Raw genomic sequence first — 144,179 nt, 5'->3', positions numbered from 1 at the left:
GACATAAGGGACCTCGCTCCACTTGCCCAACTTTGGACAAAAAAGGTCAAGCTGGAGAATGGTATTGTAGTTTAAACTCCCATTTTCAGGCCGAATTTCTCCCCCTCCTAGCTTGTATTGTGGACATGCCGTGTTGCAAAAGAAAATTAATGGCTTCTTCCCCAAGGTTTGGGGATCAAACTTAGCCCAATTCTTTAGGATACATCCTCAGGGTGAATCTGGAGGATGGATGGTCAGTTGCCCATCGGATGAGGCCGTTCAGGACTCAAGGGTCTCCAGGTTCTGGAGGGACCAGGCAGAGAGCAGAGAAAGCGTTTTAATTTTACCCGCAGGTGTAAATCACCAAACTGTAAACCATAAGTAGCTTGAGCAGAAGGGCTTCTCTGTATCTTGGCAGCAATCTGAGTCACAGCACCAAAATGTTATGGGCGGAACAGCAATTCCTCAGTGCTTGTCCTCCCAAAGGAAAGCATTTAATCGAGAGACATATAGAAGTTTTAAGCAGCAAGTGTTTTATTAAGCGAAGTGAAAGTACACTCCCGAGAGAGAGAAGGGGAGCAGACTGTCTGGAAACCAGAAGCAGCCTCTATTAGTTTTAATTACATATTTAAATTAGAATCCTCAACTCTTAAAAGCCTTAAATTCTAGTGAAAACTAAGAAATAAGCAATTATGAACTTTTACATTAGGATTCTGTAGATTGGTGAACATAAATATCAGTGATAATTTCCAAAAACATTTGTTTTCTTATAGAGAACATCTCAGTGTAGCACCAAACATATTCATTAATAGTCCTAAATACCTTTACTTTCTCTGTTTAGTAACTGATGTCTTAGTATCTTATTTTTTTTGTGAATGACCTAGCTATTCAATAAACTTCCATCACTTAACTTTTTTTTTTTTTTTTTGGCTGTGTTGGGTCTTTGTTGCTGCACGCGGGCTTTCTCTAATTGCGGCGAGCAGGGGCTTCTCTTCGTTGCAGTGCGTGGGCTTCTCATTGTGGTGGCCTCTCTTTGTTGCGGAGCACGGGCTCAGTGTAAATGTTTTTTTCTTCAGCCCTTTAAATATATATATTTATATACATATTTAAACTGGGGTAAGTAGAGTGGACTTGTTTGGCTTTTAATGTTGAGGACCAGTAGGGCTGCCCATTTAACCTTAGGTAGTGTAATATCAAAACATTGTGTTTTAATCACATAAATGTCTGTTTTATTTATCCCATTTTAAGTAACCATCTAAAGATTTCTTTATTCATTTGAGAGAAGTCCTTTTTAAAATTTCTATCTTGCTGGAAAAAGTATCTAGACTTTTCTTACAGGTTTTTTTTCCTGGTAACATTAATTATTCTAATGTTTTTATTAGCATTTGTAAGACCTACTGAGGGGAAGCAAAGACCACAAATAAGGCTTCCCAAACCAGTTTTTCTTTGTTTTAAACTAAAGATGTTCTTTTTTTAAAAATTAAAAAAGTATATTTATTTATTATTTGTTTTATTTATTTTGGCATGAGGGATCTTTAGTTGCGGCATGTGGACTCTTAGTTCCTCAGGGCTCACCAATGGGAGTGGCTGCAGTCTGATGGCTGCTAGATGGCAGGTATTCTTTGCTTCCTTCCTGAGTTCCCTCAGGGCTCACCAGCTCACCTTTGGAGGGCTGCAATCGCTATTGACTATGACATCATTTATTTACTGATATGGCAGGCAATATTTTATTTCTCAAGTGAAAATAATGTTAATAAAGTGCCTTATAGGAAAGGGAGTCTTGTAAGTTTGGTGGAGTGCTCTTCTCAGATCTTGGAGTCGGGTAAACTTTAAGCAATTGGAAAAAGCATTTTCCCTCAATATAAATGAAATCAGTTTTAAAACCAGAACACTGGGCCTTGAGCCAGTACTAAAATTGCTGAACCTTAGATTCACACGATAAACCAGGATTCCAGAAGGGGGCAAGAAGGGTCCCAGGTAGTAGGTAGCTCCCCCTGGACTTTAGCAGAATCAAATGCAAGTTGTCTCTGGAAGAAAATGTTCCCCAATTCATTCAGTCAGGATTCCTCCAGCTTAAAATTAAACACATATTATTGACAGTTCACAAACAAAGATCACCAAACCCACATGGAAACGAAGCCATTATGAGGGAGAAGATCACCCAAATGATAAGCAACAGATTTAGGCCCAAAATACATCAGATATTAGAATGATCAGATACAGACTATAAAAGGATTAGATGAAATGTTTAAATAAATAAATTAGGGAACCACAAAAGTAAATAAGCAAAAAGAGACTATAAAAATGACCAGGCAGACTTTTAAAGTTTACTTTTATTTATCTTAAATATGCATATGGAAAATCCACTATTGTTGATGTTAAGTGCTGAGTGTATTGACAAATGCATAGTCACGTAACCATCACAATCAAGACACAAATGCTGCCATCATCCTCCCCAAATTCTTTCCCGCTACCCCTTTGAAGTCACCCATTCCTTCCTCACCTCCAAACCCTGGTTATGACTGATCTGTTCTCCCTCTGTATAATCAACGCCATTCCCAGGATGTTGTGTAAGTGGAATCGATCACACAGCAGGCAGCGTTTGAGTCTGGCCTCTCTCACCCAGCATAAGGCGTGAGACCAAGCTGTGCGGCCACGTGGTTCCATAGCCTGGTCCCCTGTGGTGCTGAGCAGCATTCCACTGTGGGTGCTACAGTGCATTGATCTATTTGTTACTGTACATTTATCCACCCTCCAGCTGGGCATGTGGGTTGTATCCAGTCCTTGGTGAATATGTAAAACCTGCTATGAACATTGCAATGCAAGTTTTTATGTGAAAATGTTTTCCTTTCTCTTGGGCATAAATTGGCAATATGGTAAATGTACATGTAACTTTAAAGAACTGCCAAATTGCTTTCCAGATTGCATTGTCTTGCATTCCCACCAGCGATGTATGCGCTCCAGTGGTTCCACATCCACACCCGTGCTTAACAGTGTCAGTTCTTTTTAAATTTGTTCGTTGTTAACCTAATAGGTGTGTCGTGATATCTCATTGTGGTATTAATTCCCTAATAATTAATGATGTTGATCATATTTTCATGTGCTTATTTAACATCTATTTATTCTCTTTGAAGTGTTCAACTATTTTACCCATTTAAAAATTGAGGGCTTCCCTGGTGGCGCAGTGGTTGGGAGTCTGCCTGCCGGTGCGGGGGGCGCGGGTTCGAGCCCTGGCCTGGGAGGGTCCCACATGCCGCGGAGCGACTGGGCCCGTGAGCCACAATTACTGAGCCTGCGCGTCTGGAGCCTGTGCTCCGCAACAAGAGAGGCCGCGATAGTGAGAGGCCCGCGCACCGCGATGAAGAGTGGCCCCCGCTTGCCACAACTAGAGAAAGCCCTCGCACAGAAATGAAGACCCAACACAGCCATAAATAAATAAATTAATTAAAACAAAAAAACAAAAAAACAAAAAAACAAAAAAAAAAAAAAAAAAAAAAAAAATTGAGTTGTTGTGTCCCTATTTTTAAGTTTTGAGAGTTCTTTATGTATTTTGGATATAAATTCTTTCTTAGATATGTGATTTGTGAATATTTTCTCCCACTCTTGGCTTCTTTTTAATTTTCTTAACATATTTTTCAATTGGGCTGACTTCAAATCCATTAATCCTATCTTCTAATATGTCTCTTCTGCTGTCAACTCCATTCAGTGAATTCATAATCTCACTGTATTTTTAGTTTTAGAATACCCATTTAAAAAAAACTTTTTTTAAAATTTATTTTTGGCTGCATTGGGTCTTCGTTGCTGCGCGTGGGCTTTCTCTATTTGTGGCGAGCGGGGCCTACTCTTTGTTGCAGTACACAGGCTTCTCATTGTGGTGGCTTCTCTTGTTGTGGAGCACAGGATCTAGGTGCATGGGCTTCAGTAGTTGTGGCACGCAGGCTCAGTAGTTGTGGCTTGCGGGCTTAGTTGCTCCGTGGCATGTGGGATCTTCCCGGACTAGGGCTCGAACCCATGTCTCCTGCATTGGCAGGTGGATTCTTAACCACTGCACCACCAGGGAAGCCCCAGAATACCCATTTTTAATACAGTTTGTTACAATTCTATATCTTTCCATTCATTATGTCTACTTTTTCCTCTATCTTCTACTTATCATAGTTACTTCAAGGTCCTCATCTACCAAGTCCAATATCTGAATCATCTGTAGGTCTGTTTCTATTGACCATTTTTTCTTTTAGTCATCAGTTACATTTTCCTGATTTTTTTGCACAACTAGCTATCTTTTATGTTAACTGTTGTATAAATAAGAAATGTAGAGGCCCTCCAGATGATACTATCTTAGATCAGAGAGGATTACTCCTTTCCTATTTCAGGGAAATAGTATAGGGACTGTGCACTTCAATCCAGTAAGAGAGTGAGTTGTGTTGGGGCTGTAGGTCTGTCACTGAGGCACAACTTACACACAATAAAATGCATGTTGTATAGTTTAATGAGCTATGATAAATATACACCTATCTCTAACACCCCAATCAAGAGATAAACTTTTCCCCAGTCCCTCAAAATGTTCCCATTTGAATTTGTCAAAAACTTTTTGCATATACTGAGATAATTTTTCTCCTTTGTTAATGTGAATTACACTGATTGCTCCTCAAGTATTCATTAAAATTTGCATTCCTGGGATAAATGCTTCTTGGTCATGACGTATTTACCATTTTTACATATTGCTAATATTTACTAATTATGATGTGAATATTTTGTTTAGGATTTTTGCATCTATTGAATTGGCCTGTCATTTTCCTTTCTTATAATATCCTTGTTAGGTTTTATATGAGCTATGCTGGCCTTACAAAATGAGTTGGGAGGTTTCTTACTCCTTTATCTTCTGAGTTTGTGTAGGATTGGTACTTTTTTTTTTTTTTTTTAAAGAAATTCACGTTCTTTTATTTATTTATTTATTTATTTATGACTGTGTTGAGTCTTCGTTTCTGTGCGAGGGCTTTCTCCAGTTGCGGCAAGCGGGGGCCACTCTTCATCGCGGTGCGCGGGCCTCTCACCATCGCGGCCCCTCTTGTTGCGGAGCACAGGCTCCAGACGCGCAGGCTCAGTAATTGTGGCTCACTGGCCCAGTTGCTCCGTGGCATGTGGGGTCTTCCCAGACCAGGGCTCGAACCCGTGTCCCCTGCATTGGCAGGCAGATTCTCAACCACTGCGCCACCAGGGAAGCCCCGGTACTGTTTTAATAAATTATTTCATAGATTCCTACCAGTGAGTTTTTCCTTGTGGTGAGGTAAATTTAATATATGTAATAGATACAGAGCCCTATGATGTTTTTCAAACATTTGTCCATCTCATCTAAGTTGTAAAACGTATTACCATAAATCTGTTTGTAACATTCTCCTGTTTTCCTTTTAATACCTAAAGGATCTGTAAAGACCACTCTTCTTTCATCCCTGCCATGAGTAATTTGAGTTTTCTGTTCTCTTGTTTGGTCTAGCTGGGGTTTATCCATTTTATATTTTCAAAAAACCAATTATATTTTTGCTAATTTTCTCTATTTTTTCGTTTTCTATTTTATTGATTTCCACTTTTATCTTTATTATTTACTACCTTATACTCTGATTTAATTTGCATAATTTGCTCCTTTTCAAGCTCTGTTAGGTAGAGGCTTAAATCATTGGTATTAGACTTTCTTCTGGGACTTCCCTGGTGGTGCAGTGGTTAAGAATCCACCTGCCAATGCAGGGAACACGGGTTCGAGCCCTGGTCCAGGAAGGTCCCACATGCTGCAGAGCAACTAAGCCCATGCACCACAACTACTGAGCCTGCACTCTAGAGCCCACGAGCCACAACTACTGAAGCCCGCACGCCTAAAGCCCATGCTCTGCAACAGGAGAAGCCACTGCAATGAGAAGCCCACGCACCACAACGAAGAGTAGCCCCTGCTCGCCACAACTAGAGAAAGCCCGCATGCATCAACAAAGACCCAATGCAGCCAAAAATAAGTATAAATAAATTTATTTAAAAAAAGACTTTCTTTTTTAAAATTTATTTATTTATTTGTTTGTTTTTGGCTGTGTTGGGTCTTTGTTTCTGTGCGAGGGCTTTCTCTAGCTGCGGCAAGCGGGGGCCACTCTTCATCGCGGTGCGCGGGCCTTTCACTATCGCGGCCTCTCGTTGCGGAGCACAGGCTCCAGACGCGCAGGCTCAGTAGTTGTGGCTCACGGGCCCAGTTGCTCCGCGGTATGTGGGATCTTCCCAGACCAGGGCTCGAACCCGTGTCCCCTGCATTGGCAGGCGGATTCTCAACCACTGCACCACCAGGGAAGCCCGACTTTCTTCTTTTCTAATACAAGTATTTGAAGCTACAAATTTCCCTTTTAGGCAAAGCATCAACTGCATCTCTTGAAGTCTGATGTGTTGCTTTCCTTATCAGTTAGTTCAAACTATTTTCTTATTCTCTTTTGATTTCCTCCTTATTTTGTGTTATTTAGAAATATATTGCCTAATTTTCAAATATTTGGGCATTTACTAGATGACTTATTATTTTTTTTCTTTTGTTATTAGAGAACATATCCTATGATTTCCATCTATGAAGATATGATTTATGGTTTCACGTAAGGTCTATATTGGTGACCGTTCCATGTGCACTTGAAAAGAATGTACATTCTGCAGACTTTATGCGTAGAGGTCTATAAGTGTCAATTAGGTCAGGTTCATCAATTGCCCAAATACTTTATCTCCTTCTGTTGGTGGTGTGTGTGTGTGTGTGCACTTGTTCTGTTAATTACCAAGAGAAAGGAGTTAAAATCTCCAATTATGATTGTGTATTCTTCTATTTTTCCCTTTAGCTCTATCTACTTTTAAACAGCTTTACTGAGGTATAATTAATATACCCTAGAGTTCACCCATTATAAGTGTTCAAGTCAATGACTTTCAGTAAATTGGAGTTATGCACCCATCACCAAAATCCAGTATTTTAATCGCCCCCAAAAGATACCCCCCCTCCCATTTGCAGTCAGTCCCTGCTTCCACCGCAGCTTAAGGCAATCACCAACCTGCATTGCTTTTGACTTGCCTTTTCTGGGCAGCTTGATATAAATAGAATATCTAGTGCTTTGTGTCTGGTTCCTTTCTTGCTGCAACTATGTTGTAGCACCTTTTTATTGCTTATAAGTATTTTATTGTATGGATATATCACATATCCTTTATCCTTTCACCAGCTGTTTTGTTTTTTTTTATTATTAAGGTCATTTTTAAAAAAGAAAAAAGTTTTTAAAAATAAATAAATTTATTTATTTATTTATGGCTCCGTTGGGTCTTTGTTGCTGCACGTGGGCTTTCTCTAGTTGTGGCGAGCGGGGGCTACTCTTCGTTGCGGTGCACTTTTCATTGTGGTGGCTTCTCTTGTCATGGAGCACAGGCTCTAGGCACACAGGCTTCAGTAGTTGTGGCACGAGGGCTCAGTAGTTGTGGCTCGCAGGCTCTAGAGCACGGGCTCTAGAGCGCAGGCTCAGTAGTCGTGGCGCATGGGCTTAGCTGCTCTGCGGCATGTGAGATCTTCCCAGACCAGGGCTTGAACCCATGTCCCCTGCATTGGCAAGCGGGTTCTTAACCACTGCGCCACCAGGGAAGTCCCTCACCAGCTGGTCTGAATTGTTTAGAGTGTTTGGCTATTACAAATAATTCTGCTAGGAACTTGCATACTCGGTAAGATTGGAATGCTGTCTGTTGGGACATGCTACATGCCCTGAACCAGCAACCAATCTAGACTGTTTCTCCCATAGCTGTACTACACAGGGTCCAATCTTGAAAATTAAAAAGTACTCTAAGTAAAACAGGGAATTTAACATGGTTACAGAGGTGATAGGAGGGATGAGAAGCTAAAGAGGGCACTGAGGCATCCCAGATGTTAGCAGAAGCCGGAATTCATTACCATGACTAGGCTGGAGGGATGAGTCCAGAGCCCAGGGTCATCCAGTGGACGCTGTAGCCATGGTCGGCTACTTAGGAAGAGCCGGAGCTACAGAGGAGACACAGCCGTTGCTGAGACTTCACCTGAGGGGCAGATGGGAAGAAATATCCTGCTTTTTACTAATCTAGCACCCACCAGTACCTTCTGCTAATCAAACTCATCTAGAAGCACCTGATACAGGAGATACATCCTGTGAGGCCGACTTCCCCTGCCCTGGGGGCAGAACAGGTGGGCGTAGAACAGGGAACGGGTCTGAGGCCAAGTGGGCCCAGGGTCAGCACCGTCCATCCACTTGTTGTTCCACATCCATTCTTTTCGCCCTTCTCTGATACATATATGTGACACTGAGATAATAATACTGTCCTTCTGCCTATCATGAATCAACGAATCATACAATGACACTCTCACCCTTTCCCCCCAAGAGCAAAAGTGACGTTCCACGAATCATGTTCACATTCCAAGTCAAGGATCTCTAGACAATGTGATGTTTTTTCTCATGATCTATGATCTATGAACTAAATTATAAAACAGAGCCTCACCAATGCTCCATATCAAAACAAAAAATAGGCAAGGAAAACTTGTTGAAACATAACAAAAGTATGCATAGCAGCTACACTTGTCTCTGTATATGCCATTTTCAGAACAGTGGAGACCTCCCCATATGGGCTGCATAAGAAATTCAGGGTCACAGCAATCCCACTACTGGGCATAAACCCTGAGAAAACCATAATTCAAAAAGAGTCATGCACCACAATGTTCATTGCAGCTCTATTTACAATAGCCAGGACATGGAAGCAACCTAAATGTCCATCAACAGATGAATGGATAAAGAAGATGTGGTACATATATACAATGGACTATTACTCAGCCACAAAAAGAAACGAAATTGAGTTATTTGTAGTGAGGTGGATGGACCTAGAGTCTGTCATACAGAGTGAAGTAAGTCAGAAAGAGAAAAACAAATACCGTATGCTAACACATATATATGGAATCTAAAAAAAAAAAAAAAAAAAAAAAGGTCATGAAGAACCTAGGGGTAAGACGGGAATAAAGACACAGACCTACTAGAGAATGGACTTGAGGATACGGGGAGGGGGAAGGGTAAGCAGGGACAAAGTAGAGAGAGTGGCATGGACATATATACCCTACCAAACGTAAAATAGATAGCTAGTGGGAAGCAGCCGCATAGCACAGGGAGATCAGCTCGTGCTTTGTGACCACCCAGAGGGGTGGGATAGGGAGGGTGGGAGGGAGGGAGACGCAAGAGGGAAGAGATATGGGGATATATGTATATATATAACTGATTCACTTTGTTATACAGCATAAACTAACGCACCATTGTAAAGCAATTATACTTCAATAAAGATGTTAAAAAAAAAAAAAGAAATTCAGGGTTAAATTCATCCCCCACAGCAATGCTTTGCTAACCGAGACCCTAATTTAGTCTTGAACACAACCACATATGCAAATAACATTTGCTCTTGGATATACAATCTAAGACCACTGTGTGTGCATCTCCCTTCTCTAATGAAAACCGTCTTCTGTAATTCTGAATGTCACAGTCATTCAAGAAAGGATTTTGACATTGCCAAGCAATATCAAGGACAGAAATTACTAAGAACTCTAAACAAAGGCAGGCATAACTCGCATAATAGGTGGTTTCAACAAAGACAAGTTTCTTGTGTTGGCAACACAAGAAAATCACATATTTAGGGAATGGTGCAAATGTTTAAATTTCACCAACATTTAAGGAAGGCTTTTGGTATTTTCGAGACATGTTCTTAAAAAATTTAACTTAATTAAAGGTTGGCACATCTAAAAGATAATATCTTGCACATTGCAAGGTTTTCTTGTACACTTAATAATCAAATAAGCACAAAGTTGTTGTTTATTTTTTTTAACAAACAATAACAACTTGATTCCAAAAGCTTCATCTATATGAGATCTCTGAATCAAAATGTCAAAATTCCTAACTCTCCTGGTGAAAGTCTCTGAATGTAACCTTACAAAGCTACGTGACCCTTTAAAAATAAAGTGTGTGTCTTCTTCTAATTATTTGAAAAGCACTTTAGGGAAACATTAAAGGATTGGCACAGAGAACAGTATAATGCAACGTCTTACCATACTAACCTAAACTACAGATAGCTCCTTGGCTCTATTGTATGTAATCAGTGTGCAAATGAACTTATGCTAAAAATAGCAGGAGGGTATGCTTTGTGGGTCCACCTCCATTTTCAGGATGAGGAGCAGCACATTTCAGAGCTTTTGCTCACCCAGTCCCATGTTAGCCTGTACTCTGGCCTCCACACTGAGTTCCGTACATGAACTGGTGACTCAGAGGAAGCAGGAGACTTTATTTAAAAATCCCAGCTTCGATGACTGAAGACACAGCATGGTGAGAGTTCTCAGACTCAGTTACATGTACCAGAAAGTACTTGGTCATTTAACCTCTTTGTTAAATAGTAAGTCAATCATTTGATCCAGTTTATATTCTATTGTTGTAGTGCAAGGTAAGTGATAGTCTATGCAGAACTCTTGACAGACGCCATGCTATGAACAGAACATATATCATGTTCACAGTTATATTAATTTCATATATGTTATGAAAAAATATAAAATCATATTATTTAGCCGTACTTGGGAATACAAGTCCTATAAATATACGTCTGAAGCAATATGCTTCTTCCTCTGCTGTCATGATTATTGAACTTTTCGTAAAAGTCTCTCACATTTGCTATACTTCTATGGTTTCTGTTCTATGTGAGCTCGCTGATGGATCACGAGGTGTGACTTCTGGGAGAAGGCTTTCCCGCATTCACCACATCCATAGGGCTTCTCTCCAGTGTGAGCCCTCCGATGTGTAATGAGGTGCGACTTCTGAGAGAAGGCCTTCCCACACTCACATCCATAAAGTTGTTCCCCCATGTGAATGGTCTGGTGCGTAGCAAGGTGTGACTTCTGTGAAAAGGCTTCGCCACACTCACTGCACTTAAAGGGTTTCTCCCCTGTGTGTGTTCTCCAATGGATGATGAGCCGTGACTTCTTGCTGTTGACTTTTCCACATTCATTACATTCATAGTATTCTAATCAAAAACAAATTTTTTCATGTTTGGTATAGAGGAATGATTTTTCATACCCATTAAACTTACCAGGTTTCTTCCTTCCATAATTTCCACTCTGAGTAAGCAAATCTAATGAATATTGCAAATGTTTTCCATTTGAAACATACTTATTAGGTTTTGCTTTAAAGGTTCAAGGTACATGCCTGATTGAACTGTTTTTCCACTCGCATTACTTTCACAGGCTTGTTCCAATCTTTTAAGCCTGTCTTGGGTTTCTTGGTGCCAAGCTTTGTAACGATCAACTTTCCAGAACTCTACAAAAAAGAACAATAAACATATTTTGTGAATCCTTTAATAACTGTGAACCAGATAAACTAGAACCATAGAAATAATAATGCACAACTATACGCTTTTGCTTGGAAATTAAAAAGTGCTCTCATGGGAACTGAGGTAGAAAACCAATAATAGATAAGGAAAAGGAAAAAAACGCTTTGACTAAATAGGGTATTAGAGGCCAAGATATAATAATCTGTCCTAGGCAAAGGTGGGGTTTCATTTGGGCACAATCAACTTTAAGACAAGGCAACAAAAGTTGCACTAAAAGTAGGGAATGATGACATCAAAGTTATTCCTTTGGTTACAGGCACAGAAGGAGTAAACTATCATAAAAGAAACCAAGAAGAGAATAGAAAAATGACCATGGGTTTTCAATAGCAATCTGAGGCATTTAACAATGTAAGGGAAAGAAAATAGGAGAGAATTAGAAAAGTGAGAGGCAAAAAATTGCAATTAATCCTGTATACATGAGAAAAGAAAAGGAATCTATCATCAGGATAAGGTTTGGGGTGCAGAGAGGGAAAATGAATGGACAAGGTCCTATGTGAGAAAGACAGGCCTAAGCCCCTAAGTATACATAAGTGGAGCACAGCTCACTAAAACTAAAGCAGAGAAGGACAGATTATCTTAATATGGATAAGTGATACACAGTATGATATCTGGATATCTGAGAAGCTCACATTAGTGGTCCTGAGTCACTTCCAAAGGTTTAGGGGCTTCGAGAATTCTCTTTTTACTTCAAAGGTAACCACCCTTCACTATCTTCGCCGTCTACTGAAAACTGGCATTTAAATTCCACTGTCTCACACTTGAGAGGTTATCAATCACTCACCTGAAAAGCTCTGACTTGGAGTATCCTCATCTATTGCCCGTGGCTGGTCTTGCTCCAATCTGAAGATCACATCTGGTTTGATAACCTGAAACCCTGCACATGGGAAATCACAGAGGACTTGAGTCTAATTTCTTGGGTTTCAGCTTCTAAAGAATAAACAAATGTTTAGTTCAAAGGCTGCACAATGAGGCCTTTAATTTGGGATGTGAGTGTACAAACACTGTTTGAAGACAAGAAAGGACTAAGATTTTCCCAATTCTTCAACTAAAGCCTAAATCATTAAACACTTCAAAGGCCACAGTTTTTAGCAAATGAATAGGAAAAGACAATTGACTGGGCAGGAACGTGTCCTTACCTAGCGACTCAAGGCTGCTCAAGTTCTCCAACATCACATTTCTGTACAAATTCTTTCGAGCAGAATCCAGAGCTGCCACTCCTCCCATGTGAAGTCCACAGCCACATCCTCAAATGACAATGACCCCTGAAAGGACATGTTTGCATTAAATCTGAAGAAACATATATTGGACAATAAACACAAGATGTAAAGAAACACTGTAGCAGGAACCACTGGTTGCCTTCAAAGGAGCCGTTTCCTCCTTCTTTCTTGCTAATAACCCCAATTATATTAGAGATGAAAATATGCCCTGTTCCCAGGAACGAATCCTAACGGTTCCAAGTCCGTCTTCTCCTATTTCCCTTTGTTCTTTTGTCTCTCTCACATCAGTTATATGATTATGTTCTGGCAATGGGATGTAAGGAATATGTGACGATGATCTGGAGGAAGCTTTTGCTTTTCTGATAAAAGAGACAGATATTGATAGTGCCCTCTGCCCCCATCCTGACCATCCTGACTGCTTTTAATACAGATGTTAGACTTGGAGCTGCAGCAACCATATTGAGCCATGAGGCAATATGTGTGAGCACAGAAAACCAGCTTGTGAAGTACAGCAGAGTGGAACCCTAGAAATAGCCGTAATCTCTTATGACACCAGTGAAGTGCTGTGCCAGCCCAGGGCTGTCTACTTCCAGGTGTCTTACAGGAGAAAATTAAATGGCCGTATTATTAAAGCTAGTATTATTTAGGTTTTCTGTTACTTGTAAATGAAAGCATTATTTATTTATTTATTTATTTATTTATTTATTTATTTATTTATTTATTTGACTGCATTGGGTCTTCGTTACTGCACATGGGCTTTCTCTTGTTGTGGCGAGCGGGGGCTACTCTTCTTTGCGGTGCGCGGGCTTCTCATTGTGGTGGCTTCTCTTGTTGCGGAGCACGGGCTCTAGGTGGGCGGGCTTCGTTAGTTGTGGCACGTGGGCTTCTAGAGTGCAGGCTCAGTAGCTGTGGCGCACGGGCTTAGTTGCTCCACGGCATGTGGGATCTTCCCGGACCAGGGATCGAACCTGTGTACCCTACATTGGCAGGCGGATTCTTAACCACTGTGCCACCAGAGAAGTCTGAAAGCATTCCTGACTGACATTTATTTAGACCATTCTTATCAGGATTCACTATATAGGCTCTCTACCATAGACTTAGTCTTGCATTGCACTTTATTTGAGAAACAAAAATCTTTTAAAATTCCTATTATAATTTAAGTGATTTAAATAAGATAGAATGATCTAAGATATGTTTATTCATCAGTAAATGTGTCAGGTACGACTCTAGGTACTGTCAACATAAAGACAAATAAAACACATCCTGACCTCAGAGAGCTTTCAATCTTGTACAGCAAGGCAAATTTATACAAAGGCTATGATAGAAGAATATGGGTGGTATAATTAAAACTACAATAAGGTATCATTTACACCTACTAGATTGCTGAAAATTTAAAACTTGACAATATCAAGAGTTGGTAAGGATGTGGATGAAAGGAAACTAGTACAGTGCTGGTGAGATACAAAGTCTTTGTACAACAATTTAGCATTATCTTATAAAGGTAAACATTCACAATTCCTGTGACCCAGCAGTTCTGTTCTCTAAGCTTATACCTTAGAGTGGGGTTTACAAACTACAATCTGTGGCCAAGTCCAGCTAGGTGCTCACTTTTTAATTAATTAATTATTTATTTATTTTATTTATTTTTGGCTGTACCATGTGGCTTGTGGCATCTTAGTTTCCCCACCAGGGACTGAAACTGGGCCCTGGCAGTGAAAGCGCCACATCTTAACTACTGGACCGCCAGGGAATTCCCTCAGTGCTTATTTCTTAAAATAAAGTTTATTGAAGGACAGCCTACACCCATTTGTTTATGTACTGTCCCTGACTGCCCTCACACTACAGTGGCAGAGTTGGGTAGTTGCTATAGGAAACGTACGGCCTAAAAAGCTTAAAATATTCACTACCTGGTCCTTAGGAAAAGTAGCTATCCCGCCCTAGAGACTTTCTTGCACGTGTGTACCAGCCAACAAATATAATCCTTTTCAGAGCATCAGTGTTTAAAACAGCAAATTTGAAATAGCTCAAACATCTAATGGCAAGAAAGTAGATAATTACATAGTCAATGGATTAGACAAGACTGAAAATGCATGGATTACAGCTCTATGCAAGAACATGGATGAAACTTAAAGACACATTTGTAAAAGCATTTCTTACTCTGAGAATTTATAGTCACAGATCTTCCTTCACACAGATTTGTGGTTCCAATATATACTACCTGCAAGGTCCAGGAACTTCTAAGCTAAGAGATAAACAAAAAAGTGGTCCCTGACCAGTAATTCCTCTGTTGGGCAACTTAGTAGAAGCAAAACAAATTATTTCTTAAGGGACATACTCCAACCCAGGCTGCACAAGACTGTAACAGATAAACATGAGATCTTACTCCAAAATATAAACCACATGCGGAAATACTCCACCACAAGCCAGAATCAGCAGAAATAATAAAAAGTAGAATTTAACTTCTAAAAACTTGAGAAAATAGAATACTGGACATAAACTATATAACAGGGATGTTAAAACCACCAAAGTCACATTAAAAGGAATAAAAACATAAGAAAGAAACAAGACAATATTTTAAAAGGCCAGTAAATTTAAGAAACAGTAACAACAGCAACAAAAGAGAAATGCCAGAAATGAGAACTACAGTCACTAAAACTGAAAAAGCCAATGGAGGGTTAAATGGCAGATCAGATACATGAATAAAACAGACCCAAAGAATGTACAGAGAATGCAGCATAGAGGTTGGGAATATGAACTAGCAGATATTGGGCACAGAGACAAAATGAGACAGTGCAATATCCACCTCAAAAGGAATTCCCAAAGAAAAAAGAGACTGGGAAAGAGGAAATATTCCAAGGTAAAACAACTGAGAAGTGATGAAAGACATGAATTTCAGGAATCATAACATTTCAACAAAAGGATAAAGGCATGATATCCCACAGGAAGTTAAAGAGAAAGATATATTACCCATAAAACAATGACAATTAAACCGACAGATTTCTTAACAGCAATATTAGAAGCCATAAGACGGTAAAACAATTTCTTTAAAGCACTGAGAGAAAATGACTGTCAACTGAGAATTTTATACCTATCCAAAGAGTCATCTAAGATTGGAGACAGAATTAACACGTAGAAAGATACAAAAGGCCCTTGCTCCCATGAACCTGTACACTAATTATACTTTTCTATAGGGCCAGCGGAGACATATGGATACAAGGATGTTTTGAGGAATTCAGTTTCCGAGAGAAGCAAGCTCTCTATAGGTTACCAGAAAACTGTGGCAGATTCTATACTTGGGGACAGGTGTCTGTTCTGGATATGGTCAGTCAGAGGAGAAGGTGCCATAAGCCAGAGGGACTTAACAAGAATGAGGAGAAATTAACCAAGTTTAGACATGGGTGAGGACTGATGGGAAAACCTGGAATCTGGAAGAGTCCCTAACAGGAATAAATTGTTTAGCCCAACAGTTTTTCATGGCACTCTTCCGGAATTTTGCCAAGAAAGTGCAGAGGTAAAAGAGTGGTGTTTCAGGGGTCCCCAAGGCCACCCGCACACTCAGTAATTCACTAGAGGGGCTCGCAAGACTTGGCACAGTTGTGCTCATGGCTAAGGTGGCTTATAGCAACACGGCAGGGACGCAGAGCAGATCAGTGAGGAAAGAGAAAGAGGCAGGTGCTGGAGGAGTCCGTGTGCGCGGTACCTGTGCTCTCTCCCTCCGATGAGGGGCCACACAGAGCACACTCCACCCCAGCAAAGAGAATGCAGCAACTTTTGTTTGATGTTTCTGCCCAGGAAAGACCAGTAGAGACTCAGCACGCAAGATGTGTCATGGAGGCTGGTCACACAGCAGCTTCCAAAAGGAAAGCAGGTGTCCACCATACACTACGCTGTTTATACAGTACAGGCAGACCTCGTTTTATTGTGCTTTGCTTTACAGCCCCTCACAGATACTGTGTTTTTCACAAATTGAAGCTTTGTGGCAACACTGTATCGTGCAAGTCTACTGGTGCCATTTTTCCAACAGCATTTGCTCACATTGGGTCTCTGTGTCACATTTTGGTAATTCTCGCAATGTTTCAAACTTTGTCATTATTATTATATTTGTTATGGTGATCTTTGATCAGTGATGTTTGATGTGATTATTGCAAAAAAATTACGATTTGCTGAAGGCTCAGATGATGGCTGGCATTTTTTGGCAATAAAGGATTTCTAAATTAAAGTATGTACATTGTTTTTTTAGACATAATGCCATTGCACACTTAATAGACTACAGTAGAGAGTAAACATAACTTTCATACGCACTGGAAACCAAAAAATTCGTGTTTTAGGCCCACTTCACTGCAATGCTTGCCATAGTGAGGTGGTCTGGAACCTCGGAGAAGGCCTCTGTGGGCCCACTGGCACCCCTTTATCAGTCAGGGAGCCTGTCACGGCAGTGCAGCGAACTCTCCACAAGCTGACTTGCCAGAGGCCTGCCTTGCAAACACCCTTTCAAAGACAGCAGCCTCAGGCCTACTATGTTATTAACCTTTTTGTTTTTTTCAACAGGTGGAAAGAGAAAATTTGCACAGTCCTGCATATTTTTGCAATGTTTGGATTCCAAGAGTCTTCCACAGTTGAATACACAGGTGAACCAAAATTAACTGAAACTACAGTCCAACTCCCTCTCAGTTCAAATACTGAAAAGATCAAAAGGCAGTGTAAGTGGAAGCAGCTATGGGTGGGCTAATCATAGGTGAACCTAAGCTAATTTAAATTGTGAACTCACTGTAATTCAACTCAACTCTAGAAAAAACCTGAACGATAAACCTCCACTCTAATTTCTAAAGGAAAGAGTTTGTACGCTCTGGAAAATGAATAAAACAAAAAATGGCACATTAGGGACTTCCCTGGTGGCGCGGTGGTTAAGAATCCACCTGCCAATGCAGGGGACACGGGTTTGAGCCCTGGCCCGGGAAGATCCCACATGCCGTGGAGCAACTAAGCCGTGCGCCATAACCACTGAGCCTGTGCTCTAGAGCCCGTGAGCCACAACTACTGAGCCCACGTGCCACAACTACTGAAGCCCGTGTGCCTAGAGCCTGTGCTCTGCAACAAGAGAAGCCACTGCAATCAGAAGCCCACACACTGCAACGAAGAGTAGCCCCTGCTCACTGCAACTAGGGAAAGTACGCACATAGCAACAAAGACCCAAGGCAGCCAAAAATAATTAATTAATTAATTTAAAAATGGCACATTAGTTTCCACTGTTTTTTATTTGCAATGTCTAGAATGTAATAAAATATAGATATATACCAAGAAGTAGAGAAATGTAACCAATAATTAAGGCCACAAAAAGTAAAACTGGCCTATAGAAGCAGAACAACAGATGAGCAAGTTATCTGAATTAACAAAGGAGAATTATAAAATAACAATTATGAATATATTAAAGAATTTAGAGAAAACATGAATATTATAGGGTTAAGGGATGGAATATTTCAGGAAAGAAAAGGAAATGATTTTTTTTAAAGAACCAAATGGAAACTCTAGACTGAAAAATAGCTGATATAAAATATTTATTGAATGGACTTACCAGCAGATTTGACATTACAAAGGAAAGGATTCATGACCTTGAAAACTGGTTAATAAAAACTATACAATCTAAAGTATAAAAAATTGGAAAAAAATTGTAGAGCATCAGTGACCTGTAGGACAACATCAAAAAATCTTAAATACTTGTAATTGGAGGGTCATAAAAGAGGAAAGAAAATAGGGCAGAAAAAATATTTGAGCAAATAATGGTTGAAAATGTTCCAAATTTGATGAAAAACACCATCCCACAGACACAAGAAGCTCAGAGTATCCCAAGCAGGATACACATAAAGAAAACCACAGCAAGGCCCATCACAGCCAAACTGCTGAAAACCAAAGATAAAGAGAAAATCTTTAAATCAGCCAAAGAATAAAAGACACATGACAGGGACTTCCCTGGTGGCGCAGTGGTTAAGAATCCGCCTGCCAATGCAGAGGACACAGGTTCAATCCCTGGTCTGGGAAGATCCCACATGCTGCAGGGCAACTAAGCCTGTGTGTCACAACTACTGAGCCTGCGCTCTAGAGCCCACGAGCCACAACTACTGAGCCAGCGTGCCACAACTACTGAAGCCTGTGTGCCTAGAGCCCGTGCTCCGCAATAAGAGAAGCCACCACAATGAGAAGGCTGTGTACCGCAACGAAGAGTAGCCCCGCTCGCTGCAACTAGAGAAAGCCTGCGTGCAGCAACGAAGACCCAACGCAGCCAAAAAATAAATAAATAAATTTATCAAAAAAAATAAATTAGACTGTGGTTGCACAAGTAGATGACTGCAGAACCCTCTAAAGTTACTAAAAAATATTAAATTGTTCACTTTAAATGGGTGAATTGTATGAAACCACAATTGAGGAATAAATAAATAAGTTACTCTCCTGGGACTTGGTCATTTTTTGCTACTCTTGGGAAAGGGCCAGCAAATCTAGGCTCTGCCCTATCATGTGAATCTTCTGGACTCTGTCTTAATGCTCAAGTTAAAGGGCTATGGCCAGGACTCTTCACCAAGGGTGAATCCTTGGTCCTGGGTGTCCTCCATCTCACATAAGCCGATTAGTTCATGGAAACTGGAATCTGTTGAATCAGTAGCAAATTAAATTCTGTTTAGTTGAGGCATACTCTTTGGCATCTAAACTCCCTATCTTGCTGGAAACTGACCTTCATTCAAAGCTCAGACTCGGTTTTCTATAGACTCTAAACAGAGCTAACAAGGACTAGAGTATGCAGAGGGTACCCCACAGCATTAATAGCAGTGCCTTTTATTTTTTTAATTTTTGGCTGCATTGGGTCTTCGTTGCTGAGAGCAGGCTTTCTCTAGTTGCGTCGAGCGGGGGCTACTCTTCGTTGCGGTGGGCGGGCTTCTCATTGTGGTGGCTTCTCTTGTTGCAAAGCATGGGCTCTAGGTGCATGGGCTTCAGTAGTTGTGGCATGCGGGCTCAGTAGTTGTGGTGCACGGGCTTATTTGCTCCACGGCCTGTGGGATCTTCCTGGACCAGGGCTCGAACCCGTGTCCCCTGCATTGGCAGGCGGATTCTTAACCACTGCACCACCAGGGAAGTCCCAGTAGCAGTGTTTAACCCAAGAGCTCTGCAAAATCTCCAAAAAGCCCTGTGAATTCCACGATCATCTGTGAGACTTAACAGGTCCTCTACAAATATCTCAAGACCCCTTGGTACAAAACATTTAATTAGGTGCTTGGGAGTGAACATGTTTCAGGCAAAGAACATGAGATATGGAATAAAACAAATAAGGTTCAGTCTGAGCTTTGTCTCTTGCTGGCCATGTGACTTTAAGCAAGGCACTTCACTTCACCGAGCCTGGTGTGTTTTGTTTTGTTTTAAATGGTGATGGAAACACAGACCACGTGGGATGCTTATAAGAATTAAAGGTGATATGGACACGAAAGTGCCTACTAAGGACCCTTAAGATAAGAAGTGGAAAACAGAATGATTACGAGAAGGGTTTCTGGAGCTTGAATGTGTACATCAGAATCTTGTCTTTGCCTTGGAGTCCCCATCAACTCTTTAGCTTGAAGGGGCCCACATTCCCTTCTTTCTGTGCTGGAGGGGATTCGGGCCCTCTGGCCTGGCCTATCCTTACGTGGGAGCAAGAGAAGAAGCACGGTCCAAACACAGGACTGCACGTGGGTGGAGGGAGGGGTGAGCGCAAGTGTGCATGGTCTCTGAAAGGCTGCCTCTGAATTCCAGAACCCTTATCTCACACAAGCTTCCACAGCACAGCACTCTGGAAGGTCAGAAGAATGTGATTTTCTTCACAAGGGTGGGTGGCCTGGAAAATTGGGCATTATTCCATCATTCTCTCTGAAAGTAAGTAAGTGAGGAAGAGAGACAATGAATGTGTGTGTGCAACATATAGCAAATGGGAAAGGAGAACATCAATTTCACTTTTAAAGGCATGAATAAAAGAGGAAATTGAATCCAACAGTTCATTAAGTGAATAATTTGCATCAGTTTCTCCTCAAAATACAACAGAGTTCATTTTAACCTCATAATGTTCTTGAGTGTTCTAAATTAGTTAATACGTGTAAAAAGCTTAGAATTGAGACTGGCACACAAACATTTTATAAATGCTAGTTAGTGCTCTTATTATTGCATGATATGATTATAGAAAAATCAGAAAATACATGTAAGCTAAGTAAAGAAACAATCACCCATAATCCCGCTACTTCAAGGTAAGTAGTTTCTCAAAGGGTGGTAGAAACAAAAACGTGATCTTATAGTCTTTCTAACTTTGTGAACTGGCTTTAATGCTATATAGTGAAAACATATTTTTATATACATTTTTTTTTTCAGACCAATAAATATACTCATAGACCTGTTGTTTTGGCCTATCAGAGGCCACCCAATCAGTCTCAGTCACTAACCCCCAAATGATACCTAACCCCTCACCCTGCACCCCTGCCATGCATTACCTCCCCAGGTCCCCCAGCCATCGACTCCCAGAAGGTCTCCCTAAACCTGAGCTGCCGAGGCCCTTCAGTGATTCACGCCCACAGGCTCCCCCCACCCCTTTCTCCATAGTCCATTCACTAGCCCCCAGACCAACCAACACGTGATATCCAGGTGTCCCATGTCTCCAATCACTGATTCCGAGGCCACCCAATCATTACCCTCAAAGACCCCTCACTCAATCCCACCCCCTGGGCAAACAGTCGTAAGGCCCTCATCACTTACTCCACCAAGGCCGCCCCCAACAAGCCCTGCGACTCCCACTCAGACCCACGTGGCCCATCCCGGCCCTCCCACAGCCCTACCTCTTACACCAACAGCTCCCATCACCGACTCTCAAAATCATCCACCCCCACAGGCTTCTTCATGTTTTTGTAAAAATTATTTGTTTATTTATTTGTTTGTTATTATTATTATTATTTGGCTGCATCAGGTCTTAGTTGCAGCATGCGGGATCCTCTTTGAGGCACGCGGGATCTTTCACTGTGGCGCTCGGGCTTCTCTCTAGTTGTGGCGTGTGGGCTTAGTTGCCCTGCGGCATGTGGGATCTTGGTTCCCCGACCAGGGATGGAACCCGCGTCCCCTGCACTGGAAGGCGGATTCTTTACCACTGGACCGCCAGGCAAGTCCCCCCACAGGCTTCTTAATGATTCATCCTATTGTCCCCACGGACTGTCTCCCCAGTTGTGCAAATCCACTCCGTCCCCAGTCATCCTCATAGCTCAAAATTACGGGCCGAGGTCTACCAGCCTCTGCCTTCCATCCCAGGAAACCAAACTATTTCCCCCACAGCTGCCCAATCACTTCCTCTGATGACTGAGAGCCAACCTCCTCTCTCACTCAGCCAGGTAAGGCTCCCCAGTCAGTCATCCACTGATCGTAAACTGACACAGCTTCCTCCAGGAGCCTATAATTTACACGCACCGCACTCCCCCGCCCCATCACTGACCCCCATAGGGCCCCCAAGCCACTCGTCCCTACGGCACAGTGATAAGCTACTGAGAAAAATTCTCCCTCCAACGAGATCCGGTCTCCCCATTCACAGAACTCTCACAAACCCCAGCCATCCCCAAACCATACAGAACCCCAATCATTCACCCCACGAACATTAAACGTCATGGTTCCTCCAAACAGCAAGTTCGTCACCCTCTGCCGACCCCAGCAGGCACCCAGTTTCTGCTCTCCACACAGGCCGCCGTCACCGACCTCCGGAAGGCACCCCAGGTCCAGGCTCCGCATCACTGACGCCTTCAGACCGACTCAGGTAACCTTCAAGCACCAGTGCCGCGCGCCCCACATCATGTATCCCTGCAGCTGTCCAGTCACTGTCTGCGGACCCACGGATCCCCACACGCCGGCCCTCGCACGTCCGCAATCACTTAAAGCCCCTTCCCCACGCCAGCTCGCCCCAATCACCCACCCCCGCGGCCCCGGTACTCGCCTCCCCAAGCCCGCACGGCGCCCGACGCAGCTGCCACGCTTCAGGCCCGCGACCTGCGACCCCAAGGGCCGAATCACCCAGTCTCCGCAGTCCTCAGCCACTCACCCCAAGAACCCCCGGTTCCGACCCTCACTGGCCGCCTCACTCGGCCGCACGGCTGTGCTGCGGACCCGCAGCGGGACCCCGGCAAACGCGGACACCGCCCCACACACCTGACCCCTCCCCCGGGGCGCGACGCTGACGCCGCAGGGCCGCGCAAGTGTCCGCGCAGAACTACATTTCCCAGAGGGCTCCGCGGCGCATCTGACAGGGAGCTTCCACCGCCTCCTCTTCGCGGGTGGGCGGGCTGCGAGGATGGGCGTCTGGACCGGGCGTCAGCCCTCCTGTGGCGGAGCTGACCTGAAGCCCAGAGAGTGACGGTGGTGGGGGGAAACTAAGAGGAAACACCCTCTTAAGTGTATTGTTGCAAGAATTTTAGATCACATAGTGCAGAGTGGAGTATCCCACTACTTTAACAGTAAAACGTGGAAATAAATGAATTAGGCAGTAAGACATTGGGAAGAAATAAAATAGACGGCTGGGAAGCAGAAGAAATAAATGTGTGAAAGAAAGATATTGCCTGCCATAACAGTAAACAAAGGATGTTGCAGCCATTAAGCCATCACTTTACGCCGGACTGTGAGCCCTGAGGGAACTCAGGCTAGCAACAGGATGCCCCCCATCTAGCAGTCACCTGCTGCAGCCACCCCTCACCCCTGACAGTGCACTCGGAGGGCACTCAGGATGGGAAAACACAGGACACTGGCCCCAGAGAGCTGAGGTGCACGTCAAAGGAATGACTTCAGTGAGCCCAGACTCTTGCATCTTCTCATATGTAGAAAAGCACTAAATCCCTTAACTTGAGGTATCTGGTTTTCTTTAATTAACAGTAATCTTTTGATGTTCCAACTACCTGGTCTTTGTTGCAAAAACTCCTATGTATCCTGGTGCCCCCCACCTCGCCTTTTCAGAGCAGTCTCTCACAGTTATCTGACATGCTGTGTCTTGGGCTTGAAGTCTTCAGAATGTCCACCAAATAAAAGATAACTCTCAACTTTTAGGTTGTGCATTTTTTTCAGTCGACGATGCAGCACATAAATCAGTCCTTATGTATCACATAAATCTAGTTCTTTGAAAATTTAGCAGCAACATGGATGGACCTAGAGATTATCATTCTAGGTGAAGTAGTCAGACAGAGAAAGACAAACATCATATATCACTCATATGTGGAACCTAAAAAATGATACAAATGAACTTGTTTACAAAACAGAAACAGACTCACAGACATAGAAAACAAACTTATGGTTATCAAAGGGGAAAGGTGGGGGGGAGGGATAAACTAGGAGTTTGGGATTAAAATATACACATTACTATATATAAAATAGATAAACAACAAGGACTTCAATTAAAAAAAACCACTGTAGGGGGCTTCCCTGGTGGTGCAGTGGTTGAGAATCTGCCTGCCAATGCAGGGGACATGAGTTCGAGCCCTGGTCTGGGAAGATCCCACATGCCGTGGAGCAGCTGGGCCTGTGAGCCACAATTGCTGAGCCTGCGTGTCTGGAGCCTGTGCTCCACAACAAGAGAGGCCGCGATAGTGAGAGGCCCACGCACCGTGATGAAGAGTGGCCCCCGCTTGCTGCAACTAGAGAAAGCCCTCGTACAGAAACGAAGACCCAACACAGCCATAAATTAAAACAAACAAACAAACAAACAAACAAACCACGGTAAATCAACTACTTCAACGAAAAAAATCTTTTTCATTGAAGTATAGTTGATTTACAATGGTGTGTTATTTTCAGGTGTACAGCAAAGTGGTTATTTTCCCATATAGGTTATTACAAAATACTGAATATAGTTCCCTATGCTATACAGTAGGACCTTGTTGTTTTATCCATTTTATATATAATAGTTTGCATCTGCTAACCCCAAACTCCCACTCCATCCCTCCCTCCACCTCCTCCTTGGCAACCACAAGTCTGTTCTCTATGTCTGTGAGTCTGTTTCTGTTTCGTAGATAAGTTTATTTGTGTCTCTTTTTTTTTACTTTCACTATTTATTTATTTATATTTTTATTTAAAAAATTTTTGGCCACGCCACGTGGCATGTGGGACCTTAGTTCCCCGACTAGGGATTGAACCCATGCCCCCTGCAGTGGAAGCACAGAGTCTTAACCACTGGACCACCAGGGAGGTCCCTGTGTCATATTTTAGATTCCACATATAAGTGATATCATATGATATTTGTCTTTCTCTGTCTGACTTCACTCAGTATGATAATCTCCAGGGCCACCCATGTTGCTGCAAATGGAATTATCTCATTCTTTTTTATGGCTGAGTAATATTCCACTGTATATATGTACCACATCTTCTTTATCCATTCATCTATCGATGGACATTTAGGTTGTTTTCATGTCTTGACTACTGTAAATAGTGTTGCAGTGAACATTGGGGTGTATGTATCTTTTTGAATTATGGTTTTCTCCAGAGCCCAGAAATGTTGCAGGAAGGCAGACCACTTCCAGGGCCGGGGAGTGGGCTCTTTTCTAACACTTGGAAATGAATTGTCCGAGCAGACACACATGCTGACAAAGCAAAAGACTTTGTTGGGAAGGGGCCCTCTGGGCAGAGAGCAGCAGGGTAAGGTAACCGAGGAGAACTGCTCTGCCGTGTGGCTCACGGTCTCAGGTTTTATGGTGATGGGGTTAGTTTCTGGGTTGTCTCTGGCCAGTCATCTTGCTTGGCCCATATTTGGTCTGACTCTGGGTCCTTTCTGGCGGTGCGCACATCTCTCAGCCAAGGTGGATTCCAGTGCAAAGGATTCTGGGAGGTTGGTAGGACAGAATTATGGGCTGGTGTCTCCTCCCTCTTTCTGGCCCCTCCTGAATTCTCCCGGTTAGTTTTCGGTGGCAGCACCATGTTCCTTATTGGGACATCCCGTTGTGAGAAAACTCATGCAAGTGGTTACCATCATGCCTGGCCAAGGCAGGTGGTTTTGGTCAACAGTTTCCTAACAGCAGTGGGATTGCAGGATCATATGGTAGCTCTATTTTTAGTTTTTTAAGGAACCTCCATACTGTTTTCTATAATGGCTGCACCAATTTACATTCACAACAACAGAATGGAAGGGATCCCTTTTCTCCACACCCTCTCCAGCATTTATTATTTACATTTATTATTTACTCTTTGATGATGGCCATTTTGACTGGTGTGAGGTGATACCTCACTGTAGTTTTGATTTACATTTCTCTAATAATTAGAGATGTCGAGCATCTTTTCATGTGCATTTTGGCCATCTTCTTTGGATCAATACAAATTTTTTTAAAAAGAAAATTTATATAGGTAAATCATTACTAATCCAAATTAAGAAAAAGGTGAAAAGTGCACAGGTATGCAAAACTGGGAATGAGAATGTGGAAATAACCACAGAAAAATAAAAGATTGGGAGCACAATACTTTGCCTGATTCTATACTGATTTTGAAATTACCATGGAATGAATTATTTCCAAGGAATATTTAGATAACCATAATTAAGTTAAAAGATAGAAAACCTTGGGCTTCCCTGGTGGCGCAGTGGTTGAGAATCTGCCTGCCAAAGCAGGGGACACGGGTTCGAGCCCTGGTCTGGGAAGATCCCACATGCCACGTAGCAACTAGGTCCGTGAGCCACAACTACTGAGCCTGCGCGTCTGGAGCCTGTGCTCCACAACAAGAGAGGCCGCGATAGTGAAGAGGCCCGCGCACCGCGATGAAGAGTGGCCCCCGCTTGCCGCAACTAGAGGAAGCCCTCGCACAGAAACGAAGACCCAACACAGCCAAAAATAAATATAAAAATAAATAAATAAATAAATAAAAGATTACTATTAAAAAAAAATAGAAAACCTTGCAGAGCAATAACCTTTGGTAAAATGGAAAAATTTTCAGTCATACTCATTGGAAAGCACCAGGTTGACACATTTCAAATGCTGAATTTTTTCAAATCTTTAAATGGTAAGGAATAAACGGTTGCAGTGAATGTAGAATGGAAAGTCTCCCTCTTCATATTACAGAAACAGGATAACTTGGATGTAATGCTACAAAGGTAGCATTAAAAAAAAAAAACTAGAAATCACCTATATATATTGATGCAAAAATAAGAGCTTGACAAATTGGAGTATTCATTTAAAATATACCATGACCTAATGGGGTCCATGCCAGGGATTCAAGAATTCTACAAAATTAAGAAAACTATTAATAAATTCACCATATTAACATATCAAGCGTGAAAAACATATGATCATTTATATAGACAGTTAAATAAGCATTTGATAAATTTGAATGTCCATCTACATTTTTAAACCCTTAAAATTGGAAGGCTTATATATCAGCCTAACATGATAAAAAATACATATTAATCATGTAGTTGGAGGGGGTCATAAGAATTCCCATTAAAATCAGGAATAAGCCACCATTACCATTATTTGTTTTTCTATTTAATTTGTAAACATTTTAAAATCCACAAAAGTATGGAGGCTAATGCACAGACACTCAGGTATCTATCACCCCCAAATTATTAAGAATTGTATTAGTTCATATTTGCTTTTAAATATTTTAATAAAAGAAATAAAACACTGTTATCAGCTATTCATTAGCCCCAATACATCAGTCCCACTCCCTTTAGCCGTCCCTCCCAGCCCAAGGAAAGACGGCTCTAATTCATCCTGTGTCTTTCTACTCAGAGCATCTATAGCTTTACTACACAGACTACATGCAGTGATGTTGTCTTAATCCATTTGGACTGCTCTAACAAAATACCGTGGACTGGTGGCTTATAGACAACAGAAATATATTCCTCACAGTTCTGGAGGATGGGAAGACCAAGATCAAGGCACCAGCAGATTCAGTGTCTCCTTGGGGCCCCAGTGCTGGTTCACAGACAGCCATCTTTTCTCTGTGCCCTCACATGGCAGAAAGGGCAAGGGAGATCCCTGGGGCCTCTCTATAAGGGCACCAATTGCATTCACGAGGGCTCCCCCTCATGATCTGATCGCCTTCCAAAGGCCCCCACCTCCAAACACCATCACACTGAGGAGTAGGTTTCAACTTATGAATTTCGAGGGGACACATCAGTCAGTCTACAGCAGATATTTTGTTTTATTTTATTTATTTTTTGTTTTATTTTTAATTCATATGAATGATAGGTAAGATGTAACATTGTTTTAATTCCTTTTTTAAAAAACTCAACATTAGGTTTTGCCTATATGGATGAATATAGGTACGGCTCATTCATTTAAACTATGGTATAGTGTTCAATTTTATGAATACACCATAATTTATGCTGATTGTTAGATATTTGGTGCTTTTTGTTTGTTTTTAGTTTTTAATTTTGTTTGGTTTTACTATTCCTAGCCTAATCAGCCTAGGGACTTTATCCCTCACCAGGTACAGATCTGTAGTTCAACAACGTTCAATTTATTGACTCATTGCAATGAGGGAAGGTAAACGCCTGAGAAAGCATGGGTCATCAGTCCAAACAAAGGAAGAGATCAATAATTAAAGTATTTAGGTGAAAGGTAAATTTGGGTGAAATTTACATGAAGCAGTGTTTTGACAGCACAACAAGGCTGTGTGTAAAGGGAACAATATCAGGTCCAGAATGCCAAGTGGGCCCAGGGTCTGGTTTCCTAAGAAACTACAAAGATAAGATGACTGTGGAAGTCTGTGTCCGGACACCCCTTATCTGAAGCTCTGCCCCTGGGTTGGAAAAGAGGTTGCTTCTCTGGGTCAAAGTCATTTAGGTCCCCCAGGCAAGAGTGAGATATTTTATTTTTACTGATATACTTTCAAAGGGCACAGTTTACGATGGTTTATGATTTGAGAGATAAAGTTTTCTCGGTAAGGAAGAAAGCAGCAATCACTCTAAGAGGGCTACTTGATGAAAATTTACAGCTTGTCCTAGGGAGAAACATTGCTTCCTGTTAACTTTGCAGGTGCCTTAATTTACATCTGTCCTTCCAGCCTAATGAGGGGCAGGGTTTACTTTCTTGATCCAAAGTAATTTTTACTTTTGCAACTGATTCAGCATTACTTCAAGGAACAATCTTACACATATTTCCTTGTCCTCCTGTGGACGTGTATCTACCAGTAATGGATGAGGGCTCCCATTACTCCCCTATTCACATGTTGTGTGAAGAGCTTTTGCCCGTTTAGTTTTCTGACTTTTGCTTATAGATTTACAAGAGGTCTCTATTTAATATATTCTGGATACTAATTCCGTGTAATTATTGTTAAGTTCCTTCTGACGTGATGCTAGTCTTTCTATTTTGCTTATGGTGATTTTTTTGTTGTACAGAAAATTTGAATTTTAATATATTTAAATTTGTTACTCACTTTTTATTGTGAACAATACTTTTTCTGACTTGCACGGGAAATTCTTCTCAAGAGTGTTGAATAGAAGCAGTGCTACCAGGCAGATTTGATTTTTTCCTGACTGGAAAGGCTATATCTTAGAATGGTATGTATTGCAAGCTTTTAGTACAAATACCTTTTCAGGTTAAGGAAGTTCCTTTCTACTCCTACTTTGAAAAATAATTTTCTTTCCTTTTCATTTTTTAACATTGAATATCAAAAGTTTTAGGATGTTATTTTCTGCATCTATTGAGAGGATCAAACAGTTTTTGTCTATTTTATAATTTGTTGATTTGGTGACTTCTGTTAAAAGATTTCCTAATGTCCAGTTGCCTATGTAGTACTGGGATAAACCCAAATGATCAAATGTAAGTCCATAAAAATATGTTTATTGTGTACATATAAAAACACATATTTATAGATACATGTATATTGCCTGAGTCACTTTTGTTCACATTTAATTGAGGATTTAAAAATCTATATCCATGAGTAAGATCAACTTGTAAAATTCTTTTTTTTTTTGGCCCATGTTCAGTTTTGGGTTTTTTTTTTTTTATTAATAGGCCATTTTTTTTAGAGCAGTGTCAGTTTTACCTAAAAATGGATTGTAAAGTACAGAGAGTTCCCTTATACTCCATTCCCCCATCTGCAGACAGTTTTCCCTATATTTACATCTTATATTACTGGGGTATATTCGTTACAATTGATGCACTAATATTGATACATTATGATTATTATTAAAGTCCATAGTTTACACCAGGGTTCACTTTTTGTGTTCTACATTCCCCGAGTTTTGACAAAGTTGTATCCACCACTACAGTATCATGATTATTTTACTGCCCTAAAAATCTCCCATGCTCCACCTATTTGCACCTCTCTCCATAACTAGAACCGCCCCCCCAAGTCTCAGCAACCACTGATCTTTTTACTGTCTCCACAGTTTCACCTTTTCTAGAGTGTCATATAGTTGAAACCATATAGTTGAAATCATATGGTAGCCTTTTGACATTGGCTTCTTTCACTTAGCAATGTGCTTTCAAGATTCCTCCATGTCTTTTTACAGCTCATTTAAAAATTTCTGAATAATATTCCATTATATGGATGCACACAGTTTGTTTATATATTTACCAGTTGAAAGACATCTCGATTGCTTCCAAGTTTCAGTACTCATGAAAAAAGCTGCTATAAATATTCATGTGTAGGTTTTCATGTGGATATGAAATATTCATGAAATTTCATTTGGACATATTTATTTGGATAAATACCAAGGGGCATGATTTCTAGATTACATGGTAAGAGCATGTTTAATTTTGTTAAAAAATATGCCAAACTGTCTTCCAAAGTGGCTGTACCATTTTGCATCCCCACCAGCAATGAGTGAGAGTTCCTGTTGCTCCTCATCCTTGCCAGCATTTGGTGTTCACTGTGTTTTGGATTTTAGCCATTCTATATGTACCTGGTGGTATCTCATTGTTGTTTTCATTTGCACTTCCTTAGTGACGTATGATACTGAGCAGCTTTTCATATGCTTATTTGCCATCTCTATGTCATCTTTGGTGAGGTGTCTGTTCAGGTCTCTTGCCCATTTTTAAATTGGGTTGAGTATTAGAGAAACAGAGAAACAGAGAAACAGAACCAATAAGATGTATCTAGATCTATCTCCCTGTACATATTTTTGTTTGTTATTGGGTCATTTGACGAAACCTGAACATGGACAATAGATTAACAGAATTGTATCACTATTAAAAGTTGATAACTCTAAGGGGATTATGTAAGAAAATATCCTTTTCTTAGGAAATACACATTGAAGTATCTAAGGGTAAAGGTATATTTATGCAATTCTCAAATAACATCACACACGCATACACATATGGGAGAGAGACAGAAAATACATAACACAATAACGCAAAAGTGGGGGTGAATTGTTTACAATAGGTGAATCTGGGTAAAGGATATTCAGATGCTCTATGTACTGTTCTCCCTCCTACAACTTTTCTGTAAGTTTGAAATTATTTCCAAACAAAATGGGGTTTTTTTCCCCAAAAACGAGAAAAGTTGGTCAAAACAAATGCATATCATTGAGAAAAACCAGAACACTGGGCACAAAATCAAAATCTAACAGGCTTGCAGGAAGAAAAAGGTCACATACAAAAGATTAGGAATGAGAAAAGCTTCCTGCTGGAAGCAAGAAGATCATGGAGCAATGCATTCAAACTCATAAGAAAATGTGCTTACAGAATCACAGTGAATCAATGCTGAATATTGCCCTGACCACAGTGACAAGGTACTACTTTGGAAGCACGAGGACGTGGGAAGAGTGTGCACTTGTGGAAGCCAAACCCTCACCCCGACAACAAACCTACAGCTGGTGCCTCATCACAGAAGCAGGATGGACAGCGGAGGTAAAGCGCATTGTCCCATAACTGACATGGTGATCTCCTCCGTAAACCAAGTGCTCGATGTGTCTTTGTCAGCTTGGGCTGCTGTAACAAAATGCCATACAATGAGTGGCTTAGACAACAAAGTTGATCTTCTCACTGTTTTGGAGGCTCGGAGTCCCAGATCAGGGTTCCAGCCAGGGTGGTTGGGTCCTGGTCAGCAGATGGCTGCTTTCTCACTGTGTCCTCACGGGGCAGAGAGAGAGCTCAAGCCCTCCGGTGCCTCTTCTCAGAAGGGCACAAATCCCATCATGAGGGCCCCACCTTCGTGATCTCATACCACCTTACCTCCAAAGGCCCTGCCTCAAATACCATCGCTTTGGGGCTTAGGGCTTCAACACATGAATTTGGGTGGCGGGGGGGGTGGGGCATAGACATTCAGTGCATAACAGCATGCATATGTTTGATGAACATAAAAACTTAAAGCCGCAGTGATAGTTCTTGTCTTGTTTAAATTTTTTAACTAAAGGGGTTTTAAATAGGTTAGGTTTCTTCACTGCGTTTGACATCTGATGAGCACCAAACGCCAGATTGGGAGCAGATTTAGGGAGCTCCTTTCTATCCCAAGCATTTTTTTTCCTAAAGAAAGAATTGGAATTGAATTTTATCACATACTTCTTCTATTTCTTATCTTTAAATCTATTCATCTGAATGTGTTAATTAATAGTAATAGATTTTCCAAAGTTAACTTTCAATCCTAGGGTGAACTTACTTGTCACTGTTGTTTTTAATATATTGCTAGACTCAGTTTGCTAAAGTTATTTTGGACTTCTTTATTAATGTTCAAAGTGAGTTTGATCTCTTCTCTATATTTTCTGAAAAAAGTATTTGATCTAAATTTTCATATTTTATAGTTTCCTCTAATAATTTTTCAAAACTCTTTTTTCATTAGATGCTGTTTACTTTTTATTTTTCTCAACCTTTTTGAGAGATTCATCATTTAATCGGCATTTTCAAAGAATCTGTTAGTAATTTTGTTGATAATCTATATTATATGTTTATTTTTTCTATATCAGTGATTTTTCTCTCTGTTCTTCTCATTTAGCTAATTTAATTAATGTGCTGTTTTAAAATATTTCAAAGCCTGTGGGCAAAATCGTCAACACCCACTACTAGTAGCTTCAGCCTTCCCTTCCACCACTAGTTCCTGTCTCTCCATTTCTTCCGGAGCCTGAATCAGCACCTTACTGTCCCCGTGTGGCCTCACCTACTACCCCCAGGACTCCAGCTTCTGTTCAACCCTCTCCTTGGCCCTGGCTGCTCCTTTTAGGGTAAGTGTGAATGAATTCAGTTGTTCCAATTGCGCCTTTTCATTGAGCTCTTTTGTTTTCCAGTCATTAAGAACAAGGAGAATTATTTAATTGTTAACAAAATGATTGTTTTTCAAATTATAACAGGATGTGATCATGGTTCATCATGTAGAAAATAGACACATACAAAAAAGAAAGTAATTGCCTTTAATCACACTCCTCTGGGACAAGCAGTTGAAATCATATTACATCCACTGCACTGGTACAGTTGGCTAACCACACTCCAAATGATAGGAAAACCACTAGGTATTTTCTAAGTAAAGATTTATTGAGATATAATTTATACAAACTAAAAGTCACTCTTTTTATAACAACGTGTGTACATTTTGACAAATGCATAATTGCATACCCACCACCATAATAAAACCCACTAGCTTTTAATATTATCTGAAACTTCTAATTACATTTACCAAAGCTTTGAAAAATGCACCCACATAACGGCCTGTGGGGATGAACCAAATGACTGCTGTTTATTGTCCTAAAGCAGGAGGGTTAAAAGGGAGGAAACAAGTAACTTGCGTGGAGGACCCCAAAGGAAAGGCCATGGCCGGGACCATGCTTACATCCCCACTGCGGATAAACACACCAGATGGGAAACTAGGAGAGAAAAAAGCTGCCCCAGGCGTGAGAGTCTGACGTGGAGCCTCAATCAGAGATCACTAAGGGCTGAGAAGGGAGGGAGAGAGTCCCAGGGAATGGCCCTAAGGTGGGACTTGAAAGCTGGGAAAGCTTTAAATTAGAAGAGAGTAGATTTGCAAGTAGGGGCGCCGGGGACTGACTGAGCAGGAGATTAATACCAACAGTAACCTGGCTGGGAAAAGTCCATGCCAGCCGTGGCTGACTAGACAGCAGAGCGGCAGTCTGGATGGTCTTAGTCCATTCAGGCTGCTATGATACCAAGACTGGGTGGCTTACAAACAGCAGGAATTATTGCTGACAGTTCTGGAGGCTGGAAGTCGAAGACCAGAGTGCCAGCGTGGTCGGGTTCTGCTGAGAGCCCACCCCCCCAGGTCGCTGACTTCTCGTGTACCCTCACCTGGGGGAAGAGATGAGCTAGCTTTCTTGGGTCTTTTATGAGGGCACTGATTCCAATCAGGAGGGCTTCACCCTCATGACCTAAACACCTCCAAAGCCCCAGCTCCTAATGCCTTCACTTTGGGGTTTAGGATTTCAACATATGAATTTGGGGGAAATACAAATATTCAGATCATAGTAGAAATCAAGTTACAATAAGCTATTAAATGTTGGGAATGAAGACCAGGTATGATTCTAGAGGTGCAACTGAAAGATCCACGTGGGGGACACAGCAGAGCACAGGCAGGCACTGGGACTCAAGGTTCACGTCCTGGCTCCCCAGTGACATCTGTTACCACCTCTGTCTCCCACCTACAAAACAGCAAGATTAAACTGGATGGCCCTAAGAGGCCCTTCTGACTCACATTCAGGACTAGGGGAAATGGGCAGTAGCAATAAGGCTCATTAATAACGGTATGTATTGGGCCCTCACTATATACAAGGCTTTCCACTTCCTATTGCATTCAGCCCTCCTAACAATCATATGTAGCATGTACTATTATGATCATCCTCATGTGTTAGGAAAGCAAGGAGCTGAGAAGGCATGTCTGAGGTTATATGTTGAGTGACGTGGCCAGGACCTGAGCCCAGGCACACCTGCCATCTGAACCACCACCCTCTGTTAGCCCTGTTCCTTAGGTGACAGCAACTGTACACGAGTGAATCATTAGAGGGGGTGGGAGAGGGAATGCACATGAAATTAAACACGATGTACTGAAACAAGAACAGGACTTGGTTCCAGACTATACATCAGGGAACAAGAATAAGGAAAAGGACTGAGGTTTCTAGAATGGGAGACTGGAGGAATGTTGTTACCAGTGACAGAAGGATTTGCAGCTTGGGAAAGGCAGTGAACGTGTATTTCAGAATTATGAGAGGCCTATGTATTCAAAAAATTTGAAATAGAATTACCACATGATCCCGTAATTCCACTTCTGGGAATAACTAAATAATTAAAAGCAGGGTCTCAAAGAGACGTTTGTACACCCATGTTCACAGTGACATCATTCACAACAGCTAAAATGTGGAAAACAGCCCAAGTGTCCATCAATGGATGAAAGGATAAGCAAAATGTGATGTATATATACAATGGAATATTATTCAGCCTTAAAAGGAAGGAAATTCTGACACCTGCTACAACATGGATAAACCTTGAGGACATTATGCTCAGTGAAATAAGCCAGTCACATAAGGACAGATACTGTAGGATCCCACTTGTATGAGGTACAGACAGAAAGTAGAAAGCTGGTAACCAGAGGCTGGTGCAGGGGGCTTTGGGGAGTTTAATGGGTACAGAATTTTAGTGTTGTGAGATGAAAAGAGCTATTGAGATGGATGATGGTAATATATTCACAATATTATGAATATATTTAACACACTGGAGTGTACACTTAAGAGTTAGGGTGGTATATTTTATGTTATATGCATGTTAGCACAGTTTTTAAAAATGAAAAAAAAAGAGGCCTGTGCATTATTTATTTTTTACTTTGGTCTTATGAAGAATCTTGCAAATAGCTAAGGCAGGTGTAATACCTATTTTAGTCAAAACTCTTTTGATTGCAAGAGACAGAATGCAACTAAAGCAGAAGATTAGGAAACAAACAGAGAATTTGAGAGTGTAGATACCTCAGGGACAAGTGGGTCCAGACCTCAAATAACATCACTGGGACCTTCCCTAGTCATGTCTCTGCTTCATGTTAAGTCTAGAACCCTCCACCCCGGCTGAAGATCGGGTTCTCCAGGTAGGGAGGATGCACCAGAGCAGCTCCACCCTCCAAGGGAGGCCACCGCTTGGCACCCGTTTATAGGGTCTTGGTAAATACAACTTCTTGACTCACATGCCCAAAACCTGGGCTGTCACTGGCCGACGGGATAGAATATGGCCGCGGCCAGGCAGGCCAGAACACTGCATTTGCAGTGAGGAGGGGGGGCCAGGATTCCGGCCCCCAGCACAGGATGAATGGACTGGACAGACACCGCAAGACCACATAACCCCATTTTAGTTGTACAGATTGGAAATTGGAGCTCAAAAAAGTTTAATTTGTCAAAAACTATGCAATAGTAAAATGGCTAATAATGCAAATGAGGTATGCCTTTTGTGACCCTAATTTTTTCAGACCCTCAGTCTTTCCAGCTTTAGTTTGTGACAAATGCCAGTAAGGATTTTGAGATATCTAAAGAAATTAGCTGGTTTATACAGGGATGAAAACAGCATAATTAACAGCAGGGTAACAAAGAGCACTTCATTTCTAGAGAGATAGAGGGGTTCAAACCCAGCCCTGCCACCTGGTGGGACCCTGGTACCAAAGTAGCTTAGATTGAGCGTGGAGCTAAACACTAAGCAAGCAAACAGTAAGAGAAACACGGGACGCGCCAGGCACAGAGCTCACCTGCCACCAGCACTGCACTGACCACGTCCGGGGACTTCTCATTCCTTCCATAGGGAAGCCTCTCAACAAGGCGAACACGTGAGACTTAACACCCACACTCAGGCATGAGTCAAAGACGGGACCTGATTGCCGCTAGTGGGCCATCAAGGCAGGACAGGAGCCGAGGACTGTGTCTCCCGCAGGGACAGCCCGGACGTGGGGTGTGGGATCGAGGCCTGGCTGTGTCCGCTCTGACAGCACTGCCCCGTGTTTCGTGGGGACGTGGATTTGGTGTCTGATGGAGTTTCCAACGTGAACTGTCTACGGCCCTACCCAGACCCTCCTCTTCAGAAGGCGCAGGGCAGGTGTGGGTAAACTGTCTTAGACTCTGTGTCTCATCTCTATTTTTCTTGAAAGTTATGCTCTTGGTACAGCTAAGCTATGAGTATCCTACTCTTTTAAACCTCAGAGGAGTAGGGGAGTTCCCAGATTAGTTTGTAAAAAAACAAGCTGTTTTCCTCTGTGCAGATCGCAGGCCCCAGGCAGGTGAGCAAAGGGCTGGTTACAACACTAACTTGTAACATCACCAACTGCTTTTCCTCTAGGTTAGGTGTACTGGATCATGACGTGCTGCAAAGGGATGCGAGTTCAGATTGAGTTTGGGATACCCGTTGGCATGAAAGGGAGCGTTTACTGTTCCCGATGATCACGCTCACACATATGAATTCATCAATCTGTTACCCAGTAAACACATGGGTACAGAGGTTTTCCTCTCAAATGCAGCACCGAGGGAAGTGTTAGCAGCAGGCGTGAGCTGACACAGGCCAGATGCCCTGATCTCCGGATGCCCCTCAACAAGGGACAGCAGCCTGACTTCATCATCGGCCACTTACCCACCCTCGTACCGGAGCACAGCGGTCCCCGACCGCAGACGTCACATCACCTGACGCATTCTGCTTTATACGAACATGTTATACCCAAGAGGACAAATGTATACGACCTGCTTTTGCCTTCAGAGGTCACGGTTTGGGGCCACGCCCACACTGCCATCTGGACAGCTGCAGTGCAGGCGTGTCTGGTTTCAACGCTCCCTTCACCCCATCTCTAACAAGCACGCAGAAGTTAATCCCCTTCCCCCATCTTTTTGTGAGTCTGAGCTTGACGCGTTTTTTAATGAATGATTTTGACGACTCTAGTGCTTTGAGAACTTCAAATTACAATGTCACCTCACTTGTGTTTCTCTCATCTCACCAGTGACTACTTCATAGGTACATTCTCTTTGCTGGGTACCTTTAACGATTTAGGTATTGTTAAATACCTTAATATAATGACTTAGGTATTGTTAAATACCTAAATATAATGACTTAGGTATTGTTAAATACCTAAATATAATGACATAGGTATTGTTAAATACCTAAATATAATTATTTAGGTATTAAATAAATTTGGTGTTCCGGGTTTATTTCATCTTAGCATTCTGAAAGTAAGAGTCTCAATGACAAGATGTCAAGACTACCCAGATGAATTGTGTAATAACTGTGAAAAAAGTTGTAAAGAGCCCACAAAGAAAATAAAGAATACATGGTATCACTAAATCTGCAGACTTGGCCCCACAACAAATCCACTACTAAGGTGAGTTGATGTGGCGATGGGGTGTGTGGTGCTGGGAGGGATCTGTGCTGTGTGGAAGAAAAGCTTACTTTAACTTAGTTAAATTTCATTCTTTTGAGCTGATCATGACATGTTACAGTGCCTGCTTCTAAGTTGCAGACAGACATCAGGAGATAAATGAAATTTTCTAAGATAATCAGAGTGAGAATGGCTTTTCCCTTCACCATGTGGCAAATAAGGGGCCAGGGGAGAATTCTCATGGTGGAAACCACTTTACATCATAAACAGAACACAGAGAAACCATTACAGGTAACTGTCACAATGCTCTTTTCCAATTATGCCCAAACCTCAAAAGGTTTATTTCATTCACTAGCTATTTTCAGAAAGACAGGACCAGAGTGATACACAAGTTTATTAACACAGTCTGCATTGTGAACAGTACCTCCTGGAGTTATATGAAATGGAAAACCTGCACGAAGAGCTTCTTCAAAATGCAGATTGAAATGCAAATCCAACTGTTAGAGAAAATACCGCTGTGTAGCCTGATGGCAATTATTTCCCTTCGAATGAGGTTTGCGTGTCAGCAGGAGAGAAAGACTGGGTGAGAGAGGATGTCTGATAAATGACAGGGGAGTGCGCTCTACACCAGCCTAACAGTCTACTTCCACCTAATTTATTAGGCTTCATGAGGTTGTACCTGAAGCACCTCTGTTTTAATCTTAGAAAAGCTGATTTTCAATTTGGCATGGTGTTTGTGATGCGAACTGGTGTGGAGCCTTTGAAGAGCTTCTCTGGGGTGATTCTGACTCCTGAGATGGGAAATCTTGTCTACGGGTGACAGATTGCACGAATTATAATAAAAACAGCAGAACATTGAATAAGAGTATTTTAATTGCGCAGCACAAGTTTTTAAACTGAGAGTACAGGGAAGTACAGTACATCATTCCTTTCTTTCTTCATTCAGTAATGGGCTACCTTTTTCTTGTCTGTACACATTTAACATAAATAACAACGCTTTCTTGTAAGGCGTTCAGCTAACCCAGAGGCAGCATAAAGACCTCATAAACATTTCGGTTTCTATCAGTGAAGAAACTCTAGTAATAACTGCAAGACCACCAGCATATGGAGCAGACGGTAATGAGCTCCAGAGCCACTTACGTTTGCAGCAAAACAAAACAAAAAACACAAAGAACTCTGTTATAATTTCTACTGAATTATTAAAACACAAAGAGAAAACACTGATGTTGAGTGTGAGAAATCTTGACAGATGTCAGTCTTTGCCCCGTGGACCAGTAACTGATACTCAAAATTTGGTCAACCGTTCATCATTTAACACGTCACAGAAAACAAATGTTACACTCAAATTATTAACTCAAGAACATTTAATAAAGGGACTATTTACAGATTTGTGTTCACAATTAAGAAAACCAACCAGGGACGGTGAAGCCCCCAGAAGCAGTTATCACCCTTACATCTGATGAGCAGGGAGCTGCAGCCATCTGGGTGTCTGTAGGCCAGCAGGAGGGAGGGAGGGCTGACACATACCTCCCTGTGTGAACCTGAGCAGAAACCCTAGGAAGCAGTCGTGCACTCCCTCTGGGCATGCAGAGCAGAAAAAGGAGAATGGGTGTGGAGACGTGCACAGATCCATAACACAGACAGCTTCCATCGTGCAGTTGCTACAAACACAAGTCATCCCGAGCCCCTGTCTCAGACGACACAGTCTGTTCAACTATTTTTAAAGATTCACACTTAAGTGCTATCGTAGTCATACACTTTACTTCTAAATAGATCATAACCCCAAGTATGTTGTCATTACTTTGGTTTTAAGCAGTCCATTACCTTTTTGAAAGATTTTAAAATGAGAAAAAAAACTTTCATATTCACCCACACATTCACCATTTCCAGAGTGTTCTTTTCTTGCTGCCCCCAAACATCCCTCAATGTTTCCTTAAGGCAGGAACTGTCTCTGATTTTGTTTCTTTGAAGTCTTTTTTGCTTTCACTTTTGAAAGATGTTTTTGACAGGCAACCGAACTCCAGGTTGCAGGGGTTTCTTTTTTATCTTTCATAATTTAATGATGTCACTCTGCTGTCTTCTAGTTTGCATAGTTCCTGACCAGAAGTATGTTGTTATTCTTTGTTCTGTGAACGTGTTGTGTCTTTTCCTCCAGGCGTTTTACAATCGTTCTCTTTAACACTGGTTTTCACCAATTTGACGATGATGTCCATTGGTATCTTTATGTTTCTTACGTGTTGGGTTCTTTGAGCTTATTGAATATGTGGAGTTATACTTTTCATCACATGTGGATATTTTTCAGCCATCGTTTATCCAAATCCTTTTTCTCCCTCCTCTCTTTCTGGACCTCCCATTCCATGTATGTTACACCACAGTAACTAATTCCCTGTTCTCCTTTCCCCCCAGTCTTTTCCTCTCTGTGTGTATCATTCATCTGGATAATTTTTATACTTACTGTTCAAATTCATTGATTGTTTTCCTTCTTCTATGTCTAATATGTTCTTAATTCCATCCAGTTTTTTGTTTTTAATTTACAGATGTTGTTTTCATCCTGAGAAGTTCCATTTGAGCTTTTAAAAATATATCTTCCACTTTATGTATCGTCAAATTCATGTTTTCCTCTACTTTATACTTACAATAGCTATTTGAACATCCTTGTCTACTAATTCCAATCACTTCAGTCTTTTCTCTTTCTACTGCCTGATTTTCCTCCTGGTTACAAGTCATATGTTCCTGCCCCTTGGCATGCCAGGTAAGTGTTTGGACGCCAGTCACTGTGGATCCAGAGTAGCTTTTAATCTAGGGTTAGTTACCCTCCCCATCAAGACAATACTGTTCTGGGAACTCTCTTGATGCCCACGTGATTTCGTGTGGCTGGTGGGAACGTGAACCGTCCCCGCCTGTGCTGAGTTCCAGGGCTTGCCCAGCTCACTGCTCCCCAGTGCCGCTCTCATGGTCTCAGCTTCCTTCCACACATGTGTGAATCAGCACTAAAGCCCACAGACTCAAGGGGGGACTCACTGCGGATTTCTGCAGGCCCTCTCTGGGAAGCTTCTTCCAGAAGCTTTTCCCTGCAAATTCTAGCCACCAGGGCTCCCCAGACGCCAACTCGGCAACTCTCTTCAGTCCAGCAGGACCACATTCATTCCCCTCCCTGACCTGCAGCCTGGACGCTACCCCCAGGGTCTAGGCTGGGCAGTCGTGGGGCTCTCCTCACCTTGTCCACCTCCTGCCAGGGATCACAAACCTGTGTTTGACATATGTCTAAAAACCACTATTTCATAAATGGTACGGTTTCTAGATGCTTAAGGCAGGAGAGTTTATCTGGTTCTTCCTATAGCACCATAGCAGAAAGCAGAAGTCTTCACACATAAAACACAGCTACCACTTTAAAATGCCTATTTTCTCATAATAATTTATATACAATGAACACATCTTCCTTTTAGAATTATTTTAATAGGATCATGTTTATCAAATTCTTCAAATTATTAGGACTACTTCTCTGCATGAGACCTCTAATATATAATACTCAGTATTTCCTTTGTGCATGTATTCTCTAGTGTACTCTGAGTTACCCTTTCCCGGTGAAATCTTTCACTTACTTGTTATGACAATTGAGTTTTTCTCCTGTTTAGGTCTTCTAAATATTTAATAGGCTGTCACTTTTGACTGAAAGGTCTGTACTTAACACAATACTGAGAAGACTTCCACACTGAGGAGCCATCAATATGTAATAAGTCTTGTTTTCTGGGAGAAGGTTTTCCTATATTGCCTACTTAAAAAAAAGTTCTCTTTCTGAATTCTGTATGGTGAGACAGTCACTGCAGTGTCAGGGTTTCTCTCCTGTACGTGTCCTCAGAGTGTGAGGGGCCTGACATCTGATGGCAGACTCCCCATACTCACCGCACTCGCCCCATGTCTACAGCATATGACTTCTCTGATGTATCAGGAGCTGTGCCTTCCTGTGGAAGGCTGTCCCACATTCACTGCATCTATAGCATTTATCTCCTGTATGGATCCTCTGATGCCTCATAAGGTGCGACTTTCTAGTGAAAGATTTCCCACATTCCCCACATTTATAGGGTCTCTCTCCTGTATGAATCCTCTGATGTATAATGAGCTGTGCCTTCTCAAAGAAAGCTTTTGTACAATCACTGCATCCATAGGTCTTCTCTCCTGTATGATTTCTCTGATGCTTAATGAGCTGTACTTTCTGAACAAATGCCTTCCCACACTCACTGCATTCATAGGGTTTCTCCCCTGTATGAATTCTCTGATGCCTAAGAAGCTGTGGCTTCCAGGCAAAAGCTTTCCTACACTCACTACATTCGAAGGGTTTCTCTCCAGTGTGGGTTCTCTGATGGTGAATGAGGCTTGACTTCTCACTGAAGGCTTTCCCACACTCGCTGCACTCATAGGGTTTCTCCCCTGTGTGTGTCCTCTGATGAGATACCAGGCTGGACTTTTGGGTGAAGGCTTTCCCACAGGCACCACATTCGTAAGGTTTCTCTCCAGTGTGAGTTCTCTGATGTGTCAGGAGCTGTGACTTCCCAAAGAAGGTTTTCCCACATTCAACACATCCATAGGGTTTTTCTCCTAAATGAGCTTTCTGATGTCTAATTAGTTCTGACTTCTTAAAGAAGGCTTCTTCACAGTTCCTGCACTGATAGTTCTTCTCTCCTGTGTGAGTCATTTGATGTTTGACAAGTTGCGGTTTTCTGATGAAGGCTTCACCACATTCACTGCATTCATAGGGCTTCTCTCCTGTGTGGATCCTCTGATGCCTAATGAGGAGTGAGTTCCTGCTGAAGGCTTTTTTACACTCACTACATGCATACGGTTTCTTCCCTGTATGAACCCTCTGATGAGTAATAAGCTGTGACTTCCAAAAGAAGGCTTTTCCGCAATCATTACATTTGTAGGGCTTCTCCCCTGTGTGTGTCCTCTGATGAGTAATGAGCCTTATTTTCTGGGAGAAGGCCTTCCCACAGTCACTGCAGCCATAGGGCTTCTCTACTGTGTGGGTTCTCTGATGTCTTTGAAGCTGTGACTTCCTGCTAAAGGACTTCCCACAGTCACTGCAGCCATAGGGCTTCTCTCCCGTATGAGTTCTCTGATGTAAAACGAGCAGTGACTTCCTGCTGAAAGCTTTTTGACATTCACCACACCCGTATGGCTTTTCTCCTGAATGAGTCCTTTGATGAATAGTGAGTAATGACTTCTGGGAGAAGGCTTTTCCACAGTCACGGCATCCGTAGGGCTTCTCTCCTGTATGAGTTCTCTGATGTATAATGAGCTGTGACTTTTTGTTAAAAACCTTACCACATTCCATGCATAAACAGACTCCTGTATGTGCTATTTGGTTTGTAATGAGCCCTGGCTCTTTACTGCTGACTTTTCTACATTTACTGCAATCAGAGTATTTTATTCCACCACAGGTTTTGTCAGGCTTGATACAGAATAATAATTTCTTATTAAGCTCATCAAGTTTTTTTCTTTCACAGTTACTTTTTGGAATAAGAAAATCAAAAGGATGTTTCAAACTTTTTTCACCTGTGCCACATTTATGGGATCTCATTCCTAAATGATCAAAGTTAATGCCTGAATGAAACATTTTCCCAAAGACGTCATATTCATGGCCTCTCTCCATACTTTTAAGCTTGTCTTGATTATCCTGGTGCCACATTTTGAGATTATTATCTAGCCAGACTTCTTCTAAAAAGGAAAAAATGAACCATACTGTGTAAATTTCCCCAATGATTATGCTTATTGAATAAGTCTTCTGAAATGGAGCCTAATATCCCAGTCCATCAAAAAAAAAAAAAAATCTCCCAAATACAATGTCTACTTATTAGGCATTGAAAATTTTAATAGAAATGAAAACAGATTTTGAAATTACAAATGTTTATAAACACAACTTTCAAATAAGGGAAGATGAAATATACTCAAGTGATCATGATGAGGTAAAAGAGACAAGCAATTTCTGATCAAATACTGGGGTGGTTAACGCACTCATTCCACAATAACCTACTGATTATCTACTGTGTGCCCAGACGCTGTGAGTAGCAGAAATCAGGGAGGAAGGCAGGTAAGTACCCCATCAGAGAAGGCTGAGAATCACAGTACACAGAAGAGCAAGATTAGTACACAGTGCTGAACGTCAGACAGGAAGAAACACTGAATATGATGTACAGCAAATGCAGGATATCAACTTCACGTCTGAAAGGTGAGGTACGTTAGTTTGCTGTACTATTGGTACATTAAAAAAACATTCTCATTCAAGATCCTCACCCGAATCACTGATATCAGTCATTTCACCATCATGAGAGTTACTTTTTGGAATTATCCGAGAGTTCTCCAGAGCTCAGCATCAACACTTGTATTTAGGTTTTTGACATTTTAGTTGAATCGATCATCTATATATTGCATCTGTATATGATGGAAATTATTCTAAACCACAAGTATTCTTTGCATAACATTAGGACAGATTTTTTTTTTACCCTGTAAGTACAATTATTTGTGATCTCCACAATATGACCATTTATTGAGTATTTTAAAACGATCTTTTAAAGGTTTGTTTAGTTCACTATATTCTTTACTAGGAATTGTGAGGTAATACTCCCAAGATGAAAGATATGGCAAGATCTCAGATATAAAGCTATCACTCCTTTTCTGCAGGATAATTTTTTTGGGGGGGAAAAAGCCATATCTAACTCTCAGACATACCAGAATTTCAGAGGAAGAACCAACTAGAGCCCGATACGGAGGAGAACAAAAGATTCAACGTTCCAAGCTTCAGTGAGTGTGGATGATAATGCTATTCATGGGTATTTTAAAGACTAGAGAGAGAAGTTAGGGGGTTAAAAGCAAAGTCGTCTGTAGACACAGAAGTGTGAGATCCACCTGAATAGTTTATAAAAAATTGTTTTAGGAAATGTTAAAGAAAAATTACAAATTTTAATTCAAATCAAATCAGGAAATAAGACTAAGATATATATCCAAATTAATAAGTTAAATGATATAAAACAATATTGAAGTTAAACTGTACCAAAAAATCTTTAAGAAATTTAAAAAAAGTCTTGTCACTTTGGCAAACACCTGGACTGGGTTTCTCTGGTGCCACCTCAGGTGCGGGTACACGTGTGTTTCCCCGTCTCTGTTTCCATTACACTCCGGTCCTTTCTGCCTTCATTTCACCCTATTTTCAATTGATATTCCCACTTCTAGGGTTGCTCCCTCCCAACTCTAGTCTCCACACAGCAACACGTAATATTTAGAAAATGTACTCAGGCCTTTTAACCCTTTGCTTAGAAACCTTTGATAAACCCAGACGTTTATCACGGCTTCCGCACCCCTGCGTGCCGGCTCCTTCCAGCCCCCCACTCCCTCTCACAACACTGGGCTCCTCCCCGTCCCACTGACTCCAAAGGCCTTTTCCTGCTGTAGGCCCTTTGCATGTGCTCTCCCTGCCCAGCTTCCAGCATGCCTGGCTCACATAATTTTAAGGGCACACTAACAAACACCCTGTTTATTCCCTTCACAGCATTTATCAAATAGGTAATCACCTTGCTTCTGTCTCTCGCACTAGAATGTAAACCCTGAGGGCAGGGAACAGGTTTGTGTTTTTCACTGAGGTACCCCCACTACATAGCGCATAACTAGCCCTCAATACATGTAGGATAAATACTCTTCACTTGTCATTAAACGTCTAAAGCAATTCCTTTCTATACAGTTAATCTTGACAATTAACTTTGCATTTTGACACAAATGCTTCAGGTTCAAACACTGAATTAATTTTATATTTTCTTCTAAATTAAAATTCTCTGGTCCTGCAAGGTTATTTCATGACTCATATTTTATCTCAACTCCTCTCATTCTACAAAATAGCAGTGGTTCTAAATTAACGGGGGAACATAAAGTCTATCTTGACAGCTTTTCTGAACTACACATACCCAGTCCTAATAATCCATGTGAATGGTGCCTAGACATCTGTAATTTGAAATATTTCCTAAGGTAAGCTGAAACACTTACTTAGACGAAAACCTTTGTACTAAAGAAATATTTGATAAATAAGAAAGTTCCTGCCTTACCTGGCCTCACCACAACCAATTAATAAAGTATTTAGTAATTACACAGCATAAATTCCATAGAGAACAGAGAAGAGTAAGTTACTCACCATCTTTCTATGTGGGAAAAAACCTGAAGACCTAATTGGTTAAGGAATTACAGATAATATGTGATCACACCTGGGTTCCTACAATACTGCTCAGTGGGTAGAGATTTCAGAAAAGGCTGGGAGTCAGGGAACACTCCCTGGAGGTGGAAAAAGAGCTTAAAGTGAAGAGGGGGAGGGTGTCTAAATGGGAAAGTGTAGGACAACCAAAGGCCCACATGCAGAGAAACAAATGTGAAAGACACGAGGAAAGAACTACTTTGAGTGGTGTCAACCAGGACCTCTGGGCACAGGAAAAACTGCAGAGATAAGATGCTGCCACACTGTGAGGGTCTTCAACACAAATGGCATTAAAGTACCACAGAGCAGGTCTTAAACCCAGCAGACTATTTGAAGGGAAAAATGAGAAGCTTTAGAAGCTGAATACCAAAGGCACCAGAAAGAAGCCCTGGACGCTGACCCTGAAGTTCTTATCTGCAGGGAGGCCGGAAGAGTGCTTAAGGCGTTAGACTTTTCTCCTGTATCCATGAACTCACCTTCTACTCTACGTGGGTTTGAAATAGAAATCTGACCAATTAGGGAGAGAAAAGAAAAATAATAAAGGGAACTCAAAGGTAATCAGTGTCACCTCAAACAGGAAAAAACTATGAACTCTTAAAGAGGAGGAAGGAAGCCCACCTGTACAGGTGGGACTGGGGAAGCTAGCAGAAGGGGCGTATCCACGAAGGCAGGTCCTAAATGACTGTGCTGCCGGCTATGGAAGACGGGGCACACTTCATCACCAGCTCCACCAAAGGGGACGCATCCTGATGTGGAGACCAGGACGGAGAGCACATGAAAAGTCAGGAAGGACTCGTGTCACTAGTCCTGAGTCAACCCTAAGGACGGAGGAACTTTAAACACGGTTTTACAGATAACATTTCAAAAGTACCAACCTGTCATCAAAACCCGAGACCTAACTTTCACTATCTGCCATATACCTGATTATTTCTCACCTGGAAAGTTCTCACTTAGGATTTCTTCACCTAATATCCATGGCTCTTCTTGCTCCAGTTTGAAAATCGCCTCAGGTTTGATCATTTGATAACCTGTCAATTGGAAACACAGAGAGTCCCAACTGCTTGGGCTGAGGGACCCTTAAATATAAAGAAGATTTCAGTACAGAGACTAAAAAACAAAACAAGCAAATAAAAGCCTTTCAATTGGGTGTAGAAATCAAAAAATCTTTTGACATCTGAAACTTAAACCCCAAATCCATAACATCTTAGGGGTCCCACAGTTGCTGGGTGCGCCCTGTGTCACACAAGAATGTTCTTACCCAAGAAAACTAGATTGCTATAGTTCTCCAACATCACATCCCTGTGCAGGGTCTTCTGAGTAGGATTGAGCAGCTGCCACTCCTCCAACGTGAAGTCCACAGCCACATCCTCAAATGATATCTAAAAAAGCATAATCCCTGTTAAATCGGAAGTCATTCTCTTTGTTGAATACAGGCTTTCTTCTCTACAGTGACAGGCGGCCTCCGAGATGGCCCCATGATCTCCAACTCCTGGGATTCATGCTTTCGTTTAATCCCCACCAGCCTGACTGTGGGCTGGACTTACTGACTCACTTCCACCGAATGGAACGGGGTAGAAGTGCTGGATCAGGTGTAAGAGAATGTGACTTCCACGTTGGGAACCCTCTCCTGCTCTCCCTGGGCCACATGGCGAGGCAGCCCTGTGCACAAGCCCACGTGGCAAAGACCCGAGGCCTGCCAACACCCACGTGAGGGAGCTTGGAGCAGGTCACCTCCCTACCGCCCGTGAGATGACCATAGCCCTTCTCAACATCCTGATGACAGGGTCGCGTGAGACCCTCCACCAGAATCAAATGGGTGAGCAGCTGTCAGACTCCTAACTCACAGAAACTGAGATACATGTTTGTGTTTTCAGCCACTGAGGTTTGGGGTAATTTGTTACATAGCAATGGATAAGTAATATAATATCCTAGTCGCGCATTATACTTTGAGAGGAAAACAAAAATGTTATTAAAATATTCATCATTATGAATTCATTCACCTAGCCACCCATCTACCCATAGAATAAGAAGTTGGAATAGGCTGTCTCTAAATAAGCAGTGTTTCTCAAAGAAGGTGCCACTGGTATCTGGGCAAAGGACAGGACGCCATAGAGACCAATACCGTCCCAGGCTGGGCCCACGTTACGTGTGCTGCCGTGTCATCAGAAGGTGCCGAAACAGCGTGGAAAGCTGTCCTGCCTTCCAGACGCTGGACAAGGCCCAAAACACTGCCCAGGGACAGGCTCCTGTGCCAGCGGGCCAGGACTCTGTCAACACGCGGATCTCACTGGTCCTCTGGTCCCAACCAGAGGGTTTCACTGGACCCTGACACTTTCTTGGAGTCTGGTCTGGCCATCCTCATGGGCTCCCCAGGCACGGGTCACACTCTCCAGGCCCTACCTGACCACATTTACTTCCTGTTCGAATTCACTGCATCTGATAACAGCCCCATAGCTGCAGAGGGGCTGAGTGAGCGTTTTAATGGACAGTTCTAGGACAGGCTTAAGGGGCTGACAGGGGGGCTCACGGTGACCCCAGCCTGGAGCACAGAGCTCAGAAGGGAGCGGCCCTTCTCACCACGCTGGGGCTCGGCCACGCTGTCCCCAGTCACAGCCCCCCTCTCACAGTCACTGACTGTCATGCCCTGCGGGAGACCCCGCAGGAGCCGCCACCCCTACGACCCCGTCCCGAAGACTCAGTGAGTGCCAGATCCCGTACAACCACTTTCAAATCTTTTAAAAACTCAGGAGTTTCTGGAACCAATTCTTAAACACGCTCTGTCTCTCTGGTTAAATTATGTAAAAATATCTGTCCCTCTGTATAGGGACAAAGTGTCTTTCCAGACAAAGGGTCTGGATGAAAACAGAGATGATTTCTTTTAAAGTTTTGATTACTAAATGGGACACACTGATGATGACCAGAGAGAAAAGAATATAAAGCCCAGCACCAGGGGAGGCACAGGGGAGGGAGAAAGATATTAACGACCTTTGTGTTTTAGACCTGCTCCTGAAAGCTTTCCTTCCTCCTGGAAAAAAAACAAGAAACAAAAGAAAATGACTCCCTGTGCTTCTCTCCACGCCCGTGACCGCTCTGGGTGTAGACTGACGCCTTCCTGCTCGACGGGGCTGCCGGCCAGCGGCACAGGGCGCCTCGGCCCCCGTGCTTCCCACGCAACAGCCCCGATGCTGTCTGCACCCCGTGAGGTGGCAGGGCCTGGACAAACAAAATGGCCTGGAACTCAGCGCCCCAGGCAGCCCCTCGAAAACCAAGGACTGAAGTAAATTATTCAGACTGGGCAACGGAAAGCCACGCTGGGGCCCCGTTAGCCTGCCTGCCGGATGAAAGCATGTGCTGCTTGGGGGCCCTGGGATTGTGCTCCTGGTGTGCACACCCAGCCGTGTGGCCCCGCTGTCTCAGCCCTGGCGGGCGTTGAGGCCAGCCTCCGCCTGCTGCCAGAGCTGTGCTATGCGCACCACTGCCTTGTGCCAGGTCACAAAGGTTCACATGGCCACTTGAGAAGCCTCCTGATGGGCTGACACATGCCTTCCTGACTGGGAAACGGCTGAGACCACATGCAGGCTGGGAGGCTGCCCCGGATGAACTCCCTGGTTCCTGTCTCGGCCCCTCTAGGTCCGACCTGCTCAGTTCCATGATGGGGTTGCCTGTTTCTCACTCAGGTCCTGAAAAATCAAGCAGGTGGGCTGAGGAGTCTGGCTCCTGGTTAAAAACCTACGTGTGAATCCTCAGATCCAAACACAGGCAGGCCCAGAGGGCTATCCCGCAGGCCTCCTGGGGGACACTGCCCCCACCCCTGCCCCCAGACCTGGGGCGCAGCCTGCGTGCCATGGCCTCCAAGGGGCTGGTGAGGATCTCGGGTGCCCTGCGTCTCTGCCTGAGGCTTTTTTTTTTTTTTTTTAACATCTTTATTGGAGTATAATTGCTTTACAATGGTGTGTTAGTTTCTGCTTTATAACAAAGTGAATCAGTTATACATATACATATGTTCCCATATCTCTTCCCTCTTGCATCTCCCTCCCTCCAACCCTCCCTATCCCACCACTCTAGGTGGTCACAAAGCACAGAGCTGACCTCCCCCTCCCTGTGCTATGCGGCTGCTTCCCACTAGCTATCTATTTTACGTTTGGTAGTGTATATATGTCCATGCCACTCTCTCACCTTGTCACAGCTTACCCTTCCCCCTCCCCATATCCTCAAGTCCATTCTCTAGTAGGTCTGTGTCTTTATTCCCGCCTTGCCACTAGGTTCTTCATGACCTTTTTTTTTTTTCCCTTAGATTCCATATATATGTGTTAGCATACTGTATTTGTTTTTCTCTTTCTGACTTACTTCACTCTGTATGACAGACTCTAACTCCATCCACCTCACTACAAATAACTCAATTTCGTTTCTTTTTATGGCTGAGTAATATTCCATTTTATATATGTGCCACATCTTCTTTATCCATTCATCCGATGATGGACACTTAGGTTGCTTCCATGTCCTGGCGATTGTAAATAGAGCTGCAATGAACATTTTGGTACATGACTCTTTTTGAATTATGGTTTTCTCAGGGTATATGCCCAGTAGTGGGATTGCTGAATCATATGGTAGTTCTATTTTTAGTTTTTTAAGGAACCTCCATACTGTTCTCCATAATGGCTGTATCAATTTACATTCCCACCAACAGTGCAAGAGTGTTCCCTTTTCTCTACACCCTTTCCAGCATTTATTGTTTCTAGATTTTTTGATGATGGCCATTCTGACCGGTGTGAGATGATATCTCATTGTAGTTTTGATTTGCATTTCTCTAATGATTAATGATGTTGAGCATTCTTTCATGTGTTTGTTGGCAATCTGTATATCTTCTTTGGAGAAATGTCTATTTAGGTCTTCTGCCCATTTTTGGATTGGGTTGTTTGTTTTTTTGTTATTGAGCTGCATGAGCTGCTTGTAAATTTTGGAGATTAATCCTCTGTCAGTTGCTTCATTTGCAAATATTTTCTCCCATTCTGAGAGTTGTCTTTTGGTCTTGTTTATGGTTTCCTTTGCTGTGCAAAAGCTTTTAAGTTTCATTAGGTCCCATTTGTTTATTTTCGTTTTTATTTCCATTTATCTAGGAGCTGGGTCAAAAAGGATCTTGCTGTGATTTATGTCATAGAGTGTTCTGCCTACGTTTTCCTCTAAGAGTTTGATAGTGTCTGGCCTTACATTTAGGTCTTTAATCCATTTTGAGTTTATTTTTGTGTATGGTGTTAAAGAGTGTTCTAATTTCATACTTTTACGTGTAGCTGTCCAGTTTTCCCAGCACCACTTATTGAAGAGGCTGTCTTTTCTCCACTGTATATGCCTGCCTCCTTTATCAAAGATAAGGTGACCATATGTGCGTGGGTTTATCTCTGGGCTTTCTATCCTGTTCCATTGATCTATGTTTCTGTTTTTGTGCCAGTACCATACTTGCCTGAGGCCTTTGGCAGAAGCCTTTCTCAGGTGCCTCTCTAAGACCCCCTTGTGGGAGGGGGAACCTGAAGACACTGTCCACACTCTGACCCGGTACCCTGTACTTTCCACTCCCTCCTCCTCTTCCCCTCCTCCTGGCCCCCAAGTCCATAAATCTGCCGGAGCCTTTTGTTCGGGGCTCCCTGGGCAGCGAACACACCTGACACGTGGCCAGGGCGTTGTTCACTCCTCAGGAAAAGGAAATGGGGAGTTGGCGCCTTTTGCGGCATCCGGCTCTCGCTCGTGCCATCACTCTCGGCTACTGTCACCCTGGCTGCTGCTGTCACCAGCTACTCTGACACCTGGCAGCTCGGCCCTCTCAGCTCTGCTGAGCTCCTGGCACAGAACACAGCAGCAAAGGGGAAAAGCTACAGTGCTATGCGCTGCTTTAAACAACAGGATTTTTAAAACAAAGAAAGGAACAGAGGGAGGAAAGAGGGAGGAGGTCAGCTAGGTGGATGGGAATTGTTTTGAAAGGTGAAGAGAGGGATTCCCCTCGTGGCAGAGTGGCTAAGAATCTGCCCGCCAATGCAGGGGACACGGGTTTGAGCCCTGGTCTGGGAAGATCCTACATGCCGCGGAGCAGCTAAGCCCGTACACCACAACTACTGAGCCTGTGCTCTAGAGCCCACGAGTCGCACCTACCGAGCCCGTGTGCCACAACTATTGAAGCCTGCGTGCCTAGAGCCCATGCTCCGCAACAAGAGAAGCCACTGCAATGAGAAGCCCGCGCACCGCAACGAAGAGTAGCCCCCGCTCACTGCAACTAGAGAAAGCCTGCGTGCAGCAACGAACACCCAATGCAGCCAAAAAATTAATTAATTAATTAAAGAAAAAAAAAGAAGAAAGGTGAAGGGATACCGCAGTCGTTTCTTGAGTCAATAAAGTCGGGGTGGGCTTCCCTGGTGGCACAGTGGTTGAGAATCTGCCTGCCAATGCAGGGGACACGGGTTCGAGCCCTGGCCTGGGAGGATCCCACATGCCGCGGAGCAACTGGGCCCGTGAGCCACAATTACTGAGCCTGCGCGTCTGGAGCCTGTGCTCCGCAACAAGAGAGGCTGCGATAGTGAGAGGTCTGAGCACCGCGATGAAGAGTGACCCCCGCTTGCCACAACTAGAGAAAGCCCTCGCACAGAAAGGAAGACCTAACACGCCATAAATAAATAAATTAATTAAAAAAAATAAAAAATAAAGTCGGGGTGGTAGGGGGAGTGATGAATTAGGAGGTTGGGACTAGCAGATGTAAACTGTTATATATAGAATGGATAAACAACAAGGCCCTACTGTAGAGCACAGGGAACTATATCTAATCTCCTGGGATAAACCATAATGGAAAAGAATATGAAAGACAATATATATATATATATATATATATATATATATATAACTGAACCACTTTGCTGTACAGCAGAAACTAACACAACATTGTAAATCAACTATACATCAAAAAAAGAAAAAAAAAAGGTCAGGAAAAGGAACTGAAGGCAGATACCCTCCCGTGCAGCTTTTGCCAGCAGAAGCAAAAACAGTTCTACCTAAAATGTATCGAAATTCCAACTGAGAAAATATATATGGGGCCATTTGAAGGTTTTGTAACAACCAGTTGTGCCAGATGATTCAGGTTTCTTCCCTAAACCCAGAGCTCAGGTGGCACGTGGACCCAGGCCTGCTGCCCGTTGCTGTGCTCCTTACACCTGCGCCCACCTAGGACCTGTGAAGAACAGCCTCAGAAATGTGTTCATCCATTACAGGATGTCACCTGCCACGTCATCTACATCAACAGCTAGCAAAACGCTTTCTTTACAGGTAACCATCAGGAGACGTTTGCTTCCACCGAGCAAATGGTCTGCTTTTTGACAGAGGAAACCACGCAACTCTTCCTGTTTCTCTTTCTGTGGCGGCTTCTGGGAACATCTGAGGAAGCTTGCGGCTCAACTCCAACAGTGCAGGGCCTTAGTTGTCTTACGTCTATGCCCCATCTTCAAGACTTTTGTACGATTCTATGATCCACCTTGTACTTCTTTTGACATCTTCCTTCCCAAGGTTATATTTTCTCCGGTTATAAGTTAAATGTATTTAGACCTTTCCTGTTAGTTGTAGAGACGCCTGTGAGCCTCATCACACCCACAGATAAAACTGCTAGAGGACAAATAACTCACCTGTGACTTGATCATTCTCCCCCGTTCCTGGGAAATCTGCTCTGCTCTGTCCTGATGCTCTGGAAAAAGGCCTCTGGTCAAAGGTCTGTGGACTGGGAATGCACCCCAAGTCCTGAGGCCTCTTCTTTCTTATTTCACATGAGTTTTCGTGCTCCTGAGAGCCATGGCCTGGAGGTGCAGTGGGAATTTTATTTTAGATGATGTAATTCATTTGGGGACCTCAATCTTGGTTCTCTATAGCTGGGAACTCAGACAAGCTATTTGCTAGCACTAAGAAACAGGAGAGAAAGTGAGCTACTGGCACGTGTCAGCCGAGCCGACCGCAGCCAGGCCAGGCCTGCACCACACCCTGGGCCCTGCAGCCTGGCTCCCACCTGGGAATGCCCGACGGGAGCCACCTGCCTCGCTGGTTCAACCAAAGACCCCAGGGGAGCCCCACCACCTCAAAGCACTCTGCAGAGACGGCAACAAAGTCTGGAAATATGGTCTTGGCTCACTCACCCTGCAGCACCTATTCCCAGGGGCACTTAGATGAAACCACTGGCACAGGTACTACAGAATAAAACGCCACTCACTTCTAGGCAGGACAGGGAACGGGAAATGGCCTGGGGTGCTGGCTCTCTACTCCAAAATCAGCCCTGGAGCAAAAGGAAAGCATAGATCAGAGGAACTAAAAGAAATGGCCAGAAGAAGAGGAGAGACCCCGGGGGAGACGGAGGCCGCGGTGAAGCTGACGCTCAGCTGTGGGTTTCCGGCTGAGCCGGCCCCGCTACAGCCCAGAGCAGACGCAGCGAGAAGAGAGGCCTAAGGAAATCTTTTCCGTTCTTTCTTTCTCAGCTCACATTGGGGCAAATACTGCCTTCCCTTCCCTCGGAAATCAGCAGAACAGCCTAGGCCACCGTAGAAGGCAGATCAAAATCCCTGCTGAGTTTAGGAATCACAGAAACGGCAAGGGCCCAGCTGCCTTCAGGCACTTACTTGTCTCCCACCGCCCCATGGACCCCAAGGAAACTGCTCCACACCTGCTTCTTCCTAAGGGTCTCTGCTCCCTGATCGGAAGAGCTGCTCAGACAAGTGGTGGGTACGGGGCTATCCAGTGGCTCTAAGGTCCACACTGCTGGCCCTGGGGTGCCTTCTCTCCCCTTTGCTTCGAAGGCCTGGCCTCAGCCCTTCCCTAATGCAATTATCAGAGCAGGAGAGCAGATAACACCTCTAGGGGGATACAGCTCAGAGCCTGTGAGGGCAAATACAAATTAAAAAGAAAAAGACTCCCCAGAACCTTATTCAAAGACTATTTACTGTAGAAAATCTGTAATTACAAAATCTTTCTCTGCCCCTTTGGGATGTATGTAAATCTTTCCTAAAACTAAGTTTAACAACTCAAGAATGCCTTTCTTAAGGACCTGGGAGCTGTCTCTGAATCACCCAGGAAGGGACACCTCTCTCTCCGGGTCTCTGCAAGGACAGGAGCCTAACCAGCCTGACTTTGGCACCCGGCTCCAAACTGTAAAATTACCCCCATCATAAAGGTAGGACAAGTGTATTTTTCCTTTGCATGAAGGCAAGCAGCTAACACAGTAGCCACCCCAACTACCGGGCAAGTTTAGGATGGACTACATGTGACAAATGATCACTTACCTTGAGACCGTGTGTATAACGGGTTGTACCTGCCCGGCTACAGAAAAGGGCGTGACCTCTTCCTGTCTCTCGCAATGTCTTTAGCAGACTATCTGAGGTGGGCATCACATTCTGGTTCAATTTTTATTCAATAATAAAACCATCCTAAGGGACTTCCCTGGCGGTCCAGTGGTTAAGACTCTGCGCTTTCACTGCAGGGGGCACGGGTTCGATCCCTGGTCAGGGAACTAAGAACCTGCATGCCACGCGTGCAGCCAAAAAAATTTTTTTTAATTAAAAAAAAAAATTTAAAAACAACAACCACCTATTCTTTCTCTTCTACTTTTGTGGAGAAGTCTTCTGGATTGGCAGAGACTGGTTGAAATTATTTCCCCAATGAGCCAAATAACCGAACAAACGAGTACAACCACTACTTTAAAAACTTTTTAAAAGATCACAAACTGTATTACAGAGATCATCTGAGGCAGAATTATCGGAACAGATGGACCAAGAGTTAAGATCAACACAATCACAAAAAACACGACGTCTTCATGCACACAAATACTTACACTTTCAATTTCTCTACCGCTCACGAACCAGGTCACTTACACCGGCCGGATACCGGATCAGGGCCAAGGACTCCACGGGCTCACAGCTGGGTCACACAGGGATGTGGCCTCCTTCGTGAGGGTACACCTGAAAGGAAATATCCAAAAATTCAGTTGCCGGTAAGCCTGGGGGCACGAGGGACAAACTCCACCTCCCCCCCGAGATCCGTCCAGCGCCGCGGTGCACACCTGCGGCCCCTCGTGCTCCCGGCTTGGTCCCACAGGCTGACAGGTTGAGAGGAGGACCGACATGGTGGATGGTCAGCGGGCACCTTTCCACAAAGTAAGCTGAGCAAGGAGAGAACATAATAGCTACAGGAGATCTAGAGCAGGAGCCCCCTGTTCTAACAAAGAATGGGGGGAGAGGAGGGCGGTATCCTCAGGGTCCCAGCGGAACAGAGATGGGCGGACTCGCCCTCCACAAATGAGGGAAGAAAGTTATGCCTTGGCGTTAGCAGACTGCCAGGTTTTGCCCCCGGGCAGCTAACAAGAGTGGAGAGAACACTGGCCCCTTCGAGGCCCCTCCTGCCCGCCCCTAGAGCTGGGCTGAGGGCTGGAATCAGACCACCCGCTCGGGAGCCCCACACCCTCGGTCAGCAAGGGAAAGAGGAAAGGGAACCCAGGAATGCTGCTCAACGCCAGCCGGACCACGGACCAGCTCCTGGCACCGTCTCTCGAGGGCCTTAAACGTTTCCCTCTTTGTCCTTTAGCGAATCGAGGGAGGACACAGGCCAGGGAGGGAGGGCAGGTCCCAATGTTACCCAGGTGCTGAGGATCCTGTGGAGAGTCAAGAACCAGCCCATCTAGACAGACAGACTGGATTTTGAAATTTGACCTGAAACAGTGGCAGAGGGCAGAGCGAGGGCGTCCAGGGCAGGAAGAACTCTACAACTGGGAACGGAGAAGGATGGCATGGGTTCTGCCCACGCATGGGGGGCAGCAGACACAAAGGTCAGATTCCCTGAGTGAAACCGGACTCTCCCGAGACCAGAGTGAAGAGTGTGGTGCATGAGAACAGGTCTCTCACGAAAAACGTCCTGGGAGAGCAGAGAGCGACACCCAAAGGAGAAGCGCCTCTTCCCGAGACGTGCAGGGAGCTCCCTGGGGCTCCTGGGCACGGGCAGGTCCCGATGGTCTAGAAGGCCCAGTGAAAAGAGAGCCCAGAGTCACTGCTTTCCAAACCTGAGGCCCCCTGAGACACAGGCCCACCTGCCCTGGAAGCTTCTATCTCATCTGGACCCCTTTTGGGTTGATGCACAGGAGACCTTCTGTAGCTTCTCCTCTGGAAAAGGGGACGTGCCAACTGTACTAACACCCCGAACAGTCACCCTGGTTCCTCCCCCAGGACCCCAACATACTCCTGCACTGTGCTCTCACATCCACGTCAGATCCCACTCACACACTAATGCAGACCTAGACACACACTCACAGTCTCATTTATGGGCCAGGAAAGCAGCAATTTGCTGAAGGCCTCTTACTACCAGGCCCTGTTCCGGGCACGTGGGAGAGACTGCTAAACAGGACAGACAGTCCCTGCCCTCTAGGATGGGAAACAGACACACAAGTAAGTAAAATAATTTCAGACTGTGAGAGTGCTCAGAAGAAACTTCAGATGTGCCAGAGTGGGTGGGTGGAGGGCACTCCTTGCAGATGACTTTTAGCCGAGCCCTGAGGAGGAGGGGCCCGTCAAGGAGCATCCGACACAAAGGGCTGGAGCAAGGGGGAGGATTCCTAGCCAGTGGGGTCTCTGAGCACTTTTAAACAAGGAAATATTCAAGTAAAAGGAGCCATCACTGACCAACACCGCCACATACACGCTGGGTGAGAGGGGCCAAAGAACAAAGGACAACACGGTTACTGAACAGAAGTCACGACGTGAGTCTCTCCTGAGCCAACGCAGGACTCACCCAAACCCCAAAACACCACCCTTACAGGCCCCGCAATCACCAACACCCAAAGCCCCTCAAATTTGGTTCCAAAGACCGCCTCAATCACACTGACTGACCCCCTGAGAACCCCCAGCCCCCAGATCACTGGACACACGAGTCTCCAGGCCACACAACCATTGACTCCATAAACCCCATGTGCCCAACGCCCCCCAGGGGGTCTGGGCCGTCAATTACACACATTGTGAGTCCCCATCGGCTCCTCTAGCAAGGCCCCCCCATCACCAACCACCAGTGACAAAACCAATCCACAGAAGTGCGTGAATCAATGAACCCCAAAGTCTCTCCACAGCCAAACCCCGATCAGACACCCACAGAACCCCTGACTCCCAGTCACGGCGGGCTCTCTGTCACTCAGCCCTGCACACCAGCCACAGTCCTCCCTACGGACCACCTGGTTGATTACGACCCCAGAGCCCTCTGACCTCCACAGGCTTCTCAATGCCAAGGCCAAGAAACCCCATCACTGGTTCCTCCAAACCCCACTCAATAACCTCCACAGTCTATCCACTGACTAGACACTGAGTCAGTGGAACCCCAAGTGCTGAGTCCCAAAGGACCCCCAGAGAACTCCAATTCCTCCCTCTCGCGGTGCCCACCCACTCACCTTCACAGAGCCTGTCACCACCCGCCCCCTGAACCAGGCCTCATCACACGGGGCTGCCAGCCACTCACCTCCAGATACCCACTCTCCAGTCCACGCCGAGCTCACCCACCACTCAGACGCCCCCAGAGCTCATCACCCTGCGAGGGCCCCCAGCTCTGCACAAACACCCCCGGCCCCTCCAACGGCGCCAATTACCACCCCCACATCACCCTCACAGCCCCCAACAGGCCACCCGTCAACCTGTGTGCAGACCCCTGCCACTGGCACGCGGCCTCCGACCTGATGCCTCAGCCACAAGATCCCCAAACACGGGCCCAGACCACTCACCAGCACGGGCCGCCCCGGTCACTGCCCTCCACCGAAAAAGCTACCATTGAAATGTCAAGTCAAACCAAACGCAGACGTAGCAAAGAAATGTTTTACTCCGAGGATTTATTCTAGGGGGGGAGGGGTGCTGAAAGAGGAAGGACGCTGCGGCCCTAAGAGGCACAGCACCTCTGCAGAGTGTGGAGAAGCTGGATCAAAGGGCAGGGGACCAGACAGCAGACGAGAGGACATCTCACCGGAGCTCGGCCAGTTCTGGGCGCGGTGGCGGGCTGCACGCTGCTCAAGCTTACGGCCCAGAGTTCAGGGAACTTCGGGAAGGAGACAAGCTGAACCAAAGTTTGGTTTCTAAGCGTTCTAATCAGTGAGAACAAACGGTTCAGCTAATCATTGATGAGGCAAAAGATGAGAGGGGCTGTGTCATATTTACCTATGGCCTTGTCACAGGTAAACAAGGGCATCATGTGGGAAGGGGGTCCTTTGCAGCCAGCTGTTTCCCGGAACCCGAGAGAGGGGGGGATCTTCCCAGGAGCGCACGGCTCAGGTACAGTCCAACACTGCAGCAACCAGCGGCCCTTCCTGCCGACGAAATCCTCAGTGCAACCACTCTGGGCCCTCTACGTGCCCCCCACGCGCCCACAGAGCCTCGTCGCTCATCCCTTCGCGCCCAGTCGCCAAGCCAAAGGCACGCAAATCGAGGATGGCTAGAGCCTTAACTGTTGCTGCACACAAACCCTAACCCACATCCCCAGCGCACACGCCGGCCCCGCACAGCCCTCCACTCACTCCCGAGGGGAGCCTCCGGGTTCCCTCACACCCAGGGCCTGCTGCCTCCAGCCCCCGAGGCTAAGGTTCCCCCAGAGGCCCCTCCCAGAGGCCCCCACCATCCACTTAATTCCCTCCGCACAACCACTCACCCCTCCCTGGCCCCGAATTACTGATTTTCACAGACATTCCACCACCTCTCCCGCCAAGGGTCCCCAGCTTCATCAGCCCCACCGTCTCCCCGCACAGCCCCTCCTCTCCCACCACCACGGGAGGCCCTGCCCTGCGCCCCAAATCTCCCTCCTGCTTCCCACATCACTGCCGCCCACACCCGCCCCTCCAGACCCCTGTCCCCCAAACGTTTCCCCACCGTCGCGCTCCCTCCCGCCTCCCCGCTGCCCGGCCGCCCCGCGGCCCCCGCGGCCCCTCCCCTCTGCCGCCCCACGCCCCTCCCCCACAGCGCCCCCCGACCTGGACCGGAATCGGCGCCTGCGCGGCAGGGCCGTCCTCCCGCGCCTTCCCCGCACCCGGCTCCGAGCCGGTTCGTGCGCACGCCGGCGTGGCCCCGAGCCGGTCCACGCCGTGGTCACCGCGGCCCCGGTCGGACGCGGAGGCCACCGCCAGCCCGCAGCCCCGCCGTCCCGTCTCCGCCCCCCACACCCTTACCCCTTTGGCCCACGGCGCCGAGGCAGACACGGCCCGGCCGCGGAAGTGTCCGCGCAGAACTACATTTCCCGGAGCCCCGTTCGCTTTAGAACTACATTTCCCAGAGGCCTCCGCGGCGCGCCTCCCTGATGGACAGGGGTGAGGTTTCCTGGTGCCAAGCTCTTTGCGGCTGCCTGGGGCTCCCGGTTCAGACGGTGGGATGTAGCCTGCGCTCCCCAACCCCCCCCCCCCCCCGGCAATGTGCTCACCATCCCTTCCAGTTTTGATCATAGAGCAAAGTAATTTATAAAATCAAAGTAGTAGTATAGGTACGTTTTATCCAGTCCAACAGTACTAACAAAAAGAATGAAAATAAATGAAATGAGGGCTTTGGGGGGAAATAAAATGTAATTATGGGAAGAGAAGTAAATTAAAGAATATAAAAGCAGAATATAAAAGGAATTAAAATAGAAAAAACTAAACTTGATAAATCCAATTTTTTAAATAAAATATAAAATCATACTAGAGATTTTTATCAAAAAGTGAGAAGAAACAGCAAAAACAATTGGTAATGAAAAAAGAAAATTAGCCAAAAAGAACAAATTAAAATATTTGTGAAAGAATATTTTGCTCAATTATATGTAATCTAGGAATTATGTTAATAAATTTAGAACTTAATGAAGTACGTGATATAAAGGAATAGTTAGGTAATTAACTTGAGAAAATAATATCTTTTTAGACCTAAAGTGATGGTTAAAAATGTTTTTAGGGGGCTTCCCTGGTGGTGCAGTGGTTAAGAATCGCCTGCCAATGCAGGGGACACAGGTTCGAGCCCTGATCCAGGAGGATCCCACATGCTGTGGAGCAACTAAGCCCGTGTGCCACGACTACTGAGTCTGCGCTCCGGAGCCTGCGAACCACAACTACTGAAGCCCGCGGGCCTAGAGCCTATGCTCCGCAACAAGAGAAGCCACCACAATGAGAAGCCTGCGCACCGCAATGAAGAGTAGCCCCTGCTCGCCGCAACTAGAGAAAGCCTGCGTGCAGCAACGAAGACCCAATGCAGCCAAAAATAAAATAAAATAAAAAATTTTTAAAAGTTCTTAGCTACAGGCTCATGTGTTTTCCTTGGTGAATCTTCCACATTATCAAAGAATATAATCTTACCAATTTCTTGAAAAATCTAGACCGAACCCTTTTCTTAACACAAAGATAGCAAAATAGTTATACCATAACCAAAAGTAAATAAAAAAAACAACAACTGTAAAGCAGTCTCAGTTATGATATTTATGTGAAAAATTAAAAAAAATAGCAAATGGAATCAAGCAATACATTTAAAAACATATATCATAAACAAGTAGAAGTCATTGCAGGACTTTTCACCATATCAGTAGATTAAAGGGGGAAACATGCATCATCATCTAATTAAATACTGAAAAATCTTTAAATAAATTCAACCTAGAATGTCCATTAAAAAAAACAACTCACAGAAGTGCTGAGATACTACTACCGCAACATGTGAAAATAAATGTCTCATAAATGGATAACGGTATAAGAAGTATTATCGTTAGAAATCATAAAACTATCACCAATATTGTTTTCTTAAATTGAGAATATTTTAAAAATACACGAAAGTATAGAGAATGAGATCATAAACAGTCAAATGATCAGATATTCATATCTGGTAATATTTGATTCAGATCCTTCTTTAATCAAAAAATAAAAAAACAAAACAAAAAAATTAAAACACTGTATATTCAGTTGCTGTTCTCTGAGCCTTTAGTCTCTTTCCTCCTATTACCATTCCTCTTGCAGCAATCATTGCAATGAATGTGCTGTGTAGCCTGCCATTCCATGTATAATTTTACTACACGCAGACTGTGTTTATCATATGTCATACATTTTATGTCTTAACTTTACATGAATACTATTGTTAACAAACACAACATTAAATCTCCAGGTTGTTGATCCTGGTCTCAAGTAGAAAGACTTCTCATTCTTTTTTTGTTTTGTTTTTGTTTTTTAATATTTATTTATTTATTTGGCTGTGCCGGGTTCTTAGTTGCGGCATACGGGATCTAGTTCCCTGACCAGGGATGGAACCTGGGCCCCCTGCATTGGGAGCGTGGAGTCTTAACCACTGGAGCACCAGGGAAGTCCCAAGACTTGTCATTCTTAAATAACTGGGAAAAAGTACCAGCTGGAGGCATCACACTGAAGGGTCTTAGGAAATTTTCAGAAGCAGATGACTGCATGAAGAGGACAACTTCTGCTCAAGATCAACAGAACAAGATGACCTGAGCACTTAGGTATGTACTTCATCCTCTTTGTCAGTGAAAGTTTAGAGTGCTTACTGCTGCTAGTTACATCTTAACTATGATACCCTGTAGAGTCTCGATCTTGACGATCTTGACATTGTTCTTTGCACCTCCATCACTCTTTGGAATGAGCCTAACACCTGGTTACAATTTGTTGATGATATGGTGAAAATTATTAACTTTGTATTCATTTTTCACCTAGCTTCCTTTGGTGCTAATTTATTGTGATAAATCAGTTGATTTCCTAAGTAAGTTGGATCAACTACTTAATGCCTTTTTAAGTGGCAAAGAAGGTTTGGTTTTGTTTTTTAAGTAGGCAATTTAGTTAACACTCCTACAACTGGTTCTTCTTTTTCTTTTTAATAAATTTATTTATTTTGTTTATTTATTTTTGGCTGCGTTGGGTCTTCGTTGCTGTGCACGGGCTTTCTCTAGTTGCGGCGAGAAGGGGCTCCTCTTCGTTGCAGTGCGCGAGCTTCTCATTACGGTGGCTTTTGTTGTTGCGGAGCACGGGGTCTAGGTGTGCAGGATTTAGCAGTTGTGGCTCACAGGCTCTAGAGAGCAGGCTCAGTAGTTGTGGCACACAGGTTTATTTGCTCCGCGGCATGTGGGATCTTCCCGGACCAGGGCTTGAACCCCGTGTCCCCTGCATTGGCAGGTGGACTCTTAACCACTGTGCCACCAGGGAAGCCCCCAACTGGTTCTTTAGACTCTTCAGAGTGCGCATGGGACCTGTTCTCTCGGTTTGATTTGGGTAAAGTTGACTCTTGGCTTAGAAGTCTCTGATGTGCAGTGAAGTGTTAAAGGTGTCTGAAGGCTATCACACTCATTAAACTCACAGGGTCCTTCTTCAGTATGAATTCTCCGATGTTTAACAAGGCTTGAGCAATAACTGAAAATCTTCCCACGTTGCTTATAGTTAGAACCTTTTATAAACATCCTGCTAATCAATAAGGAGAAAGTAATAGTTAAAGGCTTTTCCACATTCCTTGCGTTCAGAGAGATTTTCTACACGAATGGTTATGGGGCGTGAAGTAATGTTTGATCTGTACACGAGGGATTATCTTCATAGGGTTTGATTCCAGCATGTATTTTCTGATGTTGGGTTAGAACTATGTTAGAGCTAAGATATTTTTCACACTTAGAATGTTCGCAAGATTTCTCTCCAGTAAGAATTCCCAGATATAGACTAAGATTTGTGTATTGGCTGAAAGAAGAGATTTCTTGTTAGGTGCTGAAAGTGCCTTCTGATTTCCCTTCTGTTTCATATACTGGTCTTTACATTCCTAATTCTCTCGGAAACTGGAACACTTAAGACTGTGGCTTAAAAGTTTTTCCATCATTTTGTGTTGGGATGAGTTACCTTCAGAAATATCCTAGACTCCTGCATGAAAGAAAAAAAAAATTCCTACTTTGATTTCCTAGTTTTGAAGAAAGGAGACTTCTATACTAAAAGTGGGATCATTAAATATCAAATAATACATGAATGACACAGACAGTTCTTTACTATGGATTTGCAATCTAAAAATTGAACAGTAACACTGAAAATTAGGAGATTTTTGTCTAGGAATCTGACAAAGGATATTAGAGAAAGAGGTAAATCAGTGATTCTCATGCTTCAACAAGCATTGTATTCATGCAGCAAGTTTGTTAAAAATACAAATGTCCAAGTCTCATCCTCTGGAAAGAACACATGTTTTACTAAGGTGATTCCAACGAATCCTAAACTTTGAAAACCACTGGATACAATAAAGGGAAATAATAACACAGGAAAATATTATTAAGTTAAAGAATTAGAGAAAACTCGATTTAGAATCATATTCTTCGCAGTATATCTGCAATCATGTAATAAGTGGTGAACTCTCTCCCTCCAACCTCCAAAACATTCTGTATCTAAGACTCATGTTTTTAAAATATCAATTTATATTACTGGTGCTAACCGAAAACCTTTAAGGGCTTCCCAGACATCTGCCCTGCAACTCTACACATGTCATAATGACAAGAATAGCAATAAAGATGATAATAGATAAAATTACTGACCACTTTTATTTAAACCCAGTGCCACAAAGCTATTTAGTAGTATATCAAAAATTCAAACCTAGGTGGTCAAAATACAAAGTTGTGACTCAGAAAAGAAAAATACAATACAGGCCTATTCACTGAAGAGTCTGTGTGAAATTTCAGGCTTGACTTTTCAGAATGAAAAATAAAGAGGAAGTTTTCTATCTGAAAAAAAATTGGGGTCACTCTAAATCTGTGTATCTGATTGAACTCTGAAAATCGTTATTGGCATAAATACTACTTTCCCTCAAACTGAATGAGTTTTCTTATTAAGTATAGGTACTGACCCTATGCAGGTTATGTCTTACGGTGGTTTTGCCTAGTTCTTTTCATTTTTAAATTTTTTATAAATTTATTTATTCATTTATTTATTTTTGGCTGCGTTGGGTCTTCGTTGCTGCGTGCGGGCTTTCTCTAGTTGTGGCGAGCGGGGGCTACTCTTCGTTGCGGTGCGCGGGCTTCTCACTGCAGTGGAGCATGGACTGTAGGTGCACGGGCTTTTATTGCGGAGCATGGGCTGTAGGCTCACGGGCTCAGTAGTTGTGGCTCGCAGGCTCTAGAGCAGAGGCTTCAGTAGTTTTGGTGCACAGGCTCAGTAGTTGTGGCACGAGGGCTTAGTTGCTCTGCGGCACGTGGGATCTTCCTGGACCAGGGCTCGAACCCATGTCCCCTGCACTGGCAGGCAGATTCTTAACCACTGTGCCACCAGGGAAGTCCCCTAGTTCTTTTTAAAAGCTGACTTTGTAACAATAGACTGATTTTTCTGCAAAATCTTATCTCAGAGGCTTACTGCCTTGTGTGTTGTTGTGGGTGCTCTGATGTGCGACCCAGAACCTCCTTAAGGACTGAGGCACTGATCCGTCCAGCTACCAATTGTGGTGCCTTCTAAGAGGCCACAAATGAGTCCCTCTCAAGAAATTGCCCTCAGCTGAAGGAGCTGCCTCACCCAAGATTAACCTCCTCCTTGGGGACAGCCTGTATCCAACAACTGGTCAATATGGGGGTACAAAGTCCCCACCCCTTTGCCTCAATTTTGGATATCCCTGAAGGGCCCGCTTCAGAGACCTTTGCAAGCTTAGCTGAGGCCTCCTTTGTAAATGGATCTCTGTTCAAATTTCCCCTCCATCCAGTCCTGCTTCCCTCATTCCCTTACAAACCATCCGCTCATAAATCTCCATTACAAAGTCTGCTTCCTGCAAAACTCAACCTGCTACCTGTGTACACTTCTTGTTCCAGTTACTTTATAAGTGTCTGTTAGAGAAATACATTTGTCTCATCTTTTGCTGAGTCCCTTAGTATTAAAGTCCTAGGCTTATATAGTAGATTTCCCACACACAAAATAAAAGCACAGAAAGAGAATGGAAGATCAGGGAAGCTGAGACTGAGAAGAAATTATTATGAAAAAGACCATTTTAAAAATGGAGAAACAATTTTTCTAGGCATCTTCCATATAAATCAAACAACCAATTCAATATCTAAAGAGAAACTACTGTTTCCAAAATTGGGAGCAAAATAAATAGGAGCACTTTCTTACCCGAAGCTTAGAATTTAAGTAGAGAAAAAAATAAAGATATGCAAGGAGGAAACAAAGAATGATATGTAATATGAAGGCCATAGGAGTAATTTACATGGTTCAAATTACAAGTCCTACCACAGTTCATAAATATGGTGGGATCAAAATTCACTGGGATAGACAAGAATGAATTTGGAGGCTTTGCGATATGACCTGAGCAAATTGAAAGTGTGTATAGTGCTTCCTCATGCTGTGACTGTCCCATGGAACAGGGTGAATTCATGTATCAGGGGAGTAATTCTAGAACTAGAGGACCTGAGAAATTCTATTTTTGCCTTCCCTACATCCATTCCCTTTCTTCTGATAATTCATCTCAGTTTTTCTTTGGGAAACAACCTTTCTCTTATGCTTAGTCTATGTGGGTTCAGTAAAGCTTCAGACAATGAAGTATTGGTTTTATACAATGGGCAAGGCCTGGACCATCAGTCATTGTGACTCTTGTTCAGGGATGATGAGAGTCCATCCCCACATATTTTCCAGAACGATTATGAAAGAAGGGTGAGTTTTCCTCTGCTATTTCATGAGGAAAGGCCAATTGGGAAGAATAGAGAAAGGGAGAAAGTAGAGTAATGGCGAATGAAGCTATGAGTCCAGCCATTCCTGAAGCCTACTGCTTGTCCCCTTCAGTTATAAAACTAATACATTTTCTCCATTAGTTTAAGCTAGTTTGAGCTATATTTCTGGCATTTGTATCCAAACGACTCTTAATACAAATTTACTGCATTAATTAGGCATGGTGTTTCTGATCTCAGGGAGACAGCAGTGAGTGGTGGCTTGAAGCAGGATCTTAGTTCCCTGCCCAGGAATTGAACCTGGGTAGCTGGGGTGAAAACCAGGAATTCTAACCACTAGACCACCAGAAGCTAGAGGCTAGAAGCAGAGCTGCCTTGGCTCCTGTCCCCTTTGAAAACAAAAGTTTTTCAAGGAGACAAAAACTTGAAAACAGGCACAAAGTTTATTATTAGAGACACAGCACAACATGTGGGAGAGCACACAGAGAAGCAGTTTATTTATTTAAGGCAGAAGCAAGGCAGAAATACGCACCAGGAAAAGAGTGCAGGCATCCTCCTTAATGAGGAGCTCGCCAGAGAGGTGATTTAAATCACTTATCTGAGGGCAGTTCTTCTGAGTCTTTGTTTTCCTCTGGCCAATAATCTTGCTTTGTTTCCCACATCTGACCTGGCCCAGGGCCCTCACCATGTGTGCGCATTTTTTAGCCAAGATGGATTCCAGCATGGGAGTCTCTGGGAGATTGATAACACCTATTATGGGATAGCAGCCCCTCCCTTTCTGACCCCTGAGGAGCCTTTCTGTGCACGTGCAGTTGGGGAGGTCTCCTTGACCTCAGGAGTGGTAGATGTGGTCATTTATCTCTTTACTCCAACAGAGCTCAGCTCCTGCCATTAACTTTTTCCTTGAAGTGTCAGGGGGAGACAAACCCCAATTTACTCAGCTTGACAAATTCCAGCTGCTCAGCCCCAGAGCCCATCCACCTCCTACCTCATTTCCAGCATCAGTTCCCATGCCAATTAAAAAAAAAAAACCTAAGCTAAATCACTGAAAAATATAGAAACAAAAAGGTATGTATTTATTCATTGTTGCAGCTCTACTTCCTTTTTGCATGCAGTTGCCCCAATTACTGTCCCTAATCTTCTATGAACAGAATGGTTATCTTTGTGTTGTATTCTGTCATATCCTACACACTGAAATGCCCTCGTTGGTCTCCTCTTGTCTACACACTGTCATTAATTATTCTTACAGATGTCTATTTCCCTCATGCACTTTTCCAAGACCTCCTTCCGTTCCCTCATACCCAATAGCAATCCTAGGCCCTCTTCCCTAAAAATAGTTCTGCATTGTTTTAAGGCAGTAGCAGCTTTACACCATAACAAAAGTTTCATAATTATGAATGAGACTTGGATTAACAGGAGACTAAGGTCTAACATGGAAAGATCTGGAAAGACAATAAGATTAGGGATTATCCATTTAAATTTACTTAAATGACATAAAATGGCAAACCAAATGGTAGGACAGCCTAAGAAAGATCTTAAGTACTGAGTTTCCTTCAATCAGAGAACCAGGCATAGAATGTGTTTGGGACTTGTTACAAATACAATTTGCTTGGGAATTTTATGAAACCATAACAGTGACTGAGCAGGTCTGGGTTCAAATAGAAAGGGAAGATTAAATGGGAGGTAAGTGGAATAAAGGAAAGAGCTCAGGATTTGAATTTCTGGTAATTTAGACTTTTGGATATGTTGCATTTTCATTTTAATTTGGTTCAAAGTATTTTCTAATTTTCCTATGATTTCTTCTTTGAGCTAGGGGTTGCTTAAAAATGTGTTTTTTAATTTCCAAAAACCTGGGGATTTCCTACAATTTTTCTGGGGTTGATTTCTAATTTAGTTCCATTGTTGTCAGAAAACATAATTTTTATGAGTTCAATCCTTTCAAATTTATTAAGACTTTTTTGTGGTCCAACATAGAACCTATCTTGGAGAATGTTTCATGCACATGTAAAAATGTAAAAATTATGCATATTTAACAATCTTTAGAGACAGTGTTCTATAGTTGTCTGTTACTTTGAGTGGATTCATAGTATTATTTCAGTCTTTTCTGTTCCTGCTGACTTTGGATAGTTTTTTTTTTTTAATTTTTATTTATTTATTTATGGCTGTGTTGGGTCTTCGTTTCTGTGCGAAGGCTTTCTCTAGTTGTGGCAAGTGGGGGCCACTCTTCATCGCGGTGCGCGGGCCTCTCACTATCGCGGCCTCTCTTGTTACGGAGCACAGGCTCCAGACGCGCAGGCTCAGTAATTGTGGCTCACAGGCCTAGTTGCTCCGCAGCATGTGGGATCTTCCCAGACCAGGGCTCGAACCCGTGTCGCCTGCACTGGCAGGCAGATTCTCAACCACTGCGCCACCAGAGAAGCCCTTGGGTAGTTTCTTGCTTTTATCTTTAATATTTCCTCTCCTTTGCCTTCTTTAGGTTTACTTTGTTCTTTCGCTTTTTGAGAATTCAACTCACTTATTGTTTTGTTTTTTACTGTTATAATGACTTAAGATTATGAAATTTCCTGTCATCACTGCTTTAAGTTTCTCCCACAAATTCTTGTACAGTGTTGTCTATGGTTTTGTCTGTACTTCCCTCGCTATTTGTTGAATAGAAAGCTTTTTTAAAAAAAGATTTTCAGGCAGAAAGACCTTTTGAAATTATGTTATTAATTTATAGTTAAATATTGCCTGCCATATCAGTAAACAAAGGATGTTGCAGCCATCAAGCCATCACATTACAGCTGCCCTGATGGTGAGCCTTGAGGAAACTCAGGATGAGAAAACACAGGATCCTGGCCCCAGATAGCTGAGGTGCATATCAAAAGAACGATTTCAGTGAGTCCAGACTTTGCATCTTCCCATACATAAAAAAAGCACTGGAGAGGGCAGACAGCAGAAGCAAGAAGAACTATAATCCTGCAGCCCATGGAACAAAAACCACATTCACAGAAAGATAGACAAGATGAAAAGGCAGAGGGCTATGTACCAGATGAAGGAACAAGATAAAACCCCAGAAAAACAACTAAATGAAGTGGAGATAGGCAACCTTCCAGAAAAAGAATTCAGAATAATGATAGTGAAGATGATCCAGGACCTTGGAAAAAGAATGGAGGCAAACATTGAGAAGATGCAAGAAATGTTTAACAAAGACTTTGAAGAATTAAAGAACAAACAAACAGAGATAAATGATACAATAACTGAAATGAAAAATACACTAGAAGAATCAAGAGCAGAATAACTGAGGCAGAAGAACGGATAAGTGACCTGGAAGACAGAATGGTGGAATTTACTGCTGCAGAACAGAATAAAGAAAAAAGAATGAAAAGAAATGAAGACAGCCTAAGAGGCCTCTGGGACAACATTAAACACAACAACATTTGCATTATAGGGGTCCCAGAAGAAGAAGAGAGAGAAAGGACCTGAGAAATATTTGAAGAGATTATAGTTGAAAAATTCCCTAACATGGGATAGGAAACAGCCACCCAATTCCAGGAAGTGCAGAGGGTCCAGGCAGGATAAACCCAAAGAGAAACACACCAAGACACAGTAATCAAATTGACAAAAATTAAAGACAAAGAAAAATTATTAAAAGCAATAAGGGAAAAATGACAACATACAAGGGAACTACCATAAGGTTAACAGCTGATTTCTCAGCAGAAACTCTACAAGCCAGAAGGGAGTGGCATGACATATTTAAAGTGATGAAAGGGAAGAACCTACAACCAAGATTACTCTACTCAGCAAGGATCTCATTCAGATTCGATGGAGAAATCAAAAGCGTTATAGACAAGCAAAAGCTAAGAGAATTCAGCACCACCAAACCAGCTCTACAACAAATGCTGAAGGAACTTCTCTAAGTGAGAAACACAAGAGAAGAAAAGGACCTACAAAAACAAACCCAAAACAATTAAGAAAATGGTAATAGGAACATACATATCGATAATTACCTTAAATGTGAATGGATTAAATGCTCCAACCAAGAGACACAGGCTTGCTGAATGCATACAAAAACAAGACCCATATATATGCTGTCTACAAGAAACCCACTTCAGACCTAGGGACACATACAGCCAGAAAGTGAAGGGATGGAAAAAGATATTCCATGCAAATGGAAATGAAAAGAAAGCTGGAGTCACAATACTCATATCAGATAAAACAGACTTTAAAATAATGTTACAAGAGACAAGGACGGACACTACATAATAATCAAGGGATGAATCCAAGAAGAAGATGTAACAATTATAAATATATATGCATCCAACATAGGAGCACCTCAATACATAAGGCAAATGCTAACAGCTATAAAAGAAGAAATCGACAGTAACACAATAAGAGTGGGGGACCTTATCACCTCACCTACACCAATGGACAGATCATCCAGACACAAAATTAATAAGGAAACACAAGCTTTATTTATTTATTTATTTTTTAGTTATTTCTGAGATATACATTTTAAAGTAATAACTAGAATTATGACTTATAACATTATACCAGAACATATAAGATTTTTAGAAATTTCATGGAATGTCTGAAACATTTATATTAACATATTTCCATACAAATAACCCAATGAAAGTTTAGTATTAGTTGTTTTGTTTGTTTGTTTGTTTATACTGCAGGTTCTTATTAGTCATCAATTTTATACACATCAGTGTATACATGTCAATCCCAATCGCCCAATTCAGCACACCACCATCCCCACCCCATCGCAGTTTTCCCCCCTCGGTGTCCATATGTCCGTTCTCTACATCTGTGTCTCAACTTCTGCCCTGCAAACCGGCTCATCTGTACCATTTTTCTAGGTTCCACATACATGCGTTAATACACGATATTTGTTTTTCGCTTTCTGACTTACTTCACTCTGTATGACAGCCTCTAGATCCATCCACGTCTCAACAAATGACTCAATTTCATTCCTTTTTATGGCTGAGTAATATTCCATTGTATATATGTACCACATCTTCTTGATCCATTTGTCTGTCGATGGGCATTTAGGTTGCTTCCATGACCTGGCTATTGTAAATAGTGCTGCAATGAACATTGGGGGTGTATGTGTCTTTTTGAATTATGGTTTTCTCTGGGTATACACCCAGTAGTGGGATTGCTGGGTCATATGGTAAATCTATTTTTAGTTTTTTAAGGAACCTCCATACTGTTCTCCATAGTGGCTATATCAATTTACATTCCCACCAACAGTGCAAGAGGGTTCCCTTTTCTCCACACCCTCTCCAGCATTTGTTGTTTGTAGATTTTCTGATGATGCCCTATCTAACTGGTGTGAGGTGATACCTCATTGTAGTTTTGATTTGCATTTCTCTAATAATTAGTGATGTTGAGCATCTTTTCATGTGCTTCTTGGCCATCTGTATGTCTTCTTTGGAGAAATGTCTATTTAGGTCTTCTGCCCATTTTTGGATTGGGTTGTTTGTTTCTTTAATATTGAGCTGAATGAGCTGTCTATATATTTTGGAGATTAATCCTTTGTCCGTTGATTCGTTTGCAAGTATTTTCTCCCATTCTGAGGGTTGTCTTTTCGTCTTGTTTATGGTTTCTTTTGCTGTGCAAAAGCTTTTAAGTTTCATTAGGTCCCATTTGTTTATTTTGTTTTTATTTCCATTACTCTAGAGGGTGGGTCAAAAAAGATCTTGCTGTGAATTATGTCAAAGAGTGTTTTTCCTATATTTTCCTCTAAGAGTTTTATAGTGTCCAGTCTTACATTTAGGTCTCTAATCCATTTTGAGTTTATTTTTGTGTATGGTGTTAGGGAATGTTCTAATTTCATTCTTTTACGTGTAGCTGTCCAGTTTTCCCAGCACCACTTATTGAAGAGACTGTCTTTTCTCCATTGTATATCCTTGCCTCCTTTGTCATAGATTAGTTGACCATAGGTGCCTGAGTTTATCTCTGGGCTTTCTATCTTGTTCCATTGATCTATGTTTCTGTTTTTGTGCCAGTACCATATTGTCTTGATTACTGTAGCTTTGTAGTATAGTCTGAAGTCAGGGAGTCTGATTCCTCCAGCTCCGCTTTTTCCCCTCAAGACTGCTTTGGCTATTCGGGGTCTTTTGTGTCTCCATACAAATTTTAAGATGATTTGTTCTAGTTCCATAAAAAATGCCATTGATAGGGATTGCATTGAATCTGTAGATTGCTTTGGGTAGTATAGTCATTTTCACAATATTGATTCTTCCAATCCAAGAACATGGTATATCTCTCCCTCTGTTGGTATCATCTTTAATTTCTTTCATCAGTGTCTCATAGTTTTCTGCATACAGGTCTTTTGTTTCCCTAGGTAGGTTTATTCCTAGGTATTTTATTCTTTTTGTTGCAATGGTAAATGGGAGTGTTTCCATAATTTCTCTTTCAGATATTTCATCATTAGTGTATAGGAATGCAAGAGATTTCTGTGCATTAATTTTGTATCCTGCAACTTTACCAAATTCATTGATTAGCTCTAGTAGTTTTCTGGTGGCATTTTTAGGATTCTCTATGTATAGTATCATGTCATCTGCAAACAGTGACAGTTTTACTTCTTCTTTTCCAATTTGTATTCCTTTTATTTCTTTTTCTTCTCTGATTGCCATGGCTAGGCCTTCCAAAACTATGTTGAATAATAGTGGTGAGAGTGGACATCCTTGTCTCGTTCCTGATCTTAGAGGAAATGCTTCCAGTTTTTCACCGTTGAGAATGATGTTTGCTGTGGGTTTGTCGTATATGGGCTTTATTATGTTGAGGTAGGAGGAAACACAAGCTTTAAATGACACAATAGACCAGATAGATTTAATTGATATTTATAGGACATTCCATCCAAAAACAGCAGATTACACTTTCTTCTCAAGTGTGCACGGAACATTCTCCAGGATAGATCACATCTTGGGTCACAAATCAAGCCTCAGTAAATTTAAGAAAATTGAAATCATATCAAGCATCTTTTCTGACCACAATGCTATGAGATTAGAAATCAATTACAGGGAAAAAACATAAAAAACACAAACACATGGAAGCCAAACAATACGTTACTAAATAACCAAGAGATCACTGAAGAAATCAAAGAGGAAATCAAAAAATACCTAGGGACAAATGACAATGAAAACACAACGATCTAAAACCTATGGGATACAGCAAAAGCAGTTCTAAGAGGGAAGTTTATAGCATTACAATCCTACCTCAAGAAACAACAAACATCTCAAATAAACAATCTAATCTTACACCTAAAGGAACTAGAGAAAGAAGAACAAACAAAACCCAAAGTTAGTAGAAGGAAAGAAGTCATAAAGATCAGAGCAGAAATAAATGAAATAGAAACAAAGAAAACAATAGCAAAGGTCAATAAAACCAAAAGATGGTTCTTTGAGAAGATAAACAAAATTGATAAACCATTAGCCAGACTCATCAAGAAAACGAGGGAGAGGACTCAAATCAATAAAATTAGAAATGAAAAAGGAGAAGTTACAACGGACACTGCAGAAATACAAAGCATCCTAAGAGACTACTCCAGGCAACTCTATGCCAATAAAATGGACAGCCCGGAAGAAATGGACAAATTCTTAGAAAGGTATAACCCTCCAAGACTGAACCAGGAAGAAACAGAAAATATGAACAGACCAATCACAAGTAATGAAATTGAAACTGTGATTAAAAATCTTCTAACAAACGAAAGTCCAGGACCAGATGGCTTCACAGGTGAATTCTATCAAATATTTAGAGAAGAGCCAACACCTATCCTTCTCAAACTCTTCCAAAAAATTGCAGAGGAAGGAACACTCCCAAACTCATTCTACGAGGCCACCATCACCCTGATACCAAAACCAGAAAAAGATACTACAAAAAAAGAAAATTACAGACCAATATCACTGATGAATATAGATGCAAAAATCCTCAACAAAATACTAGCAAACAGAATCCAACAACACATTAAAAGGATCATACACCATGATCAAGTGTGATTTATCCCAGGGATGCATGGATTCTTCAATATTCGCAAATCAATCAATGTGATACACCATATTAACAAAATGAAGAATAAAAACCATATGATCATCTCAGTAGATGCAGAAAAAGCTTTTGACAAAATTCAACACCAATTTATGATAAAAAGTCTCCAGAAAGTGGGCACAGAGGGAATCTACCTCAACATAATAAAGGCCATATACAACAAACCGACAACAAACATCATTCTCAATGGTGAAAAACTGAAAGCATTTCCTCTAAGATCAGGGACAAGGATGTCCACTCTCACCACTATTATTTAACATAGTTTTGGAAGTCCTAGCCATGGCAATCAGAGAAGAAAAGGAAATAAAAGGAATACAAATTGGAAAAGAAGAAGTAAAACTGTCACTGTTTGCAGATGACATGATACTATACATAGAGAATCCTAAAAATGCCACCAGAAAACTACTAGAGCTAATCAATGAATTTGGTAAAGTTGCAGGATACAAGATTAATGCACAGAAATCTTTTGCATTCCTATACACTAACAACAAATTATCAGAAAGAGAAATTAAGGAAACAATCTCATTCACCACTGCAACAAAAAGAATAAAATACCCAGGAATAAACCTACCTAAGGAGGTAAAAGACCTGTACTCAGAAAACTATACATCACTGATGAAAGAAATCAAAGATGACACAAACAGATGGAGAGATAAACCATGTTCTTGGATTGAAAGAAGCAATATTGTGAAAATTACTATACTACCTAAAGCAATCTACAGATTCAATGCAATCCCTATCAAATTACCAATGGTATTTTTTACAGAACTAGGACAAAAAATCTTAAAATTTGTATGGAGACACAAAAGACCCCGAATAGCCAAAGCAGTCGTGAGGGAAAAAAACGGAGCTGAAGGAATCAGACCCCCTGACTTCAGACTATACTACAAAGCTACAGTAATCAAGACAATATGGTACTGGCACAAAAACAGAAATATAGATCAATGGAACAGGATAGAAAGCCCAGAGATAAACCCATGCACCTATGGTCAACTAGTCTACGACAAGGAGGCAAGGATATACAATGTAGAAAAGACAGTCTCTTCAATAAGTGGTGCTGGGAAAACTGGACAGCTACACGTAAAAGAATGAAATTAGAACACTCCCTAACACCATACACAAAAATAAACTCAAAATGGATTAGAGACCTAAATGTAAGACTGGACACTATAAAACTCTTAGAGGAAAATATAGGAAAAACACTCTTTGACATAATTCACAGCAAGATCTTTTTTGACCCATCCTCTAGAGTAATGGATATAAAAACAAAAATAAACAAATGGGACCTAATGAAACTTAAAAGCTTTTGCACAGCAAAGGAAACTATAAACAAGACGAAAAGATAACCCTCAGAATGGGAGAAAATACTTGCAAACGAATCAACGGACAAAGGATTAATCTCCAAAATATATAGACAGCTCATTCAGCTCAATATTAAAGAAACAAACAACCCAATCCAAAAATGGGCAGAAGACCTAAATAGACATTTCTCCAAAGAAGACATACAGATGGCCAAGAGGCACATGAAAAGCTGCTCAACAACACTAATTATTAGAGAAATGCAAATCAAAACTACAATGAGGTATCACCTCACACCAGTTAGAATGGGCATCATCAGAAAATCTACAAACAACAAATGCTGGAGAGGGTGTGGAGAAAAGGGAACCCTCTTGCACTGTTGGTGGGAATGTAAATTGATACAGCCACTGTGGAGAACAGTATGGAGCTTCCTTAAAAAACTACAAATAGAACTACCATATGACCCAGCAATCCCACTACTGGGTATATACCCTGAGAAAACCATATTTCAAAAAGAATCATGTACCAAAATGTTCATTGCAGCTCTATTTACAATAGCCAGGACATGGAAGCAACCTAAGTGTCCATCAACGGATGAATGGATAAAGAAGATGTGGCACATATATACAATGGAATATTACTCAGCCATAAAAAGAAATGAAATGGAGGTATTTGTAATGAGGTGGATGGAGTTAGAGTCTGTCATACAGAGTGAAGTAAGTCAGAAAGAGAAAAACAAATACAGTATGCTAACACATATATATGGAATCTAAGGAAAAAAAAAAAAGGCCATGAAGAACCTAGTGGCAAGACGGGAATAAAGACACAAACCTACTAGAGAATGGACTTGAGGATATGGGGAGGGGGAGGGGTGAGATGTGACAAGGTGAGAGAGTGTCATGGACATATATACACTACCAAATGTAAAATAGATAGCTAGTGGGAAGCAGCTGCATAGCACAGGGAGATCAGCTCGGTGCTTTGTGACCACCTAGAGGGGTGGGATGGGGAGGGTGGGAGGGAGGGAGATGCAAGAGGGAAGAGATATGGGAACATATGTATATGTATAACTGACTCACTTTGTTATAAAGCAGAAACTAACACACCATTGTAAAGCAATTATACTTCAATAAAGATGTTAAAAAAAAAAGACCCAATGCAGCCAAAAATAAATAAATAAATACATTTATTATTTAAAAAAAAAAACAAAACTGAAACTCTAATTACCATATGACCCAGCAATCCCACTACGTGGCATATACCCAGACAAAACCATAATTCAAAAAGACACATGCACCCCAATGTTCATTGCAGCACTATTTACAATAGCCAGGTCATGGGAGCAACTTAAATGCCCATCGACAGACGAATGGATTAAGAAGAAGTGGTACATATATACAATGGAATATTACTCAGCCGTAAAAAGGAACGAAATTGGGTCATTTGTATAGACGTGGATGGATCTAGAGACTGTGATACAGAGTGAAGTAAGTCAGAAAGCGAAAAACAAATATCATATATTAACGCATATATGTGGAACCTAGAAAAATGGTACAGATTAACCGGTTTCAGGGCAGAAATTGAGACACAGATGTAGAGAACAAACGTATGGACACCAAGAGGGGAAAGTGGTCATGGTGGTGGTGGTGTGATGAACTGGGAGATTGGGATTGACATGTATACACTAATTTGTATAAAATGGATGACTAATAAGAACCTGCTGTATAAAAAGATAAAATTGAAAAATTCAAAAATAAAAATAAAAAATCTCTTCCTTATAGTAAAAGTTACAACAATAAATAAATAAACAAATCTCTTCCTTATGGTAAAAGTAACAACAACAACAACAACAAAAAAGCGCTGAATTCCTTAACTTGAGATGTCTGGTTTTCTTTAACCAACAGTAATATTTTGATGTTCCGACTACCTGCTCTTTGTTGCAAAAACTCCTATAATATCCTGGCTTCCCCATTTGCCTCTTTGGAGCAGCCCCTCAGAGCTAAGATGCTGTGTCTCAAGCTTAAGTCCTCAGTTTTGTTCATAAAATAAAACATAAGTCTCAACGTGTAGGTTGTGCGTTTTTTTTCAGTCGGCTATTGTTTGCTCTGTCTGGGACGGAGAGTTGACATGTTCATGTCTCCCATTAGTGATGTACTTCTATTTCTCTTTTCATCTACCGTTATGAAGTTGGTAACTATTATTTGGGGCACTGATATTCACAACTGTTGTATAACCCTGTGCACTGCAGCTTGCAGCCTCACACGGTGTTCTTCTCCACTGTGTCCTCCAGTCGAAACTCTGCCCGGTGTGGCGTCCAGACCCGAGCGCCAGCCCCTGCATGGGGACGGACTCTGCCCGCGCAGACGCCGGCCGGGGCGGACACGGTGCGCTTGCAGAGGCAGCCCGCCTGCCTTTCCCGTCAGCCTCCGCCGCTCTCCCCAGGCCCTCCGCCTCCTCCGCAGAGGGTTCTGGGAGATGTCGTTTTCTGCCGGCCGCTCCTGGTCGCGTGACGTACTTCCGCGTGCGCCGCACCCCCGCCTCAGCGGAGTACGCGCCTAGCGGGCTGCAGCCTGCTTGGCGACTGTGCGCAGAGGCGGGCCGGGGACGTTCTTTTTCCTTGGCCGCGGAGCTGGCGGAGACGCGAAGGTACCCTGGCCCGGAACGTCCTGTGCGCACCAGGCTCTTGGCCGCCTGAACCCCCACGGTCGGTCCGGGCGTGGAGGCGGCCAGCCCGTCCTCGGTCCCTGCCGCCTCACGGCTGCGGAACGGTACAAACTCATCGCCCCGCTTCCCTCCGCCCGGGCCCGGAGGCCGCGTCCCTGCGAGGGGCTCAGCCCCGACGGGCAGGTGCCTGGTGCCCGCGGACCCTCCCTCCGTGGGGCGCGAAGCCCCTGCTGGGTGGGCGGGGTGGGAGCAGCCGGGAGACCCTGCACGAAACAGCGCGGGATGGCCAGCAGGTCCCGGACAGCTTCGTGTTGGGTGAGTCGGGACTTTCTCCCTTGCGCAAGCTGACTGGGCCGTGAGCGTGGCCGTGTTCATCCCGTGACGGCCACGCCAGGGCCTGAACTCGCGTGTTCGCCGCCGTCCGCCTGGGTCTCCAGGAACGTTCCTCGTCTTCGGGCGTTTTGTGTCCGGTGCCCTGTCCTTCGGCAGGTACCCTGTTTTATTGTCTACAGCGGACCCTGAATTCTGAGGGCAGCGAGGGTTCCTCGTGAAGGAAGTGATCCTCTGTCGTTTCTGGTTTCTCACACACAAGTACGGAGTTGTCTTCGTGTCCAGCCCTTTCGGGCCCCATCAGAGAAATTAACCTCCTCTTTGTCCATTCCCTTGTTGAGATGCTCATACACCGAGTGTCTTTGTGTGCGGGGCGCTGAGACTGGCGCTGGCAGTGCGAAGGAATTACGTACGTTTCTTGCTTTCGAGGAGCTGCGGTCTCTTGCGGAGGGTGGTCGCTGGGCAGGGTGGCGGGCGGGTTCGAGGGCTCAGCCGGAAGGAGCCGCGTCGCGAGGGGAGAGGGCCAGTGGACCGGCTGGGCCGGGCGGGTGGTTGGGCGGTGAGCCAGAGCGGGCTTCCCGGCGAAGGTGAACTTCCTCGGAGCCGTTGGCGCGCTGCTCGTGTTTCCGGCCTTGAGAAAACTGTTGGAAGAGGTATCCAGGGGCCGAGCGCGCTTGTAGGTGTCCGAAGCGCAGTGCCTGTCGTCGAGCCTGTAGCTTGGGTAGGGGTTTTCAAGTAACATGTGCAGATTAAAGGCGCCTGTGTTCGGGGGAGCGCAGGGTACGACGAGTAGAGCCCCAGGAGGGACCAGTAGAGGACTCGGGGCAACCAGGACGGCGGTGCAGAAGGGCTGGGGTGCAAGGGAGGTGACAGAAAATTTGGAGAGTGGTTTCTTCCCCCTGCAAATTTGAGAAAAGAGAGCTTCTTAGAAGCCATGATACGAAATGCCTCAGAAGTGTTTCATGAGGCCGAAAGGTGCCGCCTGGACTTAAGAATGTGTGGGTCTTAAGCAGCTTTTCCAGAGCAGAGAGAATGTCGGGGGTAGTGCAGGTGGTCACTTCCTGAGAGGCGAAGGGATTGCATGCGGCTGTGGGCAGCAGGATGTAGAGAAGCGATTAGTAATAGTATAGACACTTTTTTAGGTGATCAAGTGTGACAGGAAGAGTTTGGGTGTCAGGGGAGAAGGGATTTCACCGAGGCGGCCGGAGGGGTACAGTTAACCTCAAAATCAATGAACTTTTTGCTTTTAAACAATAACTATACAGAGAGTACAACGAGAGAAAACGTATTTGCAATAGCAATTGGAAAAGATAAAATAAGTGACCATAAGGGTACAGGACCTGAATAAAGAAGACTTCACAACGGTAGAATAATATTAATAGGCACCACTCTTGGCCTAGCCACTTTGTGTCTGTGACGTCATTACACCTCACGGCCCTGTGAGGCAAGTATGTCCCCATTTTACAGCTGAGGAAACTGGGGAGCCTGCCAGGTCCCAAACTAGTAAGGGAAACAAGGACACGAGGGTGACAGAGCTGAGATTCAGACCCACGCAGAGTGTCTTCAGAGCCTGCGCTCTTATCGCCTCTTAGGACCTAAAAGACTTGAACAAATGTAGACAGTATTTCCTTGTTTTTGAGTGCACGTGTTTAGCAAGCCTTTATTGACTATTATGCCAGGTAATTTTCTAGGGCACGCAGGGGTGAACAAGACTGACAGAGCCCATGACCCCGTGGAGGGTATGGGAGATGGTAAGACATATCAGGGGAACATCATGAACAAAGTTGTGAATGCTCATGCACTGAGAGGCTGGGTGGCTACTTTAGACTGGCAACCTTGTCTTGAGGCAGCATTTAAGCAGAATCTGAATGACAGCTGGATGATCATGGGAGGATGGGGGCACAGAACAGGAAGCAGCTAAGTCAGTGGCCTTAAGGTGAGAACCAGCAGGTGCCCTGTCTAGTGGAAAGAAGGCACGTGGCAGGAATGGGGAGGGAGCATGCGAGAGCAAGGCCAGATTGTGTAGGGCCCTTTCAGTAGGCAAAGGATCATCTGGAAAGCCCTAGGAGTTTATTACATTTTATGTTTTATTTTGAAATAATTTCAAAACTGGAGAAGTTGCAAGAATAGTATAAACTAATCTCCTGTATTGTATTAAAAAAAAACACCCTTCACCCAGATTCCCCAGATTAGCTCTATCATTTTCTCTTTACTTGTGTGTGTGTGTACATGAATTGGTATAAAGGGAACAGCCACAGAGACTGAAGTTCAGTGTTACTTTCTACAAGAGCCTCTTTCCCCTCTCCTCTGTTGTGCAGATGGGGAGTGACTGATCACCTCATCTAAACAGACATTGAGCTGGTTTGGGGCTGGGGTGCTGCTTTAGTTGCACTCGGTTCACCTGTATTTTCAGCGGGGTGTGCCGATCGCAGGCTCCTCCCTCGCAGTACTTTGTGTCCTAAGTGCCTTGAGACTATGGGAGAGTCAGTCTGCCATTCCCGCCCAGTTCCTGCACTGACCGCACTCAGCAAATGCCCCAGGGGGACAGCCTGCTGTCCAGGGGGGCATCGAAGGCTCCACTGGTTTCTCTTTCTCCTGGTGTCGTCCTCTGTCTCAGCTGACCCCGTCCCGCCTGTTCTCAGGCTGGACAAATGCCCTTGGCGAAGTAAACAGCCAGCACTCTTAGCTCACCTGGGAAGAGCTCTCCCCTCTCTGAAATTTGGTTCATTCAGTCTTCCTTGCTTCTGTGGGTCTCTGATGTTCGCGAGGATTGTAATTTACCATTAATTTTCTAGTTGTAGCAGCGGTAGTCCAAACGTATGATTTTATTTATTGTGAATAAGTGTTAGAAAAGACTTACCATTAGATGAAATAAAATGTAACATCTTCTTAGCATTTTGATTGAGAATTCATTGAATTTATAAATTAATTTGTTGAAAATTAATATCTTTATACCACATTGAGTCTACATATCATAAATGTTAACTCAATTACTCAGGCCTCTGTTGTTTTTGAGTTTTTTTAATATAAAAATGTTTGAAATTTAGTTGATATACAGTATTATGGTAGCTTCAGGTGTACTACATAGTGATTTGACATTTGCATACATTATGAAATGATCACCGCCCCAAGGCTGGTAATCGTCCCAATACAAAGTTATTACAGCATTATTGACCATATTCCTTATGCTGCATCCCCGTGGCTAATTTATGTTATAACTGAAGGTTTGTACCTCTTAATCCCCTTCACCTATTTCACTCACCCTTCTATCTCTGGCAACCACCTTTTTGGTCTCTGTGCCTATGAGTCTGTTTTTGTTTTGTTTTGTTTATTTAATTTTTTAGATTCCACATATAAGTGAGGTCATATGGTATTTGTATTTCTGTCTGATTTATTTCACTTAGCATAATACCCTCTAGTTCCATCCATGTTGTCACAGATGACAAGATTTTGGTTTTTTTTTTAATGGCTGAGTAATGTTCGTGTGTGTGTGTGTATGTGTATCACATCTTCTGTATCCATTCATCTATCAGTAGACACTTACGTTCCTTCCATATCTGGGCTACTGTGTTTTCTTTGCCTCTGCATTTATGTATTTTATCACATGTGTAGTTTTCGTTAGGTTTTTCTCTATTTTTAAGCTTTATTCCTGAGTACTTTCTAGATTTGTTGTGGTTCTTATTACATTTTCAAGTTGGTTACTGTTGATGTATCAAAGAGCTATTACATGTTGATTTTTTTGTTTTAACTGCCACCCTGCTGATGTTTCTTATCGGTTCTCATGTTATGCCAGCTGTTTCTGTTAGTTTTTTTAGTCAGAAAATCAGATGTTTGTAAATAATGACAGTAGTTTCTCCTCCTTGCTTAGTGTTTATCACTGGCATTTTGCTTTGTTCCTGCTCTGCTGGGTCCTCTGGGACAGTGCTGACTAGCAGAGTTGATGTGAGCGTCCGTGTCTTGTTCCTGATTTTAGTTTCACACAAAGTATGATTTTTTTATAGGCTTAGGGAAATTACTTTTACCTGTAACAAACTAAATTGTAATTTTTAAAAGTGTTAAATTTCATCATAGTACTTTGTTTCATCTATTGAGATGATTGTCTGATCTCCATTAATGTACTAATGTTACTTACTTCTTTGATACGGTTGTGTTTTGTTTTTTTAAAGTTTGGACTGTCCTTTAAGTTTCTGGATAAACTTCATTCATAGTTTGCTATGTATGTATGCACAGGATTTGTTTTACTCTATCAGTGTCTTTATCTAGGTATTTTTAATAAATGAGATTGGACTACAGTTTGTGCTGTCCTTGCCTGCTCTGTAGGATTATATAGGTTTGTTTGATGGGTTTCCCATCATTTCCTGGCTCTACATCAGATTAGATGTGGGGGAAATTTTCTGTTCCTTGGATGCTGATAGAACTTACTTTTAAAGATAGTGTGGGACTGTTGTCTTTATGGAGAGGGTATACCTTTGATTACTGTTTCAGTTTATTTTATGACCATGGGCTAGTCAGTCTGGTCTTCCTAATTCTTTCTGGGCAAATATTGGTTACTTTTATTTTCCTAGGAAATTTTCCATTTCTTCTAAGTTTTCAAATTTATTGGAACAAATTTGTAAATACAGTCAGTTCTGCTATCATGTTTGCTTTAAGGATGTAAATTTGTTTCAACATGATTGATCTCTTAGGGAACAATGTGAGCTTTCTGACTGATTTCAGGCAAGCCTCTTTTCACCACTTGATACTAACCTACGGCCCTTCTGACGCCCAGACGTCAGGTGTTTTTCAAGGTACAGTGCCATATTTATGGTAGTATTTATGTATTTCTCAAATCAAACATGTATAAAACTGCTACTGTTTTTATTAAGGTTCCTGATTTTCTTTTTTCATGAGTGCTACAAAGGTGTCATACCCCAACCCTGTTCTTCTCATAAGCCTGAGACTTTGCATAGTGGTGTTTTTTTTGTCTTTTTTTTTGGTAACATACATATCACATTATAGCAGAATTGCTTGTGTATAGTGATCGTTTATGAATTTTAAAATCCCTTCTCTAAGAGTTATGCACCCTGTCTTGGACATTCCCTCTTTGCTTTCTTTTCTTTTTTTTAAAAAAATTTATTTATTTTCTTTATTTTTTTGGCTGCTTCGGGTCTTAGTTGCGGCATGCGGGATCTTTCATTGTGGGGTGGGCCCTTCCTTGTGGCACGTGGGCTTCTCTCTAGTTGTGGTGCGAGGGCACCAGGGCACGTGGGCTCTGTAGTTGCGGAGCTCGGGCTTAATTGCCCCACAGCATGTGGGATCTTAGTTCCCCGATCAGGGTATCGAACCCACTTCCCCTGTATTGGAAGGCGGATTCTTTACCACTGGACCACCAGGGAAGTCCCCTCATTTCTTGATTATGCTTGCCCAATTAAAATTTTTTGTAGTAGTTCCTTTGTATTTTGTTTTTATTCTTATCAAGCTTAAAAAATAGCAAAAAGCTTAAAATAAAATATACTCTCTGCTCTACTCCTTTCTCCTTCCATCCTGTCCCTTTGGTCTGCATTTGCTCTTGTGGCATCTTCCTCACGCCTTGCTTCCTGTTTCTCCTCCTCCCTGCATGAATGCCCTGGGCTTGATGTCACGGCTTCATTTTTCTTCATCACGACCTCAGACATGCCCTGTCAGCTGTCCCTCCCCGGCCCTGGCAGTGATCTTGGCAAGAGCCAAGTATTTGGATGTAAGTTAACTTTCAGGCGTTGGAAAGTCCAGGCTATACTCCAACCCCTCTTCTTCCCCGACTCAGCCTGCGGGAGATGGGAGGCTCTTCTCTTTATTCCCACTTCACTTTTTGTCCCTGTGGGAGCTCCTTGTGGGTTGGGATGGGAAGCTCCTGTCGTCTGGCGGTCAGTCCCCAGCACGACGGGGATCGCTTGGACCCTGTGACAGGGCTCTACCCTGTATTTCCACTGGCCTCTGAGGCTCCCCCAGAGTTGCACTCACTGTGTCTTCCCCGGGGTCCCCCTCTCTGCAGGCAGTGCTCTTGGGGAGGAGCCTGTTAGGGCGTCAGTCGGGGCTCCTCTAGCTGCTGCTTCTTTGTCTTCAGCCCCCATCCCTCCCTTTCTCGTCTTGCAGGCTTCCCAACCTGTAGAGGGCAGTGTCTTCTGTTTGCTCGGCCAGGATCCTTGCCTTCTCCTCGACGTCCTTCTCTCTCTCTCTGCGCTGTCGTCTCCACTGGGACGTCTCTGCCTCTGGCTTCACTGGATGCCTGGGACCCAGCCACTGCTCCTTACCCCAGTGCTGTCACTCCAGCCCCAGGACCTTCATCTTCCACTGGAACTAGGACCCCTCTCCTCTCTGTGGCAGTCAGAATGGTCTCAGATGGGGGTCAGAGCGCACCACCCTGTCCAAGGCCTTCCGGGGGCTTCTCCTCCTGTGGAATGAAATCCAAGTCCTTACCACGTCCTTCGAGCCCTGCAGGCCTGTGCCTTTGTTTTCATGCTGCGTGGAAGGCTCTTCCCGAAGAAATCTCGGAGCCCGTTCTCACACTGCTTGTGTTTCTGCCTAAATGTCGCCTCAGCAGGGGGCTCCTGACCACCCATCTGAGATAGCACCTGTGTCTTCCTCCCCGCCTCTCTCCCCTGTAGCTGCTGGAGGCCTGTCAGAGCACTGTCACCGCCTGCGTGCTAGGTGGCTGTGTGTTTACTGGCATCTCCCCTGCAGGAATGGAAACCCACTGAGGACAGGGACCGTGTCCGTGGTTGGTGCCTAATAAGTGCTTATTGAATGATCCCCTGAGGGTCTGTGGCTTGCTGCTATCTTTTGGTCCTGTGAGAGGAATTTATTGTGAGCACACTGGGTGGTTCTCAGAGGCATCAAGCACCAGGCATGCAGGCCGCATGGCTGACACTGCCACAGGGCCGCCTGGTAGGACCCGCGCACCTCGGGGAGCAGATGCCCCCGCGCTGGCTCGTGGCCTGTGGCTCCGCAACCTGGGCTTTAGGTTCACAGTCTGTGCTGGGTGTCCCCTGGTCGACTCGGTCGTGGACCCCTTATTTTCTTGGAAGAAGCCTGGGAAGTCACCTATTTGGCACGTTTTCTTTTCTTTCTTTTTTTTTTTTTAAATTTTATTTATCTTTGGCTGCGTTGGGTCTTAGTTGCGGTGCGCGGGCTTTTCATTGCGGTGGCTTCTCGTTGCGGAGTGCGGCTTCAGTAGCTGTGGCATGTGGGCTCAGTAGTTGCAGCACGTGGGCCCTAGAGTGCGCGGGCTTCAGTAGTTGTGGCATGCGGGCTCAGTAGTTGTGGCTCGTGGGCTCTAGAGCGCAGCCTCGGTAGTTGTGGCGCACGGGCTTAGCTGCTCCACGGCATGTGGAATCTTCCCGGACCAGGGCTCGAACCCGTGTCCCCTGCATTGGCAGGTGGATTCTTAACCACTGCACCACCAGGGAAGTCCCTGGCGTGTTTTCTTAATGTGCTCACTCCCACTGAGACTCAGGTGGGCTGAGCAGCTGGCCAGACGGCAGGCACTTCTGGAGGGTCAGACCTTGTGTGTCTGGTGCCCGTAGTTAGAGTCATGCTCGCCACCCCGTGCAAGGTCTCCCTGAATAGGTTCTTATCAGACTGGAAACACCTTATTTTGTCTGCATGCATAGCTCTTCATTTCCCTCTACAAGACTAAAAGCTTCTGGAGGCCAGAGTGGGCTTCACTCATCCTGAAGTCTTCAGGACCCAAAAGAGTATCTGGCACACGGAGGCTCAATTATTATTATTATTTTTTAATTCTCTCTCAAAGCAAGTGGTGGCCTGGGCACAGGGTGCAGTCTGTGGAGGGACATTCTTCTTTCCTAGGTCCTCTACCTCTTTTCCATGTCTCCCAGTGTAATTGCAGCCTGTGGAATGGTGTGTGTATTGTTACAGGGATTGTCGTCATTCAAGGATATATCTATGGAGTTCACCTGGGAAGAATGGCAGTTACTGGATTCTGCGCAGAAGCACCTGTACCGGGATGTGACTCTGGAAAACTATAGTAACCTGGTGTCTGTGGGTAAGTACAGCTTCTCTTTTCGGCTCAGGTCGTGAGTCATAAGTTGCCACCACTTTTTCTTTTGTTGTTCTATCCCGGGGCCTCTGAAGTAATTAATGATTATGGACTTGAGCTCTAGAGATCATACGTTCTTAGGCCCTATTCGGGCTTCATCCCCTCGTTGTAATCTTTCCCCAAGTGCAAACGAGCTGCTTCCTTTCCTAGCTCCTAGCTTCCTTTCCTAGTCCCCAGCAGTTTGGCCCACATCCTTTGTGATTTTCCCTTAACAGGGTATCATGGTACCAAACCTGATTTAATCTTCAAGTTAGAGCAAGGAGAAGAGCCATGGATAATAAACACGGAAGTTTCCCGTCAGAGCGGTCCAGGTGGGTTAGCAGAAACCATGGAGACGGGAGGTCGGGAGTGAACCGGGGCTGGCACTCAGGGAGTGTTGTGTGCGCGAACTGTTCTTGAAGTACTTGAACCACCGGTGAACTCGGCATGAGCCCGCGAGTCCTCAGGTAAGGACAGGGCCCTCGGTTTCCTCCCGTGGCTCCGAGAGGTTGCTTTCTGGGTTAGTTTCCTTCCTTCTGGCACCTTTTTTCTCTGCTTTCCTTTCCGTAGTCATGGGCCTCGTTTTCTCTCTTGCCTCTGCAGTTAAGTCCCTCGACTTTACCCATAGTCTTTCATTTTATTCTCTCCCCTTGACTGTCTTAGGAGATTTCATTGCTTCCTTCTCTCTTCTCACACTAGTCACTTGGAAATTACAACTGTTACTTTCTTGGGCACTTTTCTTTTCTTCTTTTTTTTTTTTGGCCATACCGTGCAGCACGTAGGATCTTAGTTCCCCGACCAGGGATGGAACCCATGCTCCCTGCAGTGTACGTGCAGATTCTTAACCACTGGACCGCCAGGGAAGTCCCTTGGGCTCTTTTATTAAAAGAATCCTGAAACCTAGCCTCGTCTCACCTGTATCTTAGGTGGTTTTTATCACCCTACTTTTATTTCCCTGACCCTGCTTACTCTTCCCTTTTGAGCTGTCCAACTTTGGGCTTCTCTTCTACATTGTAACTGTGGAAAGACTCTTCTGTCCTGAAAATCAAAGCTTTTTTCCTCCCAGCGTTGTAACAGCAGAATTGCCATCCTCCTTCTCTTTTCCTCGTGCGCTCTGGTCCCAGCTTTATACGCTTGCAGGAGAGTGCCCCAGGGCTTTCCCACTCTGCATTCTCAGTGGCAGAAATGGGAAGGCACTTCTGAAATTGCTCTTCTTCCTCCGGTTTCCCACCACTCTGGGGAGAAAAGTGTTTAGCAAGCAGTCCTGAGAAAGCAGGACAGCTACTGAGGCCCCCAGCGCAGCAGTCGTGTATGGGGGTGACTGAGGCTGTGTGTCTGACGGGTGCTGACACATAGTCAGACAGTGTGTACGGGGCCTTGCCTAATCTGGTTCCTGCCTTCACTCTGTTCACTCAGGGGGTCTCAGCTGTCCTGGCCTTTGTTCTGTTTCTTAACCATGCCATGCAGGTTCCCTCCTCAGGAGCTTTGTACTTGCTGTCCCTTCTGTTTGGAATGCTTTTGCCTGGATAGCTGCTGTCCAGACCGCACCCTGCTGCTGCTCCTTTCCTTTAACCCTTGTCTTGCTATCACTGTCATCTTCACACTGTTTGGGCCTCACAGATGGACTTTCCCATTCTCTCTGCATCTCCTCTCCAACCTTAAATGTCGTCTGCTCCAGGGCTGTTTTGGCATCCCTTTTAATTTGCACGTGTTCCCTAGAAGATGTTATCCCTCACATCATTTAATACCTTGTATGTGCTGTTGATGCCTACTTTTTACTGAGCACTGAACTGAGGTCTAACTGCCTACCTGCTTCTCCATTTGGATATTTAACTATGATCTCAAATGTAATAAGATCCAAAACAGAGTCCTTTGTTTTTCCTCCGAACATGTCTCTCTCCCAGTGTTTTCAGTCTCGAAGAGCAGCACCACCTGCTTCTCAAGTCTCAAATCTAGGAGTTACTAAGTCCTCCCCGCCTCTGGGTTCTCACATCCAGTCCATTAGTACCTTTCTTAGTTCTCTCTCCAAGTATGTACACGTTGCTCAGCTCCAGAAGGACAGCCAGCCCCACCCTGTCATCCTGGACTGCTGCAGTGGCTGTTCATTTGTCTCTGCCCTTTTCCTATTCGTTTTTACGTAACGGCCACTGATCTTTTAAAAGCAGAAGATGAATCGAGATCCCCTCTAATTAAAGTCCGTTGGGTGAAAACTCTTTCCTGGGGCCTTGCCTAATCTGGTTCCTGCCTTCACTCTATTCACTCAGGGGGTCTCAGCTGTCCTGGCCTTTGTTCTGTTCCTTAACCATGCCACGCAGGTTCCTTCCCCAGGGGCTTTGCATTTGCTCTTCCTTCTGTTTGGAATGCTTTTGCCTTACTTTCCTTATGGCTCACTCAGTCTCTCTTTTAATGTCTCATTGTACCTACCTAAATGTCATACCTAGCTCTTCTGTATCCTGTGAGTTAACTTTTTGAGTAAACTCCTGCAATAATAAAATTGGCATAAATAGATGGCATTGGCTTCTAAGTGCAGGCTAAATTTTTTAAACTTTTATTTTAAAAAAACATTTTCGATCATTGCTAATCGGCTACCCATTTCTGTAAAGGGACTTATTTTGGTTTGATTCACTTCCCCTCGCCCCCATGCTTGGTTATGTGATGTGTGTGCACTTGGCCAGTATTTCTTTTGAACCAGTGTGTCAGAGGCCTGGACCAAAAGAAAAACACTCAGTACATGGCAGTCCTAAAGCCCTTTAGTTCTGTATTAGGTTTGTGTTATGATTTTAAATATACGGTGTTTTTTTGTGTGTGTGTTTTTTTTTCTAGAAGGTTGGCAAGAATGGTACCAGAAAAATCAAGATGAACTTGAAAGTGTTGAGAGAAGCTATGCTTGTAATGCATTTGGAAAGCTTCATCTGAGCAAAAGCCACATTTCTTCAAGACAAAGTCTCCTTAAATATAATACACATGGAAAAAGCTTGACACAAAACTTAACTTCAGCCAGAAACTATCTAAGACAGAATCCTGATCAGTTTCATGGGTGTGATGAATCATATTTTCTTAAGCATCAAAGAACTCATAGTATAGAAAAAAACTGTGTATGTAATGAATGTGGGAAAGCTTTTCGTTGTAAATCACAGCTCATTGTACATCTCAGAATTCATACAGGAGAGAGACCATACGAATGCACTAAATGTGAGCGAGCCTTCAGTGCCAAGTCAAACCTCAATGCTCATCAGAGAGTCCACACAGGAGAGAAGCCCTATTCCTGTATCGAGTGTGGGAAAGTCTTCTCATTCAGGTCACAGCTCATTGTCCATCAGGAAATTCACTCAGGAGGGAAACCTTACGGTTGCAGTGAATGTGGGAAAGCCTACAGCTGGAAATCACAGCTTATTTTACACCAGAGAAGCCATACAGGAGTGAAACCCTATGAATGCAGTGAATGTGGGAAAGCCTTTAGTCTGAAGTCCCCATTCATTGTGCACCAGAGAACTCACACGGGAGTGAAACCTCATAAATGCAGTGACTGTGGGAAAGCCTTCAGGAGTAAGTCGTATCTCCTCATTCACATTAGGATGCACACGGGAGAGAAGCCCTATCAGTGCAGGGATTGCGGGAAGGCCTTCAGCATGAAGACACAACTTGTTGTGCACCAGGGAACTCACACAGGAAATAATCCTTATCAGTGCAGTGAATGTGGGAAGGCCTTCGGTAGGAAGGAACAGCTCACTGCACATCTGAGAGCTCACGCAGGAGAGAAGCCCTATGGGTGCAGTGAGTGTGGGAAAGCCTTCAGCAGCAAGTCATACCTCGTTATACACCGGAGAGCACACACAGGAGAGAGACCCTATGAGTGTAGCTTCTGTGAGAGGGCCTTTTGTGGGAAATCACAGCTAATTATACATCAGAGAACTCATTCAACAGAGAAGCCCTATGAATGCAGCGAATGTGAGAAAGCTTATCCTAGGAAGGCATCACTTCAGATACACCAGAAGACTCATTCAGGAGAAAAACCCCACAAATGCAGTGAATGTGGGAAAGCCTTCACTCAGAAGTCGTCTCTCAGTGAACATCAGAGAGTTCATACAGGAGAGAAACCGTGGAAATGTTCTGAATGTGGGAAATCCTTCTGCTGGAATTCAGGGCTTCGTATACATCGAAAAACTCACAAGTGAGAAATCAGAACGGAGTAGATGTTAGAAGCATTCTCACAGAAGCTGATCCACAGGAGACTTCAGATGATAATAGAGGCAGGAAGTCCTAAAAATACTCTCTTATCAAATTAGTCATATGAGAGAGAAGCCAATCATATTTGGAATGAATGTGCAAAAGCTTTCAGAAGTAAGTCATACAAATCTTTATACATGAGAAAATAGTTGCAGGAGTACAGAGCAGTAACTGTATCAGACGTGGTAGCCTGATTATGAAGATTTAACTTGGGGAATTCATATTGAGAAGCCTTTGTAACTTTAATAAATCAGGAAAGCACTTCCCGTGGAAGCTGTGTTACATGGGGAGTCGTGTTCCAGATGTGCTGAAGAAAGTCTTGGTAGAGAGTAAAGTTGTTTTTTACTTTAATATGTAACTAGAGTAATAGCAGGAAAAGGGCAAGGAACATACTCTGAAGGTTAAGGGGTATGGAGTGAGACTTTCCTGAGTAACACTGAATAGCGTTTTAAAAATTTTTGGTATTTTATTTTTAAATGTAACTTGTTATGTTTGATAGTTTGTGGAATAACACCCTCTAATATTTTCCATATTAAATGCTAAGGATCAGTATTGTCTCTTTATTTCTTAACAATATAACTAAAATAATGTAGTTCTTAATAAATGAAAGGATTTAGTTCTCACTCCAAATGAATTTACTTATCCAGCAAGTGGGTCTAGCAGTTGTTAAAAGGGGTGCTTCCTAAGAGCACTCACCATAATGAACATTGATTATATTTACCAGTTCAGTGTCTGTTCCCCATTGATCGGTAAGAGCGGCTTAGATCTCTCTGGAGAAATACTTTTCCTGTGTGTGTGCACCCTTGTGGTGGGTCTTTCAGGGTGTCCTTTCCACCAGTCACAGGTGAGCACTCTGCCATTGTTGGGAAATGGGAGCCTCTTTTCCCAGAGTTTGCGTCTCGATTTCAGTCTCCCATGAACCAGCAGGGAAATATTGGAACTCATTCTTCTCCCAGAATTCTACTGAGACCATCAGTTAGTTCTTGCTGTTTTGATTTCTCAGAATAACTTTGGATACTGCCCCTTTTGAACCTGGTTTTCTGGTCTTCTGTGTGCTTCCTCATCTTTTCAATAAATATTGTTTTCTGCTAAAGTGAAGCAGAATGAGTTCCTGTTTCTTGTAACTGAAGGGCATTAACTGGTAAGTCGTTGCTCTGGAGTAGCTGTAGGTAATAAACTGTTGAAGAACAGCTGGGTGTGTGGTTTAGGTTTTTTCCTGAGACAAGAAGAAAATCTTTCAGATTCCTGTTTATATTCCACGGTGGATACTTTTTAGTACATAGTATGAAATAGTGTTATTGCTTGTGTACACCAAGAACCTTGTGACCCCTGTTGGTAAGATTCTGGGAACAGTGAGGAACTACTGTCCTAGAAGAGTTTTAAACTAACAAGGAAATCTGGGGCAGGAGATGAGATGGCTCGTTCTGGTTACATCGGCTCTTAAACACAGCAAGGACAGACTTGAAGGCCTGGAATCTCATCTCAAGGTAGAGTACTGAACTCAGCCACGCTCTGACATTGCTGAAATAATTGCTTACTCAGAGCTGTAGGGTTGAGATGGTGGAAATCAAATACATAGTTGGCTTGCTGAATTAAAGAGTCATCTACCTTAAGTGCACACTAATCCCTTATGTAAATGTGCATTAGAAAAGTTGTCTCTTGATAATTGATCATTAGAGTAGTGATATCTGAGAAGAATCCGAGGACTCAGCCTAGCAAACTCGTGATGTACTTTGCAATGTATGCTCTCCACTCGGGGATATGGCCTAGATGCTGGCAAACTACAGACTGCAGGCCAAATACAGATTGCAGCCCATATTTGTATGGATGGCAAGCTAAGAAGCTTTTACATTTTTAAATGGTTAAAAAGATCCAAACTTTTATGAAATGAGAAAATTATTTGAAATTCAAATTTCAGTGTCCATCCATCAAGTTTCTTTGGACCACAGCCAGACACAATCTGGCTGTGTGTTGCTGTCCGGCTGCTTTTGCACTGCAGTGGCAGAGTTGAATGGTTGTGGCAGACACGGTATTACCCACAGTACCCGCTAACTCTTGATGTAGAGGCCCTTCCCTTGCATGAAAAAGTGGACCATACCTTGTAGGAGGCAGCTTATTCTTGCAGTACCCCATGCCTCGCTGTTACCAGCTCTGTGTCCAAATTTCCTCTTCTTGTAAGGACACCAGTGATATTGGCTTAGGTCTCACCCTATGATCTAATTTAAACTTGATTATCTCTGTAAAGACTCTGTCTCTAATTAACTTCACATTCTGAGATACTGGGGGTTAGGAATCCAGCGTCTTTTTTGACAGGATGCAATTCAACCCATAACAGTCTGCCCTCCTACCCCTCCCCACCCCACCGAATTCATATGCTTTTCACATGCAAAATACATTCACCCCTGCCCAACATCCCCCCAAATCTTAATCCACTCCAACATCAACTCTAAGTCCATAATCTCATCTAAATCAGGTATGGGTGAGACTTGGGATATGATTCATCCTGGGGCAGTATTCCTCTTCATCTGTGAATCTGTGACACCAGATAAGTTATCTGCTTCCAAAATACAGAAATCAGATAGGCATGGGATAGATATTCCCATTCCAAAAGGAAGAAATCATCAGGAAAAAGGGTGTTATGAGTCCCAACCAAGTCCAAAAAGTAGCAGGGTAAATTCCAATAGATGTTAAGGCTTGAGAATAACCCTCTTTGGCTAAATGCTCTGTCCTCTGAGCCCACTGGGGTGGTGGCCCTGCCCCTTCAACCCTGGATGGTGGGCCAGCCCTCTGGAATTAAAAAGGAGGCTTCACCTTCTGGAACCAAGGAAGTGGTCCCGCCCTCAGGGTCATTCTTTCCTTTGCTTTAAGGATGACCTATGTTCACAGCTAGATAGCTCTATCAGCCTGTTTCCAGCCTGTTTCCTGCCTGTAGAATCTCAGAAGTTTGACAAAGTTCTTTCATTTCAACCTTTCTCTGTTCCCTTCAGTCCAAGTTGGTAGCATTTCTGCTGAGATGATTAATTGGATTCACAAGCCATACACCCATAATCTGTTGAGCAAGCAGCGTCTGGCCACATGCTTGGTGTTCTCTCCTGAGCTTGCTTTCTCTTTTTTTGCGATATGAGTAAGCTGAGAGTCTTCTAGATCTTCATGATCTAGTTCCTTTATGTTTAATAATACATTCTCAGAAGTTAAGTCATGCCTTCAACACTTTGCTTAGAAATCTCTTCAGCTAAATATCCAAATTCGTCACTCACAAGTTCTGCCTTCCATTAAACAATAGAACACAAGTCAGCCAAGTTCTCTGCCGCTTTTCTCTGATTTCCAGTAACACGTCCCTCATTTTTAACTGACACCTCACCAGTACTACCTTAACATTCGTACTTCTACCAACAGTGTCCTCAAGGCAATCTGGGCTTTTTCTATCAAGTACCTCAAAACTCTTCCATCCTCTACCAATTCCAAAGCCACTTCCACATTTTTAGGTATTTGCTAAAGCGGCACCCTGTTTTCCAGCCAAAATCTTCATTTGTTTGCAAGGGCTGCTGTAACAGAGTACTACAAAATGAGTGGTTTAAGTAACAAATTTATTTTTTATATTTTTCATAGTTCTGGAGGCTACAAGTCTGAAGTCAAGGTGCCAGCAGGGTTGATTCCTCCTGAGGGTTGTGAGGGGAGAATCTGTTCCAGGCTTCTCTCTTCAACTTCTAGGTCTCCGTCTTCTCCCGTTGTCTCTTCACATCATTTTTCTCCTTATATGTGTCTATTTTGTCTCCAAATTTCTCCTTTTTATAAGGATACCAATTATATTGGTTTAGGGCCCACCCTAAAGACCTCATTTGAACATAGTTATCTCTGTAAAGACCCTGTCTCTAAATAAGGTCAGATTCTGAGGTGGGGGGTTAGGATTCCAACATCTCTTTTGGGGGGGAAACAATTCAACCCATGACATTCAGCAAGGAAACAGGCAATTTGAACAGCACTCTAAACCAGCTGGACCTAGCAGACATGTGGAGCACTCTACTCCACTGCAGCAGACTCCCCAAGCACACATGGAACTTTGTGCCACACAGCCCACATGCTAGGCCACAGAACAAGCCCTGAAGGACACTGCAAGCAGCTCTAAGACACTGGCCAAAACTGGGACCAAATAAATAATGATAACAGGTTACAACCCAAAGAATAAAATAACAATCCATATATCCATAATGATATATAGATATATAAATATAAACAACTAGGGAAGAGGGGAAAACTCTTTTAAAAAGTTGAATATCAATAAATATGAAAAGAAATGACAGATTAGAAAATCACCATTTGGTAGCCAGCACAGTAATACTTGTTTTAGGCAAGAATCATTAATGAATGCTAAAACTGGGTGAGTGACAGTTTTTTGGTTTTTTTTTTTTGAGTGTCAGTTTTATGAGAGGATATTTTATTAGTTTCAAAACATCTGCCCACAAGATACTTATTAATTACAGTTGGAAAAAGAGAAATCTGGCATTTACCACCTTAATTAAGCAATCAAAACTAATATTGCCACTACTGGTACAAACAAATATCAGGGAACTGTTGCTATAATTCTCTGAGAAGGACACAGTGTCATTTCTGTAGTATTCCTGCCCCAAATGCATAACCTGAATCTAAATTGTGAGGAAATATTTAGCAAACACAAGTTAGGGCCATTTACCATGAAAATGGCATGCACTTTAAAACACGTTGAGGTTGTAGAAGAAAAAGGCTGAAAGGCTGCTCCAGTTAAAAAAGAGCTAAAGAGACAGGGCACTGCACACTGAACCCAAATTTTGTTTCTTGGACATTATCTGGGCAATTGATGGACTTTGGATAAGTTTTGTGTATTAGGTAATATTACGGCATTTATGTTAATTTCCTCATTTGATAATTTTATGGTCACTAGGTAATAGAATGACCTTGTTGGAGATGCTGAAGCACTGGGGAGTGTAGAGGACTCACATCTGCAACTCATGCTCGTACCTTTCACGAAAAATATGTTCTTTTATAGAGAAAGCAGACGTGGTAAAACATTAAAATTGGGGAAGTATAAGTAAATGGTATTTAGGAATTCTTCATGATTTTTTAAAATTTTATTTTATTTATTTATTTTATACAGCAGGTTCTTATTGTCTATTTTATACACATCAGTGTATACATGTCAATCCCAATCTCCCAATTCATCACGCCGCCACCACCCTCCCCCCACCACTTTCCCCCCTTGGTGTCCATACGTTTGTTCTCTCCATCTGTGTCTCTATTTCTGCCTTGAAAACTGGTTCATCTGTACCATTTTTCTAGATTCTACATACATGCGTTAGTATACAATATTAGTTTTTCTCTTTCTGACTTACTTCACTCTGTATGACAGTCTCTAGGTCCATCCGCGTCTCCACAAACGACCAATTTTGTTCCTTTTTATGGCTGAGTAATATTCCATTGTATATATGTACCACATCTTCTTGATCCATTCATCTGTTGATGGTCATTTAGGTTGCTTCCATGACCTCGCTATTGTAAATAGTGCTGCAATGAACATTGGGGTGCATGTGTCTTTTTGAATTATGGTTTTCTCTGGGTATATGCCAAGTAGTGGGATTGCTGGGTCATATGGTAATTCTATTTTTAGTTTTTTAAGGAACCTCCATACTGTTCTCCATAGTGGCTGTATCAATTTACATTCCCACCAGCAGTGCAAGAGGGTTCCCTTTTCTCCACACCCTCTCCAGCATTTGTTTTTTGTAGATTTTCTGATGATGCCCATTCTAACTGGTGTGAGGTGATACCTCATTGTAGTTTTGATTTGCATTTCTCTAATAATTAGTGATGTTGATCATCTTTTCATGTGCCTCTTGGCCATCTGTATGTCTTCTTTGGAGAAATGTCTATTTAGGTCTTCTGCCCATTTTTGGATTGGGTTGTTTGTTTTTTTAATATTGAGTTTCATGAGCTGTTTATATATTTTGGAGATTAGTCCTTTGTCCGTTGATTCGTTTGCAAATATTTTCTCCCATCCTGACGGTTATCTTTTCGTCTTGTTTATAGTTTCCTTTGCTGTGCAAAAGCTTTTAAGTTTCATTAGGTCCCATTTGTTTATTTCTGTTTTTATTTCCATTACTCTAGAAGGTGGGTCAAAAAAGATCTTGCTGTGAATTGTGTCAAAGAGTGTTTTTCCTATATTTTCCTCTAAGAGTTTTATAGTGTCCAGTCTTACATTTAGGTCTCTAATCCATTTTGAGTTTATTTTTGTGTATGGTGTTAGGGAGTGTTCTAATTTCATTCTTTTACATGTAGCTTCCAGTTTTCCCAGCACCACTTATTGAAGAGACTGTCTTTTCTCCATTGTATATCCTTGCCTCCTTTGTCATAGATTAGTTGACCATAGGTGTGTGGGTTTATCTCTGGGCTTTCTATCCTGTTCCATTGATCTATGTTTCTGTTTTTGTGCCAGTACCATATTGTCTTGATTACTGTAGCTTTGTAGTATAGTCTGAAGTCAGGGAGTCTGATTCCTCCAGCTCCGTTTTTTTCCCTCAAGACCACTTTGGCTATTCGGGGTCTTTTGTGTCTCCATACAAATTTTAAGGTTTTTTGTCCTAGTTCTGTAAAAAATACCATTGGTAATTTGATAGGGATTGCATTGAATCTGTAGATTGCTTTGGGTAGTATAGTCATTTTCACAATATTGATTCTTTCAGTCCAAGAACATGGTTTATGTCTCCATCTGTTTGTGTCATCTTTGATTTCTTTCATCAGTGATGTATAGTTTTCTGAGTACAGGTCTTTTACCTCCTTAGGTAGGTTTATTCCTAGGTATTTTATTCTTTTTGTTGCAGTGGTGAATGGGATTGTTTCCTTAATTTCTCTTTCTGATCTTTCGTTGTTACTGTATAGGAATGCAAGAGATTTCTGTGCATTAATTTTGTATCCTGCAACTTTACCAAATTCATTGATTAGTTCTAGTAGTTTTCTCATGGCACCTTTAGGATTCTCTATGTAGAGTATCATGTCATCTGCAAACAGTGACAGTTTTACTTCTTCTTTTCCAATTTGTGTTCCTTTTATTTCCTTTTCTTCTCTGATTGCTGCGGCTAGGACTTCCAAAGCTATGTTGAATAATAGTGGCGAGAGTGGACATCCTTGTCTTGTTCCTGATCTTAGAGGAAAAGCTTTCAGTTTTTCACCAATGAGAATGATGTTTGCTGTGGGTTTGTTGTATATGGCCTTTATTATGTTGTGGTAGGTTCCTTCTATGCCCACTTTCTGGAGAGTTTTTATTCATTAATCAGTGTTGAATTTTGTCAAAAGCTTTTTCTTCATCTATTGAGTTGATCATACGGTGTTTCTTCTTCAGCTTGTTAACATGGTGTATCACATTGATTGATTTGCGTATTTTGAAGAATCCTTGCTTCCCTGGGATAAATCCTGCTTGATCATGCTGCATGATCCTTTTAATGTGTTGTTGGATTCTGTTTGCTAGTATTTTGTTGAGGATTTTTGCATCTATATTCATCAGTGATATTGGCCTGCAATTTTCTCTTTTTGTAGTATCTTTTTCTGGGTTTGGTATCAGGGTGATGGTGGCCTCATAGAATGAGTTTGGGAGTGTTCCTTCCTCTGCAATTTTTTGGAAGAGTTTGAGAAGAATGGGTGTTGGCTCTTCTCTAAATGTTTGATGGAATTCACCTGTGAAGCCATCTGGTCCTGGACTTTTGTTTGTTGGCAGATTTTTAATCACAGTTTCAATTTCATTACTTGTGATTGGTCTGTTCATATTTTCTGTTTCTTCCTGGTTCAGTCTTGGAGGGTTATACCTTTCTAAGAATTTGTCCATTTCTTCCAGTTTGTCCATTTTATTGGCATAGAGTTGCTTGTAGTAGTCTCTTAGGATGCTTTGTACTTCTGCAGTGTCCATTGTAACTTCTCCTTTTTCAGTTCTAATTTTATTGATTTGAGTCCTCTCCCTCTTTTTCTTGATGAGTCTGGCTAAAGGTTTATCAATTTTGTTCATCTTCTCAAAGAACCAGCTTTTAGTTTTATTGATCTTTGCTGTTGTTCTCTTTGTTTCTCTTTCATTTATTTCTGCTCTGATATTTCTGATTTCTTTCTGTTTCTGCTAACTTTCGGTTTTCTTTGTTCTTCTTTCTCTAGTTCCTTTAGGTGTAAGGTTAGATTGTTTGAGATTTGTCTTGTTTCTTGAGGTAGGATTGTATTGCTATCAACTTCCCTCTTAGAACTGCTTTTGCTGCATCCCATAGGTTTGGATCATCGTGTTTTCATTGTCATTTGTCTGTCTCGGTATTTTTTGATTTCCTCTTTGGTTTCTTCAGTGATCTCTTGGTTATTTAGTAACGTATTATTTAGTCTCCATGTGTTTGTGGTTTTTACTTTTTTCCCCTGTAATTGATTTCTAATCTCATAGCGTTGTGGTCAGAAAAGATGCTTGATATGATTTCAGTTTTCTTAAATTTACTGAGCCTTGATTTGTGACCCAAGATGTGATCTATCCTGGAGAATGTTCCCCGTGCATTTGAGAAGAAAGCGTAAGCCGCTGTTTTCGGATGGAATGTCCTATAAATAGCAATTAAATCTCTCTGGTCTATTGTGTCATTTAAAGCTTGTGTTTCCTTATTAATTTTGTGTCTGGATGATCTGTCCATTGGTGTAAGTGAGGTGTTAAAAGTCCCCCACTATTATTGTGATACTGTCGCTTATCTCTTTTATAGCTGTTAGCATTTGCCTTATGTATTGAGGTGCTCCTATGTTGGATGCATATATATTTATAATTGTTATATCTTCTTCTTGGATTCATCCCTTGATTATTATGTAGTGTCCGTCCTTGTCTCTTGTAACATTATTTTAAAGTCTGTTTTATCTGATATGAGTATTGTGACTCCAGCTTTCTTTTCATTTCCATTTGCATGGAATATCTTTTTCCATCCCTTCACTTTCTGGCTGTATGTGTCCCTAGGTCTGAAGTGGGTTTCTTGTAGACAGCATATATATGGGTCTTGTTTTTGTATGCATTCAGCAAGCCTGTGTCTCTTGGTTGGAACATTTAATCCATTCACATTTAAGGTAATTATCGATATGTATGTTCCTATTACCATTTTCTTAATGGTTTTGGGTTTGTTTTTGTAGGTCCTTTTCTTCTCTTGTGTTTCCCACTTAGAGAAGTTCCTTTAGCATTTGTTGTAGAGCTGGTTTGGTGGTGCTGAATTCTCTTAGCTTTTGCTTGTCTGTAAAGCTTTTGATTTCTCCGTCGAATCTGAATGAGATCCTTGCCGGGTAGAGTAATCTTGGTTGTGGTTTCTTACCTTTCATCAATTTAAATATATCATGCCACTCCCTTCTGGCTTGTAGAGTTTCCGCTGAGAAATCAGCTGTTAACCTTATGGGAGCTCCCTTGTATGTTGTCATTTTTCCCTTATTGCTTTTAATAATATCAGTTTGATTACTGTGTGTCTTGGAGTGTTTCTCCTTGGGTTTATCCTGCCTGGGACTCTCTGCACTTCCTGGAATTGAGTGGCTATTTCCTTTCCCCTGTTAGGGAGTTTTTCAACTATAATCTCTTCAGATATTTTCTTGGGTCCTTTCTCTCTCTCTTCTCCTTCTGGGACCCCTATAATGTGAATGTTGGTGTGTTTAATGTTGTCCCAGAAGTCTCTTAGGCTGTCTTCATTTCTTTTCATTCTTTTTTCTTTATTTTGTTCCGTGGCAGTGAATTCCACCATTCTGTCTTCCAGGTCACTTATCCGTTCTTCTGCCTCAGTTATTCTACTATTGATTCCTTCTAGTGTATTTTTCATTTCAGTTATTTTATTGTTCATCTCTGTTTGTTTGTTTTTTAATTCTTCTAGGTGTTTGTTCTTTAATTCTTCTAGGTCTTTGTTAAACATTTCTTGCATCTTCTTGATGTTTGCCTCCATTCTTTTTCTGAGGTCCTGGATCATCTCACTATCATTATTCTGCATTCTTTTTCTGGAAGGTTGCCTGTCTCCACTTCATTTAGTTGTCTTTCTGGGGTTTTATCTTGTTCCTTTATCTGGTACATAGTCCTCTGCCTTTTCATTTTGTCTGTCTTTCTGTGAATGTGGTTTTTGTTCCACAGGCTGCAGGATTGTAGTTCTTCTTGCTTCTGCTGTCTTCCCTCTGGTAGATGAGGCTATCTAAGAGGCTTGGGCAAGCTTCCTGATGGGAGGGACTGGTGGTGGGTAGATCTGGGTGTTGCTCTGGTGGGCAGAGCTCAGTAAAACTTTAATCTGCTTGTCTGCTGTTGGGTGGGGCTGAGTTCCCTCCCTGTTGGTTGTTTGGCCTGAGGTGACCCAGCACTGGAGCCTACCCGGCTCTTTGGTGGGGCTAATGGCCAACTCCAGGAGGGCTCAACGCCAAGGAGTACTTCCCAGAACTTCTGCTGCCAGTGCCCTTTTCCTCACACTGAGACATAGCCACCCCCCGCCTCTGCAGGAGACCCTCCAACACTAGCAGGTAGGTCTGGTTCAGTCTCTGTGGGGTCACTCCTCCTTCCCCTGGGTCCTGATGCACACACTACTTTGTGTGTGCCCTCCAAGAGTGGAGTCTCTGTTTCCCCCAGTCCTGCCGAAGTCCTGCAAGCAAATCCTGCTAGCCTTCAAAGTCTGATTCTCTGGGAATTCTGCCTCCCGTTGCCGGACCCCCAGGTTGGGAAGCCTGACGTGGGTCTCAGAATCTTCACTCCAGTGGGCGGACTTCTGTGGTATAAGTGTTCTCCAGTTTGTGAGTCACCCACCCAGCAGTTATGGGATTTGATTTTATTGTGTTTGTGCCCCTGCTCCTGTCTCACTGTGGCTTCTCCTTTGTCTTTAGAGGTGGGGTATCTTTTTTGGTGAGTTCCAGTGTCTTCCTGTCGATGATTGTTCAGCAGTTATTTGTGATTCCGGTGCTCTCGCAAGAGGGGGTGAGCGCACGTCCGTCTACTCTGCCATCTTGAACCAATCAGGCATTCTTTACAATTCTTTAAATTCTGTATTTCTGTAGCATTTTTTCAACTTTTCAGTAGCATGAAATCATTTGTAAATAATACAGTTAGAAAGAAATAATGAATTTAGCAAGGTCACTGGATGTCAGGTCAGTATATCCAAGTCAGTTCTACTTCTACACACCAGAAAAACTTTATAGAATAGGATTTAATAAAATGAATTCATTTTCAAAAGTATAAAATTACACAAATAAATTTTGTTTGTGTGTTGGAACTGTTCTGTATCTTGACTGTAGTCATCGGTATATAAACATACACAGGTGATAAAATCAAATAGAACTTGATACATATACACACACAACTGAGTGTAAGTAAGACTGGGGAAATCTTAGGAAGTCTTGTGGATTGTATCGATGTCAGTACTCTGGCTGTGATATTATACTGTAGTTTTGCAAAATGTTAACACTGGGGGTAAACTGGGCAAAGTGTATTAGGGATCGCTTTGTATTTTATTTTATACTGCAGGTGAACTTGCAATTATCTCGATAAAATTTTTAATTAAAACAAAATAAATCTAATAAGGATGTAAAAGAAGAATGAATAAACTATTATATACAGTCAATAGAATACTATGCTGTAACTATGAAATAAACTACAATTGAATAAACAACATGTTTATATCCTAGATACATAGTATTGAATAAAAAAAGTCATTCTCAGAAGACTGTATATAATACCATAGTTAAAGGCCAATAAAGTGAAATGGAATTATATGTTATTTAGACACACATGTGTAGGTGATAAGATGATGAAATAAAAGAGCAAGATAATGATAAGGAAAATATTTAGGATAGTGTCTACCTCTGTGGAGAAAGCAGTGAGTTGGAAAGGAGGAACAGCAGACAGAGGCTGCAAGTGATTTGTAATTTTCTGTTTCTCAGACTGGGTGATAGATTCATGAACATTCATGAGAAAGTACTTGTAACTAATATTAGATAAAAAATGGGACATAAACACAGATAATTTAGATTTTTAAAATTATATGAGAATACTAAGAATAACCACGTGCCACTAAATATGAAAATTTAGATTAAAATTTTCAATTTTCTTGTAAATTATACATTACCAAAATTGACCAAGCAGGAAAAAGTAAGACTGAATAAATCAATCACAAATAAAGAAACTGAATTGTAGTCAGAAATCCCTCAATGAAATGTAACAAGCCTAGATTGTTGAACAGTAAAATTTCACCAAACATTGAAGGACTTGATCATCATTATGTTATACAAGCAGTGCTAGAAAAATTTTAAAGGATAGATTACTCTCAAACTCATTTACAATCCTGTATAAACTTCACACCAAAATTGGATAGACACAGTAGAAAAAAAAGTAGAGGTCAATCTAATAGATGAAAAACTTCTGAATAAAATGGAATCCAGGTTTCTTCCCCCACACATATGTATATGTCTATGTTAGGTGGAACTATATGAAATCACCAACAATGGACCCATTATTGACACATGTGGCAGATTTTGTTTTCCAAAGTTGACTGTAACAACATGTCCCATCTGGCATCCTCTTCTACAATGTGACTGTGACACACCCCCACTGAGAGTCCTGTTGGCTGGTGACTTGTTTGTAGCTAAAAGAATGTGGAGAAAGTGCTTCTGCTTTCCGTGCTGGAACACGTGTTCTTGAAGCTTTGGCGGCCCTGTGAGCAGCCCGTCAGGCTGTGGTGCTCAGAGAGAAACCTCAGAGAGTGCCGGTGGAGAAACCACGTAGAGAGGCTCTGAGGCTCCATGGAGAAAAAGAGATGCCCATCCAGCCCCACATCTTCCAGTGCCACACTTTCCAGCTCCAGCCACCAAGGGACAGCAATTGCACGAGGAGCCCTGAACCATAAACCAGCAGCCAAACCCTCCCGGGACTCCTGACCAACAGAAACCGTGAGAGATGTAACATCTTTGTTGTTATGTACGCTACAGTTTGGGGGCATGCTTTAGGCAGCAGTACTGACTGGAACAGAAATTTGGTCTTGGAAGTGGGGTGCTACTGCAACAAAACCTTAAAACATCTGCCACTGGTTTGGGCACTGGGTGGAGAGCAGAATCTGGAAGACTTTTGAGGAAAATGTTAGTGAAACCCTGAAGGGCCCTTAGGAAGGGTGTTAGCAGAGCCTGAAGGTCATCAAGGAGGTTGTTGATGGGGGCTTGAAGGGATATGAGGAGAGTGTTATGGGAACATGGAGAAAAGGAGACTTTGTTATGAGTGGCAGAAAGTATCTCAACACTGTCACCTAATGGACGTGGAAAATAGAAACGCACCTAATCGTAGCCCAGCAGGAGCCTGTGGGGCCTTCCCAGAACAGGACAGCACCCCGACCAGCGCCCTGCCTGCCTCTTGTCTGTGCAAAGCCTTTAGCCTCCTAGGCCTTCCCCCAGTTCCAGAGAACAAATTCAACCAGAGAAGTGAGAAAATGTAGAAAAGAGGGAAAACAGTCAAGCAAGACAAAATAATAATACTTTAGCTGTTAAAGTCAAAGGTCTTTAGTTCCTCCTCAAGGGCTGTAGATACTATACTGAGCCGTGTCCTTGAGCTGTTTTGCAGATACTGAGACCCCCACCAGGTGTCAGAAGTTAACTGTCTGCTGCCCACAAGCAGGTAGACCCCAGACCGGCTGGAACCTGAAGGTCGACAATGCCAACTCCCGATTACCTCACCACCAACCAATCAGAAGAAGGTCCACGAGCTGATCACACCCCACAACACCACCCCCCCCCACCCTGTCTTTAAAAACCTTTCCCTGAAAGCCTTCGGGGACTTTGTGTTTGTCGAGCACTGGCCAACCTTGCTTCTTGCTTGGCCCCATGTTGGGCACCTGCAGTCAACACTACCCTTTCCTTCACCACAACCAGTGTCAGTAGATTGGCTTTGCTGTGTGGGGGCAAGTGGGCCCAAGTTTGGTTCGGTAACATAATGACCTCAAATGGTAGAGCTAAGAGTTTTCTTTCTTTTTTTTTTATTAATTAATTAATTTATTTTTGTCTGCGTTGGGTCTTTGTTGCTGCATGCGGGCTTTCTCTAGTTGGGACGAGCGGGGGCTACTCTTCGTTACGGTGCACGGCCTCCTCTTTGCGATGGCTTCTCTAGTTGTGGAGCACGGGCTCTAGGTGCGCAGGCTTCAGTAGTTGTGGCACGCGGGCTCAGTAGTTGTGGCACGCGGGCTCAGTAGTTTTGGCACACAGGCTTCGTTGCTCCGTGGCATGTGGGATCTTCCCGGACCAGGGCTCGAACCCGTGTCCCCTGCATTAGCAGGTGGATTCTAAACTGCTGCGCCACCGGAGAAGTCCCGAGCTAAGAGTTTTCTACACACAGTGTTACTGTGTTACCTGGCTTATTCTCACTGCTTATAATAAAATGAGAGAGGAGAGAGAGGAGCTAAAAAATGAACCAGTCCATGAGGAAGTGACAATGGCCCAGTACAGTCTTTTCAGCCAGTTAAAGTGTTCTCAAAGAGAGAAAGGTCCTCAGGGACTGTAAAATCCTTAGGTAAGATTTCAGAAAGACCTAAGGGGGTGCCTCGTGTACCCCTTCAGAGAAAAGAAAAACCTTCTAAGGACCTTATGGGAAAGCCTCTGTGAACCCTCTCATAAAAAACAGAGCTTCTGTCAGTGTTAACACAGAACGTTCACAGAGAGCCTAAGGCAGACAAAGTCTTATCTCTAAGAGATATTTTGAAGATGTGGCTTTTGCCTAATTGATATATTAAAAAGCCCACAAAAATTTTCCCCCCATTTCCTATGTATCCTCCCAACAACTCATATGTACATCCACGAAACTCCTCCACCAAAATACTCTCAAAACAGAAATTTGGGAGCTTCGTCTTTAAGAATTGAGGTAAATCAACAAGCTCTCAGTGAGGTAAGCTGTGGAGTCAGCTGGTGAGTTCTAAGGTCCCAGTTGCAGATCTGGGGAGAATCATTTTGAAGAAAGTCTCATTACAGCCTCAATTCCCAAGAATATTTTCCATTACTTGAGGTCGCAGGCATGCTAACTAAAGAGATAACATGAGTGTCTAATAAAGAAAAATGGTGAAATTGTAACATGTTTGAGTAGAAAGGAAAATACAGGACAAAATTACGATAGAAGCATAGCTAATTGTAGGGGTCCCAGCAAGAAATGGGAAAAGTGAAGGCCACTTGTAAACTGAAAGATAGTATAAACACATACATACACACCACAAAGTTTAAAACCAGCCATAATTGGAGAGGGTGTGGAGAAAAGGGAACCCTCTTGCACTGCTGGTGGGAATGTAAATTGATACAGCCACTATGGAGAACAGTATGGAGGTTCCTTAAAAAACTAAAAATAAAATTACCATATGATCCAGCAATCCCACTACTGGGCATATACCCAGAGAAAACCATAATTCAAAAAGACACATGCACCCCAATGTTCATTGCAGCACTATTTACAATAGCCAGGGCATGGAAGCAACCTAAATGCCCATCAGCAGAGTAATGGATAAAGAAGATGTGGTATATATATACAATGGAATGTTACTCAGCCATAAAAAGGAACAAAATGGGGTCATTTGTAGAGATGTGGATGGATCTAGAGACTGTCATACAGAGTGAAGTAAGTCAGAAAGCGAAAAGCAAATATCGTATATTAATGCATGTATGTGGAACCTAGAAAAATGGTACAGATGAACCGGTTTGCAGGGCAGAAGTTGAGACACAGATGTAGAGAACAAATGTATGGCCACCAAGAGGGGAAAGCCATGGTGGGGTGGGTATGGTGGTGTGCTGAATTGGGCGATTGGGATTGACATGTATACACTGATGTGTATAAAATTGATGACTAATAAGAACCTGCTGTATAAAAAAATAAATAAAATATAATTCAGAAATTCAAAAAAAAGAATATATGTATGAATATCTACATATATAAAACAGTCACTTTGCTGTACAGCAGAAATTAACAGAACATTGTAAATCACTATACTTCAATAAAATAAATTTTTTAAAAAGGATCTCAATGAAACTAGGAGATCAGGGAGGGGGGCAGGTGCAGAGCAGAGCCTATAAAAGACACTAAATACGAACTTGACATTTTGCAGAGATTTCACATCCCTGTCACCACAGTTGGACAGAGGGTACCCAGGAGGCAAAGAAGAGGTGGCTACGGGGCCGAGGTTCAAGGGTCAGGGCTCTGAGCTCTCTCCAATAACCCCTCCTTTAATCCCCCCATCTACTCTGTAACACTGCAGTGAGCAGGTCTTAAAATAAATAAATAAATAAAATAAAATATACTTTGTAAAAAAAAACAAAAACAAAAATATCCAGCCATATTAACTTGAAAAGACAAACCCTGGACAAAATAAAAAGAGCTCTTTGGGCTCCAACGTTTTTTGGGCAGGAAGGAGGCTGAGAAGGACACTCTGGCAAACGTGGATCACGTTTAGGATAAGGAAGCGTGGCTCGGCAGAACCAAGCCCCAAGGTGCCGCTAAGACGTACGGAGAGCTCCATGCGAGCAGGACCGGACCCTAATCAGTCAACTGGTAACACGTAGCCAGCAGGATTTGGAATTTCTGTGGACCAGCTGCTGCTGTGTGGGGACTCCTGTTGTCCCCAGTTTGGAATAGGAGTATCTATAGAAGTCTTCCTCTGTCTGCCCCACTGTCATATTTCAAGTGTGTAAGACGAAGACTGAGAGAATAGTATGTAAAGAGCCGTACCCAAGGGAGCAGTCCTGAAGACCCTCACCTGCCGCAGGGCCTGATTTCGAGAATGAGATCCTGGACTTCAACCTGACGCCGCGATGGAATGAGACATTTGGGGTCTTGGGGCAGGAGATGGTTACGGTTTGCAGATGTCAGTGGTCAAAGCCAGAGGGCAGTCTGTGGTAAGTTTTGTTTCCCTAAGATGGCTACAAGAACACCTCCTACACCGCATCCTCTTCTACAATGTGCAATGTGATTTTGCCACTCCTCCCACGGGGAGGAGAGGTCTTCGCACCCTGCCCCTTGAATTCAGATGGGCTGCTGATTTGTTCATAGTCAACAGATTGCAGCAGAAATGAAGCTGTGTGGCTTCCAAGGCCAGGTCATGAAAGGAGATGCAGCTTCACACCTTGTTCTCAGAAGCTCTCCCTGATGAAGAAGATTTCAGCAGCCGGGTAAGCAGTCCAACTGCCCTGAGGCTGCTGTGCTGTGATGAGGTGCAAACAGCTCACAAGAAGAGACCAGTGAAGAGGCCGGAGGCTACGGGAAGAGCGAGAGCTGCCTACACCACCCGGCTGTTCCAGCTCTGGCCATCACCTGACTGCAACCACATGAGAGACCCCCAAGACAAGACTGCCTAGCTGAGCTTGTCTTGAATTTCTGACCCAGGAAACTGTGAGATATAATAAGCCACTAAATTGTCATCTATTATGTAGAAGAGGAACTGGACCAGCCCACAAAAGGACAATTTCATATTGTTCAACCTTATAAGTAAATAAATAATATGTTCAAGATAATATTAGACCTTATTAATGTATGCATCATATTAATCTTAATGTAGAAATAGGTTAATAAAAAAACATAACTACCTATATAGCTAAAGAAAAATATTCAGTACATTTCAGCAATTCTTCATAATCAAGTCCTTAACAAACTCAAAATGGAAACTAACTTCCTTTTAAGATAATAAAGGATAACTACCAACCCCTACAGGAAACATCATACCTAAAGTAAAACTTTAGAAACATTATAAAATCAGGAACAACTGAGCTGACCTCCCTACTTCTCATACTGTTAAGCATTGAACTGGCACCCTAATCAATGCACTAAAAGACAAGAAACGAAAATTAAGAATTATACGGACTGGAAAGAAAGAGGAAGAATTGTGGTTATTCGAAGCAAGATCTGAAAAGGGATTTTAGCACTGTTGCTAGGTACAAATCAGTTCTCTTCCTGTACACCATCTCTCTTAGTCTGATCTGGCTCCTGTAACAAAATACCACAGACTTGGTGCCTTAAACAGCAGAAATTTATTTTCTCACAGTTTTGGAGGCTACATATCCATGATCAAGGTGCCGGCAGGGTCGGTTTTGGGTGATACCTCTCTTCCTGGCTTGTAAATAGCCGCCACCTTCTCACTGTGTCCTCACATGGGTTTCCTTGGTGTGTGTGCCAGTGAGGCAAGAGATAGATGGGCTCTAAGCTAGGCATTTACAACTGGCCTCCCACTTACATTTCATGGGGCAGGAAAATGTGGCCTTCGGGCCAGACACAACTAGTCTCCTGTTTGCATTTCCTGAGACAGGAGATAGGTGGGCTCCAGGTTAGACATTTAAAATCAGCCTCCTGTTTGCTCTCTGAAATGGAAGTAACAACAGAAGCAGGGTAAATAGCCAGGCTTTTTCTCCTGTGGACGCCTTAAGATAACAGTCGTGGCAGGAACAGAGACGGGCTAACACTTGTTTGAGTAATAGATCAAGAGGTCACACATTTACCATCCTTGGGGCAAGGGAGACACTGCACATGTGCAGAAAGCCTCCGTGGGGGTCAAAAGGAGGGGGCACCACCCCATAATAGGTGATGCTAAGGCCATCCCATAGGCCTCTGGGCTGGAATCCATGTTGGAAAGAAGCTGCGCATGCATGCTGGGGAGGATCCTAGGGCAGGGCGGTGTGGAGAAAGAAACCAGATAATTGGCCAGAGGTGAACAGAGACCTGGAAGAACTGCCCTATATCAGTGACTTAACCGCCTCTTTACTGGGCTCCCCCTTGTTAGGGGGGACGCCCACACCCTTTCTCTCCGGGTGTTCATCTCTGCCCTGCTTCTGTCTTAACTAAACAAGTTGTTTCTCTGTGTGCTCTCCCACTTGTTGTTGTGCTGTGTCTCTAATAATAAACTTTGCACCTGTTTTTACAGGTTTGTCTCCATGAGAAATGCGTCTTTCACTGGGGGCAAGAGGCAGGGGGTGTGGTGGCTGAGATTCCTGTTTTATTTTTTTTAAATAAATTTTTATTTATTTATCTATCTATCTATCTATTTATGGCTGCGCTGGGTCTCTGTTGCTGCGCACGGGCTTTCTCTAGTTGCGGTGAGTGGGGGTTACTCTTTGTTGCGGTGTGCGGGATTCTCACTGTGGTGGCCTCTCTTGTTGCGGAACACGGGCTCTATGAGTGTAGGCTTCAGTCGTGGCACACGGGCTCAGTAGTTCTGGCTCGTGGGCTCTAGAGTGCAGGCTCAGTAGTTGTGGCGCACGGGCTTAGTTGCTCCACGGCACGTGGGATCTTCCCGGACCAGGGCTCAAACCCGCGCCCCTCGCACCGGCAGGTGGATTCCCAACCCCTGCGCCACCAGGGAAGTCCAGGATTCCTGGTTTTCATCCAGGCCACCCAGGTTCAATTCCTGGGCAGGGGATTAAGATCTTGCTTCACACCACCACTCACTGCTGCCTCTCCGAGATTACCAGGAGAGCTAGCTCCCTGGTGTTTCTTCTTATAAGGGCATTAACCCTATGGGATCGGGGCCTGACCTTATGACCTCACTTAACCTTAATTTCCTTAGAAGCCCCATCTCCAAATACAGCAACATTGGGGGTTACGATTTCAACAAATGAATTTTGGAGGGACACAAACATTCAGTTCATAGCACAATTAATAGGCAATAAGAAATTATACTGGGGGAAAAAAGCTTGTCTTCATAATATCACTGGGAATGATAAACTACTTAGGAATACATCTCATACAATGTTGACTTTAAAATGAGAACTATCTAGGAATAAATCTTTTTTAAAATATTTATTTATTTATTTACTTTTGCTGCACCTGGTCTTACATGTGGCATGCGGGATCTTTAGTTGTGGCATGCAGGATTTCCCTGAGCAGGGATTGAACCCAGGCCCCCTGCATTGGGAGGGCAGAGTGTTATCCACTGGACCACCAGGGAAGTCCCTCTAGGAATAAATGTTTAAGAAACTATATAAACTGAGAATTTATTAATAAAACAATAAAATTAAAGTTCTATAAAAGTTCATAAAAAACTGAAAATTGAAAGATATACTATATTAATGGAGGAGTAGAGTCAATATTGTAAAATATTAATTCTTATAAAAAATATATTTAATATAAATCAAAACAAAATAATTTTTTCTTGAAATGTGATAAACAAATTCTAATATTTACATGAATGTTTACAGGTCTCAGATATACATGACAATAATGAACATGCTCAACAATCAGTGGAGCTTTCCTTCCTAGATACAAGAGGACAAGAGGTTTTTATTAAGCTAGAATAGTAAGACAATGTGGTATTCACATAGAACTTCTCAGACAAGCAAAAACTGAAAGAGTTCATCAATACCAAAACGACCCAACAAGAGGTGTTGAAGGGTCTTCTCTAAGTGGAAAAGAAAAGGCTACAACAAGAAGTAAGAATTTTATAGGAAAAGTAAAATTTCACTGGTAAAGGCAAATGTATAGTAAAGGCTGAGGCTCAAACACTTAAATAAGTTAGTAGGAAGCTTAAAAGACAAAAATTGTAAAATCAACTGTAAGTACATTGAACAGTTAAGGGATAGATACGAAGATGTAACATATGACATCAAAAACACAAAACGTGGGGGAAGGGAGTAAAGAAATGTAGACCTTTTAGAATGTGTTGAACTTAAATGACTATCATTTTAAAACAAGTAGATATCATTATAGGTAACATATATGAACTCCATGGTAACCACAAATCAGAAACCTACAAAAGATAACAAAACTAGAGAGAAAGGAACACAAGTGTACTACAAAATAAAATCATCAAACCACAAGGAAAGAAACTAAAAGAACAAAATAGAAAAGAATTTGAGAAACCAGAAAACAAATAACAAAATGGGAATAAGTACAGACCTATCAATAACCACTTTACTTTTATTTTTGTTTCATTATGTTTTGTTTTTATTGAGATACAGTTGATTTACAATATTACTTTAGTTTCAGGTGTACAACATAGTGACTAAAATATTTTGTAGATTATACTCCACTTAAAACTATTATAAAATATTGGCTGTATTCCCTGTGCTGTACAATATATCTTTGTAGTTTATTTATTTTATACATAATGGTCTGTACCTCTTAATTCCCTCCCCCTATCTTGCCCCTCTCCCCGCCCTCCCACCACTGGTAACCACTAGTTTGCTCTCTGTATCTGTGAGTCTCTTTCTGTTTTGTTATATTCATTCATTTTTTAGCTTCCACGGATAAGTAATAACATACAGTATTTGTCTTTCTCTTTCTGACTTATTTCACTAGGCATGATAATACCTTGTATTTCCATCCATGTTGTTGAAAATGGCAAGATTTCATTCTATTTTTTATGGCTGAGTAATACTCCAGTATATATATCACATCTTCTTCATCCTTTTATCTACTGATGGGCACTTAACGTCACTTCTGTATCTTGGCTATTGTAAATAGTGCTGCTATGAACATTGGGGTGCATGTATCTTTTCGAATTAGTGTTTTCCTTTTCATCAGATATATACCAAGGAGTGGAATTGCTGGATCATATGGTACTTTTCTTTTCAGTTTTTCGAGGAACCTCCATACTGTTTTCCATGCTGGCTGCACCAACTTACATTCTGACCAACTGTGTACAAGGGTCCCCTTTTCTCCACATCTTCACCTACATTTGTTATTTGTGGTCTTTTTGATGATAGCCATTCTGACAGGTGTGAGGTGATATCTCATTGTTGGTTTTGATGTGCATTTCACTGATGATTAGTGATGTTGAACTTCTTTTCATGTGTCTATTGGCCACCTGCATATCCTCTTTGGAAACATGTCTATTCAGGTCTTCTGCCCCTTTTTTAATTGAGTTTTTTTTTTTATGTTGAGTTTTACAAGCTGTTTATATATTTTGGATATTAACTGCCTATCATATCATTTGTAAATATTTTCTCCCAGTCAGTAGATTGTCTTTTTGTTTGATTGATGGTTTCCTTTGCTGTTCAAAAGCTTTTAAGTTTAATTAGATCTCATTTGATTATTTTTGCTTTTGTTTCCTTTGCCTTAGGAGACAGATCCAAAAGAATATTGCTATGATTTATGCAAAAGAGTGTTCTGCCTATTTTTTCTTCTAGGAGTTTTATGGTTTCTGGTTTCACATTTAGGTCTTTAATCCATTTTGAATTTATTTTTGTATATAGCATGAGAAAATATTCTACTTTCTTTTACATATAGCTGTCCATTTTTCCCTGCACCACTTATGAAAAAGACAGTCTTTTCCCCATTGTATATTCTTGCCTCTTTTGTTATAGATTATTTGACCATAAGTGTGTGAGTTTATTTCTGGGCTTTGTATCCTGTTCCATTGATCTATATGTCTATTTTTGTCCCAGTACCATAATGGTTTTTTTTTTTTTTTTTTTTTGAGGGGCAGTGGGAGCCACGCTGAGTGGCTTGTGGGATCTTAGTTCCTTGACCAGGGATTGAACCGAGCCCTCAGCAGTGAAAGTGCAAATCCTAACCAGACTACTAGGGAATACGCTAACATTTTTTTTTTTAATTTAAAAAAATTTTTATTTATTTATTTTTGGCTGCATTGGGTCTTTGTTTCTGCACACGGGCTTTCTCTAGTTGTGGTGAGTAGGGGCTACTCTTTGTTGCGGTGCGCGGGCTTCTCATTGCAGAGGTTTCCTTTGTTGCGGAGCACAGGCTCTAGGCACGTGGGCTTCAGGAGTTGTGGCACATGGGCTCAGTAGTTGTGGCTCGTGGACTCTAGGGCGCAGGCTCAGTAGTTGTGGCGCACAGGCTTAGTTGCTGTGCGGCATGTGGGATCTTCCCAGACCAGGGCTCGAACCCGTGCCCCCTACATTGGCAGGCGGATTCTTAGCCACTGTGCCACCAGGGAAGCCCCTTTGATATAATTTTAAACAGGACTGTTTTCTTGCTTTTCTTTCCAATAGTTAATTATTACTATATATAAAAGCATCAGATTTTCTGTATATTAATCTTGTCCTGCAACTATTCTGAATTCATTTATTAGTTCTAATAGTTTTTTTTTCTTTTTTTCCTTCAAAATGGCAAGGGAGGTGGGGGAGGCTAGAAATAGGTGAGGGAGATTAAGAGGTACAAACTTCCAGTTACAAGATAAATCAGTCATGGGTATGAAATATACAGTGTGTGGAATATAATCAATAATTATATAATGTCCTGTATGGTGACAGATGGTAGCTAGACTTATTGTGGTGATCATTTTGAAATGTATAGAAATATAGAATTGAGACAGGCTGGCACCTGGGATCTGGGACACTTTGCTGCAGTGCTGGCACCTGGACAAACGTCTCCTTGAGCAACAGATACAAAGAAACTATAAGGGACTAAAAATAACTGCATGCATGCACAATTGGGGCAAATTATGAATAAGATGCTAAAAGGCTAAAAACCACCTGATGCTTCTGAGGTTTAGTGAGCAAAAGCAGGGTACTGTGCATGATCCCTGCACCAAGGGGGTGGGCAGACCACCTAAGCCACCCCTCTGGCCCGACCCACTGATCTGCCCTTACCCTCACCCCATTTAGGGGACCAGCTTGCCCCACCTCAGAAAGCAAGCAAGGGCACCTTTTCTTGTTTTGCAGTGTGAGTCCCAGTAAAGCCTTGCCTGAATTCCTCGTCTGGCCACTTACCAATTTCTGTTGATTAAAGTGTCCAAGGACTGAAGTCAGTAACAGAATCACTGTGTTGTGTAACAGGAACTAACTTCCAGTCATAAGACAAATAGGTACTAGGGATGGAATGTGTGACGCGGTAAACAGAATCAGCACCGCTGTGTGTTGTGGATACTGCTCCAAGTCGTTAAGAGAGTAAAGCCTAAGAGGTCCCATCACAACGAGAACAAACTTCTATTTTGTTAAATTTGTATCTCTATGAGATGATGGATGTTCACTGAATTTATTTTGGTCATCATTCCATGGGGTAGGTAAGTCAAATCATTATGCTGTACACCTTAAATTTATACTGTGCTGTATGTCCATTATACCTCAATAAAACTGGAGAAAAAAAAGAAGAGGAGATTAGGACGCAGACACGCACAGAGGGAGGACCATGTGAAGACACAGGGAGAAGACGGCCACCTGCAAGCCAAGGAGAGAGACCTTCGAAGAAACCAGGCCTGCCAACACCGTGAAAGCAGACTTCTAGTCTCCAGAATTGTGACAAAATACGTTTCTGGTGTTTACCCCACCCAGTCTGTGATATTTTGTTATGGCAGCTCTAGCAATTGAACGCACTTGGGATGAGGAAATTGGCTTCCCATGTGGAAAGAAAATGAAATTATAGGGACTTCCCTGGTGGTCCAGTGGCTAAGACGCCGAGCTCCCAATGCAGTGGGCCCTGGTTCAATCCCTGGTCAGGGAACTAGATCCCAGATGCCGCAACTAAGAGTTTGTAGGCCACAAATAAAGATCCTGCATGCTGCAACGAAGATCCCACACGTGGCAGTGAAGATCCCATGAGCCACAACTAAGACCTGGTGCAGCCAAAAAAATAAATAAATAAATAATTTTTTAAAAATGAAATTATATCAATATCTACACTACATGCACACACACAACTTCAGACAGATTCCAAGTTAAATGTGAAAGCAAAATGCTGAAACTATTAGAAGATAACACATGGAAATCTTTTGTGATACCAGGATGGAGAAAGATTTCTTAACAAGACACATAAGTAAACCACAAATGAAACCATAAAGGAAAAGCTAGATAAATTTTATGTCAAAAATAAAGCCTACGGGATCAACAATTTTATAAACAAAGTTCAAAGACAAGGAATAGGCAGAAAAAAATTAAAATATATATTGCATATTGAGGATTAGTAAACAATATACATTCACCTCCATGAATAGATAACAGAACAGAAAAATGGCAAAGATAATTGACAATTTATGGAATAAAACTCCCAAATGGTGTAAAAATGTGTTTACTTCAGCAGTGATCATTGACACACACCCTTGTGTCACAGGGAAGAACAAATCTGACTCCATATTTGATCTGTTTCTTTTACTTTAAGGTTTGTATTCTATTGCTTTCGCCATAATACAAGTTAAGAGTGTAGCCTATAGCCTGAAATTTACAGGATAACCCATTCTCAAGGCTCTGAGAATTAAGAGTATAACGTTGTTATAGTTATTAAGAGTGTAACACTGTTCCATTCATATAGAGATAAAAAGTTGCAGAGCAGAGAATAACATTTGTCTTGTTGGGGGTTTAAAGGAACATTGTGACTGGACCGAGGTGGACAGCTGCAAGAACAAAGGATTCAGGCACCAAGAAGTTCACAACAACCAACCACACCCCTCCCCTTTTAGTATAAAAGAAGGCTGGATTCTAACTCAGGGAAGATGGTTCTTTGGGACACTAGTCCACCATCTTCTCCGTCTGCTGACCTTCCAAATAAAGTTGCTATTCATTGCCCCAGCAAATCACCTCTGGATTTACTGGCCTGTCGTGTGGTGACCGGCATGAGCTTGGACTCGGTAACACTTGTGTTCTGCATTTTAAGTATTAGTCCATTTTATTTGTGTGTTTTTGTTTTTGTTTTGGCTGTGCTGCATGGCTCTGGAATCTTAGTTCCCCGACCAGAATTGAACCTGTGCCCCTGCACTGGGAGCGTGGAGTCCTAACCGCTGAACTGCCCGGGAAGTCCCAGCGTTAGTCCAGTTTTAAAAATCTTAATCCTGGGTATTAGTACCTTGTTCCTAACTCCTCCTTATATTCCACACTTAAGCAGCATACTGGCTTCATGGTTGAAGTCTGTATCTTTCATAAGGCTAAATTAGGAAACAACTTTTTCTGATTTATTTTTTAAAGTCCAGAGTGTATTTTTTCAGTTAAAAATTTTTTTCATTTTATTGAGGGAATTCTATTTTTCCCTTATTTATTTATATTAACGTATATTCTGATCACCCTCATATTTCTAGAATAGAATCCACTTGGTTTCTATTTTACAAAATATTTCTATTTCTACAAAATATTGCAGAATAGTCTACAAAAATTATCTGTTGATAATTTCTCAGTATTTTTTCATGGGCAGCAATAATCAAGTTTTGTCTGCGCTTCCTTTTCAAATCATACATCTGTCCATTTTGGTGCCTTTATGCTATTACATAAATAGAAACTTTCCCTTCTAATTCCTCTGGAACTATTTAAATACGAGTTCTCTGATCACTGGATGTTTGAAAGAATTCACTGGAAACTCAATGAACGATGCTTTTCGGCGGAGAATCTCTGACATTGTCTTCATTTCCATTCACGTTTGGGTTTTTTTGTTTCTTGGGTCGAATTTGACACATCTACCCCTTAAGAATCTTTTGTGTCACAGAGAATTCCGTATTTATTAACACAGAGCGGATTCTCATTCAATCTCCTATGTATCTGTGATTATTCCTCTTTTTTCATCCTACCCTTCACTCTCTTTTTTTAAAAAATAGAGTGACTTATAATAACTCCCCCCACAGCCTTTGAATTATAAATTAACGTCCCTTTTTTTCTGCTTTACTATCTGCTTTTTTTTGTTTTCTTCAATTGAGTTCTTAAGCCAATTCTCTATCACATCTGTCTACACACCTACCTATCACTTATCAATCGACCTGATTTGGATTCCCGGTCTTTTAAAAAATCCTAATTCTTTACGTTTCCCCCGAACGCGCGTTCCCACGGCTCGCTCTGGCAGCGGCCGCCCGGGTCTCTAGGCGACCAGCGTTCCTACGACGCCGCACACTGCGTGCCGCGGAGCCTCCTGGGAAGTGTAGTTCGGCAGCTCCTTCCCGTCGCGCACGCGCAGCGCACGCAGCAGGTTTGGCCGTTCTCTTTGTCTTTCGCCGCCACGCGAGAGGCCAGTGGGCGCGTGTCCGCGTGCTCGTGCGCGCGCGCGGTTCCCCAGCCAAGCTCCGGGCCGTCGGGATCCCGCGGGTCCGCCCGGGTCGCGCAAAGGCCGGGGGCGGGGCGGTCACGTGGGTCCCGGTCCCGCGCGTCCGTGGTTCCGAGGCCTTTTTTGCAGGTTCCGGGGCTGGATTCCTGTGGGGCGGGCGGTGGGGGCTGAGGGGACCCGCGGGGGAGGGGCTGGGGGTCGTGCCAGGGCCGCCAGTGGGCGTCAGCGCTTGGGCCGGGGTCTCCGCGGCTGGGGTGCGGTGGGCACCGGTGGCCCCCGGGGGTCGGGGGGAGGCCCTTCGTCCGCCGCGGCCGGTGCTCGTCGCGCCGGGACGTCTCCTGCCAGGCCGGCTTGGAAAGGCGGTGCGTCCCTGCGCGTCCCCGGCCGCGAGCCCTGGGCAGGCGCGATCGGAGCGCCGGGACCCACGGCGGGTCGGGGAGCGTCCGGCGAGTGTCCGCGGCGTGACCCGATTGCTGGGCTTGTGTCGCCCCTCCACCCTGGCTCCACCCAGCTCGCCTCTGCCTTTATCAGGAGGGTTTTTCCGAGGGTCCTCCACTAACGAGAACCCCCAAACAACTTTGACAGTAGCTGGCGGGGTGGGCACCGCGTTGCCTCAAGGCCTTGTCTCTGACCTGGACCCACGTCTGCCCCTTGGAACAACAGCCCATTCACGATTTCTGGGTCTCAGGCTTTTCATCTGAAAATGAGGGAATGGAAAGAAGTGACCTTTTCTGCCCTACCCCGGAGGCTTTTTGCTGTCATCAAAACGTACATTAGTTTATGTTATTTATTATTTACTGTTTACTTTGTTTCAACTACGTGGCGCTGGACTGAAACTGCTCTGCTTGCCTGTTTTCTTGGGTTAAGGACTTTAAAATATGTTCACTGTAGTTAATTTAGAGTATCTTGATAAACAGATTCAAATGAAAATCATTCATGATCCCATCAACAGGAAACAGTCACTGTTAACATTTTGTGCATTTATTTTAGTCAAGAAACGTGTGTATGTTTTGAATACACCTTACGTGTTCCCTTTAAAAAAAAACAAAATTGGGAATATGCTGCAAATCCTGCTTAAAGCCCTTAGAGTATATCACAGATATGTTAAGTTGAAATATTTGGTCCCAAGTGGGGAGTTTAAACTTACCGGGGAAGTTTTTTTCCACTTGCCCCTGAGAACTTATCTTTCTCTTGTTATTCTCCTTAGTCTGACCTGGTGCCATCATTTCTGGACAGGAGACTGTGTCATGTGTGTACTGGGACTCTAAACAGGGACTCCCAAGGCCTTTGCCCACCCCTCCCAACACAGTTGTTAAGGGCCTATGGTCACAGGCTCTGGGGTGGGCTGCATGGGACCAGTGGCCCAGATCTGCCACTTCCTGTGTATGTCATCTGTTTTCGGCATGTTATTGAACTTCTGTGCCTTATTGCTTCTTCTGTGATGAGAACTGAATGCATCAAAAAAGACAGTATGGTGTGTAGAACATCTGGCACATAGTAGGTGTAAGTAAAAGTTATTTTTTTCATTATTCTTTCCCTTTCCCTTGCAATTCCACAGAATTTGATGCTGAGTGGGAGCTACAGGATGATGATGAAGGTGCCCCTTCCTCCTGCGGGTAAATGTGAGTGCGTGGCAGGGAGAGCTGCAGTGCTCGGCGGGAAACTGCTGAGGTAAAGTCACACCGTGAAGTTAAAAGGGGCCAAATTGTACAACGAAGAGCGGGCATAGGCTTCCATTTGCTGAAGGGACACATAAGAGTCAAGTGTAAGAGCACTCAGGGAGAACTTCTCCCTCCAGGGCCAACTTGCAAAAACATTTGTTTAAATTAAAGGAAAATAAGGTCCAATCTGTAGTGTGCTGAGCAACTAATATATCAGAAATATTTTAAAACTACCACACTGATGGCGTGTCACACTCTGTCCACCTCACATTCTCAACTCTGTGTGTTCTCCGCAAAATCTGCCTCATTTTGACATAAGTGTCTCTATTCTTGATAAGTTTTTGCTGAAATCCAGCTAAACTTTGCCAAATAGTTTTTGACAAAACTACAAAGGAAATTTAAAAATCACACTGTGAATTTGGCTGTCTGCTTAAGGAAATGGTTTGAATGTAAACGTAGTTTTATTTGTCAGAATACCGGAGTTTTTATTACATGAAATGAGATGACGTGAAAGCATAATGCAAAGGAAATGACGTATTCATTGTAGGTATATTTTCCTTGTCTGGGGTGTGTGTGTGTGTGTGTGTGTGTACATATGTGTACATGAATACACACAAGTGACATTATGATTTTGGTAGTGAATACCTTGAACAAGAGGTAGCAAGAAAGAGAAATAACATTCCATTTCTGATATTTAGTAATTGTGCAATTATGGGCACATTCTAAGTCTCAGTTTTCTTTCTATAAAATGGAGATTTTGTTAAATGCCTTTTGGGTTGTCTGTGAGGGTTAAATTGTAAAGTGCTTAGTATTTTGTCTTATATAGAGAAAGCACTCAGATGTTAGCTATTATTATTACAAGGAACTAGTCACTTTGCTTTTAATATCTTATTTATTCCTCAGAATCCCAGTGGCATAATGATTAAAGAATAATCCTCCAGAAATATATAACCTCTGTGCATCAAACAACATAGCTTTAAGCATACAGTCAACAGAATTGCAAGGAAAAACTGACCAATCTGTAATCATATTGGGAGAGTTTAACACACTTCCTTCAGAAAATGATAGGATTGGCAGACATAAATTAGGAAGGTTATAGAAAATTTTAATAGGAAACTAAGGCTCAGAAAGATGAGCCTTAGTTTCCTATTTGTTTTTCCCCAAAGTCACAAAGCCAGCAAAGGGAAAAGGTTGATTGAAACTCAGATCTGTTATAGTACAAATCACATAAGCTTTCCAAAATTCCATCTGCCTAACACAGAGCTGTCTTGTCCTTCACAGCACCTGTTCCTCAGTGTCCTCAGTGGACACTTACTGGATCTCAGAATTACTTACTGCTGGTACTTCTTTATTTGTGTGCAGAGACTTTTGCTGTTCTTTTACGTTACATTCTGTTTCTTTCCCTGGTAGTCCTGTTTCAGTTATATAGGAAACACACTCTGGCCTTAGATGATCATGAATTCCTAGTTCCTATCAAGAGAGGAAAGGATTTTCGGTGCAGCGTGAATATACCAGTTGAAGTTCGTTTGTCCCCAAGTCCACAGATCCTGGTTCCACACAAATAAGCCTGCTCGTGTGAGATAAGAAAGGCGTTCCCAGAAGCAGAAATTCATTCCTAGTGTGAAAGACCTCACACCAGAGCTTCGGGGCAGAAGCAGAGGCTGCAGGACAGAACAAATCTCAGACTTGCTACTCATCTTGCAGCAAAAATGACCATGTTACAGGTGAGTTCATGTTTATTCCTCATTATTTTTCCAGGGAATTAGAAGAGGTGTGTAAGACCGCTAGTGAAAAAGGAAAGAATAAATGGTTAAGAAATGAGGGGAAAATACCCTCAGAATGGAAGATCCAAGTTGGGACAAAATTGAAGCAGCGGTACGTTAACTATAGGGCCTTGAGAAATTCTTAAAGTTTCAATTTTTATAAGCCTTACTGTCCTACATAATTACTGAATTTGAGCTGTAAACTTGGTTCTCAAATTTTTTGATAGGTGTAATGAGTATGATTATATGAATTGCATTATCCAAAGGAAAAAGCAAACTGATTCTTCATTGAAAGTAAATGTTTCTTGGTCATTCCTTGGTGAAGCCTTTGAATAAATGATATAGTGGTTAATGGCCTTAGGAGAAAGATTGTAATAAATACATGGTATTATAGCCATTTTTCATAGTTTTCCACAGAGTGTGACCCACGGGGAAAATGCCAAAGCAGAATTTAGTCCCCGTAATTATTTAAATTATTTATTTACCTCTTTAGTTGTGAAGCAGAACTCACATGGAGAAAAGTTCATAAAATGTAAAAGTACAGCTTAATGTATTATCAAATGAATACCCATGAAGCCACCATTTCATTTCAAGAAATAGAGCATTCCCAGCCCAAATGAGGCCCTTCCTGTGCCCCCTCCCAATCACAACTTCTCTCTCCTGACAGACGGAGCCAGGACTCCATCTTTTGTAACCATTTCCTTGCATTTCTGTATAATTTTACTCCTAGGTGTTTATCCTTAAACACTGCCATTTGGTTTTGTCTGCTGTTGTGTATACTCGTTTGTGTTTTGCTTCTGTCACTTAGCAATTGCAGCCTTCTCTCCAATTAAGGTAGCTTCTCAATATCACCAAATCCAGCCATTATCAAATTTCCAGTTGTCTCATAAATTGTCTTCTGTTTGAATCAGAATCTAAGTAAAGTTCATACAGTACAGTTGATTGATCTGTCTCTGAATCTTGGCTCTGCCTATTTTTTTCTGTCCAAACTATCTGTTGAGGAAGCCAGGCCATTTATCTGTAGTTTCCCACGGTCTGAAGGCCTTGACTAAGTGGCGTGGTAGGTAATGTCCTCGTTTGACTGATTGCACCCCCCAGTGTTGTTGGTGTGTTCTGCCATCTGTGTTTCCTGTGAATTGGTAGATTCAGAGTTGTCCAGTCCCGAAGCCAGCGGCCACATGTGACTGTTTGAACTTAAGTCAATTCAATTAAATCCCTTTGTCGCTGTTGCCACGTTTCAAGTGCTCAATAGCCACAGATTGGACAGCCACGAATTGGGTGGCACAGGTAAAGAACATTTCCATCGCCACAGGAAGTTCCACTTTGAGGCTTGATCAGATTTAAGTGTGACTTTTTGGCAAGAGTGCTTCCGAGGTCGTGGTGGTACTTCTTTCAGGAGGTGCATAAAGCCCACTTGTCTCTCTTTGTCTTGCTGACGGCTTTATTCTCCTTATTTTTTTTGGTTGTGTTGGGTCTTAGTTGCGGCACACGGGCTCTTCGTTGAGGCATGTGGGATCTTTTTGTTAGGGCGCTCGGTCTGATCGGGTTTCTGTCTGGTTGTGCCGGGCAGGCTCCAGGGTGCGTGGGCTCTGTAGTTTGCAGCATGAGGGCTCTCTCACTGAGGCACGTGAGCTCAGTAGTTGTGGCGCGCGGGCTTAGTTGCTCCATGGCACGTGGGATCTTAGTTCCCCGACCAGGGATGGAACCCGTGTCCACTGCATTGGAAGGCAGTTCTTTACCACTGGACCACCAGGGAAGTCCCTTGCTGATGGCTTTAAATGATTGTTGCCCAGATGGATTATTTCATTAGGGGCTGCAAAATGGTAACACCCTCCTTGTAACATTTCTTTATTAACTAGAATGCAGCTTTCTAGCATGACAAGATATATCAAGGGTCAGTTTGTACATTTTCTGCCCCAGAACTGCAATTAGTATCTTAAAATTTAGTCATTAGTTTTAAAAGTGTTTGTTGCCAAAACATGGAAATATACTAGATTTTGGCATATTGACTTGGTATTCAGGAACTTTGTAAGCCCATTTACTAATTCTAATAATTTTTCTTTAGATTTGGTTAGATTTTCCATGTTTATAAAAATATCAGCAATACTTTTTTTTTAGTACAAAAATTCCACTGACTTCCTAGTTTGATGAGACTTTCTATAACAAATAATTGTTGATTATTTTTCAATTTTTGGTGTGTTCATTTTGTTCTTTGTTTCATCTGTTTGTTCTTTTTCATACTTTTATATTCTTATGAAATCTAGTCCTTCTTTTTGAAAAATGTAAACGTGCTTTTTAAAAACTCTGTTAGATTTTTCTGTTATCTGTAGTTCTTGTTATATACATTCTTCCATTTACAGATATGCTTTATCTGCATCTATCGAGGTGATACTATGTTTTTCTTAATCTGTTAAGGTAGTAAATATCAGTGATTTTTTAAAAAAATGTTAAATCAACCTTGAATTTTTGGGATAAACTCCAGCTTGGTCTTGATATATTTTCTTCTTTATGTTTTGCTCAATATAGTAGTTTGGTAACATTGTTTAGGATTTTCACATCAGTGTTCATGCGTAAGTAGGCCTTTGCTTTTCCCTTCTTGCAATACCCTTATTGGATTTTGTTATCAAGTTCATGTTAGTATCAGAAAGTTTATCAAAAGTTGCTTCCATATTCTATAAGAGTTTAGTGAAATTGGAATTATTTCTGCATTAAATGTTTACCGAATTAACTGGTAAAGCCATTTTTTTGTGAGAAGATTTAAACTCAGGGAACCAACGTTTTCCACATGACCAATGCATGATTTATAAAATCATTAGTGGGTAAATGATCCATTTAAGGAGGAAGATAAAACAATAGATTTTAATGTGACAGTGTGAGAAGTTCATTGATATAGTTGAAGATTCTACATTGTAGCTCATCTTTTGAGACCAGTTGACTAGTTTTGCTGTTTATGAAAGAAGAATATCCACAATTAACTAATTCTAATTGTTGTAAGGCCTTATGGATTTTCTTTATGCAATCATGCCATCTATGACAGTTTTAGATCTTCCTTTCAATATTTATATTTTTCCTTGCATTATATTGTACTGACCTCCTGGCCAGTACTGTACCTGCAGTACCTTGTAGACTAGAGGTGGCATTGGGAACACCCTTGCCTCACCCTAAGCCTGCACTGTCCACTACATAGCACATCACAGCTGCTCACCTCTGACACCAGTCACCTGGAGTTAGCGCAGACTCTGCAGGGTGAGGGCACCATCCCCAACAAGAGTGCTTTCACTTCAGTTGCCAGCTGTAAGTTTCGGGGTCCCCGGGTCACCTGCACTTCTGACCAATAGGCTGCAAATTTGGGGGGTTCCTATAATCCCCTCAGGTTCACTGGAATAGTTCACAGAACTTAGGAAAGTGCTATACTTAAAACTGCAGTTTTATTATAAAGGACACAAATTGGGACCAGCCAAATGAAGAGACACACAGGGTTAGGTCTGGCAGGGTCCCAAACATGGAGCTTCTGCGACCTCTCCCCATGGAATCAGGGCACATCGCCCTCTTGGCCCATGTCTGTTTACCACCCAAGAAGCTAACATGAGGCAGCAGTATCCGGAGTTTTTACTGGGTATTCATTGTGTAGGTGTGATTGATAAAATCACAGCCATGTGACTGAACTCAGCCTCCAGCCTGGAGGTTGGGCTGATAGCGTCTGCCTCAAAGCCCCAACCCTCCAATCAAATGGTTGGAACTTCCAGCATGGGCAGTGCCCACCTGGAGATTCCAGGAGCCCACCATGAGTTACCTGTTCCATAAACTCAGGAGGGGCCCACCACGAATTACAAAGGAAGCTCTGTCGCAGGAACCTGGGACAAAGACCAGACAGTCTTTATTATACAGCAGGTAGCCATTAGCTACACATGCTCTTTAAATTTAAATTAATTAAAATTAAATAAAATAGAAAAGTCAATGCCTAGTCACCTTTGAAGGATTCAGTAGACACTGGTGCCTAGTGGCTACTGTATTGGATGGTGCAGCTATAGAGCATTTTAGTCGTCACAAGAAATTCTGCTGGACAGTGCTGTTCTAGTCCTCAGAGAGCAAGTACTCAGTGTTTTACCATAAAGTATGATGCTACTGTACATATTTTGTAGATTATGATTATCAGATTAAATTTCCTTCTATTCCTAGTTTGTTGATAGTATTTTACAATGAACAGATTTTCACCGTATGTCTTTTCTGCGTTTTGAGGTGATAATGGCTTTTCTCCTTTATTCTGTTAATATGACAGGGATTTCTGAATCGGTATCTTGCACAGCTGAAGCAACCCTCATTTGGTCATGTTATACTTTTTATGCATGGCTATATTCAGTTTGTTAATATTTTGTTAGGAATTTTGATTCTATGAGTTATTTGCTTGTAATGTTCTTTTCTTGTTGTGTTCCTGTCTGATTTGGGATTAGAGGTCTGCTGGCCTTATAAAATGAGTTGAGAAGTTTGCACTCTTTCTCTGTTCTCTAAAAGAATTTATGTGAGATCATTTTATTTATTCCTTAAATTTTGGAAAGAATTCACCTTTGAAGCCATCTAGACCTTGAGTTTTCTTTGAAGGAAGGTTTTAAAATGTGAGGGTTAATTCCTTTAACGGTTATAGACTAATTCAGACCTTTTTTCTTGTGTCACTTTTGAGTAGATTATTTTTCAAGAAATATATCTGTTTCATCTAAGTTGTCAAATATGTTGGCATAAATTTATTAATATTATATTATCTTTTTAACGGCTTTATTGGACTATGATGTCAGTAGGATCCACCTATCTTCAGTGTACAATTCAGTGATTTTTTTTTTTTTAGTAACTTTATGTTGTATAACCATCATCACAATCCAGTTTTAGAAGGGTTCCATCACCCCAAGAGAATCTTTGTGACATTTGCAGTCAGTTCCTCTTCCCATCCCCAGCCTGAGGCAGCCACTAATTTGCTTACTCTCTATATAGGTTTTCCTTTTGGGCATATCATATAATGGATTTATATAAATGTGTAATCGTTTTGTGACTAGCCTCTTTCAATAAGTATAGTATTTTTGAGGTCCATCTATGCTTTAGCATATGTCAGGAATTCATTCTTTTTATTGTTGAATAGTATTCCATTGTAAGGATATACCACTTTTTATTTATCCATTCACCACTTGATGGACATTTGGAATATTTACACGTTTTGTTGGTTATAAGTAATACTAACATGAATGATCACGTACAAGTTTGTTTTTGCTTTTGTTTTTTTAATATATACATATATTTTAAATTAATTTATTTATTTTTGGCTGTGTTGGGTCTTCGTTTCTGTGCGAGGGCTTTCTCTAGTTGTGGCAAGCGGGAGCCACTCTTCATCGCGGTGCGCGGGCCTCTCACTATCGCAGCCTCTCCTGTTGCGGAGCACAGGCTCCAGACGCGCAGGCTCAGTAGTTGTGGCTCACGGGCCCAGCCGCTCCGCGGCATGTGGGATCTTCCTAGACCAGGGGTCGAACCCGTGTCCCCTGCATTAGCAGGCAGATTCTCAACCACTGCGCCACCAGGGAAGCCCCCTGTTTTTTTTTTTAATTGAAGCATAGTTTATTTACAATGTCTTTCAGGTTACAGCAAAGTAATTCAGGTATACATATTTGTGTATATATATTCTTTTTCAGATTCTTTTTCATTATAGGTTATTACAGGATATTGAATATAGTTCCCTGTGCTCTACAGTAGGTCCTTGTTAGTTACCGATTTTATATATAGTAGTGTGTATCTGTTAATCCCAAACTCTGAACTTATTCCTCCCCTCCTTTCCCCTTTGGTAACCATAAGTTTGTTTTCTATGTTGGTGAGTCTATTTCTGTTTTGTAAATAAGTTCATTTGTATTACTTTTTTTAGATTCCACATATAAGTGACATCATATATTTGTCCTTCTCTGTCTGACTGACTTCACTCAGCTAAACCTTGTCAGTCACATTGTTTGCAAATATTTTTTCTCATTCTGTAGGTTGTCTTTTTTAAAAATAATTAATTAATTAATTAATTAATTTTTGGCTGCATTGGGTCTTTGTTGCTGCGCGCAGGCTTTCTCTAGTTGCAGCGAGCGGGGGCTACTCTTCATTGCAGTGCATGGGCTTCTCATTGTGGTGGCTTCTCTTGTTGCGGAGCACGGGCTCTAGGTGCACGGGCTTCCGTAGTTGTGGCACACAAGCTCAGTAGTTGTGGTTCGCGGGCTCTAGAGAGCAGGCTCAGTAGTTGTAGCACACGGGCTTAGTTACTCCTTGGCATGTGGGATCTTCCCAGACCAGGGCTCGAACCCGTGTCCCCTGCATTGGCAGGAGGATTCTTAACCACTGCGCCACCAGGGAAGTCCCAGTGGGTTGTTTTTAATTTTGTTTCTGGTTTCCTTTGCTGTGCAAAAGCTTTTACGTTTAATTAGGCCCAATTTGTTTATTTTTGCTTTTATTTCCATTACTTTAGGAGACAAATCTGAAAAAATATTGCTGCAATTTATGTCAAAGAGTGTTCTGCCTGTGTTTTCCTCTAGCAGTGTTATAGTATCTGGTGTCACATTTAGGTCTTTAATACATTTTGAGTTTATTTTTGTATATGGTTAGAGAACCTAATTTCATTCCTTTACATGTAACTGTCCAGTTTTCTTAGCACCACTTATTGAAGAGACTGTCTTTTCTCCATTGTATATTCTTGCCTCCTTTGTTGTAGATTAATTGACCGTAAGTGTGTGGGTATATTTCTGGGCTTTTTATCTTGTTCCATTGATCTATATGTCTGGTTTTGTGCCAGTACCATAGTTTTTTGATTACTGTGGCTTTGTAGTATAGTCTGAAGTCAGGGAGCTTGATTTGTCCAGCTCCGTTAAAGATTCTTTACTGGCTATTTGGGGTCTTTTGTGTTTCCATACAAATTTTAATACTGTTTGTTCTAGTTCTGTGAAAAATGCCACTGTTAATTTGATACGGGTTGCATTGAATCTGTAGATTGTCTTGGGTAGTATGGTGATTTTAACAATATTGACTTCTCCAGTGCAAGAACACGGTGTATATTTCCATCTGTTAATGTCACCTTCAATTTCTTTCATCAGCATCTTATAGTTTTCAGATTACAGGTCTTTGGCCTCCTTAAGTAGGTTTATTTCTAGGTATTTTATTCTTTGTGATGCGATGGTAAATGGGATTGTTTCCTTAATTTCTCTTTCTGATGTTTTGTTGTTAGCATATAGAAATGCAAGAGGTTTCTGTGTACTAATTTTGTATCCTGCAACTTTACTGCATTCATTGATGAATTCTAGTAGTTTTCTGGTGGCATCTTTAGGACTTTCTATGTATAGTATCACGTCTTCTACAAACAGTGACAGTTTTACTTCTTTTCCAGTTTGGATTCCTTTTATTTCTTTTTCTTCTCTGATTGCCGTGGCTAAGACTTCCAAAACTATGTTGAATAAAAGTGGTGAGAGTGGGCATCCTTGTCTTATTCCTGATCTTAGAGGGGATACTTTGATCTTTTCATCATGGAGTGTGATGTCAGCTGTGATTTTGTCATATATGGCCTTTATTATGTTGAGGTATGTTCCCCCTATGCCCACTTTCTGGAGAGTTTTTATCAAAGTGACTGTTGAATATTATCACAAGTTTTTTCTGCATCTGTTGAGATGATCATGTTGTTTTTATTCTTCCATTTGTTAACGTGGTGTATCACATTGATTTGCGGATATTGAAAAATTCTTGTATCCCTGGGATAAATCCCCCTTGATCATGTTGTATGATCCTTTTACTGTTTCGTTGGATTTGGTTTGCTAGTATTTTGTTGAGGATTTTTGTGTCTTTGTTCATCAGTGATATCGGCCTGTAATTCTCTTTTTCTGGAGACATCTTTGTCTGGTTTGGGTATCAGGGTGATCGTGGCCTCATAGAATGAGTTTGAAAGTGTTCCTTCCTCTGAAGTTTTTTGGAATAGTTTCAGAAGGATGGGTATTAACTCTTCTCTAAATGTTTGATAGAATTCACCTGTGAAGCCATCTGGTCCTGGACTTTTATTTATTGGGAGTTTTTAGATTACTGATTCAATTTCATTACTGGTAGTTGGTCTGTTCATATTTTCTATTTCTTCCTGGTTCAGTCTTGGGAGATTGTACCTTTCTAAGAATTTGTCCATTTCTTCTATGTTGTCCAGTTTATTGGCATATAATTGCATGTAATAGTCTCTTATGATCCTTTGTATTTCTATGGTGTTGGTTGTAACTTCTTTTTCATTTCTGATTTTATTGATTTGGACCCTCTCCCTTTTTTTCCTGATGAGTAATTTTATCTTTTCAAAGAACCAATTTTTAGTTTCGTTGATCTTTTCTGTTTTTTTTTAGTCTCTATTTTATTTCTGCTCTGATCTGTATGATTTCTTCCCTTCTACTAACTTTGGGTTTTGTTTTTCTTTCTCTAGTTACTTCAGGTGTAAGATTGGGTTGTTTATTTGAGATTTTTCTTGTTTCCTGAAGTAAGCTTGTTATCACTATAAATTTCCCTCTTAGAACTGCTTTTGCTGCATCCCATAGGTTTTGGGTCGTCGTGTTATTTTTATTTGTCTCTATGTATTTTTTAATTTCCTCTTTGAATTGTTCAGTGATCCATTGGTTGTTTAGTGGCGTGTTGTTTAGCCTCTATGTGCTTGTGGTTTTTTGCCGTTTTTTTCTTGTAGTTGATTTCTAGTCTCAACAACATTGTGGTCGGAAAAGATGCTTGATATGATTTCAGTTTTCTTAAATTTACCCAGGCTTGTTTTGTGGTCTAGCATGTAATCTGAAGAATGTTCCACGTGCTCTTGAAAAGACTGTATATTCCGCTGCTTTCGAATGGAATGCTCTGTATATATCAATTAAGTCCATTTGGTCTAATGTGTTCTTTAGGGCCAGTGTTTCTTTATTGATTTTTTTAGTCTAGATGATCTGTCCATCAATGTAAGTGGGCTGTTAAAGTCCCCTACTATTGTTGTGTTACTGTCGATTTCTCCTTTTATGTCTGTTAATATTTGCATTATATATTGAGGTGCTCCTATGTTAGGTGCATATGTATTTACAATTGTTATATCTTCTTTTTGGATTGGTCACTTGATCATTATGTAGTGTCCTTTTTTGTCTCTTGTAACAGTCTTTATTTTAAAGTCTATTTTGTCTGATATAAGTATTACTACTCTGGCTTTCTTTTGATTTCCATTTGTGTGGAATACCTTTTTTCATCCCCTCACTTTCAGTCTGTGTGTGTCCCTAGATCTGAGGTGGGTCTCTTGTAGACAGCATGTATATGGGTCTTGTATTTTTATCCATTCAGCCACTCTTTGCCTTTTGATTGGAGCATTTAGTCCATTTACACTTAAGGTAGTTATCAATATGTTTGTTCTTATTGCCATTTTGTTAATTGTTTTGGATTTGTTTTTGTAGGTCTTTTTTTCCCCTTCTTTTGTTCTCGTCTCCTGTGATTTGATGACTATCTTTAGTGTTATGCTTGGATTCCTTTTTCTTTTTTGTGTGTATATCTATTATAGATTTTTTGGTTTGCAGTTACCATGAGGTTTTTGTATATCAGACTGTATATATATGTGATTGTTTTAAGTTTCTGATCTTTTAATTTCAAATGCATTTTAAAAACCCTGCATTTGTATTCTCCTCCCCCCACGATTACTGTTGTTGATATCATATTTTACATCTAATTGTTTTATGTATCCCTTAACTGCTTATTGTGGATATAAATGATTTTACTACTTTTGTCTTTTAACCTTCCTACTAGCTTTGTGTATAGATGATTTCCTACCTTTACTGTGTGTTTGCCTTTACTGGTGAGTTTTTCATTTCATAATTTTCTTGCTTCCAGTTGTAGCCTTTTTCTTTTTCGCCTAGAGATGTTCCTTTTACATTTGTTGTAAAGCTGGTTTGGTGGTGCTGAATTCTTTTAGCTTTTGTTTGTGAAGCTTTTGATTTCTCCATCAAATCTGAACAAGAGTGTTGCTGGGTAGAGTACTCTTGGTAGTAGGTTTTTCCCTTTTATCACTTTAAATATATCATGCCGTATATGGCCTGCTGAAAAATCTGGCCTGCTGAAAAATCAGCTCATGGTCTTACGGGAGTTCCCTTGTATGTTATTTGTTGCTTTTCCCTTAATGCTTTTAATATTCTCTCTTCATCTTTATTTTTTGTCAGTTTGATTACAGTGTGTCTTGGTATGTCCCTTTTTGGATTCATCCTGTATGGGACTCTCTGCACTTCTTGGCTTAGGTGACTGTTTCTTTTCCCAGGTTAGGGATGTTTTCAGCTGTTATCTTTTCATATATTTTCTCAGGTCCTCTCTCTTCTCTTCTGGGACCATGTACAGGTTTTTGTATGAGCATGTATTTATTTCTCTTGGGTACATACCTAAGAGTGTAATTGCTGGGTTGTATGGTAAAATTATATTTAACTTTTAAAGAAGTTGCCACAGTTCCAGTGTCTGAACGTTTGATATTTCTTCCAGTATGAAGTTCCAGTTTCTCCACAACTTCTTGAACACTTGTTATTTTGTCTTTTTGATTATAGTCATTCTAGTGAACATGAAGTGGTGTCTCATTGTGGTTTTAATGTCCATTTCCTTAATAAGTAATGATGTTGGTCATCATTTCATGTGCATATTAGCCATTTCTGTATCTTCTGTATTAAAATGTATTCAAATATTCTGCCTATTTTTTAATTGGGTTACTTATTTTTTATTATTGAGTTTTTAAAAGAAGCTTTTGGGTCAATTCTTTATCAGAAATAGGATTTACAAATAATTTTTTTCAGTCTGTGGCTTGTCGTTTCATTTTTCAGTTATGTTGGTTGAAGTGCAAAGTTTTAAATTTTATTTTGCCACTTCAATAGGAATGTAGAAACCTCACCACTGTCTAGGCCCCTCACCCTCTTTCCTTTATATCGTAACCATCTTACACAATTACACCTGCATATGCTGAAAACTCCATCAGAAAACATTATGATTTTTGCTGTCAACCATGAAACATATTTAAAGAACTGAAGAGGAGAATAATGTATTTTATTTGCCCATATATTTGCCATTTCTGTTCTTTCTTCATTCTCGATTTTTTTAAGTTGCCTTCTGGTATCATGTCCATCTGAAGATTTTCCACTAGTAAATCTTCTAGAGCAGGTCTGCGACCCTTGAATTCTCTTAGTTTTTCTTCATAAGAAAATATTTTATCTCACACTATTCCTTTTTTTTTAATAAATTATTTTATTTTAGTTATTTTTGGCTGCATTGGGTCTTCGTTGCTGCATGCAGGCTTTCTCTAGTGGTAAGCGGGGGCAACTCTTCATTGCGGAGCACAGGCTTCTCCTTGCGGTGACTTCTCTTGTTGCGGAGCACGGGCTCTAGGTGTGCGGGCTTCAGTAATTGTGGCACACGGGCTCAGTAGTTTTGGCACACGGGCTCAGTAGTTGTGGCTTGCAGGCTCTAGAGCACAGGCTCAGTAGTTGTGGCGCATGGGCTTAGTTGCTATGTGGCACGTGGGCTTTTCCTGGACCAGGGATTGAACCCACATCCCCTGCATTGGCAGGTGGATTCTTAACCCCTGCACCACCAGGCGAGTCTCTCTCATACTATTCCTGATGAATATTTAAGCTGGCTACAGAATTCTGGCTTAGCAGATCTTTCCTTTCAACACTTCCTTCTGGCCTCTTTGCTATTTAATAAGACATTTGCAGTCATTTGAATCACTGTTCCCTATAAGTGATGTGATTTTGTCTTCATTTTGTAGAAGTTTGGTTGTGATGTGATTGGTCATGGATTTCTTTGTGTTGATCCAGTTGGGGGGTTCACTGAGCTTGTTGAATCTGCAGGCTTATATCTTTTGCCAAATTTGGGGGAGCATTTAGCCATCATTTCTTCAAACTTTTTTTTTCACCATGCTCTTTCTTTTCTCTTTCTGGGACTCCCATGACATGCATTTGCTGTGTCTTGCAGTGACCTGAGCTCTGTTCATTCTCAAGTTTTTCTCTCTTGGTTGCTCAAAATGGGTACTTTCTATGGACCGTCTTTCAGATTCCCTTGCTACTCTCAAAGTGTGTGGTGTGCTGTTTAGGGTCAGGTTTCTTATTTTCTGATGGTATTCTGGATTTTTAAAAAAGTGTATTTGTGCTTTCTTGTCATCTTAGGAGACTTTGGGACAGAAATCCATCTTGATCTAAAAATCCAGATACCTTTCTAAAACTTATATTTGGTTATATCACTTCCATCCCGTAAAAGCTCTAGTGGCTAACTGTTAGCAGCAAGAAAGTGGTGTGGTCACCACGTCTGCCCTGCCCCCACTGTGGCCTGCAGTCCAGTCACTACCCCACGCCCTGTGACCTTGTCTGACTGAACTGTTTGTACCACCTGAGCCCTGGCAGTGCGGGGCCCCGTATTGGAGCTGCTGTCTCTCAGAATGCTTTTGCACCCCCTTTTCTGTAGAAAGCACTACTAATTTCCTAAAACTCGTTTCAAGCTTCACCTCTTCAATAGAGGCTGATGTGACCACAGGTGGAGTGCCATGCTCCCTGCTCCTGACCCATGCCATGCCCTCCCTGTCTTTCAGTCTCATCTCTTAAAGCAGTTTCTTTTATTTATAGGTGTACATGTTTGCAGCTGTCTACAAACTGGGCAGTTTTTTAGGATACTATTTTATTATCTTTCTTTCACTGCCATCTCTTCTAGTGCCAAATTTGAGGTTCAGTAAATATTTTGTTGGTTGTTTGGAAGATTTAAAGTCGTGTATTTCAGTTCTCATGTAAGTGGAAGGAGGAAAGAATGCATAATGGCATTTTATCCCACAAAATAAGAGTGCAAAAGTAGGGACCCAGTAGACATTCTGTAACTTGCCTTGGTGAGAATGATGTACTCAAGCTCTGGTACTTCTTTCCCACATCACCTAGTGATACCTGCTTCTGATTCACTGGGATTGTGCTCTTACAGGGGTCGTTCTCATTTGAAGATTTATCTGTGGACTTCACCCAGAAGGAATGGCAGCTACTGGACCCCTATCAGAAGGACTTATACAAGGATGTCATGTTGGAGAACTATAGCAGCCTCGTGTCACTAGGTAAGAGAAGCTGCCTAGGAATTCCCTGGCGGTCCAGCAGTTAGGACTCTGCGCTTCGACTGCAGGGGGCAAAAGTTCGATCCCTGTTTGGGGAACTAAGATCCCGCAAGCTGTGAGTGTGGCCAAAAAAAGAAAAAAAAAAAAAAAAAAAGGAAACTTGCCCAGAGGACCTCATATTGTGTCTAGTACCTGCTTGTTCTTTTTTAGTTGCTGAGAGCTCTGGGACTTCCAAAATTTTTAATGATTTTGGACCTAAATTTAGGAGATCAAAGTTCTTGGACTGTGACTTCAGGGAAAGTATTTGGATCTCACCTTCCAATAATGAAGTCTTAATTTCATTGTGCGGCCTCTGAAGCTAATAGTAACAGTGGTAGTGGTAGCTCCTGAGGCATGTAATTTACCGTATTTCACATATCGTGCATATATTGACTCACTTAATCATAAGAGCAATCCTGTGTGGCAGGTGTGTTACTTTCCTTTTTTTTTTTTCTAATGAGGAAATTGAGGTAAAGGAGGTTAAGTAACTTTCCCAAGGACTGACAACTAGTAAATGAAAGAGCCCGAATTTGAACCCAGGCAGACCGTCTACAGAGTCTCTGAACGGTTTATGGTTTTGGACTTGAATTATAGAAGTCAAAGATTCTTAGACCTTATTAGCCACTGGGGAGACCATTACCATTCCTCTGAGAATTACTTACTCTGTTGGTATTCAGATGGGTGGCTTCACTGGGTCAACTAATGCCAAACCTTGCTCATTCTTCAGAGGCCCCAGAGGCCAAGCAGTGGGGGCCAAGGCCTTTGTGATTTCCCCTGAACAGGGTATGAAGTTATGAAACCTGGTGTCATCCTCAAGTTGGAGCACGGAGAAGAGCCGTGGACAGGAGATGGAGAAATTCCAGGTTCAGACTCTCCAGGTGAGTGTGTGAGGACCAGACCGAGGGGAGAAGGTGGAAGTTCCGTCTCAGCTGGGTAGGGGTTGGCATCTTTGAAATGTGCCTTAGAGAGCTCTTCTCAAAATCTCCAACCTTTGATGGCGATTCAGAACAGTTGATGTGAGCTACTCAGGTAAAGCACATTTACATGTGGCTTCTTTGCTCATAGCTTGAAGTGAAATATTTCCAGCTGGTCTGGGCCATGATGTTATCCCCTGTCTGTCACATCTGAGACTTCGACTTCTCGTTAGGTATTCTGTCCCCTGATGTGCTTAATCTTCTTCTGTCCTCCCTCCTTCTGTGGTCAGAGACACCTGTGCTTGTCCATCAGGGCTTTATTTTCCCTCACTTTGGGCATCTCTGGCATGAAGTGCTCTCTGTTCAATCTCATTATGTCAGAAAGTGGATTTTCGTTCCTCCCAAACCATTGGTCCATTTCTTCCCTTTTTTTTTTTTTAAAGGAACGTAGCACAATCATTTTTTTTTTATTTTAAAAAATTTTTAAACAAATTTATTTATTTGTTTATTTTTGTCTGCGTTGGGTCTTCATTGCTGCACACGGGGTTTCTCTAGTTGCGGAGAGCGAGGACTACTCTTTGTTGCGGTGCGCAGGCTTCTCATTGCGGTGCACAGGCTTCCCATTGCGGTGTGCAGGCTTCTCATTGCGGTGGCTTCTCTTGTTGCGGAGCACGGGCTCTAGGTGTGCAGGCTTCAGTAGTTGTGGCATGTGGGCTCAAGAGTTGTGGCTCGCAGGCTCAGGAGTTGTGGCGCACAGGCTTAGTTGCTTAGTTTATCCCACGGCATGGGGGATCGTCCCAGACCAGGGCTCAAACCCGTGTCCCCTGCACTGGCAGGCAGATTCTTAACCACTATGCCACCAGGGAAGTCCCATCTTCCCTTTTTAAATTAGGTTCTGGTGTGCTTTTTCTGTGGCTTAGACACCATGGAGTACCTGGAATTATCTCTTCCTAACATGTTTTCTTATTATTTAAGTTTTTTGCCCTTTGGAAAACATCTTTTTAAAGACTTCTCAATTCCCACTTAAAACTGGGCCTAATCTTGAACTTCCCAAATTGCTAGATAGATCCAGGTTCTCATTTCCTTTTGTAAGTTGTCTTATGCGACACCACCAAGCATCCAGCAGTGCTCTGATCAGCTGGACCTCCCTCCACTTTCCCTGCTGTGATATTGACTTACTTCAAGGTCCCTCAAAAGCAGACCCTGAGATACTTATCTGAGTGCAAGAACTTAGTGGGGCTGTGACCCCACAGTGTTAGTGGGAGAAGGGGAAGTGAGATGGGGTGGGGGAAGAATGCACAAAGGGTGTGCTGCTGGGAGCCCTCTGAGGGACCAGGAAGCTGGTATCACCCTAACCCTCCTGTCTCTCAGTGACTGAGCACTGCTGCAGGGAACATTAGGGCTCCAGAGTGTTTAGCATCCCTGCACCCGGCCCAGACATGCACTTGCAGCCCACGAAAGGTCTTGGTGGAGAGATGTGGGCACCTGGGGTGGGCCCCACAGTCAGCCCGAGCTGCAGTGTCCTCTGAGTGTAGCTGAGGGAGCAGGTGAGGCTGAGGACCCACGGAGTGAGCCCATGTGGCCTGTTCAGCTGTTTCTCCCTTTCCCCCAAATTGGTGGTCAACTCCATTCAAACTTAATCTACTGTCGGCTTTCTATTCTTGTTTACAGTGTTTAAATTTTTTTTCAATGCCTAGAGGATAGACATTGTATTCAGACTGGGAAACTAAGCTTTAAAAGGCACTCATTCCCTCAGATAGCATTTCTAGGTTTCATTCAGTAAGCACAACTATAGAAGGGTTCACAGGGTTTTTTTTTTCCTAGAACAAGTCTTGCAAGTAAATGGTCACATCACTTGGCACAAGGATAACCAAGAGAAGCTTAAAAATATGAAACAAGATCAAGAATGTGATGCACTTGGAAAAAATTTCAATCTGAGCATGAACTTTGTTCCTTTAAGGAAATCAAACAGTGAAGATGACATAGGTGGATTAATTTTAAAACATCATATAGATTTACTTATTCCAAAAGCAGATTATGGAAAAACAGAACCATCTGACTTAAACGTATTTGATAAATTGTTTCTCCATACCAAGACTGAGGAAACTGATACTTGGTTAAAATACTATGAATGTGATAAGTATGATAAAGCTAGCTGTAAGAAGTCACAGATTATCATATATCACAGAACCCGTTTAGGGGAGAAGCTCTATGAATGCAGTGAATGTAGGAAACGCTTCAGTAAGAAATCAAGTCTCATTAAACATCAGAGCAGACACGTAAGAGAAATAGCCTATGGCTGTGGTAAATGTGGCAGAACCTTTCCCCAGAAGTCACAGTTTATTACACATCACAGAACGCACACAGGAGAGAAACCTTACAGCTGTAGCCAGTGTGGGAAAGCCTTCTCCCAGAAGTCACAGCTGACATCCCATCAGAGGACACATACAGGAGAGAAACCGTATGAATGTGGTGAGTGTGGGAAAGCTTTCTCCCGGAAGTCACACCTCATATCACACTGGAGGACACACACAGGAGAGAAGCCCTATGGATGCACTGAATGTGGGAGAGCCTTTAGTGAAAAGTCAAATCTCATCAATCATCAGAGGACTCACACAGGAGAGAAACCTTTTGAATGCAGAGAATGTGGGAAAGCCTTCAGCAGGAAATCACAGCTCGTCACACATCACAGGACCCACACAGGAACAAAACCCTATGGATGTAGCGATTGTAGAAAAGCCTTCTTTGAGAAATCAGAGCTCATTAGACATCAGACAATTCATACTGGAGAGAAACCCTATGAATGCAGTGAGTGTCAGAAAGCCTTCAGAGAGAGGTCCAGTCTCATTAACCATCAGAGAACCCATACAGGAGAGAAGCCTCATGGGTGTGTCCAGTGTGGGAAAGCCTTCTCCCAGAAGTCACACCTCTTATCACATCAGATGACACACACCGGAGAGAAACCCTTTGTATGCACTAAATGTGGGAAGGCCTTCAGTAGGAAATCCCAGCTTGTCAGACATCAGAGAACTCACACAGGTGAAAAACCCTACGAATGCAGTGAATGTGGGAAGGCTTTCAGTGAAAAATTAAGCCTCACTAATCATCAGAGAATTCATACAGGAGAGAAGCCCTATGTTTGCAGTGAGTGTGGGAAAGCCTTTTGTCAGAAGTCACATCTCATTTCACATCAGAGGACTCACACAGGAGAGAAACCCTATGAATGCAGTGAGTGTGGGAGAGCCTTTGGCGAGAAGTCAAGTCTGGCAACCCATCAGAGAACGCACACAGGAGAAAAACCTTATGAATGCAGGGATTGTGAAAAAGCCTTCTCTCAGAAGTCACAGCTCAACACTCACCAGAGAATTCACACGGGAGAGAAACCTTATGGATGCAGTCTTTGTCAGAAAGCTTTCTTTGAGAAATCAGAACTAATTAGACATCAGAGAACTCATACAGGAGAAAAACCTTATGAGTGCAGTGAATGTAGGAAAGCCTTCAGGGAGAAGTCAAGTCTCATCAATCATCAGAGGACACATACAGGAGAGAAGCCCTTTGAGTGCAGCGACTGTGGCAAAGCCTTCTCTCGGAAGTCACACCTCATACCACATCAGAGAACCCACACAGGAGAGAAACCCTATGGTTGCAGTGAATGTAGGAAGGCCTTCTCTCAGAAGTCACAGCTTGTTAATCATCAGAGAATTCATACCGGAGAGAAACCTTATCAATGCAGTGAATGTGGGAAAGCCTTCTCCCAAAAGTCACAGCTCATTAATCATCGGAGAACTCATACAGTAAAGAAGTCCTAGGAATGGCATTAACACTAGTCTTTGACAGAGATCTTAACCGCATTGTACTTCAGAGGATGCAGTTATGGTAAATCTTCCAGGTAATAGTCGCATCACTTTACATGTCTGAGTCCCTGTTTAGGGTAAGAACTCTAAGTGAGGTTCAGCAGGTTAACGTGTTTATTATTACATGTTAAAATGCAAGGAGGAGAATGACCCTATGAAATGCAGTGGATTTCAAAAACCTTTCAGACGATACTCAAACCTTACACAGCAGAGAACTAACAGCAAAGAAGAATGCTGTGAATATCAGGAAGCCTTCCAGAGATCAGATCTCATTAGCTGTCAGAAACATTCCCACTGGGAATGAATCCTAGTCCAGTGAGTTAAGGAAAACTTCATGAACACAGCAAGTGAGGTAATGTTTTCATCAAGAAATGAAGCTTATTGTACACAAAAAGATGCCCTCAGGAATGAAAATCGATGAAAATACTAAATAAGGGACAATCTTCAGCAAGTAACCCCACCATATTGTATTCTGTGGGTAAACCTAACAACTTAAAAACATTAGGAATATGTGCCCCTAGAAATAATGCTATAATGGAAAGCCATGCATTCTTTATAGACTGGGTACCAAAAATACCCAATTCTAAATGATATTTAGGCAGAAGTATGAAGTTTTTAAAAATATGTGACTAAATTGTGTCACTGGAATATCTAAATAAGAAATTTCTCAGTGGTATGTAATTATGGCTTATTTTCTTGTGTCACATAACGTGTTTTGTATTTAGGAATTGCGTATGGTAATGTAATTGGGAGCATGAGATGCACATGCCTTGTAGTGCCTCTGATGTCTGTCAAGACACACCACATGCCACTGGTTTTTCTATTTTAATGTTGACTATAAAAATGGTAACTCATACATGTCTTGTTGCTCAGTAAGTAGCATGGGTAATATCACCACATTTCCTTTTCCTTATGATTTGTTGGTTTATAAAAGGGTCTATTGTTGTTACTGACCTTTCTCTTTAGTAACAAAAGCCAACATTATATAAAGTCTTTTGCATCCCCAGAGTCTGAGAAGCAGTTTATATAAAACCTGGTTAACAAGTATTCAAGGGCAGAACCGCAGAACAGCACAAGTGACTCATGAGCAGAGGAGAGGAGGTGTGTGGACTGCGGCTCTGCGCTCACCCTAAACGGCGGGACCCTCTCCTCATGGAGTGCGGTGCCCCCCTGTGTCGTAAGTGCCATGTCACCCAAGTACAACTTGTATTTTAACTTACTGTGATGAAATAGCATGGATACTGTGTGCTGCTATTATGTTTTTGGTGTTCTGTTGAATATCTTGTAAAAAAATTAGATGCAGAAACCAGTTATTTGAGAATTTTGTGGTGAGAAATATATTTTTGATGTATTCAAGGAAGCGTATTTTGCCTTCCTGCAGATTTCTGTGATTAGTGGACAAGTATTAGGAAACAGGTTTTTTATTATTTCATCATTTGAAATATTTGTGTTTCACCGGCCTTTCACCTGTTACATCATGCACACGGGAAAGTTACCATTGCATAAGTGTGGTTCCTTTTGAAAATGCATGAACTATTCCTGAGCTTATTTAGAATTTTGTAGTAATCTCTCTATAATGTTGCTTGACAAAGTTAACTGTATTTTTTGTGTGATGGTGAAATTCAGAAAAGTCCAGGATTGGCCTTGTTTCCAAACTTGGAAAAATCAGGCCTTCTCTCATGCACAAGTTGTTTTATCAGTGTGGTGTATGGTACCTTTGATTCTAGCAGTATTTTTCCCTCTGATTACCAATTTTACATGATGGTTGGAAAATTGGGACTTTTAATGATAGTAATTTTATGAACCATTGTTCCAGAATTTCAACAGCCAGATAATCCTTTTTTTCCACATGGTAATTTTTAAAAGTCCCATTTCCCAAATTTTTATTCATACTCAAATTTATGGACTTCCTACTTTTCTCCCTAATACCTGAAGGTCATTTTACCAGGTGAGGGAAACAGAACTTTGTAAAGGAACAAGTAGTTACAGTGTGGTGTTTTACTTTGTGGTTTTTTCCCATTTTTTCCTTTCCATCTATCCTGGGTCTCTTTCCTCAGCCTAGAGGTTGATTCGTTAGGTCTTTGATTGAGCTCAGGAGTCTGTTGTCTAAAAACTTTCTAATTTTGCTCACTCCTATTCTAGATTATTCTATTAACTATTAAGCACTTAAGCTTAGAACTTCCTTTACGAGTTGATGGAACTTCAGCACTAGCCTCTTGATTGAATCCGAAGAGCAAATGCGTTTTCTAAGGGTCTGGTGTTAGTCATCAGGAGGGCTGATGCTGGCAGCAGAGGTTTTGTTTATCAAAATACCTGAGGTGGAGACCCAGGTGTGTTGTGTAGAATTCACTGGGAGCTCTCTCTTCTGAAGGGTCACAAGAGGGCTCTGATTCTGAAATTGGAGATTCTTAGTGTCGCGTTTTAAAATTACCTTGGTAAACCACAAAAAAATGTGTCTCCACGTTTCCCCTCATTGATTCCTACCACAAACGCCACATCAAGAAGAAAGCCACTTTTAAAGTTAGACTGGATTTACTTGCGGTTTCATGAAGCACAGTAAATTACAGTGAGGTTGAATACGTGAGGGGGAGCATCTCCTTTCCTTTCCTCTTTCACCACCCAGTTCCCTCCACTGGCCTGGGGATGATCCTGCAGAGCACAGTTTCTGTTGTATCCCTTTTACTAAGTAGTAGATCTTCTGGAGGTCCCGTCTGTGAATTTTGAGACCTGTCTCAGGACTGCCTTGTGTTCAGCCTTTCTTTGTGGGCTTTGATATCTTCTGACAGTTATCTGTATGGGTCCATGTGTTCCTGACATTTTGGTTTCAAGAACATCACTTGTAGAACCTCGAAATAAAATGAACCTAAAGATTACCAGATTTATCTACCAATACCTGTATTACATAGCAGAATATACATTCATAGACATTTGGATTCTACACTTGAGACCTCAGTCATTTGGTCATTTATTCCAGCAATACGTGCCCGGGTTGTCAATTTCAATGAGTTTGTTAGTCTACAAACATGGTACCAACAAGCTTTCAGATGTTGAGCACCTAGTCCTGGCCTACATGCTGATAAACTAACTCAACCATGACCCTTGCAGCTGTATGCATATTTTTTGCCCCTTTACTTTCATCCTTTTTTAGTCCATTTTTCGCACTTATACATAGTAGTTATTTTAAGATGCAATTCTGATTATATACTCCTGTGCTGAAGTATCGTGTGGCTAATTGTGGACTTAAGGTGTAATATCCTCATGGTACGTGAGGACTTTTACCCATAATTTCTGAATACTTTATCTTTCCTCTTACACAGTAGTTTTTTGGCTTTCTTGAACTACTCGCAGTTCCTTGAGATTTCTACAATCTCATCGTATGCTTTTTGCAAATCTGCTGCCACCAAAATGCCCTTGTTACTTGTTAACACCTATTCAGCATATGTGAACCTGTACATGTATTTGTCACTGGTGATATTATCATTGCATGTTTTATCTTTCCCATTAGAAAGCTTCTGGAAAGCTGGGACTATCTTGTTTGTATAATTATAGCAACTGAAGCTTTAGTACATAACTGTGGGTGGTGTCAGTGGCTGTGTTTTCTACCACATGGGGAAATGTAGTCTGCAATGAGAGAGAAGAGTGAAGCCACCATGGAAGCAAAGTCATGAGCACCCTGGCTGCGCCCCAGGATCTGGTTCTTGTCTTGATGTCCGGGTTCATCTCTGCCCTTTTTCCTGCCTTGGTTGTTGGATTGTTCTGTGAGATATCCCAAATATCCTTCTAATAAATCCCCATGTTTACTTCAGCTGGTTCAAGTTGTGTTTGTTACAACCCAACTGACAGCGAGGTCAGGCCGTGTCGTAAGTTGGGGCTTCTGCAAGCAGATACTGAGATGAAGTTTGGGGTGCAAGATGTTTATTGAGGATCAACATGAAATGATGGGAGAATAAAAAGGAAAGGCTTGGTCAGAGGAAGAGGTGACACTGCACTGTAGGTTGTGGAGACCTTGGCCAGGCCAGCGGGGGCACTGAAGCAAGCATCACTCGTAAGGGCGTCTCATATTTGGCCAGGATGCTCAGGCCTTTACAGCCCTGAGTGGTCAGTCAGCAGAGGCAGGCTGCCCTGGGAAGGGAGTGACCTCAGGTGAAGCGGCTCTTTTCCCCCTGAGGCCAACTCTGGACACACTGGCGAGGGGGGGAGTCCCTGTCTCTGGGCAGAAGGTCATTCCCTGAAGAGGGACCTGGGTGGTGCATCTCCATGACTGCACAGAGCATCCCTTCCCAGTGCTGGGCGTGTCTAAAGAGAGACGAACAAAAGGGAGATCAGGACAAACTACAGCCCTCCTGTTGCAGTTGTTTCCTCTCATCTGTTACCCATTCCAGATTCTCACACAGCTACCACCCATGCTGGCGTCAGCATGAGCCAGATCCTCGAGGATCTGAGTGGGGTCTGAGGCCTGGTCACCGTGCCCTTCTCAGATCCCAGCTGCTGAGTTTCTCCAGGTACCATTACAAGTGGGCAAGGAAGCCCCAAGAAGCCCCTCGATGGGTCACCCGAGTCCACTCAGACTCCTCCCGGCCCAGCTGTAGCAGCAGCCTGTTCTCCCCGTGGTGTGTCAGACACCCCTGCAGAGACCGTGGCTTCACTCAC

General features: G+C 42.5%; 3 protein-coding genes across 24 annotated transcripts; 2 read left to right on the top strand and 1 right to left on the bottom strand.

Moving 5' to 3' along the window:
• Positions 1–38,690: 38,690 nt before the first annotated feature.
• ZNF605 (zinc finger protein 605) lies at positions 38,691–60,326 on the bottom strand. Of its 13 annotated transcripts, none has more exons than XM_036824064.1 (8): positions 60,257–60,308; positions 59,256–59,404; positions 56,138–56,236; positions 55,910–56,036; positions 53,724–53,891; positions 47,327–47,447; positions 47,004–47,096; positions 38,691–43,550 (listed from the first exon to the last, which is right to left on the bottom strand). In XM_036824064.1, exons 5-8 carry the CDS (start codon positions 53,736–53,738, stop codon positions 41,755–41,757), a joined length of 2,025 nt encoding a protein of 674 aa, XP_036679959.1. In that variant the 5' UTR covers positions 53,739–53,891; positions 55,910–56,036; positions 56,138–56,236; positions 59,256–59,404; positions 60,257–60,308; the 3' UTR covers positions 38,691–41,754. The 13 variants fall into 13 exon arrangements, with proteins under 13 accessions (XP_036679959.1, XP_036679958.1, XP_036679960.1 ...); XM_036824063.1 differs by lacking the exon at positions 60,257–60,308 and adding an exon at positions 60,062–60,216; XM_036824065.1 differs by lacking the exon at positions 60,257–60,308 and adding an exon at positions 54,299–54,361 and having other exon boundaries at positions 59,256–59,649.
• Positions 60,327–78,549: 18,223 nt separating this feature from the next.
• LOC118906813 (zinc finger protein 26) lies at positions 78,550–91,376 on the top strand. 3 transcript variants are annotated; one of them, XM_036874510.1, is made up of 4 exons: positions 78,550–78,681; positions 86,923–87,049; positions 87,319–87,414; positions 89,906–91,376. In XM_036874510.1, exons 2-4 carry the CDS (start codon positions 86,950–86,952, stop codon positions 91,255–91,257), a joined length of 1,548 nt encoding a protein of 515 aa, XP_036730405.1. In that variant the 5' UTR covers positions 78,550–78,681; positions 86,923–86,949; the 3' UTR covers positions 91,258–91,376. The 3 variants fall into 3 exon arrangements, with proteins under 3 accessions (XP_036730405.1, XP_036730404.1, XP_036730406.1); XM_036874509.1 differs by having other exon boundaries at positions 78,671–79,014; XM_036874511.1 differs by lacking the exon at positions 87,319–87,414 and having other exon boundaries at positions 78,671–79,014.
• A 26,637-nt stretch (positions 91,377–118,013) lies between these two features.
• Positions 118,014–143,334, top strand: ZNF84 (zinc finger protein 84). Of its 8 annotated transcripts, none has more exons than XM_036874504.1 (7): positions 118,133–118,322; positions 118,882–118,961; positions 119,752–119,864; positions 121,392–121,578; positions 134,599–134,725; positions 135,544–135,639; positions 137,500–143,334. In XM_036874504.1, exons 4-7 carry the CDS (start codon positions 121,564–121,566, stop codon positions 139,482–139,484), a joined length of 2,223 nt encoding a protein of 740 aa, XP_036730399.1. In that variant the 5' UTR covers positions 118,133–118,322; positions 118,882–118,961; positions 119,752–119,864; positions 121,392–121,563; the 3' UTR covers positions 139,485–143,334. The 8 variants fall into 8 exon arrangements, 7 of the variants coding, with proteins under 7 accessions (XP_036730401.1, XP_036730400.1, XP_036730399.1 ...); XR_005022602.1 differs by lacking the exon at positions 118,133–118,322 and having other exon boundaries at positions 118,407–118,961; positions 137,500–139,564; positions 140,537–143,334; XM_036874506.1 differs by lacking the exons at positions 118,133–118,322; positions 118,882–118,961 and adding an exon at positions 118,014–118,118 and having other exon boundaries at positions 119,752–119,815.
• The last annotated feature ends 845 nt before the right edge of the window (positions 143,335–144,179 follow it).

This window comes from Balaenoptera musculus, chromosome 14 (genome assembly GCF_009873245.2).
Source record: "Balaenoptera musculus isolate JJ_BM4_2016_0621 chromosome 14, mBalMus1.pri.v3, whole genome shotgun sequence".
Classification (NCBI taxonomy): Eukaryota; Metazoa; Chordata; class Mammalia; order Artiodactyla; family Balaenopteridae; genus Balaenoptera; species Balaenoptera musculus.
Note: the sequence above shows the minus strand (reverse complement) of the source record. Positions and strands in the feature narration are given on the sequence as shown.

Bases quoted from the DNA above. Each gene is read 5' to 3' on its own strand.
- ZNF605 (XM_036824067.1), bottom strand. The intron at 47,097-47,326 runs GTAAGAACATTC...TCCAATTGACAG, and splicing joins TAGCAATCTAGTTTTCTTGG to GTTATCAAATGATCAAACCT. The intron at 43,551-47,003 runs GTGAGAAATAAT...TTTCCTTTTTAG, and splicing joins CCTAAGTGAGAACTTTCCAG to AAGAAGTCTGGCTAGATAAT.
- LOC118906813 (XM_036874509.1), top strand. From the start codon at position 78,982: ATGGCCAGCAGGTCCCGGACAGCTTCGTGTTGG. The intron at 79,015-86,922 runs GTGAGTCGGGAC...GTATTGTTACAG, and splicing joins CCCGGACAGCTTCGTGTTGG to GGATTGTCGTCATTCAAGGA. The intron at 87,415-89,905 runs GTGGGTTAGCAG...TTTTTTTTCTAG, and splicing joins TTCCCGTCAGAGCGGTCCAG to AAGGTTGGCAAGAATGGTAC.
- ZNF84 (XM_036874506.1), top strand. The intron at 134,726-135,543 runs GTAAGAGAAGCT...TCCCCTGAACAG, and splicing joins TAGCAGCCTCGTGTCACTAG to GGTATGAAGTTATGAAACCT. The intron at 135,640-137,499 runs GTGAGTGTGTGA...TTTTTTTCCTAG, and splicing joins TCCAGGTTCAGACTCTCCAG to AACAAGTCTTGCAAGTAAAT.